The sequence below is a fragment of the Chlorocebus sabaeus genome, chromosome 20 (genome assembly GCF_047675955.1).
Source record: "Chlorocebus sabaeus isolate Y175 chromosome 20, mChlSab1.0.hap1, whole genome shotgun sequence".
Classification (NCBI taxonomy): domain Eukaryota; kingdom Metazoa; phylum Chordata; class Mammalia; order Primates; family Cercopithecidae; genus Chlorocebus; species Chlorocebus sabaeus.
In genome coordinates, this window is record NC_132923.1 from 90,163,343 (window position 1) to 90,277,712 (window position 114,370).

Sequence of the window (114,370 nt, forward strand, 5' to 3'; positions counted from 1 at the left end):
ATGACTTGGGGCTTCAAAAACACTTTCACAGTCATCTCATTGTCCTGTGAAATAGGTGTTTATCCCATTTGACAGAGGAGAACACTGAAGCTCGGAGAAACTCAATGGCTTCCATGCTGCTGGAGCCAGGAAGAAGTAGAGACATGATTGAGTCCCAGGTTTCTTGATTTTGATTCCAAAATTCCACTGATACCTCTTTGCAACACTGCCCACTTACGTAGTCATCACATATCTATTGGGCCATTTTTATTTAGGAGCATACTTCTGGGCTAGACACTTAAAAACAAATCAGGTACAGGCCCAGGCTTTGCAAGAATCCTTAAAAGCAGTGTACTTGCCACAATACGAATATAGGCATAAAAATTACCTTAAGTGACTTTCTTCCAAGTAGCTCAAAGCACTTTGCTTTAAATTCCATTTATATCTGATGACTTCCCAATTGATATTTCAGGCCCTAACCTGTACCCAGAGAACTCTCAATGGGTACACCAAACAGCCTCCATTTGAATATTGAATTGGCTTCTCAAACTTGTCCCAAACCTGCTCTTCCCCATCTCAATAAATAACAATTCCCTGCTTCCAGTGTTTCCACCTCCAAATCCTCTCTTCTCTTCACACCTTTCATCTAATCTATCAGCAAAAATTATCAGTTCTGTCTTCAGGAAGCATCCAGAATGCTCTCCATCTCTGCTACTGCCTCTCTAATCTATCAGCATCATCTCTAGCTGGACTGTAACAAACTGCTCTCCTGTGTTCCTCACTCTCCCCTACTTTTTTCTACAAAGTAGCCAGAGTGATTTCTTTTCTTCTTTTTATTTTTATTTTATTTTATTTTATTTTTTTAACACAGAGTCTCGCTCTGTCGCCAGACTGCTAAGTGCAGTGGCGCAATCTCGGCTCGTTGCAACCTCTGCCTCCTGGGGTTCAAGCCAGTTGAACCCCTGCCTCAGCCTCCCAAGTAGCTGAGATTAAAAGTGCACACCACCACGCCCAGCTAATTTTTGTATTTTCAGTAGAGACAGGGTTTCACCATATTGGCCAGGATGGTCTCCATCCCCTGACCTCACGATCTGCCCGCCTCGGCCTCCCAAAATGCTGGGATTACAGGCGTGAGCCACCACGCCCGGCCCAGAGTGATTTTTTTTTAACGGAAAAGCCAGAGTATGCCACCTCTTAGCTTAAAGCCCCCAGTGCTTTCCCAAAGTCCTTTCAGTGATCCATAAGGCCCTAAAGCTTTGGCCTCTCATGCTTCTCTGACCTCATTTCCTATCACTCTGTTCCTTGCTCTTCTGGTCCAGCCACAACAGGTCTTCCTGGTCACTCCTTCCTGCAAACACTGCACAGCTCACTCCCTCACCTCCTCTGATAATCTCGCTGAATGTTCCCTTTTCACAGAGGCACTCCCCATCACCTGACCGTGTTTCAGTTTTCCTAATAACACTTATAACCTCCTGACATTTAACATGCTTGCCTATTGTTGCTCTCCTCCCACTAGAGTATAAATAAACTGCAGGAATAGATTGGAAGATAAGATACAGGATGCTCAGCTAAACTTGCATTTCACATACACAATGAATAATTTTTTAGTATGAGGATGTCCTAGATGTTGCATGGGATGTCTTAACGCTAAAAAGTTGTTTGCTGTTTATCTGAAATTCAAACTTTACTGGGTGTCCTACATTTTCATTTGCTAAATCTGGCAACCCTACACAGGAAGACAAGGACCCTGGTTATTTTGTTCATGGCTGTATCCCCAGCGCTAGAACAGCTCCTGACACGTAGTAAGTAAGCTCTCAATAAATATTTATTGACTGAATGATTGTGTTCATTAATCTGAAACGCGCCTAAACTTTTAATAGCCTGTGTGAGAGTCAGAGGGGCAGAGCCTTCAGATTTGGTTAGTCCAGTTCACAACTGGGTGCCTGGGCGGCTGATAAACTTTCCAGGTAGGTCGAGCAGCTGGGTACTTTGCCTGCCCCGCCCGCGCTCCGCAGGATGCAGAACTCCACCCGGCTCAGATGAGCAGCAGGTCCCGGAAGCCCTCCTGGGGGCGGGGCCACCCTAACCGGCGGGTGGGACCCAGCCCCAGCCGGGGCAAGGCCCCTTTAACGCCCCACCTCTCCGCCACGACTTTCGCCCCGGCGTGACGTCACCCAGGCGGGTGACCAATGGGAGCACGGCTTACTGGCAGGCGGCGCCGGTGGCCGCTGCCAACGGGGAAGTGATCTGGGGCTGGAGCGATGGCCCGGGTCTGGAGCCCGCGGCCGCCGCCGCCGCCGCCACCGCCACCAACACCAACAACAACGTGTCGGGAGCAGCCGCGGCCGAAGCCGGAGCAGGGGCCGGAGTCGCGGCTGGAGTGGGGCCTGCGCGTGTGAGTGGCCGAGAGTTGCCCGTGCCGGAGACCTCAAACTACGGGCGGGAGCGCTTTCTGTCGGCCAAGCCGCCGTCGCCCGCGGCACCGTGTCCCCAAGGCCCAGACAGCGGGGCGGGGGTCTAGCAGGCGCGGGACTGGCTTCTCTCAGGCCGACCCTTCGAGCCGGGATCCGGATCTTCCTCGGCTTCGGGCCTCCTTCACGTTCAGGACGGAGGCCGGAGAACGGTGATCATCACACACCCCAGCCGGCTTCCTGGGCCGGGCATTTTCTCTGCGGCCAAGCAGTGTTGGGATTGTAACTGCTGGGAGCCGCCTCCTGCCGCCACCTGTCCTGCCAGGAAGGGACTGACGCGTTCCCACGTTCTTGCTCTGCACCTCCCCGCTCTCTTCCCATTCAAGAACAAGTTTCTCTTCCCTCTCCGTTGGAAATCCTCCCCCGGAGGTACAAAACACCTATTTTAAGCGTGCCCTTCCTCAGCTCCTGGAGCACTCTTAGAAGTATTGCCTACTTATCCGGGCTGAGAATCCTTCATTTTTGACTTGGCTTTTTTTCGCCATTTGGAAGATAAAGTCCCCTTTCCACCCTCTACTAACACTCTGCGCCCAAGGCCTTATCCTTTGGGGTCACCAGCTCCTTGGCCATTTCTATGTGATTTCCCCCACCCATCTGAGTTCCAGTTTCCTCTGGGCTCCAATCTCCAGTCCCTGGCGGATCTGGTCAGTCCCACCCCTAGGTGGGAGTGACCAGGGGGCTCTGGCCCAGGATCTCCAACCCTGGAAGGCAGCTCCAAGGCAGGAAGAGAATTGGGCGTCGGGTACGAACCTGGCAGCTCAGGAGTCGGGGCTCCACTTACCCCACACAAAAAGATGAAAAAGCGCAAAGAGCTCAATGCACTGATTGGTTTGGCTGGGGACAGCCGGAGAAAGAAGCCCAAGAAAGGCCCAAGCAGTCACCGCCTGCTTCGCACTGAGCCTCCCGACTCAGACTCTGAGTCCAGCTCCGAAGAGGAAGAGGAATTCGGTGTGGTTGGAAATCGCTCTCGCTTTGCCAAGTGAGTAGTGGTGAAAGGTGGAATGGGAAGATGGCATCTCCTTGCACTACCAAGGGGCCACATTGACAGGAAGGAGAAAGGAATTCTTTAGGAAGAAAAAAGGGTGTAGACCTTGGAAGTCAAAGAGGGAAAAACGGTTTTAGGGAAAAGGTAAGTTCAGATCCTGAATGAAGAATAAGTTAGAGACCTGTCTTTAGGTGTAGGAAGAAAATCTCCAAATCTGAGGTGGAAATATGGACTTGGGAGAATGTGCCAAGAGCCCAGGGAGTCCTAAAGAAGCGAAGAATGGAGACAGAGGAGCAGAGAAGCTTTGGAGACTAGACCTTTTGAAACAGTGTAGAACAAAGGAGAAACAGAGACTTTAAGACTGCAAATTATTTCGTTTTTGCACTTTTGATGATTCTGAATATTGGTGATGGGGAAATATGGTGAGAGATATAGTAGGAAGTAGGAGCCTTGAGAGTAGGTGGGGTGGGGGGGCAAAAGAAGAGGCATCATTTTCCCTAGTCATTCATAGGTGTAGAGACCACTAGGCAAATCAAGTCGTAAGATTTGAGGACATTGGGAATGGGGCTCAGGGTGGGAAAGGACCAAAGGGAACTTTAGAAACGCCCTTGGACTCTCTGGGCGCACACTAAAAGAAAAGAGGATTCTGCTGAAGATGTGGAAACAATGGCTAGGCAGAAGGTCAGGGTGCTGACATTGAGTGGTTGGTTGGTTTAAAATGTCTTGTTTTGTTAAAGGAAGAGTTTGATTTCTAATGAGCTTTGTCAACTTAGGCTGTTAAGGGCAATCCTGGGTTTGGGTTATGAAGGTCTGATGAAGTGTTACCTTCATCAGAAGATACCTGGAGTAGTTACCCTGCTAAGTTAGTTTAGACCTTGTAAGTTGGTTGATGTTTTGTGTGAAATCTAGCCCCTTCTGTGTTTCCTTACTTCTGAGCCAATAAGCTAGAATACACCAGGTGTCCACTTAAAACTATAGATCCTGTTTCTTTCATTTCTTTTGCAGTAAAACTTGCTCAAAAGTTTATAAAGTTTCAGGAAACTGAAACAAGATTCCCCGGAGTGAGTGAGTATGCATTTGAGAGAGAGAAATCAATAGGCAAATTACAGTGCAGAGATGGAATTGCAGCGAAACATTGATCTTTACACTTTTGTGACCTGAGCTTGTATTCAAAGACCTCTCTCCTGATGATGACAGCTGCAGTGCCTTTACGATCTTCCTTTTACCTGCAGGAGCTCCCTCTGTTTTATGTGACGTTTGAAACTTTTGTACCCAGTAGATGAACCCTTAATAGGTCATATTATTTATTCATTTAAGTGCTTTACCCTACCTTCCCTGGTTAATTCACTGGTTATTCATTTAGAGGAGATAATTGCATGGCAAAACGTGTACTATTTCTAATGAAGCTATACCCCATAATCACTTCTGTACTCATGGTTGAATTTGTTCTCTTGAGCAGGGGAGACTATTTACGATGCTGCAAGATCTGTTATCCGCTCTGTGGTTTTGTCATCCTTGCTGCCTGTGTTGTGGCCTGTGTTGGCTTGGTGTGGATGCAGGTTGCTCTCAAGGAGGATCTGGATGCCCTCAAGGAAAAATTTCGAACAAGTAAGTGGTTACTCCTTTTTTTTTTTTTCTTTTTTTGAAACAGGGTCTTGCTCTGTTGCCCAGGCTGGAGTACAGTGGTGCAATCTCGGCTCACTGCAACATCTGCCACCCAGGTTCAAGTGATTCTTGTGGTCAGCCTTCTGAGTAACTGGGATTACAGGTGTATGCCACCACGCCCAGCTAATTGTTTTGTATTTTTAGTAGAGACAGAGTTTCACCATGTTGGTCAGGCTGGTCTCAAACTCCTGACCTCAGTTGGTCCACCCACCTCGGGCTCCCAAAGTGCTAGGATTACAGGCGTGAGCCACCGCGCCCGGCAGTGGTCACTCTCTTCAGGGTGTAATCTTGGACTCCTTTCCAGGTTCTGGGACAAAGTCAACCATGCTGAACGAAGAGTTTTGCTCATTCTGGTGAAGCAATTATACATTCCTCTCAGTATTTTTATACTCTTTTTGAGCTGTCTGCTTGAATGTTATAACACTTATTTGTTTTTAAACTCACAAATAAAAGGCAGTGCTTATGCACCAGCAGGAGAAGTAATATCTGAAATAATGGCATTGCAGTAAATGCTTAGCGTGCAGAAGGCAAGAGACTCCTACCCCTAGGATAGGAGTCTAGAACTTCGTGTAACCTCTACTTATAGCTTGCATCTCCCCGAGTATAAAGTGACAATGACAACACTGAGCTATTCCTTCTACCTCACAGGGCCATTTGAGAAAGAATGTGGGAGCATCTGTCAAACGATTGCCTCTTTAGAAAGACCAAATAAGAGCATAGGAATGGGCAATAATAAGAGTAGCTAACATCTGTGGAAGGCCTACTGTGTGCCAAGTCTCATATGATTTTCTTTACAAAATAATCCCGTGAGATGGCTATTATTTTTATTATCTTGTGCTCTTAGAAGGATTAAGTAATTTGTTCAGTGATTAAGTATGAAAGAGCTGAGCATCCTCTTGCCCCTTGCTGCCCAACTTCACATTTATAACACTACTATCTGCACCACTGTTCCCGGTGGCCTTGTAAGCCTACGCACATTTATTCAAGGGCCTACAAATCTCTTGGATGTCAACTTCGTCAGTAATCTAAAAGAAGTTTAGTAGAAGAAACAGGAAAAACTGGTTTTCTGCACACTTACCAGTTTTCAAGCTTAGAGTAAGGACTGATAGATTTCTCTCCTTAGCTGTGCTTATACTAGTAACATGATCTGTTTCAAGAAAAAAATTTAAATACCATTAATGAGTGTTATCATTTTAAAGTTTTAGGAAACTTGCACCAATTTACATATTCATGAAGGGCTTACAACAACCATACCTACTTTGAACACTATCCAACTGTCAGAAATGTTTATCTCATGAATGAGTTTTAAAGTTTAAGGAGGTTTTCAAGTCACAGAGTTTTGTATATTCTAAATTGTAAAGTTGTATTTTACACATCCAAATTACTTTTTCATTTATTTCCTTTTTTTTTTTCTTTTTTTTTGAGATAAGGTCTTGCCCTATCACCCAAGCTGGAGTGCAGTGGCATCTGGCTCATTGCAGCCTTGACCTCATGGACTCAAGCAGTCCTCCCGCGTCAGCACCCCACACCCCCAACCCCAGTAGCTGAAACTACAAGCACGCGCCACCCTCTGCTAATTTTCGTATGTTTGTAAAAGACAGGGTTTTGCTATGTTGCCCAGACTGGTCTCAAACTCCTGGGCTCAAGTGATCTGCCTGCCTCAGCCTCCCGAAGTGCTGGAATTACAACTGTGAGCCACTGTGCCCGGCCCAAATTACTTTTTCCAAAAGGTACATTTGCACAGTAGCTTTGACTGGATTTGACAGATTTTTTTTTTTTTTTTTTTTTTTAGCAACACTGACATTTTTGGCTCTAGGTTTCAAGGGTTAATCTTCTAATCAAAGGCACCAGTTTCAACTTAATCACAAATACCCTAACCTTAATAGCATGAGCACACCAGGAAACTGACCACAAGGCTTTCTCAAGGTCATAAAGAAATCTGGCTCCAAAACTGCAGTTCTTACTTTCCAGCTTAAGCCTAGAAGATTACAATATCCTCACTTTCCCATCTGAAGCCTAGAAGATTACCATATCCCAACTTCTGTTGGCTGCCTACAGTTACTCAAGTTTTGAACCCAGCCTAAGAACAGCTAATTTTTAGTGTGTTAATGATATTTCTAGTGATGTTGCTTTGAAACAAACAGACAAAAGTTAAAATACTAACTTTGGTTTTTTTCTGAGTTTCTGATTCTGGGGATGGGGATTCGGTATGCCACAATTCTTTGCCAGAATCCTAATCTGAATTACCAATTTTTGGAGTATGGTATAAGAAACAATGAGATATGTACCCCATAGTTATTTTTCCTCCTTTATAGTTGTCCTTGCAATATTCCACAGTGTCTCTAAGGCCAATTTTTTCTTTGTATGTAGGTAGTAAGCATAACTTGGAAACTAGGTTCTCAGAAACAGTGTTCAACCATAAATAACCACCGAAGTCATCTGTCTGTGCCATCATCTCTCTGTAGCTAGTTAATTGGGTCTCCTAACTACAGTCTTGTAGTGAGTTAGGCTTGTAGTTGAGCTATAGGCTTGTGCTGTAGCTTGTTTTGATCACATATAGCAATTATTTATTTATATATTTCAAAACATTGCTCAATTCACGCATCCAGGGATTCCTTTTTCTGATTGCTCTGCACCTGTGTTTACGGGATACTTATGTAATTTATAGGGTTAGCTGAGCTTTTCAGGTAATTTCTTTGGGAATGCAAACAAAGTACTACATTTTAAAAATAGACCGGGTACATATAATAGACCTGGCAGTCAGTCAACAAATATTTATTGAACACTTGTTAATACCAATCCCTGGAAATATTATACTGTCTTCAGGAGATGTCAAGAATTATACCCTGGACTGCAGACCCTGCTTTCTACCACTGAGCCACATTCTCCTAGGACCCTGACAACATTTGTCAGCAAGCTGAATGAAGCACATTTGGAATTGTCAGTCCAGCTGCTTTGTTGGCTTTGATTTGCTACAATAGAAATGCCAGCACCTGCAATGTCTTCCTGACATTGCAAAACAGGACTTCCTGAGGGAGGGTAGGGGATGGGGTGTAGTCAGTCCAGAGGCTAAACCATTGTAGACTACTTGAGAGTTTTTTTGTGATAACCAGTATCTTGACTAAATGGAACCAATCTTGTTAGGTTTAAATAATCTTTCTTTGAATTATGCTTTTTTTTTTTTTTTTTTTTTGGTTGGTTAGTTGGTTGGTTGGTTGTTTTTGAGGTGGAGTTTTGCTCTTGTCACTAAGACTGGAGTGCAATGGCACGATCTCGGCTCACTACAACTTCTGCCTCCCAGGTTCAAGTGATTCTCCTGCCACAGCCTCCCGAGTAGTTGGGATTACAGGCACATGCCACCACACACAGCTAATTTTTTTTAGTAGAGACAGGGTTTCACCTTGTTGGCCAGGCTGGTCTCGAAACTCCTGACCTCAGGTAATTCACTCATCTCAGCCTCCCAAAGTGCTGGGATTACAGGCCTGAGCCACCACACCCTGCCTAAATATATTTTTTAAGGTTAATTTTTTTTTCTTGTTTTTCAAGAAGACAGTGGGATTCACGAATTTGGATAAGACCACCTGCTTGTCTGGCTTTAATACCTTTTTGAGAAATCCAGAACTTCTTGATTTTATTTCTATAAGTTTTCCAAGACACTTGCAAGGAAAGGAAGAAGGATTACTAAAATACTTGAAATAGAAAGCAAAGCAGATAGGCTTTTTCTTTTTTTTTTTTTTTTTCAGTCAAAGAGAAACTTGATCCTTAAGCTAAAAGTACTGACTGGCCCTGAAACTCTTAGCTCAGTGCTCTTTTTTCCAAAACCAGATACTTCAAAAGACCTCCACAGTTATTCTAAGGAAGATTCTATTCTCAACCATCCTTTTCTGCCACTCAACTATGGAACACTTGAATAAACGAACAGAAATTTGAAAGAGTATAAATAAATGTGGAAAGTGTAAATAAATCAGGCATCTCCTTTTCTGTCCATACAGACAAAGTAGTGACTTGGTCATTTAGCGCAGAACTTAAAAATGGTCTTGTGCTAACGAGGGCATTAGGAGATATAGGTATCTGTGACCTCTAAAGTATAGTAGAAAAAGTACTGGTTCTAGGAGCAACAGGTTTGACTTTTTGAATTCTGGCTTTGCAAAACTAGCTGTAAAACTTAGACAAGTCACTTATGGGCCTTCATTTTCTCATCTATAAAATATAGAGATGTATTTGTGCTACCAGAGCGCTTTGGGCATTCCTCTGTCATAACATCAGTCACACTCTGTAGTAATTCTATGACCACGCCTGGCTCCCCACTAGGCTGAGAGCTTCAGGGTCTTTTGTATATACTGGTACCCATGCAGGGCTGGGCACATGGTGGGGGTTTAATTGCAAGTTGTTGAATAATTAATACATAAAAGTTTATTGCAAACTGGAAAGACATTGTATAACTATAAAATATAGTTTATTTTATATTTAATCCTGTCAACATTATGTTTACTATTTGGTATATGTTGACATTTTTCCATTTCCTCATCTTAAAGATTAGGGAATCAAAAGAACTACGTACATTATTTTGAGCATTAACATACAAAATTTTCAATTATTTGCTTCCTGTATTGGAAAAACATGAATTAGTAATCATAAGTTATTTGTTTGCTACACTACCTCCCATTTATGTAATAAATGTACCTCTACTTGGCTTGTCTCTCCTAAAAAGCTCCAAACCAGATAATCATTGTGATCCCCTCTTGGCTCATACAATCCTCAGGATCCAGAATATTTTCAGGGCTAAAAAATATATTTTTATATGTTTATTAGTTAATAATTGTAACCCAGGTTATTTATGTATTTGTCTATTTCCTCTTCCACTCCTGCCTCCTAGTTCGTGCATATAGACTGCAGGAAAGAGAGACTTCGCCCCTTGCCCCTTTGGGGTACCTGAGTATGGCAGATGTTTGTTGGATGAGTTCTTCTTTATAACCTAACTGAAAATGTATAGGAAATTCAGTGAAATGAATTTAGACTGGCTGGTAAAATGTTTTTACTGTATGAGATAGATATATTCCTGTAAACCGTGTGTAAATCAAGTGCTATATTAAAAGCACCTGCTGGAAACTACTGGGCAAAAGGAAATCAGTATGTGGAAGAGACATCCACACCTCCATGTTTATTATAGCATTATTCACAATAGCCAATATATGGAATAACCTAGGTGTTCAACAGCAGATGGATGAAGAAAATGTAGTATATATACACAGTAGAATACTATTCAGCCATAAAAAAGAGTGAAATCTTGTCATTCTCAGCAATATGGATGGAACTGAAGGACATTGTTAAGTGAAATGAGCTGGGAATGGAAAGTTAAACACTGCATGTTCTCACTCATATGTGGAAGATAAGAAAAGTTTATTTCACTGGGTGTGGTGACTCACGCCTGTAATCCCAGCAACTAAGGAGGCTGAGGCAGAAGGATCACTTGAGCCCAGGGGTTTGAGACCAGTCCAGGGAAGCATAGCAAGACACCATCTCTTAAAAAATTAAGGCATGGTGGTGCAAGCTTGTAGTCCCAGCTATTCAGGAGGCTGAGGGAGAAGGATCGCTTGAGCCCGGGAGTTTGAGGCTGCAGTGAGCTGTGATCATGCCACTGCCCTTCAGCCTGGGTAACAGAGAGAGACCTCATGTCTAAACAAAATAAAAATATATTTCAAATAATTTGATTCTATAGAATTAAAAAAATACAACAGGATACTAGAGGCTGAGAAGAGTAGGGGAAGAAAGGATAGGGAGAGATTGGTTAAAGGATGAAAAATTACAGCTAGATAGGAGGAGAAAGTTCTAGTGTTATGTACCACTGTAGCATGACTAGAGTTAACACTAGATAGTTCCAAATAGCTATAAGGAGGATATCAAATATTCCCGACACAAAGAAATGATAAATATTCGAGATGATGGATATGCTAATTACTCTGATCTGATCACTATACATTATATGTATGGAAACATTGCTGTGTACCCTGTAAGCATGTACAATTACCAAATATCGATTTTTTTAAATGTTAAAGCATATAGGAAGTCTGTCATTATAATGAAACCCTTTGGCAAACGTGTTTGGAAAGTGAGGAAATATATCTCATTTCTTTTAATCTGAATTTTCAGTAGTGAGCTTACTTAAAATAAGGATACCACCATCACTCCTCATTTTGTGGGGGATCTTAGTTGCTGTTCAGTGTGTTTGGGTTTTTATTTGGTTGGTTGGTTGGTTGGTTGGTTGGTTGGTTGGTTTTTGAGATGGAATCTAGCTCCGGCCGCGTAGGCTGGAGTGCAGTGGCGAGATCTTGGCTCACCGCAAACTCCTCCCAGGTTCAAGTGATTCTCCTTCCTCAGTCTCCCGGGTAGCTGGGATTACAAATGTGCCACCACACCTGGCTAATTTTTGTATTTTTAGTAGAGAGGGGGTTTTGCTATGTTGACCAGGCTGGTCTCAAACTCCTTACCTCAGGTGATCCACCCACCTCGGCCTCCCAAAGTGCTAGGGTTACAGGCGTGAGCCACCGCACCCAGCCTGGGTTATGTGTTGAGGGTTTTTTTGTTTAACTTAATAGTATAACATTAACTCCATTTCATACCCTACAATTATTTCACAGAGCAAGCATTTGAACCCTTCTGTATACCTGGCTCTGTGCTGGCTGCTGAAAATGCATACCCAATTAGATCTAGTCTTTGTCCTCAAGCCTCTCGCCATTTGGTAGAGGAGACAGATGAGTAAAGTTACAGCACCACATGTTAAGTGCTTGGTAGAATTTGGAGTGGAAAGAGGTTCAGTGGTCTGAGGGTCCTGGCTGTTGCCGCTGAATCTTAAAAGGAATTAACTAGGCCAAAGTGGTAGAAATAAAGAAGAGACAAACCAAGGGCATCTAGGCAGAAACCATAGCATGTGCAAGGGTCATGAGGCTTCAGAGGTTAGTGTGTCAGGAAGATCTACTTGACCACAAGTAGGTTGAAGAGGTAGGTAAAGTGATGAGAAATGTAATTGGAAGTTAAGCAAAGGCCAGATATTTATTCAGGTGGTAAATATTGATTGAGTGCATAAAATGTGTCAGGAGTGTTCTAAGTGTAGAAATGAACAAAATACTACATGAGCAAATGAACAAAATGTAGCTAACCGTGCAGAAATGAACAAAAGAGTCTTGGAGCTTACATTTTAGGAAGTTATTTTATATGGCTCTTTTATGTCAGTTTCTAGTTTTAAGGAAGCATATAATAACTAAGGCAGTCTGTGGCTTTAAAAAAAAAAAAAAGGGATGTAGATTTTATTCTGGAGGACCAGCCATTATTAATATTTTATTCTCTATGAAAAGGGAAAATGCTCTTTAAAGAAAGAAGAGAAAGCATTGTTTCAGGCCTCTACCTTCAGGCTGGCACATCCCTAAACCATTCAGGAGCTATTGTTTCCCCCCAAAAAAGGCCAAATATCACACTACTTCACTTAGCATATTCTTTTATCTTCTATTTCATTTTGAGTTTTGGGGTAATTTAAGACTTAAGAAAATACTGTTTACTATTTATGAAAAAGATTAAAAATCTTAGTCCTCATAACAGCTTTCAAAAGGTGGCAAGACCTCCCTCTTGCAGTTGACTAAGGTGGAAAAAATAGATTTAAGCATTTAGAAATATAACTTACAATCTCACCTTGGGCATTAATAGAATAAGATTTATAAATCTTAATTGACTAATCTAAAAGCTCCTTAATTGAGCTGGTCAGTAGTACTTAGCATTTATCATCTATTATATGCCTGGCCAGCTGTGTTAAGTGCTTTACAGCCATTCTCTCACTTAATATTAACAATCCTGTGAAGTATATTTTATCACTGTATTACAGATGAGGAAACTGAGCTCTAAGAATTTGAGTAATTTGCTCAAGATCATAGTAAGTCACAGAGTTGAGATTCAAAGGCAACTCTTTCTGCTCACATTCTGTTATGAGTTTTAGTTGGCTAACTTTAAAAGTTGCATTGCCAGTAGTGAAATAGCCCCAGTTAAAATGAGAGCTTTAGTGTAAAAGATATATATTCACATAAACCAAAGAACAATGTCGGAATTAACTTTTATTAATCCATCTTCTTTCCTAGTGCTTGATGATTTTTTTCATCTTAGGACCATGAGGGCACTTTATGCTAGTTATGATTGTTCTTATTTTGTCTTTTTAGTGGAATCTAATCAGAAAAGCTCATTCCAAGAAATCCCCAAACTTAATGAAGAACTACTCAGCAAGCAAAAACAGCTTGAGAAGATTGAATCTGGAGAGATGGGTTTGAACAAAGTCTGGATAAACATCACAGAAATGAATAAGCAGGTAGGAAAAGTTTGATTTTTTGCTGTGTAAGCTATGAATATTTGTTTGGTTGTTTAGTATGAATAGGGTATAGGGAATTGTAGGTATAGGGAATTCATTTCAGATTGTTTTACTTTTTGAAATGGGGTTTTGCATACTGTAATCCCAGCATGTTAAAGTCAGGTAAAATAGTTATGAATTTACCAAATATTTAAAATGTTAATCCTTTCTGCGAAAGAAAATAATTCTACTAAATATAGCAGTTGAGAGAAAGTTGGAAGTTTCTTGAGTCACCCTTTCCTACAGAGTAGAGTAGGTGTCAAATAAAACAGGAGTGTCATCTAACCCCCAAGAAAAGTGGATAACCCATTTTTATTAGCTAATGAGAGCTTATTTCATTTGAGTTTACAAAATCTGGAAATGATCAGCAGTAGTCATTCTAAGAATAGCTTAGGAGTGGGTGATGGAGTTGGTTAAATACCTTGGCCAGTCAAATAAGCCTAGATAGAGCATAAACTTTTCCAGTCCCTAAATTGACCAGAGTTGAATAGACATTGATTCCAGAAGTGGGACTCTGCCAGAGAAAAGGGACTTATTCTAAGGATGTTGATCAAGCATCTTGTATGGATTAGGATACTGTATTTGTCACAGGGTGACTATAGTCCCATCCCTAGTTTTTCCAGTTTAGTTAGGAAATGTATATATGTAGAAAAGAAAAGTCAAGTACCAGATGAATGACACACATGCAAAGTGCTTAAAACTAGATATTATTTTTCTTGGGGCTAAGAAGTTATTGTCTTCTTCAGAGTAGAATCACAAAGTTCAGAATGAGCCAGTAGTGACAAGGAGCGCTGTGCTAGAAGAAAGCGCTTGCAAATATGTCTGAAGCCACACCTTTCAGCAATGGTCCAGGAGTGGGGCAGTTCAGCACTTAAGACCAGTGATAAATAGTGTGGGGCAGTGGCTTCCAAACTTTTGCCTGGAACCTGCAGTAAAAAATGTTTTACATCATTACCCAGTAAACGCATACATACCTATTTGTAACTGGCATAAACGTTTCTGAAACAGTAGCTCACCCTTAATATGTATGGTGCCTTATGCTACTTTCCATTCAGTTCTATTTAATCTTTCAAAATTATTCATGAAATAATTCATGAGTTACAGCCCCTGGTATTTACTATCTGTCCTTTACTCTTGGACTCTAAGTAATTAGAGAAAAGCAGGTATTCACCCCTTTTTTGCAAAAAGGGTAGGAGAAATTGGCCTTGCCTACATTCATACAGCAAATTACATCAGGTGAAAGTAGACCACATTGAAGCCTGGGGCAAACTGGGGATTCCATGTAAGTAGCCAGTCATACAGTTTGCCGTTCTGAGAGGAGGATGATACTGTTCAGCATGAAAAGGCGAAGTCAGCTATCTATTTTTCATCTCAGTCTTGTAAACTGACATTATAGGAAGAGTCAAAGGGGATATTGGTACATGGTGAGAGAACACAGATAGATTTTCAAATTTTTGGTACATATGTTGATTTCTGAGTTCTCTTTAACCAGGAAGCTAGACACAAAAGAATCATTTTATTCTTAGCCTGCCATTATTTTTAATGCAAGAAGCACCTGAGAATGCAGATACAGTAAATCTCAATGTCATTGATAGGTTTTTGGAAACTGTGAACTTAAGTAAATGGCACATAATGAAACCAGTTTTATCATAGGCTAATTAATATAAACAGGACTTAAGGCCAGGTGTGGTGGCTCACACCTGTAATCCCAACACTTTGGGAGGCCAAGGTGGGAGAATCACTTGATCCCAGGAGTTCCAGATCAGCCTGGGCAACAAAGCAAGACCCTGTCTCTACAAAAAATAATTAGCCAGGCATGGTGGCATACACCTTTAGTCCCAACGACTGAGGAGTCTGAAGCAGGAGAATTGCTTGAGCCTTGGAGTTTGAAGCTGCAGTGAGCTATGATCGTGTCACTGCGCTCTAGCCTGGGCAACACAGCAAGACCCTGTCTCAAAAAAAAAAAAGTTAAATTCCTAGGGCACATTTCTGGTCACACAAAAAAAATCACTAAACTTCTAGATAAAGACCAAAACACTTCTAATATTCAGCATTGAAATAAATGTGAGCGATACGTACATTTACAAAAGATTAATAAAAGCAAGTAAAATAATTATTTACCCATTTATTTCAGTGCAGGGTCAGGTCCTGAGTGGCCAGAGCCTATCTTGGCAGCTTAGGGTGCAAAGCGGGAACCAACCCTGTACAGGACACCATCCCCATCACAGGGCTTACTCATACACATGCTCACACTCAGACTGGGTCTGTTTATACATGCCAACTAACCTAACATGCACAGCTTTGTGATGTGGGAGTACCCAGAAAAAACCCACGCCGACGTGAGGAGAACATGCAAACAGACAGTGGCCCCAGCCAGGAGTCAGACTGTTTTTTTCCATCAACGTTATAACCAAATGACGTTGAACAAAATATTATTCAAGGATCTGCTATAAATAGGAAAGTTTGCTTCTGTCCTAGGGCTTCATATATGAAGCTGGAAGAGATTGCCCTGAAACCCTTTCCATTTCAGCATCAATATGCCTTCAAAGATGCTGGGACTGACTTACGAAGCCAGCCTGATAACAGAGGACTTCTCCGTGAGCGCAGGCCCAGAAGCATTGGTGATGGGAAAGCAGAGACTTGCACTGTTTCCAAAGGGAGCTCAGTACTCTCTGTCTGAGTGGTTTTCTAAAATTAATGTTACATATCTCTGATGGTCTGTTGAAGTCAGAGGCATCTGTCCTAAACCAAAGTAGATAGAAAAATAAAAGAATATTTAACTATGTTTCTATATCTAAACATAACTGTCACTTAAGATGCTTTTACTGGCAGTGGTTTTAGAAGCAATTCAAACTGGCTCAAACAAGAAGTTTATTATATCACTTAACAGGAACTGTTCTTATCACAATGTAAGTTGAAGTTAATATAATCTGAAAAAAAAAGCCATTAGTTTGAAAAAAAGTTAAAATCAAATCTTCCCTTGAAAAAGCTTTAAATTAGTAGTTGAAATCTAATTTACTTTGCTGTTTTATTCATGAAACCTCTGGTTTTATACTCATTCCCTCTTGACTGTTACAGGGAGTCTCCTCCTACTTCCTTGAAGATACTATTCAACAAACATTTACCTAGCTGCTTTTATGGAGCTAGGTTTGGATACTGTCTCAATCCATTTGGGCTACTATAACAAAATATCTTAGACTATGTAACTTAAAAACAACAGGGGCTGAGAAGTCCAAGATAAGGCACAAGCAGATTTGGTGTCTGATGAAGGCTCATTATTTCATACTTGGCATTTTCTTGCTGTGTCCTCACATGGCAGAACAGAAGGGGCAAACAAACTCCCTCTGACTTTTTTTTTTTTTGGAGACAGGATCTCACTCTGTCACCCAGACTGGGATGCAGTGACGCAGGCACAGCTCAGTGCAGCCTCGACCTCCTGGGCTCAAGTGATCCTCCCACCTAAGTCTCCGGAGTAGCTGGGACTATAGGCACGCACCACCATGCCTGGCTAATTTTTTCTTTCTTTTTCTTTTCTTTTTTTTTTTTTTTTGTAGAGACAGGGTCTCACTATTTCCCAGGCTAGTTGCGAACTCCTGCGATCAACTAATCTTCTCACCTTAGCTTCCCAAAGTGCTGGGATTACACATGTGAACCACTGCCCTCAGTTCCCTCAAGGATCTTATAATCAGATGGAGGAAACAGAAAAGTAAACAATTGTAAAGCAGCCTGATAAGCAAAAAGAAATAGGTCCAAATGAGTATTGTGAGGGCATTTTTAAGTATATATCTCACCTAGACTGGGGCCAGGTGAGATTTCCTAGAGATTTGAACTGAGTCCTGAAGGGCAAATAGGAGTTGGCCAGCTGAATTCTACAGAAAGAGAGAAGAATGTTTTACGTAGAACATTAGTGCAGTTGATCCTCATAATTTATGAATTCTGTACTTGCTAAATTTATATGTAATCTCAAAATCTATACTTGTGGCACTTTTGCAGTCATTCACCAACACACACATAGCCGCAAGGAATTTGAGTCACCCAGCATGCATATTTACAGCTGAGTTTGAACAAGGTGACATACTGCCTTCTTGGTTCAGCTCTCATACTGTAAACAGTGTCTTTTTCACAGTATATTTAATGCCATATTTTTTATATTTGTGTGATGTTTTTGGTGATTTCCGTGTTCAAAAATGTTCCCCAGGTTTAGTGCTAAAGTGTTATCTATTGTTCCGAAGTGCAAGGAGACTGTGATGTGCCCTATGGAAAAAATACCTGTGTTAGATAGGCTTCTTTCAGGCATGAGTTATGGTTGTGCAGGCTGTGGGTTCAATGCTAATGAGTCAACAATATGCATTAAATAAGATATCTTTAAACAGAAATACACATACAACAAGGTTGTGTATTATATTGATCAGTTAAAAAAAAGTGTGAGCAGGCCGGGCATGGTGGCTCATGCCTGTAATCCCAGCACTTTGGGAGGCCAAGGTGGGAGGATCACGAGGTCAGGAGTTTGAGACCAGCCTGGCCAACGTGGTGAAACCCCATCTCTACTAAAAATACAAAAAGTAGCTGGGCATGGTGGCAAGCGCCTGTAATCCCAGCTACTCAAGAGGCTAAAGCAGGAGAATCGCTTGAACCCAGGAGCTGGAGGTTGCAGCGAGCCGAGATCATGCCATTGCACTCCAGCCGGGGTGACAAGAGCAAGACTCTGTCTCAGAAAAAAAAAAAAAGAAGTATGAGCAGAGGGCTCACAGCAACCTAACCTGTGTTTCCCCAAGGAGCAGTGGTTCGGTATTCACTAATTGAATGTTTGTTGCAAGTTTTCTAGGAATAACTACTACTAATAATGAGAATTGACTATATGTGCAAACGTATAGATGAATGAAAACATGGTGTGTTCAGGGAATTTTAGTCACTCATTATAGCTGCAGTATAGTTTGGTTAAAAAGGCCAGAGATAAGTAAGTCAGCAAGAGCCACATCAAGAAGGACCTTGAGTGCCGTTCTCCTATAGCACTCTGTTTAGCTCTCTCTTAGCACTCAGTCCAAATACCTTATGTGATGCTTATTTGCATATACTTCTAATTGCACTAGAAAGGCATACACTATTCTCTGAGCCTTAAGCATTATGATGAAGAAAATGATGGCAGCGACGATGATGGTATTGACAGTAACTGCCATTCATTAAATGCTTTCTTTGTGCCAGCCATTATTAGGTGCACTGCACATGTGATCTCCTTTCTTGGCTTCTACAGTCCTATGAAGTAGGAGATGTTCTCTCCATTTTACAGATAAGAACACTGAGGTTCAAAGAAGTTAAGTAGCTTGCCCACAGTCACTCAGCTGTGTAGCAATACTAAAAGTAAAATATTCAATTCCTGGAAGTCTCTTTTCTTTCCAGCTTCCCATGCTGCGTTACATGTTTGTAGCCCCTGTAGGATTCAGTAGGTGTTCAGTAGATAACGTTGAAAGGATATGATGCTGAGTCCCTACTAGGGCTAATAATCACTCATCATTGATGATTGTCTGTTTTAATAACTTTTTCTTTACTATTTAAAGGACACTTAACTTCAACCCCAAAGCAGAAAAGCAGCATTTCCAACTTTATAGTATAAAATGATGTGTTAAGCAAATGGTCTACAGTAGCTATTTTTAATTTTTCCAATGAAAAGTCATGTAATATGCATAAAAGTCATGATTCATATTTTGGCTGGAATATGGATTTTTCTTAATGGATTCTATTTAATTCAACTTTTTAGACTCTTTGAATTCCAAAGTGTGACTTTTAGGTGTAAGTTCTCTAATGCCTGAGTCTGATCTGACATTCTAGAATGCATCTGTTAGAGGCCAGAGCAATTCCAGAGAAAGTAATGGGAGGGTACCTTGTCTCCATTTCAGTTACATATATAAGCTTTGCTATAGTTTTCCACAGATTTTGACATTATTTTACTGAAGAGAGGAATGCTAGAGAAGATGGACCCCAGCTTTGTAATTTATGGGTAAATAGCCAAGTCCTAGGGAACAATGTGTGATCCAGGTTTTATAAGTGAGTAAGAAGACCTAAGTGATGTTTGTTACCTGGAAAGTTAATGGTCACCTCTCCAGAGCATGCTTTTGCTGTGAGGCAGCTGATACACCAGGCATAGAGTGTTTGTGGCGTGGAGAAAAGTGCAGCAACATCTCACTGATCCTACTGGCATTGGCTTTCAGCTGCTCCTTGACTTTGGGTGAAATGGCAGCTGCCAACCAGTTACCTGACTTTTTGTGAGACCACTATCATTCCCAAGATACTTCTGATTAGCCATGCACTCTGCCATAGCCTCAGGAGGTTGGAACTTTCAGTACCTGGAAGAAGAGTTTTTACCCAAGAACAGCTTGTCCCTTTAGGATCTGGCCAGTTGTCAGTGGAGGAAGGAGTTTGTCCCCTCAGATGGCTGAAAGGTAACCACATCATTGATAGGGGTTTAGGAGTAACTATAGTCTTGCCCTTCAAACTGATCTTGAGCCAACTGTGTACATACTTTGGGGCACTAAGGAAAACATATCTGGGGCAGGACCCCTTCCTAGCATTTTATGATTGGGCATGTTACAGTGGTCTCGGAAAGCCCAGTGAGGGCATAAAAGAAAGGGTCAGCCAAGAAAACCCATCAAATTCTTTCCAAAGTTATGTGCTATCTTTTTCCTATGTGTATATTTCTTTCTCATCTTTTGTCTTTTAAAAATGTCATAAGTAATTTGTGAGTGGATTCTTATATAAGATTTAAACTATAAAACAGGTATAGAAATCCTATGAAAATTTTCCTTCAATTCCCATCTCTGTGCTCCCATCTCACATGCACATGCGCGCACACACACACACTCTCTCTCTTTCTCTCTCTCTCTCTCTCTCTTTCTCTCTCTCTGTCTCTCATACTCCCATAGGTAATGGGTCAGTAATGTGGGCTGCATCCTTCTAGTTCTCTTTCTGTTTACAAAATCATAATAGTTTTTAATATGAATTAGCCTATGGGTTAACATGTATTTGTAAATAAATAAGGTCGTTCAATATGTGTTCTACAACTTGCTTTTCCACTGAATATATCCACATTCTTAGTGATATACATTTAAATTGTTTCTACTATTTTGCTGTTACAAATAAGGAAAAAGTATTTTTTAAAATGTATCATGCATATGAGCTACTAATTTGTAAGATTTCTAGAAATGAAATTACTAAAATAAAGAATATAAACATTTCAAATTTTGATGGATATTCCTTCTTACAAGGCTTCTCTAATTTATACTCCCATAAACAGTGCATGAAAATGCCTGTTTCTATATGTCCTTTTCAAACCTGGATATCATTCATATCTTTTTAAAGGCATGGGTGAAAACCTCCTTAATGTAATTGCTTATCTCAGGAAGTTTATGGTTTGCTGAGAGTGTCTCTTTGAGCTGAGATTTCTCACCCATCTTGTTTTTAAATGAACAGATTTACAATGTTGATGATTAGTCTGGTTATTCTGGAGTCCTTATGGAGAACTGCATGTTTTAGTGTTTCACTGTTAAAGAACTGTCACTTATTTGATATTTCATCTGTACCAGGTACTATGCTAAGAGCTTTAATTATATATCTTTTAATTCTCCTAGCCTGTATTGGTCATCTGTTCCTTGGTTACAAATTACCCCAACACTTAGTGGCCTAAAACAACAGTCATTTATTATCTTATAGTTTCTATATGTCAGGAATTTGGGAGCAGCTTAGCAGACTGGTTCTGGCCAAGATCTCTAAGGCTGCAATTAAGATGTCAGCCAGGTCTTTATAATCTGAAGGTCTGACTGGGGCTGGAGGTTCCTCACTCACATGGCTTTTGGTAGGAGGCCTCAGTTCCTCCCAACATGGACTACTCCATTCTGGAGCTACTCGAGTGTCCTCACAGCATGGCAGCTACCTTTCCCCAGAATGACTAATCCAAGGGAGAGCAAAGAAGAAGGCATAGGACCTTTTGTGACCTAATTTCTGAAGTTGCCAGTCATTACTTCCACTTTATTTTGTTCTCTAGAAGCAAGTTACTTAAGTCAGGCTACACTCTAGGGAAAGGGAATTAGGTTTCACCTCTTGAAGGGAAGAAGACTATCAAAGAATTTGTAGACATGTTTTGAAACCATCACACATCCCTATAAGATAGTTGTTAAATAGTTGTTGTTGTTGTTATTATTGTTATACCCAGTTACTGATGAAAAGAATAAGTTCACTACTTATCTAGCCTTACGTCCTACCCGCTGGCCTCTGTCTTCTACTCTGCATAGACTAGCCTTCTCATTGTCCATCCCAGACACAGAGTGTTCATTCTCAGCCATTCATTCAACAAATTCCAGTCTTTGTGTCACACATATTGTGAAAAGTAAAACAGACGTCCTTGATCACATGGAGCTTATAGTCTTATGGAAGAGAGAAACCTCAATCAAATAACCACATAAACAAATCATTGTCACTTTGAGAAGTGTTGTGAAAAGAAAGTATTCCTGAGCTTATTCGTACTGTGTTCCCTATCCCCTGATGCCACCCTCACCCTTCTAACCTGGAAAGAATGTCTGCTTTGTTTTTGTGTATAAAATTCTAACTTCTCTGTCAGAGTCTAATTTGAGTCCTACTTCAGCGAAGCCTGTTTCTTTCAGCTTGCATTGATGTCCTTTTCTCAGAACTTTATTCAGTATCACATTTAATGCTTGTTTCTTTAATGTACTCTTGCCCTATCTCTCAGTTATATTGAAAGCTCCTTGAGGTGACAGCCTTAAGTTTCCCTTAATTCTTCTACCTTCCTCACTGTTTCCACCCAGCCCCAGCAAATTGTATCGTCTCTACTTCTGCTATTACCTCTACTACCACTCAAGTCTAAACCACCATTATCTCTTGCCAAGACTACACAGACTGCCTTCTTACTGGTCTCTCCATTTCTACTGAGAGCCATAGTAGTCTTCCTACAAGGTGTCTCCATTCATGTAATTACCCTGCTTACACACCCCTTCCTATCACACCTCAAATAAAACCCGTGTGCTTGTTCTGGTTTACAGAGTCCTGCCTGTTCTGGCCCTTTACTGCACAACTGGCCTCACCGCCTACTTCTCTGTCTCTCTGTCTCTCTCACATATACACACACATTATGAGATCCTGCCACCTAAACTTCTATTCTCTGAATATGCCAAGCTCTTTCCTGTACTGGCGCTTTTGGTCTAGCAGTTCCCTCTTCCCTGAAATATGTTTCATCCAATCTTCATGTGATTAATTCCTTATTATTATTTAGATCTTAGTTTAAATTTTATCTCCTTACAGAGGCCTCCTCAGATCGACCAATCTAAAAGTTGCTACCCAGTCACTCTTATCAAGTTACCTTATTTTAATTTTTTTCTAGTGCTTCCCACTATCTGATATTTTTCTGTATAAAAATATCTGTCTCCTTGCACTAAAATGTAAACACCACAGGATCCCTGACATCTGTATTGTTCACCCCTGGTGTATAATAGGGTCCAATAGTATTTGTTATATTAGTGAATGGCTGAAAATTTGTCTTAAGCCTCTGAACTTTTCCCTCCTAAAAGAAAAGAGGGAAAAGAGAACCTGAGTTCCCAAGTTCCCAGGCTCCTTACCGGACTCCCTGTCTCAGACCAAGCTACTACTACTTACTCAGGGAGCTTTGTTTAAATTAAATTATTTGCATAGCTGGACATGGTGGCTCAATGCCTGTAATCCCAGCACTTTGGGAGACCAAGGCAGGCGGATCACTTGAGGCCACGAGTTCGAGACCAGCCTGGCCAACGTGGCGAAGCCACCATCTCTACTAAAAATACAAAAAATTGCCAGGCATAGGGGCATGCACCTGTAATCCCAGGCTACTCAGGAGGCTGAGGCACGAGAATCACTTGAACCCAGGAGGCAGAGGCTGCAGTGAGCCGAGATCACTCCACTGCACTCCAGCCTGGGGCGACAGAACAAGACTGTCTCAAAAAAAAGAAAAGAAAAGAAAACGTTCTTAGCATAGTACTTACTCCAATCTGGATTCTTTTCTTTGTTTTTTCTGTCACCTTTTACTAGGATGTACGCTTCATGAGAGCAGAGCTTCATGGTCTTGTTTGCCTCTCTGCTGTCTCCACAGTGACTACAGCAGTGTCTGGCACAGAGATGCCAAACATTTGCTAAAGGAATGAGTAGGGAGTCAGGTTCTGTTTTGTTTTACACCCCCCAGTGCCTACCACCGTGCTTGATCCGTAACAAGTACCCAGAAACTGGTGGGTACCCTATGAGGCCACTCTGAATATAATTGCTATTGATAGATCTGTGTTCTCATCCTAGAATCTGGAATGGGAAAGCAGTTTAGAACTAAGAATCTTTCAAGAGTGTTTTGAGCCAAACTGCAAAGCTTTTAGAATACTGTCTCTGCAGCCTGAAACTATTACACAGGTTCCCCCAGTTCCCGTTCAAGAGCGAAGTCTAGATATTTAGAATTCTATGCCTAAATGGCAGAAGGGAGGTCCTATTTTATTTTGATTCAATTCCTATTTTAATACATTGTATCAGTCAGTGAGTCAATGGGTATTTATTGAGCCCCTTCAGGATACAAAGTAGTGCTCTGGTTGAGCTATTGAGTTTGAAGTATTAGTCACATTATTAAACCAAAACCAAATCCCCAACTAGTTGAAAGTGCTGTTCAGATTGTCAGAGTGCAGTTCCTGTAGACTGTATTTTGTGAGATGGGCTTTTACTTTATATGTTCCCACCTGGGCAGGAACAAAAGTTTGGTAAATGACTGAGGTGTTACATTTTACCAAAATGAAATTTCGAAGTGATCCTTCATCATTAGCTTTCTTCCTGTCCAATTGTTGAAGGAGTGTGTGACAATTACAGCATCTTTTGGGTAATTTAAGATTTTGGAATCTTGTACTGCCAGGACAGGGTAAAGAATAACACCTGCCTTTACTCTTTGGCACTAGTGTTCAAATTGGGCAGGGAAAGAAGGGGTATTATTGTTGCCTCCCAGATCCCAGCTCTATCCAAAGTACTATCTCCTTTACTCCTGTGAGCTGACAGGTTTGCAGAAACACATAAAATCCTAGACTGTCTTGACATCACCAACCATAGAGTTTGTGAAGGTAACATGTACTTTATAAATTCTCATTTGTTTTCACTGTTTGTTACTCTTTTTTGTTCAGATTTCTCTGTTGACTTCTGCAGTGAACCACCTCAAAGCCAATGTTAAGTCAGCTGCAGACTTGATTAGCCTGCCTACCACTGTAGAGGGACTTCAGAAGGTAGGTGCCATGTATGGGTACTATTTGCCATAATTCTAGCTTCTTACAAGTTTTCATTGAAAGCCTAGCATTTGAAATCAGCTGCTCCAAGAGAGCAGTAATGGAGTGTATCATTATGTCCTAAAGAATTCAGAACAATTTTGTTGTGGTCTGGTTAGTTAGGCCTTTAATTTGCAACAGGTTACATTAGCTGTGGTTTATATGGGTTCATACCTTTTTATTTGGCTCTCTGAGTCCCAGAATTGCTCTGCTGGCTCTCTTATGTTAGCATATGTGGGTTTGCTTTTCAACTTGCTTTTTTACTTCACCATTCACAGTGTCTTCATGAAAGCAGACCAATTGTACATGATAGTTGTCCTAAATCTCTATTATTTTCCATGATTAAGAAACTTTAAAAAAGAAAAAAAAAGAAAGATGACCCAGGGAAATGCAAAAATTAAAACTTCAGGAAACAAGCGTTGGCAAGGATATTTGGAACAAAGGAAATTTTCAAACACTCCTGCTCCTGCTAGGAGTATAAATTGGTAAAAATCACTTTGGAGGCTGGGTATGGTAGCTCACGACTATAATCCCAACACTTTGGGAGGCTGAGCCAGGAGGATCACTTGAACCTGGGAATTAGAGACCAGCCTGGGCATCATAGGGAGACCTCATCTTTACAAAAAATTTTAAAGTTAGCTGGGCATGGTGGCACACACCTGTTGTCCCAGCTACACAGGAGGCTGAGGTAGGAAGATTACTTGAGCCTGGGAGTTTGAGGCTACAGTGAGCTGTGACCAACCAGATGAATAGTAGTCAGGGATCTTTAGAGCTGGATGGGAAGAGTGGATAGGGGTAGGAAGGGAGAAGAAGGTGACTAATTCAAACACAAAAAACATCATCCCCTGACACAGGAAGTGGAAGAAGGGATTCCCCAAACAGTGGATATCAAATCTAGGATCTTTGAATTCTAAAAATACTTGCTAAGTTTGATCAGATTATGTGCCAGGGTCTATGAGCATATGAATTCTTTCCACAAAGGAACAAGAAATTTCTAAGCCATAAGCAAAAACAAAATTTACTATTTTATAGCCACACCATCTGTGTGTGCTCAATCTCCATAATTTGCTACTTGGCTAATGTGACCATCCACTTACAACTTTGGGGAAAAAACAAAAGGTAGGGACAACTTTGATGAGGCCAGATTCTTGCCATTGTTCCTAGGGCCAAGTCAGGAAATAGTAGGCTTCTGTAGCCATTAGTACAGAAGCAACTCTCAGTCTTGCATTAGAAAAGGAAACTGGTTTATTCTTGAATTTATTCATTCAATAAACATTTGTGGAACTTCCTCCAGTATGTACCAGGCACTTTGCAATTGATGGGAATACTGGTTTCAAAGTTTTGCTCCAGAGTTGACATGGCTCTGTCAGCTGCTTCCTTCAGGGAAAAAAAAAGAAAAAAATCCTTAAACAAGAGCTTACTATCTTCTGGCATCCTAATGGGCTCATACATTCAGCCAGTGAGGATTGGATTCACAAACAGTTGGTGTCTTTGAATGCCTGTAGCTTTTGTAACAGGCATTCAGAGCTTACATAGATAGCAAACCAACTTAGAGACTTTTACCCAGTGTGTGGTCTCTTTGCAAATCTGTGTGTTTATAATGCCAGGCGCTGTGTTTCTTTCAAGTGGCTCAGTTTTGAAGTGGTAGGTCATCCCAAATGCCTAACTTTATTGTATCTCATGTAATGTTTTTTAACATCATCTCCTGTTCTCTTGGATTCTTGGATATCAGTGTAATAAAAATGGCCTTGGTTAAAATTACTAATGTGGCACTATAAAACTGTCAGCATGTCTTGAAAAGGCCAAAACTCACTGAATAGTAACACCTTTTTAGATGTTCCCTTAGGACAGGCCTTTTTTAAAACATGGCTTCTGAATTATATCTCCAAGTTCCCTGTCCACTTCAGCTCCTTAGGGCTAATGAAAGCAAAGTAAGCCACTACTCATATCTCTATTCAATGGTTGCTGACAGGATTGTACAGTAAAGGAAGAACAAACACTGCCAAATGAATTTTTCTTTCATCTCTGCAATGTTGAGTTTCCCAAAGCCAGAAATGGTTCCCTTCCACTTTTGCTCGAAGTGTCCTTTGCTCCTAACAAGTGGCAGTCTACTGTGTTAGCTTGGCCATCTGCCTGCCCACAGCAGGGATTGACAGAGGCAGTTTGTGAGAGAACCTTATCTCTGGGTTCTAGATTTATAAACTAATATTTTTTCTTTAGGGAAGATTTGGTTTTCCTCTAGGAAAAATAATTTAAATTAAGAAAATTGATTGATTGATATAGAGAGAGAGATAGTCCTATGAATTAACTCAGTATACACTACATGGAATCATAGTTTGAAGATATTTGAAAGAATTAGAAACACTGATTTTTATTAGGGCAGTGTTTCATTAGGGCAATGTAAATTAAATTCACAGTATACACTTCCATTAGAATGGCTAAAGTTGAAAAGAATGACTGTACCAATATTGATGAGGATATGGAGTAACAACAACTCTCATTCCCTGCTGGTGGGAATGTAAAATGGCATAACCATTTTAGAACACAGTTGGGCAGTTTTTTAACAAGTGAAGCATGGATCTGCCATATGATCAGCCATTCACCTGCTAGGTATTATGGCGATTAGAACGCACATGATAAAGGGGAATGACCGTAAGTCCACACATAAAGACCTGAACATGAATGTTTATAGCAGCTTCGTTTGTAATAGTCAAATATTGAACACGGACTGAATGTCCATGAGCAGGGGGAGAGAGAAACTGTGACAGAGCCACACAATGGAATGCCGCTCATCAGCCTGCCAAGCAGGCTCAACATGGATGAATCTCAGTTCTGCTGAGTGGAAGAAGTCACACTTTAAAAAGCACGACTTACTCACTGGTTCTACTTATATAAAATATAGAAAATGAAGACTGATTGATTGTGACAGAAAGTGGATCAGTGGTTGCCTGGGAACGAGCGGCAAGGGAGTGATTACAGAGGGTCAGGAGGAAACTTTTAGAGGTGATGAGTGTTTATTATGTTGATTGTGGTACTGGTTTCACAATTGTATATGTGTCAAAACGTTCAAATTATACCTTTTGGATATGTACAGTGTATTGCATGTCAGTTGTCTCTTAAAGCTTTTTTATACCTTCCTATGTGTTTCCCTTCAGAGCGTAGCTTCCATTGGCAATACTTTAAACAGTGTCCATCTTGCTGTGGAAGCACTACAGAAAACTGTGGATGAACAGAAGAAAACAATGGAATTACTGCAGAGTGATATGGTAAGGAGACCCAGCAAGTCAGCATGCTCCTACTCTCACCCTTTTTTGTGTAAGAGTCATGATGCCAACTTTCCACTAATCTGAAAAGGCCCTGCTAGGCATCTGTTCAAAAGATCTAATACACAGTATACATTGATTGTTTTATAATTTGTTAATAAAGCAATTGTGGTAGATAGAATTAAAAGCCAAATCTTTTGCAAACATATTACTGAAGAAAGTAAGGTAATAAGACACAGTTCCTGAGGATGGAATGGGTAGGAGAGAAAATGGAAAGTGGAAAAGTGTCTCATTGTTTATTACTACATAACAAAGCACCCCCAGAAGTTTGTGACTTAAAACAAGTAGTTATTTCTCACTATTCTGTGCATCGGGAATTTGAGCAAGGCTCTTAGACTCCCAAATGCTGAAACGTGTGCTCCTGGATGACAGGCAGGCTGTCTAGCATGTTCCAGCTCCAGCCAGACTGTCAGTTAAATGCAGCCTACAACACATGGAACAACACCACCCCCATCCCTCAACCCCCAGCTGAGCCCAGTCAACCCACAGAATCATGAGAAATACTTAATTGTTGTTGTTTTAAGCCACAAAGCTTTGGGATAGTTTGTTAGGCAGCAATAGGTAACTGACAGAAGCAAACCCCACTCCAGTGCCCAGGAATTCTTTTCACATCTCTGGATCACTTAGTGCTGCTGCAGATGTAAGCTGTCCGCAGTCATTCAGAGGCCTCAATCAGTCACTTAATGGGTGACAGCCCCAGGAAGAATTTATGAAGGGTAAAAAAGGATGGTGCAGCCCTTGCCATTTTGCTGGGGAGATGAGTTATGTGTAACTCATCTGAAATCAGGACTATTCAAGGCGCACAAAAGTTCCCTAGTCTCTCTGCCAACTTCTGGATCTGTCCCCCACCCCCACCTGCTCTTTGCAAGCTTCAGATTCCAAGTTTAAATTGAGAAGTTTGTACCAAGGAGACCTGGGCTGTATTAGCTCTAGAAGGGAGTTTTTTCCATTTTCTTCAGGACTGGCACACCTCACTGTGTTACTTAGTGGGGCTAACCCAGAGGAAAAACATTGATCTGGGTGTCCAGACCCCTGGTTCTGGTTCTAACTGCCGCTGAGTAACTGTGTGGCCCGTGGTAACAAAGACCCCTCTAATTCAGCAATTCTTTTATTATTTTAATATCTTGATTATGCTCTCAAGTAATTCACTATTTTCTAAAATAATTTTACCTAACTAAAATCTTCCTGCTTTCTAGAACCATGGATTCCCCCATCCTTCTCTCCTCCTTTTCTCTTTATTGTTGCCTTTTGGTTTTCTTATTAAAAACAGGGTTGATTTCAGATTTCAAGGAAAACAATTTATTTTCACCAGTTGCATTGTGTTATAATTAAATCTGCCTCTTTTAAATATCCATAGCTGCCAATAGTAATCCTCCTACTGTTATTCTTTATGTTAGATTAAGTCATAGTTATAGACTCTGAAGGATTAAGCCATGCAGTTTTCCTCACTAAAGGAAAAGTGTACATAAACATGTTATACTTCAGTCTCTGGAAAGAAACTTGAGCAGTGGGAAGGGAATGGGAAAGGAAAAATAACCCTCAAACGTAAGTCTTACCTAGCATAATGCTATAAGGGAAAAACTAATAATGCACATGATTGGTGGTTATGCTAAATGCCCAAAGCCAGTGGTTACATGACTGGCTGCCTTTTTAATGTCAAAGCTCTTGAGTCCAGTGGAAACTATGACACTGTCCCAGGTTGAGGCTGAGTTGGTCCCTGGAAAGTTACAGTGATGCTATTATTTCTCTGGGAGTACAGGCAATGGGGCAAAGGAGAAATGGTTTCTAGAGAGTTCATTCCTTAAGAGATTGAGAAATAGACGAGAAGGATCTCAGTTCCCTGATGTAATCTAGGTGCTGCTGGCCTAGTGCCTGCTCAAGCTGGGTTCTCTTAGAACCTAGCACAGGACTGGTTAGCCTGTATGTTCCCAGGCAATTCTTACTGATTAATCTGTGGATGTATTCTGGGGGAGGCTAGAATGTTCTAGGACAATTTCAGATAGTTAAGTAGACCTAATAATTCCTTGTTGCCTACACTAACCTTCTTTCCTCTTAACAGAATCAGCACTTCTTGAAGGAGACTCCTGGAAGCAACCAGATCATTCCATCACCTTCAGCCACATCAGAACTTGACAATAAAACCCATAGTGAGAATTTGAAACAGGTGCTTTTTATCTCTGGCTTAACTCCCTGTGATCACAGTGCACTTCAGAGGCAGCCAGATAGTTTGGGCTTAGTGTTTGGTGTCTCAGCAGGTGCCTCCTGTATTTATTTGCCTGCCTGGGAGCTGAGCAGAGAGGAATGAATGTGTGTTGGTATCTCGGGGATCCATATTGCTGTCCATCCCTTCTTTGGCACTTTGCAGTTTTTCCCCGCGTGTCAATCAGTGGAGTAAATTCCTTTTCTTATCTTGAAAGACCTAGAATGAGCAGATTATCCTGGAACTATGAAAAATAGCTATCTGGGCAGGTTAAAGATGAATGGATAGCAAATTAATCCAGAGTGATGGCTATTTTGAGCCACAGTAAATTCTAAGAATGTTAGAAAGCATATCCTTGAAAATCAGGATTTTCTAAAGTGTAAAGACGAAAAGGCAAGAGGGGAGAAAAAAAGACTATTGAGTTCAGAATCACATTAAAGAGAATAGAGGAAATCTTCACTAAGAAGAATTCCTGTCCTGAGTTTAATGCCCTTTAAAACCTATAGTTATCATTCTTTTTTAAGTAGCAATCAGTACTGGAGGATGTCAATAAAAATAATTGAACCTTATACTAAATAATGCACTACTTGTTATGGTTTTGTTACATGAGCCAATTCAGTAATTGGTATTGTTCCTAAGGTAGGTTCGTTCTGACAAATTAGGTTAATGGACCTTTCAGTTAATAACCCAGCAAGCCTTTCCGCCAGCAGGTGAGGTAAACATTGGAGAAATCAATTCCCAAGCTCTCAGCTTTCTGGAACCAAAGAGTAAATCATGTAGGTAGTCCTCTTCCCTCTTTCCCCCTCCTGTCTAGCTGAGGCCAAACAATTCCAAAAGGAACAATTTAGAGTGGGAGGGACAAAGCAGACACAGATGATTGATGGTCAAAACCAGGAAAAGGAGTTTACTTCAGTACTTGACATAGTAATGCTTGTTCAGTGCTGCTGGCCTGCTTGTCTAATTTGCATCTTTAGTGGATTCTATAACTTTATTTATTTCCACTCTAGGATATCCTGTACCTTCACAGCTCTTTAGAGGAGGTAAACAGTGCCCTAGTGGGGTACCAGAGACAGAATGATCTTAAACTCGAGGGAATGAACGAGACAGTCAGTAATCTTACCCAGAGAGTCAACCTGATAGAAAGCGATGTGGTTGCTATGAGCAAGGTAGAAAAGAAAGCAAACCTGTCCTTCAGCATGGTAAGCCTTTTCTGATCTTTTGTGACATGCAGTGTGTTTTGTCTGTGCATGGATGACATTCCACCACCTTTGGAGAACAGCCTTCTGGCATATTTGAGAGGCTACACATTTGTATTGTGCTTAATCCATGTCTCCTTTAATGCTCACACTAGCTGTGTGATGTGAATGGCCAGGCAGTGTTTGTCCTGATTTGGAGAGGGAGATGTGGAGAGGTCAAATCGCTTACCAAGGACTCACCACAAGTTGTTGGCGGAGATGACAAGGCTACTGTCATGTTACCAGTGAGCCATCTGGTAGGGAAGCACTAGCACGTATTTCCAAGAGCCTTCTGTATCTTTTCTTTTCGAAGTTGTTAGGGGTGGGAGCCATGAAAATGATAGTAACCAAAAATCTTTTACCATTTCTATAAGCCTGAACTTGGCTTTCATATTTATCCTGCTGTTTATATATTAAGGGGAACCTTTTGCATATGTCAGGAAACAGATCAGGTCAGACCAGCTCCCCAGCTTAAGATGTCGTTGAGTTCACCTCCTTATTTTATATGTAAGGAAACTGACCTGCTAAGTCGCTCATGCTGGCGGACTGTGCACAGTTTACTGGTTTTCATATTGCTGTGAATAAAATGTGCAGTTTCACATAAACATTGTGCAGGGATCCACGTGGATTCTTTGTTTAATAACTGCAGCCCCCACCCTTAAAAATTTTGTACAGCGAAGACACAGGCATATATTTAAAAATAGAAACCAAATACAGGAAATTGTGCCATAAATTCAAGTAACCACCAAAGCTGGAAGCAAGCCCACAAATAAAGTCAAACTCTGGTTCATGGAAAGCAGCATTTGAACTGGCTCTGCCACAGTGGAGCCTTGGCAGGTTGCCTGGACTTAGCTTTGAAGGGTGGAGTGGGAAGACCTATTCCCCCTCCTGCTTTACAGGGGTGTATAATTTACTACAAAGCTGTGAAGATTAAAGAAGCTTTATTTTACAAAGCCTTTTGAACTCAGCTAAACTAGGTTGGCTAAGAATTTTCGTTGATGAGTGTTATGCCTTGAAAGTTTTCAAAGCTTATTGTGAAAACTTACCACTCCTAAACTCTCTTTACTGTCTCTGCCCTCTCCCCCTACTTTATATTTCTCCAGCAGAGAAAATAGGTAATAGTATCCATCTGTCCTACTACTGTTTCTTAGAGCAGCATCATACTCAGTATGATATTTTGGGTAAAAGTTCTACAACATTTTATCCTTCGAAGTCTTAAAGTTTGTGACTGAAACAGCTAGAAGCACTGGTTTCAACTTTGTCTCTCTGGCCTTTCTCCCTCTCTCCTCCCATCTCCCACTCCTCCGCAATTTCTATTGAGAGTGTTCTGAGATCCTTTAAATAAGTTTGACCAATTTATTTAAAAGTGCTAGATGTTCAAGTTTTAATGTTTGCCTTTAATCTTCCCTTTTTGTTTGTTTGTTTTTGTTTTGCCCTTTAAGATGGGTGATAGATCTGCCACTCTGAAAAGAGCGTCTTTGGATCAAGTCACCAACAAAACAAATACAGTAAAAATCCAAAACATAAAGGTAAATAATGGGAGGCTTACCCTGAAGTAAAAGTAAATGCAGCAGCATCTCTGTGGTTTTGATCTCCTGCTTTTTCAAAGGGAGTACTTTTGGTCTCATGTGTTGAAACTTCAAAATAAAGCAATTAGTAAATTAGTATGTTAGTGAATAAATGAATACTTTTTTAGGCACCTACCCTGTGCCAAACACTTTAATAGGAGCTGGGGTGACCATAGTGAGCAAGGCAGACAATTGACCCCTGTTCTGGTGGAGCTCAAAGTCCTGTCAGTCAGAAAATCATTAACACATAATTGAACAGGTCATGAATCAATTATGATAAGTATTATAAAGGACAAATACAGGATATGATAAGATCAAGAAGGCTTCCCTAAGGAAATGACTTTTATGCTAAGACAGTAAGTTATCTACTAATGATGGGGGACAGAGGCACAGATAATCTGAAAATGGTGTCTTATCTAAAAATTATTTCCTATTTTTATATTGCAATCTCATTTTATTCATAGTCCATTTAAACCTCAGCCAGTTCCCTTCACCTTGTACCTTCCCCTTTTTTGTTCTTCCCAGACAGATACACTGTCAAGACAAGCAATCTATGATATGCTTTGATATTCCAGGAAAGAAAGTGATTACAGTATTCTCTGATTAGAGAGTTAAACCATGGGCTAAGATAAAGGAAAAGCCAGGAAGATTATGACCAAGTGACTAAATTACCATCTCAGATGCGTATTATGTTTGGGAAGTTGGGAAGATCTGAGATTCAGAGGAAATGAACTTGAACTGGAACCACAGTACAGGCAGCTTTTGATGTAATGCTTTCCATCTTTATTTTTACTTCCTTAATAGTTTTATATTATCTAGATAAAGTCACAATATATTAAGGTTTTAATGCATCATAAGCTAAGCTTTTGTTGAGTTTTCTAACTGCTTTTGCAAATTTTTTTTAAACCTCACCTAGAGAAGACAGAAAAACTTAAGAGCCAGATATAAATGTTGAACACAAAAAACTAACAGGGGGTTACTATCAGAAAATAGTAGCAATTTCAGCCACAGTTCACATTTTAACAATAAATGTCAGAACACACTAGTACACACATGTACATAAATTTCATCTTGGCTTTGCTTTCAGGCCCTTTTTGTTTTTAACTGTCATCTCAGTGTATCAGTTCCTTTGTCCTACCTTATCCAGACATCCTAACCAGATACAATTTCTCCTTACCATTAATTATTCAAGCATTTAGTACCTAGTTTTCACTACATATGTTCAGATTTTAGCTCCCTAAGTAAACTGAGTGAACTACTGTACAGTAACTATTAAAGTAGAAATAAGATAGGGGCAAGATAAGTAAATACATAATAATTATACAAGATAAGTAAATCATCATAATTAATAAAAAATGTGTAATGAGTTGGTGTTCTAATTAAACATGGGCTCAGGACCTTTCACACTTGTCTAAGCAGTTAGAAACAAGCCTCATAGAAACCAGATGTCTCTCTTTTTATAATTAAATGTATTTGTTTATGCCAGTCTTAATACTCCTGGGGATGAGGCAGGGTATGGGGGATAAAACTTTAAAAGATATGAGCAAGCAAGACTTTGAATTAGAAATATTACAGCTCCTTCTTTATGTCCTAACAGTTTCTGCCACCAGTTGAATCATCTCCAGGGGAGATCAGGGGAAAACTTGTAATTTGTTTTTGTTCAGTTGCTTCTTTTTGTAAGGTGGTAAGAGCATGAAATTCTGCCTGAAGTGGTCTAGTCACAAGGTGAAGCAAGATATTTCGGAAAGTTATTTAGTTAGTGTGAAATAGCTCCTAGAAAACAAGATCCTGCTCATTTAGGAAATGGGTGTTAGATAGGCACCTGAGCAAGGGTACATTTCCTTTACTGCTGACACGTGCATTCCTTCCCCCATCAGCCAAATGTTCACAGTGAATCAGATCATCTGTAGCATAATGTTCCCTTAATGGTCTCAAATCCAGCAAGATACTTATCAGCACTGAGGACCAAAGACATCACCAGTATATGTTGATTCATTCTTTTATTGTCTTTATAGGGAACCTACTGAGGGTCAAGCACTACATGCTAAACAGGCCCTGGGAATACAGTGGACGTTTAGATGAAGTCTTACTACCACCTTAAACCTTCTGTAATCTTTGTTTTGGGCAGAAAGAAGATAGTTCAAATTCTCAGGTATCCAAGCTAAGAGAGAAGCTCCAGCTGATCAGTGCTCTTACAAACAAACCTGAGAGCAACAGGCCTCCAGAGACTGCCGATGAAGGTGAGAGCAGAGCCAGCTTCTTAATATTTCATGGAGGCTTGAGCAGCTTGCCTCCCACACAGGGAGCAGGGAAGGTGTTCCAGCAGTACTGATCGCACCAAGCGAGTGATGCCTGAACGCAGCGAGATGAAGCTGATACACTTTGCTTTCATTTAGAAAAGGCCCATTTTGTACATGATTTGTACTCTAGTCTATTAAGGGAAGAATCGGTAATGTTTAGCTGGAAATAGAATTCTCCATGCTGTCTGCATCCAATTATAGACAAAAATGTTACTGTCATAGCGTATATTAAACCAGCCCGGAAAGTTGTTTATGGGAGTCTTTTCCCTTCTGTAAGTGCATAACATGTATTTAAAAATAAATGTTCATCCTTCTGAAAATCGTTAACAAAAATAATGATGGCATCTTTGGGTTGGAAGGGTCTTTGGCTTTAGGTATGGACCTGTCTGATCAATTTAGCAGATACATTAGCCTCCACTGATTTAGACCCTGTGAGGACATAGTCAAGGCACCGGACTGTGTTGGCTTTGACCCTTTCTGCACACAAGTATTTTTCTGTTTTAGAAAAGCAGTACAACCTCTCTTGAATTCTCTTTTAGATAGGAGACAGAATTGTGGTGAGATGCCTTGTCCTAACATTGTGCTACATCATCTTACGGTCGCACTCTTAGCACTAGCTTAGTGGATGACACATACCCGTAGACTAGGTTTAAAGCACATCTCCCAGGATGTCAAGATCTTTGATATCCAGCCTCTATGTTCTTGTCACTTGACAGCTTAAACTCTTACCATCTAAACATGTATAATGCTAGCTTGTACTGTAAGATCTTCTAATGGGACTGCTACTGCAAACCTTAATGTAGTATAATACTGATTGGTCCTCCCTTGCCCACAAATGTCTCAATCCAAGCCTTTAACTTCACATAGTCACTATGCTACTTAATTCTCAAATGTTTCTCTAAATTAATTGTATATCCAGTTTTCCTAAAAGGTGACCTTCGATACTTGTTTACTTTGGTGTTAGATTCAATAATACTAAATAAAACTATATGTATTTGTTACAGAGCAAGTAGAGAGTTTCACATCAAAGCCATCAGCATTGCCAAAATTTTCACAGTTTCTTGGAGATCCAGTTGAGAAAGCTGCCCAACTAAGACCTGTCTCTCTACCAGGAGTTTCTAGCATTGAAGGTAAATTTTTATACCATGGGGTAGTAATGGGAATGTTCCAAGTAATAACTTTTTTATGTTTATTTCCACTTGTCAAAAATATATATGATCTAACATTTATTGAGCAGATATCAAGTGCCAGATACTTGATATGCATTATGTCATATAATCCTGATAACCACTCCATGAACATAAGTATTTATGTATTATACCCATGTTACTGATAGGGAAACTGCCTAAGTCCACACAGCAAATAATTGGTTGAAACAGAATGCAAACCAAGACAGTCTGATGCCAAAGCTTGTGCTTTTTTTTTTTTTTAAGACCCCCAGGCTGGAGTGCAGTGGCACAATCTGGGCTCACTGCAACCTCCGCCTCCCAGGGTTAAGCAATTCTCATGCCTCAGCCTCCCAAGTAGCTGGAATGACAGGTGTGCACCACCATGCCCGGCTAATTTTTTGTATTTTTAGTAAAGATAGGGTTTCACCATGTTGGCCAGACTGGTCTTGAACTCCTGACCTCAAGTGATCTGCCTGCCTCGGCCTACCAAAGTGCTGGGATTACAAGCATGAACCACCTCACCTGGCCAAAGCTTGCACTTTTAACCAGTGTACTATGTTGTCTTTCTGTTATTGTTCTTTAGGATCTTCATTCACTGAGTGCCTCATGAAACCTAGTGCTAAGCAATAAGAATACAGTGTAAGATATGGTCTCATTTTCTTTCTTCAAGGATATTACAGTCTAATGGAGAAGGCATGAAAGCAAATACAATACCATGAGATTAGTAAAATAAAGTAAAAGTTGACCCTGTTTGTCAGGGCCCTCCAAAAATGAAGGGCCCTTTTACTGAAAATCAGCAAAATATTAGTAGAAAGGATATGATTCACAGAAAAATGTGTTTGCATTGCTTCCAACAGTGTGTGTTCTATCCCTCATGGTGTTATTTAGTGCCTCCTGATTTTGTATTAGCTGGCTGCCTTGTAAATCACTTGCTCCTGTCCACCCCACCTGCTCTGGCTCTTCTCTATACCATTCTACCAGGAACATTTCGTTACCTCCCGCGACTGAATTAGGCTCCTCCTGTGTGCTCTTAAATTTTGTTTGCCCCTGTTTAGCATATGTCACTGTGTTGTAATTTCCTGGGGAGATACAAAATATAACTTCCTATGGGACTATGTCTTGTTTACTCCCAGCCCCTAGCACAGTACCTGGTACTCCTGAATATTTGTTAAATAAATGAATGAGTTACCTACACATTGCAATTAAATGCTTAAAGCATAGAAGACCTAAATTTTTATATCACCATTTAAATGTGATTACTTTTCTTCCCTGTTCCTTTTTTTTTTTTTTTTTTTTTTTTTTTTCTGTTTTTTGGGGAGGAGGGAAAGTGTTGTGTTTAATGGGAACGCAGGCTTCCTGCCACTTTCCATTGTTACATCAAGATTTGATGAGAATGAATGGGGGAAAGCTATTAGGTCAGATTAAGGAATAGCAGTCTTAACATTCGTGCTTGAGTCCTCAGCATAGGCCTTAGATACTTTTGAATGACTACACTTTTGGAATGACCTGAGGCAGCAATCATATTTTTATTTGAATACTGCTAACCAAATGCATAGTGTGGCATGTTGTGTAAATTCATGCCACAAAAAAAGAAAAAAAAAAGAAACAGGATTCTTCAGCTAGCCACTTGGTGTAAGACGTTGGGAACAAGCGTCCCACTGCTTTCCTACGTTTCAGAGAGCTTTTGATATTTATTAGCTGCATTGCTGCACCTATTGTAGGAGTGAGAGTAGGGCCCTATTCAGATGCTTGTTTATAGGAGCTCCTTGATGGACTGGACCTTGCACTGCAACTTTTCCCTCCCTTCAAGTTATTTTTATTCTTCCTGAATACCAAACAGCAAGAGGCCTATTGAACCTAGGTATGGTGTGGAATAAATGATGAATTTAAAGGAATTTGGGAAGATTTTTAAAGAAACATAAAGTTCATTGACCTTCTTTGGTATTAGAGATTAAATCTTCTATTTGATTATGGGCACACAAGTCTTTTTTAAATGTTATGTATATACGGCCAGGTGCAGTGGCTCATGCCTGTAATCCCAGCATTTTGGGAGGCCAAGGCGGGCAGTTGGCTTGAGCTCAGGAGTTCGAGACCAGCCTGGGCAACACAATGAAATCCCATCTCTACAAAAAATACAAAAATTAGCTAGGCATGGTAGCGCACACCCTGTAATCCCAGCTGCTCAGGAGAATAGCCTGAGCCTGGAAGTTTGAGGCTACAGTGAGCTGTGATCATGCCACTGCACTCCAGCCTGGGTGACAGAGGGAGGCCCTGTCTCAAAAATAAAAAATAAAAAAGTTATGTATATAACTGACCTTCCTAAGTGTTTGTGATGAGGCCCTTGAGAAAATACCAGAAGAAACTATTGATAAACATTCTCTAACTATTTTGGCTCAATATTGCCATTGAAATAAAAAGGAAGATACAGAACAACTAGTAATACTGCTGTTTTTCTTGTTTACTGATTTTTTAAAAGTAGAGAGCGTGCACTTTGGAGAGATATATAGTCCTCTGGTTCTTCTTTTTTAATTGAAATACAATTCACATACCATAACATTCACCTTTTTAAAATGCATTTAATCCAGTGTTTTTTAGTATATTCACAAGGTTGTGCAACCATCACCGCTATCTAATTCCAGAACATTTTCATCACCCCGCACAGAATCTTTGTACCCATTAAACAGTCACTCCCAGTCACCTCTCCCACCAATCTCCAGCAACCACTAGTCTCTTAACCACTATCTCTATGGATTTGCCTATTTGGGGTGTTTCACATAAATGGAGTCATACAGCATGTGGCCTTGTGTGTGCTTTTTCTTTCAATATGATTCTTTCATTTAGCGTATGGTCTGTTCATGTTGCAGCATGTACCAGTACTTCATTCCTTTTTATGGCTGAATAATATTCCATTCTGTTGACCTAACACATTTTGGTCTGTTCATCCATTGATGGACATTTCGATTGTTCTCACTTTTGGGCTATTAAGAATAATGCTGCCATGAACATTCATGTGGAAGTTTTTATGTAAACGTATGTTCTCATTTCCCTTGAGTGTATATCTAGGAATGGAATTAATAGGTCATATGGTAGCCCTAACTTTTTGAGGAACTCCTTTACTTTTCCAGAGTGGCTGTACCATTTTACATTCCCAGCAGCACTTTATGAGGGTTCAATTCACTTTCTCCACATCCTCCCTAACACTTGTTAAGGCCTGTCTTTTTTTATTATAGCCATCCTAGTGATTATGACATGGTATCTCATTACACTTTTGAGTCACTGGTTCTTGAGCTGCTTAATTTCTGGATCCAGAGAGACAGTGTCACATAGTGGAAAGAGCACTGGACTAGCTAATAAGAAATTTGTATTCTAGGCCAGGTGTGGTGGCCTAGCACTTTGGGAGGCTGAGGTGGGCAGATCATTTGAGGCCAAGAGTTCGAGACCTGGCCAACATGGTGAAAACCCACCTCTACTAAAAATACAAAAATGAGCTAGGCATGATGGTGCACACCTGTTATCCCAGCTACTAAGGAGGCTGAGGCAGGAGAATCGCTTGAACCCAGGAGGCAGAGGTTGCAGTGAGCCAAGATCACACCACTGCACTCCAGCCTGGGTGACAGAGCAAGACTCCACCTCAAAAAAAAAAAAAAAAAAAAAAGTCAGGCCTGGTGGTTCACACCTGTAATCCCAGCACTCTGGGAGGCCGAGGGGGGTGTATCACCTGAGGTCAGGAATTCAAGACCAGCCTGACCAACATGGAGAAACCCCATCTTTACTAAATATACAAAAAAATTAGCTGGGTGTGGTGGCGGGTGCCTGTAATCCCAGCTACTCAGGAGGCTGAAGCACAAGAATCACTTGAACCCGGGAGGCAGAGGTTGCAGTGAGCCAGGATCGCGCCACTGCACTCCATCCTGGGTGACAGAGCGAGACTTTAGCTTCAAAAAAAAAAAAAAAAAAAGAAATTTGTATTCTGTTCCACTTAAGAGTTACATGACCGTAGGCAAGTTACTTTCCTCTTTGAGCTTTAGATTTCCTGTCAAAACCGAGAAAGCTATGAGTGTTTGGGATTGTTTTATGGGCTTCCAAGTCATTCCTCCAGTCTCCACTCAGCCATCCAACAAGAAATCTCACGATATGCCACAGTCTGTTTTATGGGCTAGCTCCTATCATGTAACTCATTAGGCCTCTGCATTCCTTTTCACCCCTTCAACATAAGAATAACATCAGGAAAATCTAAAGGGAAGACACTGGACAGAGAGAAGATGAGACCGTTCATTCTTCTGCGATTATCTGTCACTGCTTCTACTTTGGCAGTGTCTCACTGTGTTGCCCAGGCTGGTCTCAAATTCCTGGCCTCAAGCAATCCTCCTGCCTCAGCCTTCCAGAGTGTTGGGATTATAGGTGTAAGCCACTGCACTCAGCCTTTTTTTTTTTTTTTTAAATATTCTTAAGGAATCAAAAATTAGTCTTTCTGATTTAGTGAAATCCTAAACTTTACCATATGGAAACAAAATTTGTGGAGTAGCTTTTTTAGTGTTTTAAATTCAGTTGAGACTACTTTTAACTAAATTTAGCTGTATGTTTAGACATATACATTTTTTGTAATTCATTTTTGACAGATCTTCAGGATTTATTCCACAAGGCTGGCCAGGACGTGGATGGGAAGCTGACCTACCAGGAAATCTGGACCTCCCTAGGTTCTGCTATGCCAGAACCAGAGAGCTTGAGAGCATTTGATTCCGATGGAGATGGAAGATACTCATTCCTCGAGCTAAGGGTAGCTTTAGGTATCTAGCCTCATCAGGCATATTTTAGAAATGGACTGCCTAATATCTACTTACCTAACAACAAAACAACCCTTACTTACCCATCAGTCCTCTAGTCCTCCAAACTACTGTAGCAGATACTTTGCCACCTTTTAACTTGTTTGAAGAAGCTATATAAAAGTTATTTTTTTAAAGAAGAAGACCATTTTACTTATGATGTTCAGAAATCTATGATTTCCTAAAACTAGTAAGATCTTACATTTTAAAATTGCCAGAAAAAAAAATTAAAGCCCTCTTTTTTTCTCTTTCCTTTTTTTGAGGGGAGGAGACCTTATCTTTTAAAGCTGGGAAATGTATATATAGAGAGAATAAGCCACCTTTTATATTTCACTTAAATTTGCCTTAAATTAGCTGCACTTTATAGAGACTCAGAAAATGGCTTTTCTTTAAAAGATAGGCCTTTTCTGTGTGTAAATACTTAAATGAAAGAAAGCATTGTGCATATTGTGTGGAAAGTAGGAAGAATGGTTTTGAACAGGATGTGAACAAATGACTTATTAAAAATTGCTGATCTGGTGTGGGTGGCAGCTGAAACTGCATCCATGTCTCCATAAGGCATCTCTCAAAGACCCAGGCGCTGCCAGGGGGTTTGTCCTGGTAGCTGGAGGAACCGATTTCAGGGAGTAGACCCTGGAGACAGTACTGACTCCAGGCATGGCTCATGGAAGTAGGATTCTGGTTCTTTGTTCCTATTCCCTCAGCTAAACCCAACCTGGGAATCAGAGAGGTCTTGGGGATTTTTCTCATTTTTAGTACTATTTCAGGGTTTATGAGCATAAAAAGTTATCCACTGGGGAGCTCCATTTTCCCCGCTGAGTGAGCTAGATTGCCTTCCCCCACCCACCCACTTAAGTCTGTCTTAAAGCCGTAGCTGGCTCCCACCACCAGTACAATCTCCATTCTGAATGGCAGGGCTAAATTCCCCAGCCACTGTCTCACACTGACCACCCAGAGCTTTAGAAGAGAGCTGTGCTTCTAATTTTGACCCAGAAAACCATACCCCTTGAGATTTTACCTAGAGGCTAATCAAGAGCCTGATATGTTTCTCTGGGGGATGACTAAAGCCAAAAAGGTTGTGAGATGAAACATGTGAAATAATATTCCGTTTCCTTACAATTATCAGCTCAGAAGTAGCTAGAGGCTTTCTATCCAAAGGATGCCAAAGTATAGCAGGGCAGGCCTGGAGCTGGGGCCTTCACATGGTGGTAGCAAGTTTTTCAAATCTAATACAAGCAAGTACAATACTTCCTATTAATGCTTCTGTGGACCTGGCATGAAAGATCCCTAGATTGAAAGAAATAATACCTCCATGTCTCCTGTATGTTGAGTCTAGAATTGCTGTGTTGTTCTTAGAAGCAGTCTTGGGGCAACAACTCGAAAGGAAAAAAAACTACGAAAACTTAACATTGCTATAGGCCAAGTCAGGGAGAAAGTAGAGAAGCTTTCATGCCACAGACTTCTTTAGTGGAGGTCATTTCCTTTTTAATTTTGTTCAGGTTGCCCTTCGGCCAAGGATACAGTCCAGTACCCTTACACATTTAAGGGCTGTTTTTTTCTTTACATGATGTTCAGCTTGGTGTTGACTAACCTTAAATTTTTTTTTCTAGAAGTATTAAAATTTAGTTAAAGCAAAATGAAGTCTTTTCCCATGAATGTGTCCCCTTATCTCATTATAGCTTATGCTCAGTTTCACTTTCTTGGAAAGGTTAAAACAAATTAGCCTGGCACTTTAGGTAACTTGAAAATAACTCTCACCCTTCTGGCTGCCTTCCATCCACTCTCACCCTCCACCTTTTTTTAATATATATACACCCTTACAGATTTTCTAACAACCAAATAAAATTCTAGCAATAAATTGAATTATACTGCTATATTTGTATATACTGTACCATAAATAGTATGTCTGTACCTGGAAGGTATTTTTTTGAAAACTGATTTATATGAAATATACTTGAGGGTAATGTAGCTTGTCCTTTTTAGTTTCAGATTCTTATTCATAGGCAGATACTTTGAAGACACCTTAACTCTTTGTTGTGTGTACTTTTCCCTTGCATCAGATAGCTATATGTGGAGAAATCCATTTTGTTTTTTGATTTATCTTCTGTTCTTCCTTCCTTGTGCTTGTCTGACTAGTATCATCCCTGAGCCAGTATATAGTACCATCCTCTCCCCCTACCAAGTTTGGCAGAGGTGTTTATGCTGCATTCTCAGATCTATGAATATTTTTGTCATCCTGCCTGAGAAAGTACTATATCTTCCAGGCAAAAGTAGGGTATCTTGAACTCCTGAGTTGAGCAGACTCACTGGCTTAAGCGTCCCATAAGCCTATTATTTAGTGTGAATTTGGTACTTTTATTTGTATGTTGTCTTAACTTACTGAGCCTGTGACTTGTATTCAGTGTAGTCAAGCCTCACCAGCCATATCTCATCTCTGAGAGGAAGATTGGATAGTGAATTTGGTTTGGGTTTTGGTTTTAAATCCTTTTACCTTTTCAGTCTGGCAGCTCCTACTGCTGCTTTCCTAAGTTACTCACTGCTTCTTGGTCCTTGTTTTCTTTTGCCTTGTACTATCTCGTATAATGTTTACTAAAAGAGCCTCCCCATAAATCAGAGAGGCAAAAAGGTAGCATAGAAAAAGAAGAACCAAAAGAAGAGAATACCTGACTTCGAGATGACTGTGGTGTCATCTAAAAGGCAGAGAGGTGCCTGACCCTCAGGAATGTGTGTGATGCAACAGAGCTGAAGAGTGGGTTCCCGTCACCTACTGCTGGCCATTGTCCCTTCTGTTGGAGATTCCTTTCTTTATGGTTGCTGTTCATAACCCCTTCAACACCCCCGCTTGCTGGTCCTGCCGGTCACAGTTGAGGATTTTGGCTGTGATGGGCTCATACTTATAATGGCCTGTTGAGTTGTTTTTAGTGACAGGTTTTGTTTGCTGCACACCTCATTGGCTTGCTTACCAGCACCAGCTAGATGTGGTCCCTCTTTCATATCCAAACCGGAACACATTTGGGTATTCCTGAGACTTTATAGAGCGTGTATTGTTTGTTATACGAACCTAACCTACCTTATTGTTTTCTCATATTAAGAAATTTAAATCTACTTTGTTTTAGTGGAGCTATTTTGGTAACATATAAGCAATTTTGGTTCTGTTTAGGGAGAATTCAGGGTTTCCATGACTTGATTTGAGCTTTGCATATTTCATATAAGTAACACAGCCATTTTAATTTAGCTAAATAAAAAAATTTCTTTTTCTCTCAATGTGTCTTGACTAAAGCCTCTCTCACTCCCCTGCGATTTCTAAGGGAAAAAAAAATCTGCTTTGATTTCTATTTTTATGGACGCCTTACGCCTTTTGAAAGCAAGGAGTAACACATGGTGGGCCCAAAGTAATTAAGAATCTGCCTTAAGGACTGTGATATTTGGCCTGAAGAAGCAAAGGCCGCAAGGTTCAGGCGTTATGCATCCAGAGGATGGGAGGGGCAAGGTGAGGCAGGAGTGAGCCCTGCCCCTGTGTCTACCCAAGATGCTCCACTTAGGCCTGTTTTATATTTTGAGAATCAATATAAAAGCGTGTTTGCCATAAATGTTCCACCACCTTTAAAAAAAAAAAAAAAAAAAAAAAGCTTAAAATCTGTTGCTAAAGAGGGGTCATACAGGAGCTAAAGCTTTTTCACATACAGAAAAAAAATAAATTAACTCTACATGTTTGTTTGCTAGATTCTGGATACCTCCTCCCCTTCCCCGCACACAGAATCTGGTGACCTTCCCCCTTAGTCATTATGTAAATGACTATACATAAAGCTTTTATTACTTACAAATATAATGAGAGGATTTGTTCATTTCCAAAAGGAAAGGGAGAAACATATATCCTGTGATAGAGCTGGGCTTTCTTACCTCAAAACTGGAGCCAAATGGCCAGTATTATCTTTGTCTCACCTTTTAGAACCATTTCCAGAAGTACAAACATTATTAATATTCCCATGTGATGGATCTTAATTTTGGGGAGGGGGACATGGATTCCTGTAGGAAAGGTAAAAACTATGGATATATGTCTACTTATAATGTTAGGCAGTTCACTGACCAGCCCTTCCTCCAAGCCAATTCATGGACCAACTTAATGACACCCTACGTACAATCCAAAGCATTCACCAAGCGTTTTCTAACACAACATATCATTAGGGAAGGGGCACTATGGTGTATGGTGGGAAGATCAGTACCTTTGATGATCAATGACTTTCATACCAGTAACTTTGATGAAAGGCAGATGTAGATTTGAGAACTGGCTCTGCAACTAAGAAAGGTATGGCATAAGCCCTTGGAACCTGTCTCTTATCCATAAGAGGAGGATCATGATATCCATTTGGCAGTGTTCTTGTGAGTTGTTAGAAATAATGTACAGAGGCAACCATGTTAGAGCTACATACATCATAGATAATAACAAAGAATGTATTTCATCCCGTAGTGTAGTGTGGCTCACAGGGCTCGTGATGACTCGTTTTGCCTGTGCCATAGCCACTGTAAATCACCATAGCTCACACCCTCAGCAGCTATCACTCTTGTGGCAACTGTGCTTCACATCCCACAGAACACCAGTGCCTTGGGGTACCCAGGCCAGGGCCTGGCACACGTTTTTGTTTTAAATACTGAACAGAGGGATATTGAGTCCATCCACAAGCACTGGTTCAGTGCATCTCCCCACAGCCAACCTCCAGTGCCAGTTCATATTGGTGAGACTCAGCAACCAACTTGGTTTGCAAAGTGACCCCATCAGACAGGAAGGACATTGCCTTCCTAACAGCAAATGAGACACGAGGGAGCCTTGGACTTTTTTTTTTTTTTTTTTTTTTTTTTTTAATTTCATAGCATGACATCCAGGTGGGTCCTGACCTCTGTCAATACCGCCTTCCTGAGGTTAGTTCCATTTCCTACTCTGCACCTGATTCCTGCAGCTCCCACCCTCAGTGAGAGGAGGCTACAATTCTGAAGCAAAAGGCTTGGCATTGAAGCTGTGGTCTTTATGGGCCAGATTCGGGAGGGAATGGAAGAGAACATTCCTTTCAGGACAGGTGGCTGAAGGATAGGAGACAGAGTGGTTCAGCAGCGGGGGTAGGTTGCACAAGGGTGGGGCAAAGGGCACCTCCTGAAAGATGGGAAGTGGAAATGGGGAGCTGGCCTGGGGCTGCTGTGGAGCCCCCTGCAGTGCAGGTTGCAGGGGAGCGGGGTCTTCCGCCTTGGGGTTACTGACTTGGTCAGCATAGCTCCTGCCTTCGGGGATGTCCAACTCCCACAGAACATCTGGATTCTGGACCTCAGTCTCAGTCTTGGTGACAGCAGGGGGAGGGCCCGTGTTGATGGCTGCATTCATGCCGTAGCGCCGTCGCTTGTTAATCCAGTACAACAGTGGGCTGTAGGTGAACGTGGCAGCTCTCATCACCTCCACCCACTGCTGGGCACGCTCTTCCCGCCTCAAGTTCTTCCTCCAGTGCAGAAAGATAATGCACCCTCCAGTTATCACAGAACACAGCCCCAGGAATCCGAAGTACAATGAGACCCACACTAAGGCAACAAGAAAGAAAAAGAGGCATGCTGGCTGATAGCTGTAGCTTGGGGCCTGAACTGTTTCTCATTCCTCTTTCACTTAACCCATTCATCAATCACTCCATCCACTTAACTACTCTCACCATTCCTTCCCTCCCTCGTTGACTTGCCTCATCATTCTCTTATTCAGTCAAAGCTAGATTTCCAGGGAGCTTACGCACCACCTTTAACTCTTTATAGATCAGAAAAGCTATGTCTAGAGGGGCCATGTGCTGCCCAGGCTCAGTCAAGCCTCTGATTCCTAACCCAGGACCCATCCAATCCATCAGACTGAGAAGTTTCACTATGGGCAAGTCCATCAAGAAGTAAAAGTTCACCAGCACTTTGTAAGGCCCAGGCGGGCAGATCACCTGAGGTCAGGAGTTTGAGTCCAGCCTGGCCAACATGGTGAAACCCCATCTCTACTAAAAATTTTAAAAATAGCCAGGTGTGGTGGTGCACGCCTGCAGTCCCAGCTACTTGAGAGGCTGAAGCAGGAGAATAACTTGAATCCAGGAGGTGGAGGTTGCAGTGAGCCTAGATTGCGCCACTGCACTCCAGCCTGGGCAACAGAGCAAAACTTCATCTCAAAAAAAAAAAAAAGTGAAAGTTCATCAGTTGACAGAGCCACCAATGTCCCATCCCACTCCATTCAGCTGTGATGGTCCTGGGCTATTGATAGTATCTTCTCTGGTTGATCAGAGCATGGTCTTTGCCTTAAACGAATCCTTAGTTTTCTAGAGTAGACTATCTCCTAACTGCTTAGCTCTCTTCCATGCAGCCAGGCACTGTCCCATCCATGCAAAGTGTTTGTCCCCAAGCCCTAAGGCACAAGTCCAGTGACAGGGACTGGAGGAGCACTTACTCCCAGGGAAACGCAGGTCCTCCTGTTGGGAATCCATATGGCTGAGCTTTGGTACCTGGCCAATGGCTCTGGGGAGAGGGAACTCACCCACCCATCTGCCCAGCCAGTCAGCCCATCTGCCCAGCCAATCAGAGTCTCCAGAATGCCCAGGCCCTTTGTTCTCTAAAGGAGAGGTCACTGGGTTCTGAGCATTGGGCATTCTAGGGGTAGTGCTTGTGAAGTGGTCCTGGGTTAATGGAAGGAGGGGACTTTATCCAGTGGCATTTTTTGGGTGGAGTGTCTCTACTACTTCTATCAGAGACTGGTTCACCTATTGAATTGTCTGCCCCTACCCCTTATGGTGAACCCACAGAGCAGACCCCAGGAAAGGGCCGTCATCCCTCAGGGATTTACTGATGTTGCTGATCTTTAGGGAACAGTTGATGGGATACCTGTCCCCAGTGAGGAATGTAACAAGGAACACACAGCATTGGGCAGCCCTGTTCTCAAAAAGTATCTAACCAAGTTGCAGGAAAAAACCTGCTCAAGGGAACCAAGTGGTCAATACCTCCTTCTTTGGCTCCAACAATCTGTCTTTTATTTAGTTACCTTCCTTCAAGTGCTGACAAGTGTTTCCCAGGCACCAGGCCCTGTGAGGCTCCCCACCATCTGGCCTGTATCTCCTGCTAGCCTTACTTCCCTCCTCATCCTCCACACACCTTTCCTTTCTGCCTAGTCCATACTCCTGAACAGACCCTGCTCATTCACATCTCTGGAGGTGTGCTCATGCTGCTCCTTCACCCAGGAGTGCCCCTGCCCACTTTCCCACCACTGAACACCTACTTATCCTGCAGGACTCAGCTCAGCTCCCCTACTCTGTGACAAACTGCCCAGAATCATATCATCTCCCATTTGAAGGAACTTTGAGAGTTGTCTAGTTCATCTCACACCATCTGGTCCTACCATCAGGACCATGCTTGACTCTTCGGGGTAGATTTTTCCCTACACAGCAACTAATCCCCTTGGACTCAGTACTCACTTGAGTCAGGAACTTGCTCACCACCTCCTGAGGCAGCTTGATGCATTTATGGGCAGCTCAGTTAGAAAGCCCTTCCCTAATTAAGCTTAAGTCAGCCTTCCCAGTAGGTTGCACCACTGCTTGTAGCTCAGCCTCTTGGCACCATTTTAATGACTCCCCTCTTTATAGTCCTCCAGTGTGTGACTTAGGGAACTATTTAGCACAGAATTCTCTCCAGGGTCCACTTACTCTTGCTCTCCTCCTATATCACTGGCCCCTACTTTCCATTCTCCTTTGCTGGTTTCCCCCTTTTCCCCTGATCGCTAAATGTAGGCATGTCTAGGGCTCAGTTCTTAGTGCTCTATCTACATTCATTCCATCAGTTATCTCACCCAGACCCCTGGCTTTAAATATCACTATACACTGACAGCATACAACTGTATCTCTCCAGCCTGGAATGCTCCTCAGAACTTTTAGACTCATACCCAAATACCTGGTTGACATCCCTCCTTGCCAGTCTGTTAAATTATCTCAAACCAGTATGTCCAAAACCAAACTCTGATTATCCATCCTCCAAAGTCTACCTACAGCCTTCCTCCTCTTCATAAGTAGCATCTCTGTCCTTCGAGTTGTTCAGGCCAAAAACCTGCAAGTCATCCTTGACTCCTTTCATTCTGTCACACCCACACTGACTCCACCAGCAAGATCTGTAGGCTTTTATTTCAAAATACAACCAAAATCTGGCCACTTTTTTCTCTCACTTTAGTCCAAGTACCACCATCTCTCACTTAGATTACTGTTCTCCCTGTAGGGTGACCAACATCCTGGTTTGCCCAAGACTGGGGTGGTTCTCAGGACATGGGGCTTTCAATGCTAGAGCTAAGAAAGTCCTAGGCAAACTAGGACAAATTAGTCACCCTTGGGAGAGTTTCCATCCTTGCCTCCACATACCCTAAATTCCACCAGCAGCCAGCATGATCCTTTTAAAAAGGATCATGTTGCTCCGCTGCTTAAAACATATAGTAACTTCCGATCTCATTAGATTTAAAATCAAAGTCCTTAACCAAGGCATGAGCAATCGAACTAACCCTCCCTATACCTTCTTGGTCTCATTTCTACCGCTGTGCCCTCATTCAGACTCAATAACCTCCTCATCAGGGCCTTTGCACTTGCTGTTCCTCCTACCTGGAAGGCTCCTCCCCCAGCATTCCCACATTACCTTCAGGTCTCTGCTCAAGCGTCCCCTTATCTCTCTCTCTCTTAGCCTGATGTTTTTCAGCACAGCATGTAGCATCACCTAACATTATATGTTTGTTTATTGTCTGTTTCACTCCTCCAGAATGTAAGCTCAATGAATTAATATAAACAAGGATCTAAGAACTTCAGATAATGATAACTGCTATAAAGAGAATGAAACAGAGCAATGGGATAAAGACTATAAAGAGATGGGGGGTTTGTCATTTGGGTCCCTTGAAGGTGCTTACATGTGAACTGAGCCCTTAGATGATGAGGAGGCAGCCACATGCAAATCCACAGAGAAAACAGCAAGTGTGAGGAGTGTGAGCCAGGTATGGGCTGGCATACTTGAAGGACTTACTCATCTTCCATTACACTGTTCATCGCACAGGGCAGGGCTCAGGGCTGATCTCCATGAGCATAGGTTGGATTGAGCAGAGTTGAAGGCTCTGCCCTTGTCCCGGGAAGGGTTTCAATCAGACAAAACCCAGACAAGAAGGACCTGATGATGAGTACTGTCCCAGAGAGCCCACTCCAGGACTGGCCCCATTCTGTGAGCAGGTGGGACACAGAGATGTTGATGTCACTATCCCTGACCCCAGGACCTCGCACCTGGTTCACACGGTAAGGAAGATTGTGGCATTTGGGTTGAGAGAATGGAAAGAGAGAGGATTCCAGGGGTCAAAAAGGGCCTGAATAAGGACTCTTCAAGGAGTAATCCTGGTGTTTCTTTGGGAGAGAATAGGTCAGTGTGGCTGGAGTTCAAGGAGGATGTCAGGAAGCAGAGGAAAAGGAGGCTTGGGAGGCAGCTGTCATCTTGAAAAGAGCTCAGCTCTCGGGTAGAACTTGAACAAGTCACATAATTACTCTCGGCCTCAGTTTCCTGATTTGTTAAATGAAGATAATACCTGCCACACAGAGTATGAAGCCGATCAGTGTCCTGCACATAGCAACCTCAGTAAAGAGAAGCTTGCTGCTGTGATTATAGTTGATGAAGGACCTTCGATGCTGAAGGACGGACTACTGCAGCGAGTACCTGGCACTACAGCAAGTGCCAGGGGCAAGCACCGCGAGGACCTGGAGGTCCGCTGGCTTTAGAGAGCGGACTTGGCGCGCAGAGGCTGCTGGTCCCAGAGGGAGGAAGGGCGTTGAATTTGGGCAGCCTCCCTGGAGGAGGCGGGCCGTGGCTTACACAGGGCGGCGAGAGCGCGCTGTGCCGGGGCCAGAGCGGCGCGCCCCCTCCTTCCCGCCCCGCCTAGCCGCTCTCCTGCTCCCGGAACGTTGGGCGCGCGGAACCTCGGTGCCGGAGCGCGGGCGCGGCGCACTCGGAGCGGGATGGAGAGGGCGCGCGGGCCGCGGGCCGAGGCCGACGCGCCTGAGGAGGAGGAGGCGGGGGCGGCCATGGCTGCTGTGGTGGTGGCGGCTGCGGGTGGCGCGGGACCGGCGGTCCTGCAGGTGGCCGGTCTCTACCGGGGCCTGTGCGCGGTGCGCAGCCGCGCCCTGGGCCTGGGGCTTGTGTCACCCGCGCAGCTGCGCGTGTTCCCAGTGCGCCGCGGCTCGGGCCGGCCCGAGCAGGGCGCCGACGGCAGCGGGGTCGGGGCTGAGGCCGAGCTCCAGGCCAACCCTTTCTACGACCGCTACCGCGACAAGATCCAGCAGCTGCGCAGGTGCGGGCCCCGGCTGGCTGGAGGCGGGCAGGAGGCGGGAGGAGGGGCGGCCCGGGCTGCTGGGCCTTAGGACAGCCCTGTGAGGTGGGCACTGGTACTGTCCCCACTCTTCAGATGATGTAGCCAGGCTCCACGTGGCTAGGTCACTTGCCCAAGATCACACAGCTAGTTGGTGTCAGAGCTGGGAGTCTGCAAAGCGCTGGCTCGTTCCACGTTTGTCTGTGCTTTGGTTCTCCAAATGCTAAGGTAGACTCTTAAGACAGCCCTGAGGCAGGCAGCTCAGACACCTGTCCTCATTATAGAAATGGGAAAACGCCTTCTAGAGAAGGGACTTGACTTGCTCAAGGTCACATATTAAGACAGCTGAGGCCCTTGTCTGCAAGGAAAGGCGATTGGGGATAGGAGGAGGGCATCAAAGACTAGTAGTGTCACAGTCGGATCACCCATTGAACCCTCTTAAGATAAGGGGACTGAGGAACAGCGAGAGTAGGAGACTTGCCAAAGGTCACACAGCTCTTTGGGATTTGTCTGACTCTGAGTCCAGGGTCCCTAACACCACCCCTTAGCTTCCAGAGGGAAGGCCCTGGAGCTTAGAGGGGCTTGAGGTGCATGTGAGGGGCTATAGGAGAGTCTGAAGAGTTCAAGCGGGAAGAGCTAAAGGAGAACAGAGGTGAAAATTAAAGGGGCTTGGGAGAGAATTTAGCAGGGTAAGAACGAAACCAAAGAGTTATGAAAGGAAACCAAAGAGTACGGTAAATTCTTTGAGTTCTGTCTCATCTCTACTTCCACTGCCTTAATTTACTCCATCATCATCACTTGGGCTGTTGCCATTATCCTCTAGTGTTCCCTACCTCCATTCCTGGACCCCTTTACCCCAGTTCCTCTCACTGCTACTATAGTGATCTTTCTTGCCATTTGAAACAGTTATGCAGTAAATGAATGAGTATTCTTGCTCTCCTTCCAGCAGCATTGAGATAGTCTCAAGTATTTGTCATCTTAAAAACCTTTCCTTGATATACATTCCCCAACGAGCTTCTCTCGTTGATCTGTATTTGATCTCTTTTACACACAAGCATCCTGAAGAGTTGTCTGCTCATACTTTGAATACTTTATCAGCATCCATTCATTCTTACCCACTCATGAACAAATGAATAACTGGTTTTGCCCTCCTTTCCTACTGGATCATTCCCATCAACATTTATACATACTGTTGTCCCCCCACTGACCTCTAAATAACATCCAAACTCCTTAATGTTCCGCACAAGTTCTTCGCACCCTAGTCCCCGCCAGTGTCTCTCTAGCTTTATCTATTAGCAAACTTCCTTTGAAAAAAAATGGAGAGGAGGGGATGTTCCAGGTAAGGGGAGCAGCAGCATAAACAAAGGTACAGAGGCATGAAACCACCTTAACATTTGGGGATGTTTGAGCAAATTTTCATCATAATACCTGTTGCACTTTCATTTGTTTACTTTTATGCCTGTCTCTCCCACTAGATAGTGAGCTCCTTGAGGTAGGGAGTCTGACTCATTTATTTCTATATCCTCAGATCCCAGCAAGAGCTTCACTGCCCAGGCTGTCCCTTGCCCTCTCTACCCCTTCACTATGGCAGGCCCAGTTGCAACTGTGGCCACTAGCAGGGTTGACCCTGGTCCTGGTACAGCCCCCAGGGCTGCTTGCCGCTCTGGCCAGGCAGGTGCCATGCCCTACTAAGCAGAAACCCCTGGTGTGGCTCTTTATTGAGGAGGAGCTGGCCCACTACAGAGAGAAGAAAATCAGCCCATCTACATGACAGTGAAAGCAGTGGTGTTTTATGTCACCTCCAGAAAGGAATTTTATGGAAGAAGGGGCCACCTATAATGCCTTGACCAGGAAAGTCCACCAGAGGGATAGCCAAGATGTCCCTGGGTCCTACAGACCTCACCTATGAAATTCTGGGTCTCATGGCCAAAGAGCTGGAATCCCTGGATGATATCTTCACCACAGTGTACAAAACCAAATATCCCATGGTTAGCTACACAGCCTGAAGAATTCTTAATAGGGACAGCACCCCAGCCTGGATTTCAAACCTGAAGACCAACTCCATTTTGACATAAAGAATGTGTTCCGATGTTTCACCTCCAAGAGCAGCTTCTTTGGAGGGTGGGTCAGGGAGACACTAAGATGCTAAATCTTCTGCAAACTAGGCTGCCTAAAGCCTCTGAATCACCAGGATCTGAATAAAACAGATGTTTAACCTAGTTGGGGGGACATATTTTCAAGAACCGGATGTATTCAAGTAAAAGCTTGACACCTAGTAAGGAGGCTGTAGGATTCTTGCCTGAAGAGGTGATCCAGCAAGATGACCTCAAAATTCTAAGTACCCTAAATGTACGTACCTGAGGGACTAAGCCCTGTGTAAACCTAGGGAACAGCCTGCAAAAGAAAAATGTTACACAGGCCCCTTGAGGATTAGCAACAGTTGAATAACAGGATTTCTTTTTCCGGTTTCTTTATTTCTAGGCCTATGCCCAGTTCTTACTAACTGAAGGCAAATTTTTCAACCTCTCTGAATGGCAGTGTCCTTTCTCTGTAGAGGTGGAAAGTGATGCTTTATTATTTTAGAATCCAAGAAGACCCAGTTGGTTTACCCTTTGGTTTACCTCTGATCAGGTCTGACCCAGCTGCTTTTGAGTCCCGTCTGGAGAAGCGCAGTGAATTTCAGAAGCAGCCAGTGGGGCGTTCCAGGCAAGGTGATTTTATCAAATGTGTGGAACAGAAGGTAAGACCTGCCCCCATTGGTGGTGTTTGCTTACCAGCACTCCTTTAACCTCCTTACCCTGGCCCTTATCCTTAAAGTTGGTCTGTTGATGGGTCAACTGGGTGAACTAAACATAGTCTCTCCCAACTCCGTTTCCATCCATAAATGTTTATCCTGCTCTTTCTAGACAAAGTACTGTAGTCGTGGTGGAGATATAGAAGTATGAGAGGGGTACTTCCTGCTCCCAAGAGGAGCAGTCTAGTGGTCAAGGCAAGGCACACTTGGCAGCGGGCTAGAGGTGTCAGAGAAAATTTCCCATGGGAGATGGAACTTGACCTAGGCTAGGAACGTTGTGGGGGATTTAAATTAAGTAGAGAGGAGGGAATGGGACTTTGATGTAGAGCAGGGGTCATCAAATTTTTTCTGTAAAGGACTAGATGTTAAATATTTTAGGCATTGTGGGCCATATGGTCTTCTTTGTAACTGTTCAGCTCTACCATTATAGTGCAAAAGCAGGCCTAGACCGCACGTAAATGAATGGGTATGGTTCTGTTCCAATAAAACTTAATTTACAAAAATATTTGGCAGACTAGATTTAGTTTCCTGACAACCAGCCACCCCTGCCAACCCACCCCCATCCATTCCCATGTTGAGGAATTAGCTTAAACAGAGGAAGAGCTTTGAAAATAAAAGGGGTTTCAGGAGACAGCATGGTACTGTACCCAATTAAAATGGAGAGGGAAGTGTTAAGGCTAAAGAAGTAAGTTAGGCATTAAACTCTTTGGGCTTAAGGAGTACAGGCAGGTTAATTTAGCTGCTAAGAGGGTGAGTTTTGGGGCCAGATGCCAAGGACTGAATCCTAACCCTTCCAGTTACTAGCTGGGTGACTCCTCAGCAAATTGTTACTTCTCCATGTCTCAGTTTGCTTATCTGTAAAACAGGAATAATAACAATACCTACTTCAGAGTTGTGCTGAAGAGATAATACCATTTAAAACTCTTTAGCCCCATCCCTGGCATAATAAGTACTTAATATATATTAGCCATTATTATCCTTAAATAGGAATCAAAGCTGAGGAAAAGCATGTTGAAAACTGTGTCTGGGAAGATTATTCTAATGCAGTGTTTTTCAAACTTTTTGACCATGACCCACAGTAAGAAATATATTTTACATTGCAATTCAGTACACATGTATGTATATGATTGTAACTGAAAAAAAAAATTTTACAAAATAATGCTTACTTTTATAACATGCAGTCCATTCTTATTTTTATTCTTTTTCATCTTTTGAAAAACTCTGATCACAATCCACTAAATGTATTTCACAACCTATTATTTGAAAAATTCTAACCTAGGGTGGTGCACAGAACAAACTGGTATAGGAGAGGCCAGGGCCAGGGAAAATACGGAGTAATCCAGGTGTGGGCTGTAGAAGCCTGAATTAAGGTAGTTACAGTAGAAAACTGGGATTCTACATTGTGTTTTAAAGTCAAATTAGAAGTATTTATTTTACTTGGAAAATACTTTCTTTGCCTAAATTTAAAGTGAATCTACTCAGCCTTAGTAACTAGTTTAGTTAATTAGAACAGGATTAATAGTAGATGGGTTGCCAGGCACGGTGGCTCACGCCTATAATCCCAGCACTTTGGGAGGTCGAGGTGGGCAGATCACTTAAGGTCAGGAGTTCAAGACCAGCCTGGCCAACAGGGTGAAACCCTGTCTCTACTAAAAATACAAATACATAACTTAGCTGGATGTAGTAGCGGATGCCTGTAATCCCATCTACTTGGGAGGCTGAGGCCAGAGAATTGCTTGAACCTGGGAGGCGGAGGTTACAGTGAGCTGAGGGCACAGTGAGCTGAGGTCATGCCACTGCATTCCAGCCTGGGCAAAAAAAAAAAAAATAGTAGATGGGTTAATTATAACAAGGTTGGGGAGCAAATTCAACTCCTATGACAAATAGTTTACAACTTTATATGAACAAACAATTCTTTCTACAAATATTTTAACAATTGTCATTTCCTATAATAAACATTTATAGTAGCAAGATTACAAGTCAATAGCTCTTGGAAATATTACTATATTATAAACTTTAAATATTAGATAGGAATGTTCTTTGCCCCTTTTTGGCAAGCAGACTTAGAAATTTAGCTTTATGAGGCCAGGTGCAGTGGCTCATGCCTGTAATCCCAGGACTTTGGGAGGCCAAGGCAGGCAGATCACAAGGTCAGGAGATTGAGACCATCCTGGCTAACATGGTGAAACCCCGTCTCTACTAAAAATACAAAAAATTAGCTAGGCATGGTGGCGGGTGCCTGTAATCCCAGCTACTGGGGAGGCTGAGGCAGGAGAATGGCGTGAACCCGGGAGGCGGAGCTTGCAGTGAGCCGCGATCGCGCCACTGCACTCCAGCCTGGGCGACAAAACAAGACTCTGTCTTAAAATTTAAAAAAAAAAAAAAAATTGGCTTTATGATAAAATGCAGAATATGTAAAGATTTAATTTAAATTATGGCAGCTCTTAGGTAAATATTCACTTGCTATCTTCTTTATCTAGCTAGATAGAGGAATGCTAACAGCTAACACATGTTCTCCATTCCCACAGTCTTGTCTTTACTACTTTGAGTCATTGGTTCCCAACCACATGGGACTCAACATCCCCCTTTGATAATACATTTTTTAAAAATTCTCCCTTTTCTACCCTGAAATAAAACAATAGATATGTAAAAATATAACCTACCCGTATGTATAAACTCAGGTGGGAAAATCAATATAATGCCCTAACCATAATATAAAGGAAAGGATTTTTTAACAAAATACATATTTTAGCATGTAAATATTAGGGCACAACTACACTGTGAGACCTAATGTAGTCATGAGGTGCTTCCACCTATTTGTGAAATAACCACGAACATGTAAGCAGCAAATACTGACTGGCAAATGGGTGTTATGTTGATAATTATAAAAACTCTAAAACCACCGGGCATGTTGGCTCACATGTGTAATCCTAGCACTTTGGGAGGCTGAGGCGGCAGATCACTTGAGGTCAGGAGTTCGAGACCAGCCTGGGCAACATGGTGAAACCCCATCCCTACTAAAATGCAGAAGAAAAATTAGCCGGGCATTATAGCTGTAATCCCAGCTACTCAGGAGACTGAGGTAGGAGAATTGCTTGAACCCAGGAGGCGGAGGTTGCAGTGAGCGGAGATTGTGCTACTGCATTCCAACCTGGGTGACAGAGCGAGACTTCGTCTCCAAAAAAAAAAAAAATTCCAGGCCAGGCACGGTGGCTCACACCTGTAATCCCAGCACTTTGGGAGGTCAAGGCAGGTGGATCACAAAGTCAGGAGATCGAGACCATCCCAGCTAACACTGTGAAACCCCATCTCTACTAAAAAAATACAAAAACTTAGCCGGGCATGGTGGTGGGCACCTGTAGTCCCAGCTACTCAGGAGGCTGAGGCAGGAGAATGGCATGAACCCAGGAGGCAGAGCTTACAGTGAGCCGAGTTCGCACCACTGCACTCCAGCCCAGGTGACAAAGTGAGACTCCAACTCAAAAAAAAAAAAAGAAAACCTCCAAAACCACGAGCAGTGTTGTTATCAGTGACCTATGATTCCACAATCACAATGTAGAATCTTTCAAGTTATATAGTAGTTGCATTTCTGGAAATTTTAGTATTTATTAAAGCTGTATTTAAAAAAAAAAAGGTTCTAGGCCCAAGTAATTATAAATATTGAAATATTATAGGTATTTTCACCTGCAAGAATGTCTGGCTAGACATTGAAAAGTTGTACAGGATGAGGGAAAGTTTTTTATTATGTAGGACTCATCTCATTTGGCACCCCTCCCATAATGCAGATATCAATATCCAGTAAACTTCTATGATAACCATAAAATTATCCGCACAGATTTCCAAAGCATCCATAGTAGGGAAGTAAAGCACCCATTTAAAGTTCGTATTAAATGTTTCTGATTTTTGGCATGTAGCTTCAACTGCTTTAATTACCTTATTTCATCAGTTCTAAAGCTCACTCTTATTTTTCTCATTTTAACATCACTAAAATTGTCTTATAATTGATGTGACAGGAAAGTATTGTGCTATTTAATTGGCATCATTTTCTGATGCATAAAATAATGGTGCATCTTAAGATATGATGTCTTAGATTTGATAAAATGCAATACGCTTATACTTAGGGCTTAAATTTTTTATTTCTGTAAGTGAAAATGGGTACAAATAATGGATTGGAGAGACATTGTGTAAAAACCAATACGTGAGGCTTCATGTTTGAAAGGTGAAAGCAGCTGTGCAAGTGGAGGTTTTGTTTTGTTTTTGTTTTGTTTTCATGGTACACCTGAGAATGAGTGGTATGGAAATGAAATTCTCGTTGGGCACGGTGGCTCACGCCTGTAGTCCCAACACTTTGGGAGGCCGAAGCGGGCAGATCACTTGAGGCCAGTAGTCAAGACCAGCCTGGCCAACATGGTGAAACCCCATCTCTACTGAAAATACAAAAAATTAGCCAGGCGTGGTGGCACATGCCTGTAAACCCAGCTACTTGGGAGGCTGAGGTGGGAGAATCACTTGAACCTAGGAGGCAGAGGTTGCAGTGAGCTGACATTGAGCCACTGCACTTCAACCTAGGCAACAGAGCAAGACCCTGTCTCAAAAGAAAAAAAGAAAGACAGAAAATGAAATTAACTCCTTTTCAGATGGCTTACATATGAAGGAATGGTTACACCCGGATGTTGTCAGTATATAGGTGCATGACCAAATAAACTAAAGTGTGTTCAACAGGCTTTTCTCTGATCTGTGGGTACAGGTTCTGTGACCATCATTTATGAAAAGTGTGGATTAATTAAAGCACAGAGTGACTAAAGGCAAGGTTTTATGCAGAAAGTGATTTTCAGCCTCAGAATCCCAGGTGTAGAATGTACTTCTGAGAAGCACAGCCTTGAGTGGAAGACTCAGAACAACCCATCCCTACTATCAGAAACAACTCAAAACAGGATTTACTGGCTATGACCTTTATGAGAGATAATGGCTAAGAGACAAAATAATCACTTTCAGTTGTTTTTGGCCTTTTTTGAAGGGAGTCTAATTTGATGGAGGAAACATTAAGATTGAACACTCAAAAAGACTCTAGTCTGCTGAGGATGCCTACTATCAAAGTGTTGTCAGAGATAAGCAGTATCCTTGGATAACACATCTTTCCATTTCTTACCACTTCTATAGTTCAGTGTGGAATAGGTCAGGACAGAGCACAGTAATCCCAAGCAGGCCTAATCCTGGGAAGAAATCCCTCATATCCACAGTGGCAGGTGGAGAATGGACTGTCAGTACTAGTAGATGATAGTTTACTGACAGAGAAATCTTATCTCTGAATATCAGAATCTTAGAGGAAAGTTGTTGTCTTATAAACAATAATTTTTATTTTTATTTCTTTTTATTTATTTATTTTATTTTATTTTATGAGACAGAGTCTCACTCTGTTGCCTGGGCTAGAGTGCAGTGGTGTGATCTCAGCTCCCTGCATCCTCCACCTCCCCGGTTCAAGCAGTTCTCCTGCCTCAGCCTCCCAAGTAGCTGGGATTACAAGCACCCGCCACTATGCCCAGCTTATTTTTTGTATTTTTAGTTGAGGCGGGGTTTCATCATGTTGGCCAGGCTGGTCTCAAACTCCTGACCTTGTGATTCTCCCGCCTCGGCCTCCCAAAGTGCTGGGATTACAGGCGTGAGCCACTGCGCCCAGCCAACAATAATTTTTAAAGTAGTGTTAAATTTTTAGAACAATTATTATAAAAAGTGGAAAGAAGTGAGTTCTCACATGCAAAATTATTTAATGAGATTGGGTAACTCACCTAGTTTAGTGACCTTTGTTCTTATGAGTAAAGTGTAGATTAATATCTTGTCTTATATATTTCAGACAGATGCCTTGGGGAAACAGTCTGTGAAGAGAGGATTCACTAAGGACAAGGTAGGTTTCTAATTAAACAGAGGAAAAAAAGCTTGAAGTCATATGGTACATCTAGAACAAGAGGCTGCAAATTTGAACATAAGTACTGTGGTTCAATTATTTTGTGTAAGGTGATTTTCCATCTGTAAAAGTGAGAAATATTTCTATGAACTTTTGTGTCCTTGACCATGACCCCTAGCATAGCAGTTTAATTAAAAATAACAACCAAACTTTCTGCTCTTACCAGCTGCAAAGTGCCACAGGACTCATTGGTAAGGGTGAAGCATTTGGGAAGTACATGGCAACCTAATAGAAACTCTTCAGGAACAGAACTGTGAAAACCTGTCTAGGCTTGGGGGCTCACTTTCTCTGAGCATGTGGGTTTTCTTATACTTGTTTTCTGCTTTTGGAAATCTGTTTCACTGTCTTGATGTGTTTGCCACAGGCTTAGAGATAAGAGTTAAGCTGTTTTGTTTTGTTTTGTTTTGTTTTAATTATGTGTTAATTGGTTTTTATTTTCTCTTTGAAGACTCTCAGTTCAATCTTTAACATTGAGATGGTAAAAGAAAAGACTGCAGAAGAAATAAAACAGGTAATGAATGAAAATGGGCTGGCATGCTCTATGAAAATGTGAATTCTGCGAACCAAATCTGAGAGTACATCTTCTGACACCTCTTTCTAGCCATAATGAAAGGTGATAATAAAAGGCAAAAGTGATGAATTACTTGAAGAACAATGTCATAAGAAAACTTGTCTTCTTTGTGACTCTTATATGTCTAATCAACTTGTATTTCTACTTTCTTTTTCCTTCCTATAATCCACATCTCCTATAACCCTCATCAGTACTTTATACCTGGATTACTGCACTACCTTTCCAAATAGGTTTCCCTGCTCCTATTTTTTCCACTCCACCCGTAATATGCTCATCAACTAAGTCCTCTGAAACTTCTTCTTTCATTATGGAGTAGTATAGTGTATTCATTTAAAAATACAGACTCTAGAACCAAGCTGCTGGTTTTAAGTCCTAGCTCTGCCACTTACTAGCTATAGGACTTGGACAAGTTAACTTATCTGGGCTCTAGTTTCCCTATTTAATTAAAATGGAGCAAATAATAGTACTTACCTCATAGAGTTATTTGGATAATTAAGTGAGTTAACATTTTTTATCACTTAGAACAGTCCCTGGCACAGAGTAAGTGCTATATTTATGTTTTTAAATAAGTGGGAAAAAAATATATTAGGAACCTGGTCACAAATGTTCAGTGACTTCCTGTATTCCTTTTCTTGGCATTCATAGCTCTCCATTATCAAAGGACTTTCTGCAGGAAGCTTCCTGAACACTTTCCTTCAAAGCACTCAAGAGCTCTCCTGCCTGTTTGGTCATTTATATTTTTATACCTGTGATTCTTTTCTCTCTAATAAGCTATTTTTTTCCAGCATTCCTTATAGTTCCATGAATTATATATTAGGTAGATTGAAAGGATCAAAAGAATAATAAAAGCAGCATACTCTGTATCAGGTACAATACCTAATGCTTCATATACATTATTTCATTAAATTCTTTTAACCACCCCGTGAAGTGGGTGCCATTATTCCCAATTTACAATTGAGGAAACTGTGACTTAAAGAGATTATGTAACTTAGTCAGTGGTAGAGCTGAGACTCAAACCCATGTCTGTTTGACTCTGCATCATATTCCCACAACTGGAAGTTGTGCTAGTTACCATGGGTTTCCTTTGGATGCTGTATCATTTATTTTAGCACACATTTAATGCATACCAATTAAATGTCAGACTTTGTGCCAGATACAGAGATAAATGAGAGAATCCTCATCCCCAAGGAGTTTTAGCCTCCACAAAACGGATCAGATCAGCACAGGGTTCTTTCTGTTAATAGAGGCATATGCAAAGTGTCAGGGAGAACTCAGGCTGTGCCTTTGGGAAGAAGTGCCAAAGGAACATGGACACTTTAGGGGAAAATTAAATAAAAGTAATCAGAATATGGGCTGGGCACAGTGCCTCACACCTATAATCCCAGCACTTTTGGAGGCCGAGGTGGGTGGATCATGAGGTCAGGAGATTGAGACCATCCTGGCTAACACAGTGAAACCCCGTCTCTACAAAAAATTAGCCGGGCATGGTGGCAGGTGCCTGTAGTCCCAGTTACTCAGGAGGCTGAGGCAGGAGAATGGCATGAACCTGGGAGGCGGAGCTTGCGGTGAGCCAAGATTGCACCATTGCACTCCAGCCTGGGCGACAGAGTAAGACTCTGTTTCAAAAAAATAAATAAATAAATAAATAATCAGAATATGCTGTCCTTAAAATGAGAAGACAGTGTTTTGACATGCAAAAAAAGAAAAGGTAAAGCAACCTTATGCCACATTGAAAGTAGTTTCCATAGGTCCTAGGAGTTAATAGTCCTTTTGTGCTCTGTGTTGATTAGATGGATCACACTTTGATTAGTATCTTCCACTGGGGCCCCATATTTTAACAGAAATGTTGACCAAAGCAGACCAACTCTAAAGGAAGTTGACCCATTCTTCAACACTAGCTCACTGTGGTGTCACCTTGGTTATGATACCCTCCTCTACTTCTATGCCTTTGTTAGGGTTGTCATTCTCTGCTTCAAATGTGTCTCTTATCTCCTTCTCCTGCCCTACCTGTTATCTTCCCAGCATCCTTATTTCCCTACTAACTCCTAATCATTCTTCAGGATACAGTTCAAGTGTCCCTTCCTCTGGCACTTTTCCCTGCCCTGGGTTAAGTGCCTCTTTTATATTACATGTTTCTTATTATGTCACAATCATCTGTCATTCAACCAACATTTTTGAGTACTTTTTGGGTTGCAAGGCATTGGTGACAACACAGCAGATACCTGCCTACAGGGGGCTTGCAAACTAGTGAGGGAAATAGATCCAGATGCAAATGATCTTATTATGAAGTAGCATATCCTAGACATCTTAAGAGAGGTATAAAATATGAAAGCAAGGGGGAGGAAATAAATAAAATAGAAAAGCAACTCATAGGAAAACTTCTGACTGTAATATCAAAGGAGACTACATGGAAGAAGAAGCATATAGGCTCAGCTTCAGAGGACAGGAAGAATTTGGGAAGTCAGAGGTAGGAAAGAAAGGCTTTCTAGTAAGAGCCAATAACATGTAAAAAGGCATGGGAAGGCAAAAAAAAAAGGTAGTAAAAAATAAGAACACGGAGCATCTATATGATGTTAATGGTAAATAATAAAGAGACAATATTGCATATATGCTACATCTATGTATACTGTAAAAGAAAAATTCTTAAGACATACTGGAAAGAAAATAACAGTGGTCTTTGTTAGGGTGGTATGACTATGGGCATTTTTTCCTTTTCCCTATTTTCTAATTTTCAAATTTTATTATGTAATTTTTTTATTCCCTACTTTTTGGTATTTGCATCATGAAGGTCAACTGTACCTTCCTTGTTCTTTAGTGCCAAGCAGAGGTAGGACTTCTGATTGGTGCATACCATAGATCCAACAGACCTTATCTCTTCCACATGTAGAAGACTTTCTGGAAGCAGGATTTTAAGAGCTGCCTGTAACATGCCAATAATATCTAACATGGTTTTGCTGTGTCCCCACCCAAATCTCATCTTGAATTGTAGTTCCCATAATGCCCACATGTCATGGGAGGGACTCAGTGGGAGGTAATTGAATCATAGGGGCAGTTACCTCCATGCTGTTCCCATTATAGTGAGTTCTCATGAGATCTGATGGTTTTATAGAGGGCCTTTCCCCCTTTTACTCCTTCTTCCTGTCACCATGTGAAGGACGCGTTTGCTTCTCCTTCCGCCATGATTGTAAGATTCTTGAGGCCTTCCCAGCCTTGTGTAATGTGAGTCAATTAAACCTCTTTCCATTATAAATTACCCAGTCTCTGGATTAAGAAAATGTGGCACATTTACACCATGGAATACTATGCAATCATAAGAAAGGATGAGTTCATGTCCTTTGCAGGGACGTGGATGAAGCTGGAAACCATCATTCTCAGCAAACTATCACAAGGACAGAAAACCAAACACCACATGTTCTCACTCATAAGTGGGAGTTGAACAATGAAAACACATGGACACAGAGTGGGGAACATCACACACTGGGGTCTGTCGCGGGGTGGAGGGTTGGGAGAGGGATAGCACTGGGAGAAATACCTAATGTAAATGACAAGTTGATGGGTTCAGCAAACCACCATGGCACATGTATACCTATGTAACAAACCTGCACGTTGTGCACATGTACCCTAGAACTTAAAGTATAATAATAAAAATGATAATAAATAAATTGCCCAATCTCAGGTATATCTTTATTAGCAGTGTGAGAATGGACTAATACAATATCTAACAAAAGCTAACATTATTTGTCGTGTTTATTCTGTGACAGGTGCTGAGCTAAGCACAGACCTACTTTATTTCAGCTAGTCGTGACAATTGTGTGAGGTTATTATTGCTATTTTATTGATGTTATTTAGGGAGTTTTCAGTAATTTGCCCAAGGTAGTATAGCTAGTAAATGACTGGAGCTGAGATTCACATCCAGGTCTGCCTGACTCTGAACCCTGAGCCCCAGTCCTGACTCTCTGGGAAGGCTCACAGTTGGCTGGGGAAGTGTGGGTTTGGGGAGGAAATAAAAATGTGAAAAAAAAGAAGTTGTCTATCACACACAACTTATTAAGAGGAATGATTTTTAAAGTCATAGAATCAGTTTCTCTGTCAGGAATTTGTTATTAAGAGTTACAGTTTAATCATCTATAAGAGTGGGTTGTATTAAATCTTTTTTGTAATGTGCTAGTAATGAAAGCGTTACATTGGGTTTTTCCTCTCTGTTATCAAATAGCATATTCCTCCGAACAATGAAAGCTGTCACCATTTCTTGGCACATGTTGAAAAGATTACCCACATGTCACAGACACCCCTCTCTTTTCTGTACAGATTTGGCAGCAATATTTTGCAGCAAAAGATACAGTCTACGCAGTTATTCCTGTAAGTAGTTTGGAGGGGAAAATGAAAGTGTTACAACATGAAAGTCAGTTCTCTAACCTTAGCAGGCAGTTGCCTTTACTTTTCCTATGTTTATTGCCTCTTGAGAAGCTGCATTTTACAGCCCTGAGAGTTTTTATTATGCCCTGAGCACCAGAGATTGGAAGCTCCATATGGTATATTTATGGCTCTTGTTTTCCTTCTTTCTACTTTAGAAATGTCTCTGAGTCAAGTCTCTGACAAGGGAGCGTGGTATAAGTTCATGTTGCTGAGTAATTTCCAGATGTCTTTTTTTTCTTACTGATGTTTTCCAACCAAGCTGTTGGAATTTAAGACAGGGCCTGTAGCATAGCTTTTTTCCCTTCTTGCCTATAAGCGACCTATGCCTGAGCTGAGTTGGAGCCTCTTCCTAGTCTTTCTCTGGCGAATATTCCTCTTAGCAAGTGGCATTTTCTTGGTCTTTCCCTTCTTGAAATTATTCTTAGAGATGGTCACCATCTACTGCTTGACCATTAAGGTCTGTGACAGAGAAGGGATGCTGCTGGCTTCTCTGGTTTAATGTTTTGCTGGCCTCCACTATAATAAAGCATTTGAAGTAATGGATTATCAGCTAGTTCTTTAATTGCTTTTCCCTGAAGGAGGGGTGGGGGCTTAGGTTAAGTTTCTGTCAAGCACACAAAGGTATACAGAGATTACATGAGTAAATGTAAGATTAAGGAAGAAAACTTATAGATGGAGGATAAAGCCAGGCCTTTTGGTAGTTATGATGGTATCACTATCTTTTTTTTTAATCTCTCATATATGTATACCCTTATCCTACATGAATTCAACAGCCAGAAGAAGAGTCTTCTCTTTTGTGATGTTTTAGATCTCTGATACTGACTCATTGTTTGAACAGGCCTTCTCAGCTCTCCCTCAAACTGACTTGGTGACTTGATGTCTCTGACACTTGTTAAAGTTCCCTGGAGCATTTGGAGCATTGGTGCACCTAGTCTTTACACATAATTCTGACAATGAACAGCAAAACAGACGTCTGGTTTTTCCTATCTTTCTGTCATAAGAGTGATTTGAAAATAATGACACTTAAAAGACTGTTTTAGTTGTATTATAATTCTAGAATTCAGTCTTGATGAATTTACATGTGATTGTGGCCTTTTGTGTTTTTTGTGTAGGTTAACTTTATTCTTTTCCAACCTGCAGGCAGAAAAGTTTGATTTGATCTGGAACCGGGCTCAGTCCTGTCCAACAGTAAGTTTCTGGTGATCATGTAAGGGTTGCTTATCAATGTTGCCAAACAAGTATTTTCCAACCAGTCACATCATATTCCATACTGTCTCACATGTTTTAGTGCTCTGTTTACTTAATAAAGATGCTCACATGTTGATTGTACTAATAAGTGACATTTTCAGCCTTATGAAATCATGTGGGTTTGGCCCAGTAAGCCTCTGGCTTTTTAGCTCCCTACCACATCAGCCCTTTCTGATGCAGATCTTAATCTATCAGTACAAGTGCATTTTGGAAGACATCTGAGACCTTAATCTTTTCAACTTTTTTTTTTTGCTTTTATTATTATTTTTAATTGACATAATTATACATATTTATGGGGTACAGTGTGATATTTCAATACATGTGTGCAGTGTGTAATGATCAAATCAGAGTAATTAGCACATCTGTCACCTCAAACATTTTATCATTTCATTGTATTGGTAACATTCAGAATCCATTCTTCTAGCTACTTGAAAATATACAATAAACTGTTGTTAATTATAGTAATCTATAGCACCATAGAATACTAGAACATATTTCTCCCATTTAGCTCTACTTTTGTATCCCTTAACCAACCTTTGGCTATTCCCTCCTCTAGTAACCACTGTTCTGCTCTCTACTTCTATGAGATTAGTTTTTTTGGTTTTTTTTTTAGCTTCCAGCATACGAGTGAGAACATGTGGTATTTGTCTTTCTGTGCCTGGCTTATTTCACTTAACGTAATGTTCTTCAAGCTCATCCATGTTGTCACAAATGACAGAATTTGTTTTTTTGTGTGTATGGCTAAATAGTATCCCATTGTGTATAGACACCACATTTTCTTTATCCTTTCATTTGTTGGTGGGCAGTTAGGTTGATTCCATATCTTGGCTATTGTGAATAGTGCTGTAGTAAACATGGGAGTGCAGATATCTCTTCAACATACTGATTTCCTTTCCTTTGGATATATATCCAGTAGTGGGAATGATGGATCATGTGGTAATTCTCTTTTTAGTTTTTTTGAGGAATCTTTATAATGTTTTCCATAATGGCTATACTAATTTACGTTCCACCAACAGTATATAAAAGTTCCTTTTTCTCCACATCTTCACCAGCTTTTTTTTTTTTTTTTTCATTTAGAGATGAGGTCTTACCGTGTTGCCCAGGATGGCCTTCAACTCCTGGCCTCAAATGACCCTCCCAACTCAGACTCCCAAAGTGCTGGGATTACAGGTTGTCTTTTTTTTTTTCATAATAGCTGTTCAAACTGGGCTGAGATGCCAGTTTTATTGGCAGTTTTCTTCACCGTTTTGGCTATGCTATCCTGGTAATATGTGCCTAAAAGGAATTAAGAGGTTGTAGCTGAAATACTGAGCTGTCAGAAGGCCTAAGGGAAAAGGAGTAGGTGGGATGGACCAGCTAATTGGTATCAGTAATGATTTCTCAGGTTTTCAAAACCTTTTTGGAAACATTGCTGAAAACAGAGAATACCTAAGTAAGTGGAAATGATATATACCATATTCATGGATTGGATGGCTCAGCTTGTTACATTTTGTTTTGTTTTGTTTTTTGAGACAGGATGTTACATTGTTGCCCAGGCTGGAGTGCAGTGGTGTGATCATAGCTTACTGCAGCCTCAATCTCTTGGGCTCAAGCAATACCCCCACCTCAGCCTTCTAAGTTGCTGAGATTACAAACATGCACCCCCATGCTCAGCTAATTTTTTTTTATGTTTAGTAGAGACAACATCTCACTTATGTTGCAAAGGCTGGTCTCAAATTCCTCAGCTCAAGCAGTCCTCCTGCCTCAGCCTCCCAACGTGCTGCGATTACAGGTGTGAGCCACTGTGCCTAGCCTTTGGTATTGTTAAGGTGTCACTTCTCTCCTAATTGGTCTCTAGATGAAATACAATACCATTCAAAACCCCACTAGGCATTTAAGAAATTGATGAGCTGGTTTTAAAATTTTACTTGGATATTTAAAGGACCTGAGATAGCTAAAACAATTTTGAAAAAGAACAAAGCTTGAGGACTTACATTTCCTGATTTCAAGACTTATTACAAAGATACAGTAATTAAAACAGTATGATATTGGCACAAAGATAGGCATGTAGATTAATGGAACAGAGTAGAGTCCTGAAATAGACAAACATGTATGTGGTTAGTTGTTTTTCAACAAAGGTGTCAATAAATTAGAGAAAGGATAATCTTTTCAACAAATGCTGCTAAAACAATTGAAGATCGTACACACACAAAAAAAGAACCTCTACTTTTACCTCACAGTGTATACAAAAATTAAAGTAGATCATAGAAGCAAATGTAACTGTTGTTTTTTTTTTTTTTTTTTGGAGACGGCACTTCCTTTGTCACCCAGGGTGCAATGTGGTATGATCTCAGCTCACTGCAACCTCCACCTCCCAGGTTCAAGCTATTCTCCTGCCTCAGCCTCCCAAGTAGCTGGGATTAGCCACCACACTGGGCTAATTTTTCTGTTTTTAGTAGAGACAATTTTTTTTTTTTTTTTTTGAGTCAGAGTCTTCTTCTGTTGCCCAGGCTATAGTGCAGTGGTGTGATCCCTGCTCACTGCAGTCTCTGCCTCCCAGGTTCAAGCAATTCTTGAGCCTCAGCCTCCTGAGTAGCTGAAGTTACATGAGCCCACCACCACACCCAGCTAATTTTTATATTTTTAGTAGAGACAGGATTTCACCATGTTGGCCAGGCTGGTCTCAAAACTCCTGACCTCAGTTGATCCGCCTGCCTCAGCCTCCCAAAATGCTAAAATTACAGGCATGAGTCACCGCACCTGGCCGATAAATGTAAGTTGTAAAGGAAAATAAAAAGAAGAAATCTAAATTACCTTGGGTTTGACAAAGATGTCATAAGTACATTACAAAAAGCACAAACTATAAAAGAAAAAAATAACCTTGGGCAATATAGTGAGACTTTGTCTCTACAAAAAAAAATTTTCAAGCACCTGTCATCCCAGCTGCTCAAGAGGCTGAGGTGGAAGGATCACTTGAGCCCTGGAGGTGGAGGTTATAGTGAGCCCAGACTGGATGACAGAGCAAGACCATGTCTCAAAACAATAAAAGTAGGCCAGGTGTGGTGGCTCACCCTTGTAACCCCAGCACTTTGGGAGGCCAACGTGGGTGCATCAGTTGAGGTCAGGAGTTCAAGACCAGCCTGACCAATATGGTGAAACCCCATCTCTACTAAAAATACAAAAATTAGCTAGGCATGGTGCTGTGTGCCTGTAATGTCAGCTACTCCAGAAGCTGAGGCATGAGAATCGCTTGAACCTGGGAGGTAGAGACTGCAGTGAGCCAAGGTCACACTACTGCACTCCAGGCTGGGTGACAGTGAGACTCTGTCTCAAAAAAATAATAATAAATAAATTAGATTTCATCAAAATTAAAGCATTCTATTTGCATACCCAAATAGCTTCTATATTCATAGCAACATTAGTCACAATACCAAAAAGCATAAGCAGCTCAAGTTATATCAGAAACTCTTATAACTCAATAATAAGAGGACAGACAAATGGACAAAAGATTTGAACATTTTATCAAACAATGGCAGATAAGCACCTGAAAATATACTTGACAGCATTAGTCATAATGGGAATCCAAATTACAACCACAGTGAGATACCATTAGAATGACTAAAATTTCAAAAACGGATCATACCAAGTGTTGGTAAGAATGTGGCACACCTGGAACTCTCCTATACTGCTGGTCATATTGCAAAATGGTACAACCACTTTAGAAAATAGTTTGGTGGTTTCTTTAAAAATTAAGCATACACCTGCCATACTAACTAGCCATTCCATTTCTAGATATTTTCCCGAGAACTCAAAGAATATGTCCATAGAATGACTTGTGCACAAATGTTCAAGCAGCTTTATTTGTAACAACCAATGCTAGAAACAATTCAAATGTCTGTCACTAGTGCACAGGAATTGTGGAAAGAGAGAATGTGTGCATGTGTGTGTGTGTGTGTGTGTGTGTACATACACAATGGAATAATATTCAGCAGTAAAAAGGAATGAACTGTTGATACATTCAACAACATGGTGTTTTGCAAAGGGGCCATATGTGCAAAACGACCCCCAAATGCTGAAGGAGCTGAAAAACCAAAGAAGGAGGCAGACAAATCCAATTTGTGGGTACAGGTTGATTTACTGGGGGAACTTACAGACAGAAGAGTGGTATTGAGTGGCTGCAAGACAGGTAAATCTCCATGCCACAACCAGACAGGCCCAATATATCTTTTTTTGTTTGTTTTTGTTTGTTTGTTTTTGAGCAACATGGGTGTTTATTTCATCTGGGTGCAGGCGGGCTGAGTCCGAAAAGAGAGTCAGCGAAGGGAGATAAGAGTGGGGCCATTTTATAGGATTTGGGTAGGTAAAGGAAAATTTCAGTCAAAGGGGAGTTGTTCTCTGGTGGGCAGGAGTGGGGGTCACAAGGTGATCAGTGGGGGAGCTTTTTGAGCCAGGATGAGCCGGGAAAAGGAATTTCACAAGATAATGTCATCGCTTAAGGCAAGGACCGGTCATTTACACTTCTTTTGTGGTGGAATGTCATCAGTTAAGGCAGGGCAGGGCATTTGCACTTCTTGTGATTCTTCAGTTACTTCAGGCCATCTGGGCATATACCCTCCACTGTAAGAGTTATCCAAAGCGTCTGTGATAGTCCAGGAGGCTTCCGAGGCGATGGGACAGCGTCAATCTTCAGCCGCCAATTTAAAATTGGTGAGATGTTCCTTGGGCTGGTTGGTCTGAGGACCAGAGGTCGTAGGTGATCTTTCTCACAGAGCAAAGAGCAGGAGGACAAGGGATCGATGTCGCAAGGGAGGTCCCCTGATCCGAGTCACGGCACCAAAATGACATGCGCATCTGTGTGAAGAGACCACCAAACAGGCTTTGTGTGAGCAACATGGCTGTTTATTTCACCTGGGTGCAGGCGGGCTGAGTCCGAAAAGAGTCAGCCCAATATATCTTATATCTTGGGGAAAGTATACATGCTCTGGAAGGAACGTGTAGGTGGATACAGTCATCACCGCCTGTGATTTCTGCAACAGCATCAAGGATTGTTTTGAAAGAAATTTACAGTGAATAGATGTTTCTGCAAAAAGAGTAATACATCAACTAGACATTTGAGAGGCATTCCTGGACTTGGGGTTAATCAGAAGTCACATGTTGGACTAGCATTTAAAATAAAGTCACTCTTGTTCCCACACATGGATAGATCATGAAACAATCATGCTTAGTGAAAGTAACCAAACCAAAAAAGTACTTATTCTCTGGTTCCATTTTTACAAAATTCTACAAATGCACACTAACCCATAGTGGCAGAAAGCAAATCAGTGGTTGCTTAGGGACAGTGAGGGACAGGGAAGTATGAACTACAAAGGGCAAAGAAAACTTGGAAGTAATAACTATGTTCATTATGTTGATTTTGATTATGGTTTCACAATACACATGTCAAACTCATCAAATGTATACTTTAAATATGTGCAATTTGTTGTATTTCAAGTGTACCTCAATAAAGCTCTAAAAAAGTATTTTCCCTAGCAAGGGATCATCTGTCAGGTAGGCACTAAGTTTACCTCATCTAATAATAAAAATTGGAGCCTGAGTGGTTGGCAATAAGAAGATAATTTGTGACTAATGTGTATTGGGCTGCTTTCTACTTTTGTTTTGTTCTGGCACCATTCTTTTCTCTGCTACTCATCCCCAATTCTAAACATCTTGAGCGTAAAACTTATTTTTCAGTGTTTAGTCTGGAGCCATGCTCCAATATCAACCTCACCTAATAGAATGTGAAGTAATTATAGCAATTGGAACAAGAGCTAATTCAGCAGCATTAGAAAGTTTGGAAATTGAAACACCCATCAAAAGAAGGATAAATAGTGATAAATTTCTACAGTAGAATTCCATACAACAGTGAGATATTTATGAATTAAGAGTTATAGATATCAACATGGATAAATCTCAGAAGCATAATGTGAAGTAAAAAAGTTACAAAAGGATACATACACTTTGATAAGATTTAAGTTTTTAAACATATAAACTACTACTTTAAAAAAAAAATTCTAAAGACAGGGTCTCACTATGTTGCCCAGGCTGGTCTCAAACTCCTGGGCTCAAGCGGTCCTCCTGCCTCAGCCTCCCGAGTAGCTGGGACAATAGGCGCATGCCACCACACCCGGCAATCTTTTTATTTTTTTGTAGAGACGGGGTCTCACTATATTGCCCAGGTTGGCCTCAAACTCCTGAGCTCAAGTGATCCTCCCACCTTGGCCTTCGAAAGTGCCGGAATTACAGGTGTGAGCCACCATGCCCAGCCTGTAAACTACTACTTCTTACTTACAGTTATATACATATACATTTAAAGTATTAAAATATGAAAAAGAAGGACACCAAATGCAGGATAGATGTTAACTCGGATGGGATTAGAAGGGAATGCAGAGGGAACCTCAGTTGTATTTCTGATGCTGTCTTAGGTGGATTGATAAGTACATGAGTGTTTATTGCCTCATATGAATTTCTTAATTTTAAAAAAATGTTTTAGGCTGGGAGCAAGTGGCTCACGCCTATAATCCCATCACTTTGAGAGGCTGAGGGAGGCGGATTGCTTGAGCCCAGGAGTTCAAGACCAGCTTAGGCAACATGGCAAAACCCCATCTCTACCCAAAAAAAAAAAAAAAAAGTAGTCAGGCTTAGTGGTGCACACCTGTAGTTCCAGCTACTTGGGAGGCTGAGTGGGAAGATCACCTGAGCCCAGCAGGTCAAGACTGCAATGAGCTATGATCATGCCTGCACTGCAGCCTGGACAACAGAGCAAGAACCTGTCTCAAAAAAATTAAAAAATGTTTTAAAAACCAAATATGGAGGAAATGGAATGAATGTTATAAGTGGTTGGATATAGAGCAAATGATTTCATTTATTCATCCGTCTCCTTGTATATCTGTTTTTCAGTTTCTGTGTGCTCTGCCAAGAAGGGAAGGTTATGAGTTCTTTGTAGGACAATGGACAGGTACTGAACTCCACTTCACTGCACTTATAAATATTCAGGTAGGTGGCTTGTGCCCTTCCTCTAGAGGAAAGAGGACTATCCCTTGGTGGGACTAGAAACCCTTGCTGAGGCTCAAGGACACAGAATATCTACTTACTCCCAGCATGTATTATTGTGGCACACTTGAATTGTCATACTTTTTGTGGTGGACTAGTTTTCTAGGCCCTCCTCAATACCTAGAAATTGGAAAAGACTCCAAAACACCTTCTCTGACTACTTCTGGTTCTCTTTTGTCTCTTCTCCAGACCTCTAGTTGCACATACTGCATGTGCCTCACTTAACAAACATGCCTGAGTTATGATGGTTATATTTTCAACCCAAGCTAGAAACCCCTTGAGGAAGGCTCCAAGTCTTAAATGTGTTTTATTAACTAAGTCAACACCTTCCAACATGCTAAGTGAATAGTTTCTGTTTAATAAATGTTATTTTGTTTGCTTTCTTCCTTTTTTCTTTGTTTTATTTCCAACAAAACAATATTAACTTTAATTATATTTAAATGTTAGATTCAAAACATTTAAAACTTTTAAAATAAAAGTCAATATTTTAAATCATAACTAGGATTGGCCTTCTATATTTGGAGGCCAAATGTGGCAAAAAACAAGCATGAGTTATATTTGCTTTGAAGTTGGGGTAAAGAATGCAAAAATGAAGGAGCAGCTTTTTACTTTGCTATTTTGTAATACATCTAACAACCTTTTATTGAGCACATACTTTAATAACCGACATTTGATGTACTTACTATGTGCCACATGTTTTGTATACATTATGTCCTTTAATCCTCACAAATACGCCATGAGATACTTACTGTTATTATTTCTAATTACGTAGAAGAAAGTGGCCTCAGAGAAGTTAGTTCACACTGTCTAATAAGTGATAGAGCCAGGTTTGAGCCCAGGTTATCTGACTCAAACTCTGTGAACTTAATCATTATGGGACTGTGTTGGGAACTGTGCTAAGACTTGGAAATCTATGAGACAAGGTTCCTGCCTTCATGGAGCTAATATTCAGGTATAGGAGAAAGAGCCAGAAACATAATTACAATAAAAGTGATTAATACAATATTAGGATGACGACCAAAATGATCAGTGTAACATTAGAAGTATGTTCAAGAAAAATGAGATGCTGAACTATTACAAGTACCCTAGTCATCGTTAGATATTTATAATTAAAAAGACTCGCTGAAATTTTAGAGATAAAGTCCAGGAATCTTCTTTTGAATGTAATTGTTTCCTCCTGTGCTATACAGAGGCTTTAGCTTTGAACACATCTTCTCTACCTAGTCTAGACTTGAGATTTAATAACCACTACTGCCCTGATCATTCTTCATAAAATTATAGTGTTTCCATCCTTCTCCCTTTCACCCCCCAACCCAGATTATATTTTAGAACTGCACATTACAAATCTGGCTCATGTGCAAACTCTCCAGCTACTGCTACAGCTTAAAAGAGCTCAGTCTTCAGAGCCAGCCAAGGGGAGTAGATTTCAGCTGTGAAATGCACTAGTCCATAAAAGTGGCAATTACACAAGCACATTGCTTTCTTTAGAACTTGATTTGGTAGCTGCTTGTGCCATTTTGTTTTTAAATGTATGGTCACAATGACAGATTCACTGCCTACTGTAAACATTTTCTGGGAAAAAAGCCAAAGCTTCTCCAGTTGAAGACACAAATAACACTGTGCAAACTGTCAGTTTCACTGTGCCTTTGCAGGCTGACCTTACCGCCACATACCAGTCCTCCAACTCACTAGCCACCCAAGGGGCTGTTAAGAGCCAGAATTTCCTCTAGACTGTCTATTGCTTTGAAATTGCAGTTTGTTGTGATGGTACCTTATTGTGCCTTGATAAGTGTTCCACCTTGCAGACCCGAGGGGAAGCTGCAGCCAGCCAGCTGATTTTATATCACTATCCTGAACTTAAGGAAGAAAAGGGCATAGTGCTGATGACTGCAGAAATGGATTCCACATTTCTGGTAAGAATTAATTTGTAAAACTCTTTGGATTTACCTCGTGGCACTGAAGGTATTACTATTCTGCCAAAGCTCGTGAGAGAGAATTTCAGAGAGCTACATATACATTGTTTCTTACTTATTTTAAAGTTGACAGTAAAGTTGTCTTGCTCAAGATCTTCCAATCTGAAGTTAGTACAGATCCTCAATCATTTATTCACAATTCTGAAACCCATGGGCTCTGAGAACAAAATGTTTTTGTTCTCATTTGATCACAAAACTTGAACTCATTTGGTAACTGAATCTTTAAACTGATGTGAAACTACTTATATAACTAATCCCACTTGGTATAGTGTATTATGCATTTTACTAGGGAAATATTAATGTGTTTGAATATGGGGAGTCACATAATATACAGTTATACAGTATCTATACCTATTATCTTTCTAAAATTCGATAATTCTGAATCTAAGACACATCAGGCCCTAAAGGTTTCAGATAAGGGATTGTAGACAAGTAAATTACGGCTTCTTAATTATAGGGAAGAGTTGTATGGAAGCCTAGGATAGCTCTCAATATTTTATCTTCCTTCATACTGTTCATTTGTACAACATTCATCATTTATAGTGTTTTTCTTTCCTCCTTTTCCCATTCCTAGATGAGAATCACTGAGATAGAGCATTGACCATATGCTCATAGCTGATGGTGCCCACTGTGTTCTCTCTGCACATCCAGGTGCCAGGAGCAGTGTTGTGATTACTGTACATTGTTTATCTAGTCCTTGCTCATTTCAGCCACATTTATCTGGCAGAGGTTAAGTTCAGAATGTCCCCAAACAGTGGACACTTTCCCCTAACAGTCTTCATTACAGCACCCACTTATTTTTTCTCTTTCTCTTACCAGCTGCATAGGGAGAAAGAAGTGATATCACTCAGCTGATATATCACAGTAGCAGTGACCCACAAACCTAGGACACAATGAGGCTTCTACTTCCCTGTTATTCTTGAAGCTATTCAGTTCCATCTCTCCCATTCTTCCTTCCATGTTAACCCTTCCATTCATCACATTCAACTGAAAGTTAGCCACAATTCTGTCTGAGAATATGGAATTGCCATTAACTGAGATAGGCAAGATTGCAGGAGGAATAGGCTTGACAGGAAAATCAGGAGCTCACTTTTGGATGTGTTAAATCTGAGATGCCTATTAGTACCCAAGTAGTAGACAATTAAATATATGAGCCTAGACTTCATGGGAGAGGTCCAGGCTGGAGATGTAAATATGGGAGTTGTCAGCATACAGATTGTACTTAAAACCATGGGACTGAATGAAATCAACCAAGGATGTAAGTAAAAATAGAGAAGAGATCTAAGAACTGAGAGAAGGGTCTCCATCCCTGGAGAGATGAAGAAGCATCAGCAAAGATTAAGAAGGAATGACCGTGAGGTAGAAGGAAAATTAAGATGGTAGAATGCCCTGGCAGCTAAAAGTGAATGTTGCAAGGAATAGGGACTGCTCAACTCACCAAATCTCCCTTGTTTATTAGGGCAAATGAGATGAGGACTGAGAATTTACTGATTTCACAAACATGGAAGTCACTGGGGGCCTTATAAGAGCAGTTTCATAAAAGTGTGATTGGAGTAGATTTAAGAGAAGATAGAAAGACAAACTGAAGAATCAGCATAGAAACTCTTTCAAGGGGCATTTCTATAAAGGGAAGGAGAGAATGGGGTATTAGCTGGAGGTGGAGAAGTGCACCCAAGAGTATCTTTTGTTTCAAATATGAGAAAGATAACATATTTGTATGCTGATGGGAAAGGTCCAGTTGAGGCTGGGCACAGTGGCTCACACTTGTAATCCCAGCATTTTGAGAGGCCAAGGTGGGTGGATCACTTGAGCTCAGGAGTTTGAGACCAGTCTGGCCAACATGATGAAGCCCTGTGTCTACAAAAAATACAAAAATGAGCCAGGCATGGTGGCATGCACTTGTAATCTCAGCTGCTCGGAAGGCTGAAGTAGTAGGATCATTTACGCCCCAGCAGCAAAGGTTGCAGTGAGCCGAGATTGCACCATTGCACTCCAGCCTGAGCGACAGACCCAGACCCGTCTCAAAAAAAAAAAAAAGACAGATCCAGTAGAGAGGGAAATGTTGATGATACAGGAGAAAGCAGGGAGAAGTGATATTTTTGAGTGGGCAAGTCTGGTAATGAGGGGTTGATCTTTACCAGGAATAAGATAGCAGGAGAGAAGCCAGAGTGTAAGGACACTGATACAATTAGATGGATAGAGGTAGTGGTATGAGTTTCCTGCAGATTGCTCAGTGAAAAGAAAGAAAAGTTATCAGCTGAAGGCAAGGTTGGAAAAGTGTTGGACATTTGAGTCAAAAAAAGGAAGTACAAAATTGTTGTCTAGGACAAGCGTCAGCAAACTATACAGCCTATGGGCCAAATTCAGCCCACTGCTTGTTGTTATAACGCCCACGAGTTAAGAGTGTTTTCTGCCTCTTTAAATGATTAGGGGGAAAACCTTTTTTTTTTTTTTTTGACCAGGCTGGAGTGCAGTGGCACAATCTCGGCTCACTGCAACCTCCACCTCCCAGGCTCAAGCAGTTTTCCTGCCTCAGCCTCCTGAGTAGCTGAGATTACAGGCGTGTGCCACCACGCCCGGCTAATTTTTGTATTTTTAGTAGAGACAGGGTTTCACCATGTTGGCCAAGCTGGTCTCGAACTCCTGACCTCGGGTAATCCACCCACCTCAGCCTTCAGAAGTGCTGGGATTACAGGCGTGAGCCACCACGCCAGGCCAAAATCTCTTTATTCTTAAAGAAATACAAAAATTGTTTAATAATAAAAGCTATTATTAAAGAAAAATAGTATTTCAAGTTTTATTAGAACACAGCCATGTTCATTTATTTACGTATTATCTATGGTCTGAAGGAAGTTAAAGGTGAAAGCAAAGAAATGATTATTGACCATGGAATGGAAGCTGGATAATGAGGAAAGTGAAAATATAAGGGAGGTTAGAGACAGTAAGAATTATGAGTTCTAATGGGTTGTGGCAGTTGGAAGTGAGCTGGGAAGATAGGACATAATTTGACCATGTGAGTGAGTGACAATATAGAGATTGTACTATATTTTCTGGTCTTCGGCAGAGCACAGCATCTAATCATATTAAAAGTGGATCCTAGAGGTCAGAGGAGGCCCATTCTGCTGTTTGCCATTTTTACCACCTCACTCTGGTGGTCTCAAACTGCTGCAATTGTTAAAATTTGCTTCCTGGCCTTTTAACATTTGACAGCATATAAGACAATACATATTTGCCTTGTATAAATCAGCTTGACTGTGAGGTTCCAATGTAGTATAGAACTAGACATGTTAGAACTTATTGTACATGACTTAGAGAAACTTAGAAGTATAACATGAATATATGATCCTCTGTATACTCACACATGAACTGTGCACTTTAGGCATAGTATTTCCAACTGTGGTAAAGCATTAATGTCAAATGAATCGACATACATGGAGACTAGAGATTTCTTCCAAAGTAACTAACTTTAATGCTAAAAACTAATGGAATATTTAAAAACCTAGCTTTATTTGGCTCCACATCTATGTCAATGGATGATTTCATTGAAATGCAGTAAGTGCTAGGATAGACATGCAGAAGGTTCTAGGGATAGAGAGTGGGGCGGTATCCCTGGGCCAAAGGGAGTAATACTTCCTGGGGATGACACCGGACTGAACCTTCAAATAGCAGGAGTTTAGCCTGATAAAGAAGGGGAGAAATGTTTCAGACAGAGGGAATAGCATAAGGAAACACTAAGAGACATAAAATGACTTGGAGTATTGTAAAGAGTTTGGTATCACTTGTGTGTGTATGTGTGTGTCTGTATATAAGGTTTGGTGGTTTGCGTTTAGAGATTTGGCTTTACCCTGAGGGCATGAAAAGAGTCATTAAAGGGTTTGAACAGAAAAGAACCCATAAAGAGTTGGATTTTAAGACCTAGCCTATTAATTATTAACCTTAATTATTTGCTTCCTAAACATTCTGTAGTTCAAGTCTAGTCAGTATGATAATTTAGAAGTCAGTTGCAATAGTCTGCACAAGAAGTGGTGAAAACTTGAACTACAGCAGTGGTAGTAGAGACGGAGGAAAGAGAATGACCCCAGGAATATGTAGGGAATAAAATAAGCAGGACTTGGTGTGTTGATTGTAGATTTGAAAATTGAAAGGGAGGAATCAAGTTTGTTAAAATACCTCTTTATTGAGCAGCACAGGGAGTTAGTATATTTATCTTATTGGGTCTTGGAAAAGGAGGAGACTGTTGCTTCATGTTGAGAGCCAAGAGAATAAAAGGCAGGGGGAGAATAAGGGCTGGTGGGGGTTGCCTTTCTATAACCCTCCATGAGAGATAGACGTCTCTCCCTGTGTCTTACCTTCCTACTCACTGTACTAGTGGTCTTCAAACTTCTTTTTTTTTTCTTTCATCCAGGCTGGAGTGCAGTGGCTAGATCTCAGCTCACTGCAAGCTCCGCCTCCTGGGTTCCTACTGCCTCAGCCTCCCGAGTAGCTGGGACTACAGGTGCCCACCACCACGCCCGGCTAATTTTGTTTTTGTATTTTTCGTAGAGACAGGGTTTCACCATGTTAGCCAAGATGGTCTCAATCTCCTGACCTCGTGATCCACCTGCCTTGGCCTCCCAAAGTGCTGGGATTATAGGCATGAGCCACCACGCTCGGCCCAAACTTCTTTTTAAAGTAGTAGGAAGACCCCTTTATCCAAACAAAGTCTTACTATGTAAAACCCCAGGATATGACAGCTAAAACAGAGGTGAAGGGACCTGAGGCACCTCCACAGAGCCCCGAGGACTCTACAGAATAGTTTGAACACCAGTGTTCTAGGTGAACACAGCTGAACTTACGCCTGCCTTCACCACCCCAAGCTTCAGATAAAAGTTGATGTCAGAGGCCTTGTAGCCCAGGGACTGAGAGAGTGGTGGTATCCTCAGATTATAGCAGTGCACTTGCTTTAGAAATGATTTGCTCTTGAGGCATGTGTGAATTTAAGAAAGGTAAAATAGATGAAGTATTTATTGGCCTTAATCAATCTTAATTATCTTGCCCTACCAGAAACAGCAGGATGAATTGGGGGGAATACCAACCAGGGAGTCTAGAGGTCTAGTCCTGGCTGTGACCTTGGCTGGCCACTTGACCTTGAGCCCATCCCTGAACTTCATCCGCCTTGGTTTCCTAGCCTATTAAATGAGAACTGGGTGATCTCTGAGGTCCCTTCTAGCTCTAAAATTCTATTAATTTGAAGTAGCCAGCTTTTTGGGAAAAGATTTTTGATTGAAGATGCAGTCTCAGAGATTAGTGCCTGCTCATGAGAAATGTCCTGAAAGTCCCACAGAGGGAACAGAGGTGGAGCACAGCCTATGTTATTTATAAACCCGTCTTCATCATTCTCTAGCTAGACATAGCATACTTTTGGCAGTAAGTTTTTAGTGGGAATTTTCCATGACCTTTTGAGGTTTAATTTTGGCCATATGAACACGGTGATAATGGACAAGTACCTCTGGCCAACTAGAACTGCAGAATGTATAGCAAAAGTAAGAGATGTCTGAGGTGACTCATTTGCAAAGTTTGAGAGTGTAGCCTATGTTCTAACCCCCATCTCTGTCATTTTTTAATTTTTATTTTTATTTAATTTTTTTTTAGAGATAGAGTCTTGCTCTGTTACCCAGGCTAGAGTGTACTGGCATGACCATAGCTCAGTGCAGCCTCCAACTCCTGGGCTCAAGCGATCTTCCTGCCTCAACCTCCCGAGTAGCTAGGACTGCAGGCTCGTGCCACCACATCTGGCTAATTTCTCTGCCTCTGTCATGTAGAGTGGCCTGCTCACCATTTCTCTGCTACTGAGCTTTAAAGAAGGTGGTCCATTCCCTTCCCTGAGCCTTTGCTGATGTATTAGTTATAAATGGCTGCATAACAAATTACTACAAAACCTAGTGGCTTAAAACAAGAAACATTTATTATCTCACAGTTTTTATAGTAGCAGCTTAGCTGAGTGGTTCTGGCTCAGAGTCTCACAAGGTTGCTGTCAAGATGTTATCTAGGGGTACAGTCATCTGAAGGCTGATTGGGCTTGAGCATCCACATCCAGCCCCACTCATATGGCTCTTGGCAGAGGCCTCATGTTTTCATCATATTTCTCCATAGGGCTGCCTGAGTGTCCTCACTACATGGCAACTGACTTTTCCCAGAGCAAGAAAATTAGCAAGAGAGAAGTTACAACCTTTATGGCTTGATAGCAGAAGTCATTGTCCATCATTTTTCATTTTTTCAAAGTCCTTTCTTTTTTTTTTTAAGAGAGAGGGACTCACTACATTACCCAGACAGGCTCAAGCAATCCTCCTACCTCAGCCTCCTAAGTAGCTTGGACTACAGGCTCACACCAATGCCCCCAACCATTTTGTCATAGTCTACTTGTTAGAGGGAAATCATTGAGTATAGCCCTCACTCAAGGAAAGGGAAATTAGGCTCCATCAAAGGGAGGAGTATCATAAAATTTGTGGGCAAATTTTAAAACCATCACAGCTGGCTCTGGGAGTACTTTTCTGACCAAGGTAGTATCATAACAGGTTTTATTCAAGTGTATATCTGGTTAGTCAAGAACTCAGTTCTCACTCACAAACTGGTTCTTAGAGCTGGGTAACTATTGCTCTCTTATTTCCCCCTTGAGATATATTTAACAGTTATTAAGGAACTGGATGAAGAGAAATAATGTGAACATGCACATTAATTTACTCAGTAAACATTTACCGGATGTCACTCTGCAGAGATATAAAACAAACCAGTCTATGTCTTTGAGGAATTTGTACTAGGGAAAATAGACAAAAAAAGAAAAGGAAAAATACAATACAGTGTGATAAATACTATGATAGTGGTAAGCACAGGATGATTTGGTACACAGAGAAGGGGCACCTAACCAAGACTAGGGACGTTAAGAAGTTAGGGAAACTTTCTGGAAGTGGTGACTCCTGGGTGAGGGCCCCCACCCACCACACAACTCAGACAAGAGCTTTGTGACCCTGTGCAAGAAAGGACCTCATTATTCTTTTTACCTTACAGAATGTTGCTGAGGCACAGTGCATTGCCAACCAAGTTCAGCTCTTCTATGCTACTGATCGGAAAGAGACCTACGGGTTAGTGGAGACCTTTAACCTCAGACCAAATGAGTTCAAATATATGTCTGTCATCGCTGAATTGGAGCAAAGCGGGCTTGGAGCAGAACTGAAATGTTCCCAGAACCAAAATAAGACTTAGAACTGTACAGGTTGGCCCTTCACCTAGTAGACTCAGCCCTCGATAGTCTAGAGCCCACCCCCTCCTCAGGAACTCAAGAGCTCAGCATTTATAATGAGCAATTGGTAATGAGTTGCTCTGTGTGCTTATCGCAAGCAGTCATGGAGATGAGCCCTATTAATTGATGTTCAGGAACGAAGGTACCTAAACATTCTGATAATTATCTCAGCATACTTGAGGTTTCCTTTATTAAGTGTTCGAGGTTATAACAAGAGACAGACAAGGACCTATAAGACAGTTGACTTGGTTTTGCACAGTGTAACAGCGCAGTTGCATTCTGGCCACTTTGACCTCATAGCTCCTAAATGATGAGTTTGTCATTTTTATGAACTCATGACAGGATAATAAGGTTGAAGACCTGCTGTAGTTAGATAGGGGCTTTAATGCTTCCCATGCACCGGTCATCTGGACAAAAGCATAAGCCAAACATCCTGTTTAAACTGTAGAATAACCAGATATTCCCATCAGGATAAAGACTTCATCTAGATGATACCCCTCAGAGATGCCTTTGTGTAGCTGGCTTGGGGTATCAGCAAATTTGAGGTATAGTTAGATAAACGGTACAGGGTCTGCATACTGTTAAACCATAGTTTGTGGCACCCGCTTCTCTAATTCCACCTGTTAGAAGCTATGTGTTTGAAGGAATAAATCAGTGCAGTGTAAATAAAATGCTTTTGTAAGGAGAAGATTAATCCAGGTTTGCATGATTTTTTTAAAAACAACTCTAAACATGATACAAAAAAGTGGGTGAAAGTAAATGTTCCCAGAATGGATGTGGGGAAAATAGAGCAATAATTTTTTTTTTTAAAGTTTGGCTTACAATGTTTGTTATACAAAATAATGAAATCTAAGTTATGTACTGTCTGTAGTATCAGGGCTATGGGCTGATTTTATCAAAACTCATCTTGGGACTGAACAATTGCTTGGAATACCAGAAATAAGAAAGTTGTTCTCCAGAGCTGGAAACCCATCTTTTGTTTGTAATGTCACTGTTGTGGCTCCAAGCTCAGTGATAGGAAAGGACGGTGGTTACACACCAGCCTTCTGAACCCAAGGCCCCCAGTATTGTTGTCAGCTGCCTTTACTGTGGCATTTCTTTCTCTTTCTTTGTTTCCTGAGATGAAGTCTCACTCTTGTCTTGCCCAGGCTGGAGTACAGTGGCACAATCTCAGCTTGCTGCAACCTCTACCTCCCTGATTCTAGCAATTCTGCCTCACCCCCCCGGGGAGCTAGGATTACAGGCACATGCCACCATACCTGGCTTATTTTTGTATTGTTGTAGAGACAGGGTTTCACTATGTTGGCCAGGCTGGTCTCGAACTCCTGGCCTCAAGTGATCCACCACCTTGCTCTCCCAAAGTGCTGGGATTACAGGTGTGAGCCACTGTGCCTGGCCTGACATTTTTTTATTGATCTAACGTGCTCCACTCTGCTGTTCCTGCCTAAGATCTGGTTGTATGACACTGAATGTGGTGAGTGGGAATTTAAGCAGTATTTGCAGCTTGTGTCTGTGTGTTTTCTTCCTTCCAGAAGAATTTTTATAGGTGGAGCCTGTCCCTAAGCTCTTAAAACAGGATAGACCTCCCACTGTTCTCTGAGCTGTGTCTATTTTGTTGCACCTTTGAGTCTATGTATTGAGAGAGACTATTTTTTTTAAACTGGGGAAGCTGCTATCCTTTCACTATTTCTCTAAAGGTTGAGCTGTTAACTAATGCAAATTCTGGACCTGCTTCTGGTCCTGGCAGTTTATCTTTTGAGAAACTTGAGTCTTATCTGCCCTGCCATTTTCATTAAATGCCTTCTGACCTTCTGAATGCTTTGGGTCCCAAGAATTTTTGACGTCAGATGGGGTTGATTTTATGAGTATCCAGTTATGTTTGCTTGTCTTTCCAGATGGACCCAGTTATTAGCCATATATAATACATTGTTACACCTCCACCAGCGGGTGAGGAAATGATGGAAAAAGGAGTAAGAAATGGCTACTCGTTTTAATCATTCCTCCTGGATTTGCCCTCAGTCCCTAACTGCCAAGTAGGATGTGTCCATGGATAATTATGTTGGCCTGACTAAAGTACCATGTAGCTGTTCTTTATATTTATTTACATAGAAAGATCTGGCAAAGAACTCAAAGAAAATTGTACCATTTAATCAGTAAATTTGTCCCCTGGTGCTAGCATGGTGTTATAGAAAGTGGACAGGCTTTAGAGTTAAGTGAATCTGGGTTCATATGTTAGTGTTATTATTCATTAGCTCTCTACTGTTGAACAAATTGCTTAAACTATCTAATTCGGGGGGGGGGGGTTCCATCTAAAATAGGGATAATATCTACCTCATAGATATTATTCTCATAGGATTATTGTGAGAATTAAACTTCACTACAGTAGAAAATATCAACTACCATCCTTTTCTCTACTTCCCCTGCCCCTCATTAAAGACTAACACAAGTTAGCATTTCAGATGTGTAGATCATTCTTTATTCCAGTTAAAAGAACAAACTTTATCTCATCAGTTCTGAAACTTTAAGATGCAGTAGCATCACCTAGAATGCTTTTAAAATGCAGATTCTCAGGCATCAGCCGTACACCCCCCACCACACACACACACACACACACACACACACACACAAATCAAGAATCTGTGCAGAAGGCACTGGGAATCTACTTGTTAATATGTGCTCCAGATGATTCTGATGTAGGTAATTAGCCAGCCACACTTTGAGAACCATTGCCTTATTTATTCTTTACAAAAATGTACATTGCCAGGTCTTTCTTTCCTGTGGATGCTAACTATAGGATATTTAGGTTCCTCTGTTCTTTGTCTCCCATAGTGGCCCCCTTTGCAAACTCCAAATACATTATATTTATTTATTCTTGTGTCTTTTTTCCCCCACTAGACTGTGAGCTCCTTGAGGGCCAGGATTTACCTCTGTTCCCAGTGCCAAGGACATGGCCTAGACCATAGAAGATACTCAGTTTTTTGTTGAATAAATAGGTAATATGGATTTCAACCAAAACATTGTCTTGTGTATGTACCTACATGTAAATACTCTAGATTTAAAAGAATCTCTTAATACACATAGATCGAGAATTTGTTGAGTAGGAATATTTACAAACCAAGATAACAAGTTATACACAGTCTCTGTACCTCACAATCCACTGGCATCACCTCGGTGGACCATTATACAGTACAACTTAACAGTTACTCACAGAGCATCTATTCTGCAGCCACTATGTTAAGTGCTGGACACAGAAAGATGAGTAGGTATGATTCCTGCTCTCAAGCTCTGTTTTAGCCACTGCCTGTTTCTCTCTTGCCTCTGATTCAATGCCTCACACCAACACCTGATTATAGTTTGCTTTATCTAGTTCTTGGATGTTCATACTGGTACTTCTTTCTTCTCTATCCAGTTTGGAAGCTGGAGCCACGTATTTGGTTTTGCACTCTCCATACTGACCTTTTGTTCAGTCTTGGAGAAGAGGTACTAATGCCCACTTCCTAGTCATTTGATTTGGCATTGAGTCAGCATTCATTCACACTTACTGAGCACCTGTTTGCCAAGCACTGTTATTAAAAACTGGATAATATAGCAATGAACATGGCAAATAAGGCCCCTGTTCTCATGTAGTTTATATTCTTGTAAAGAAGACAAGTAAACCAATAAAATTATTTCACATACTGGTAGTGTTATGAAAATTAAAAAATAATATTATAGACTATGGAGTGGAGGCAATGACTTAATGGTCAGGAGAGGCATCTCTGCAGCAGTGGCAGCTGATACATGAGCTGGGGAAAGAGAACCAGGTAAAGAGAACAGCAAGTGTTAAACACCCTGGAGCAGAGCCAAGCTAAGAATGCTTGTTTCTGGACAGATACAAAGATTCAGTATCTACCCTTTAGGAGCCCACAGTTCAGCGGTATGACCTGACATGAATGATTACAATAGAAGACATATCGATCAATGCCATCTCAGAAGAGGCAAAGAGATTTAAGGAACTCTCCCACATGCTATGGAGGATGCAAAGTTTGCCAGTCTCTGGTACCCGCCCAAGAGGCACTTATGGCTTAATGGGAATAATGGGTAGACAGTGTTAAAATCTCAAAGGCCATGTGTTTCTTGCAAGAGACAAGAGGTACTCTGGGTTCGGTGCTGGCCTCCCAAGCTGTAGTCACGTACTACATAACAATGTTTTGGTCAAGTTGGATTGCATATGCAACTGTGGTCCCATGAGATTATAATGGAGCTGAAAAATTCCTATTGCTTAGTGACATCATGGCTGTAGTAATGTTGTAGCACAATGCATTACGTATTTGTGGTGATGCTGGTGTAAATCTGTACTTCAAGTCGTATAAAAGTATAGTGTATAGGGGCCGGGTACAGTGGCTCACACCTGTAATCCCAACACTTTGGAAGGCTGAGGCAGGCAGATCCCTTGAGTTTAGAAGTTCGAGACCAGCCTGGACAGCATAGCGAGACCTTGTTTCTACAAAAAAATTTAAAAATTAACTGAGCGTCGTGGTGCACACCTGTAGTCCCAGCTACTCAGGAGGCTAAGGTGGGAGGTTCACTTGAGCCCAGGAGGTTGAGGCTACAGTGAGCTGGGATCACACTACTGCACTCCAGCCTGGATGACAGAGCAAGACCCTATCTCAAAAAATAAAAAGGTATAGTGCATAAAATTATGTACAGTACATAATGCTTGATAGTAGTAAATGATTATTACTGTTTTATGTATTTACTAAACTTTATCATTTAGAGTGTGCTCCTTCTACATATAAAAAATACTAAGTCAATTGCAAAACAGCCTCAGGCAGGTCTCTCAGGAATTATTGCAGAAGAAGGCCTTGTTCTTATAGGAGAGGACAGCTCCATGTGTGTTATTGCCCCTGAATACCTTCCAGTGGGACAAGATGTAGAGATGGAAGTCAGTAATGTTGATGATCCTGACCCTGTGTAGGCCTAGGCTAATGTACGTGTTTTTGTCTTAGCTTTTAACCAAAACATTTAAAAAGTGAAAAATAAAATTTTGTAATAGAAAAAAGCTTATAGAATAAAGATAGAAAATATTTCGTATAGCTATGCAGTGTGTTTGTTTTAAGCTAAGTGTAATTATAAAATAGTCAAAAAGTTTTAAAAGGTTTATAAAGTTAAAAAGTTATAGTAAGCTAAGGTTATTGAAGAAAGAAAAATATTTTTATAGATTTGTGTACAGTGTTTATAAAGCCTACTGTAGTGTACAGTAATGTCCTCCTCAGTCTTCACATTCACTCAAAACTCACTCACTGACACCCAGAACAACTTCCAGTCCTGCAGACTCCATTCATTGTAAATGTCTTATGCAGCAGGATTTTTTATCTTATACTGTATTTTTACTGTACCTTTTCTATGTTTAGATATGTATAGATAAGTATTTACCATTATATTACAGTTGCCCACACTATTCAGCACAGTAATATTCTGTACAGGTTTGCAGCCTAGGAGCAATAGGCTATATACCATCTAGGTTTGTGTAAATATATCCTATGATGTTTGCACAACAACCAAATCACCTAATGATACATTTCTCAGTGTAGTCCCCACTGTTAAGCAACGCTTGACTGTACACACATTAACAATAACCACTAAAAAAAAAATAAAAACAAAAAAAAACACAATAACCACTAACATTTACTAAGGGCTGACCGTATACCAGGCACTGTGCTAAGTCCTTACTTGGCTTATCTCAATCCTACCAACCCTATGAGGTTGGCAGGAACCTGCTGGTTGGTGACATGTGCTGCTCTCTCCTTGTACCCTCCTGCCCCAACTCCAGCTCAGAAAAGAAAGCAACCAGCCAGGCGCAGTGGCTCACACCTGTAATCCCAACACTTTGGGAGGCCAAGGTGGGCGGATCGCTTGAGACCAGGAGTTAGAGACCAGCCTGGTCAACGTAATGAAACCCCGTCTCTACTAAAAATACAAAAATTAACTGGGCATGGTGGCACACACCTGTAATCCCAGCTACTCAGGCTGAGGTACAAGAATCACTTGAACCTGGGAGGTAGAGGTTGCAGTGAGCCCAGACTGTGCCACTGCACTTCAGCCTGGGTGACAGAGTGAGACCCTTTCTCAAAAAAAAAAATAATAATAAGTCATGGTTGGCTCTGGAACCAGCCCTGAGAAACATGTCTTCCAATTTTCTTGCTGGTAACTAAAGAACAAAATGCATGCGTTGTGTACCTCTGATTCCTCCAGACAATTTTGCAAGACATCATGTTCTAACTAGGGAGGACTTCTTTTGGAGAACTTTGGTCTTGTCAATTCTAATGTTGTGACAGATTGATAACAACATCTTTATCCTTGTTCTGCTAAAAGGGAGAGTTGGAGCACAGAAAGGGAAGAGATGACTTCAAGGTTGCTGTCTGCATCAGGAGCCAACCCAGGAATAGATGACTGCCCATGCTCCATACTTAATAGGATCATTTGTAATGTCCACTGAGCCGGCTCATTCTTCACATTCACTTGAACAGGGCTACTTCTGAGGTCTTCAGGCTTTAGGAACTGGAATATCTACAAGAAAAATTAGTTCAAACCACTTATGAATCATGACAGGTTCCCCAGAGCTTTCAGGACAAAGTCCTTTTAGATCAGCTCACAGGAGCTTCAGGATCCAGTGCATGGTGTCTTCTCCAGGCTCATTTTGTGCCTCTCCTACCCACTCCTTTGGCTCCAGCCATTCTGGATGACTTGCAGTTCCCTAAACACATTGTGCTCTTCTTACCTCTGTTCTGCTCTTTTCAAATACATTTGCCTGCTTCAAATACCTATTCCTCCTTAAGTTAATTCAAAGCTTCACTGTAGTATCTCTATGAGAAGCCTTCCCTGAGACCTATTCCCTTCCACATGGCCCCCCTGCAAGCCTGGCTTCCCCACCAGACTGAATAGCCCTTGGAGACCGGGATCATATCTTACTGGACATTATATTCCAAGTGTCCAACACGAGACCTGGTAGAGAGGGATAAGATACTCTGTGGATGCTGAATAAACTCCGTTTGAGTGACCATTAAACTCAGACCACCCAAGTCTACAAATATCGCTTGCAAAGTGAGATCCAGCTCTGACAAACACATTGTGGTTATGTCCCAGCCCAAGACAGTGGTCATTTTGCTTGCTCTTATTGCAGAGGCTACATGTGGAAAACCAAGCCAAGGGGCGAACAGAGAAGGCAGTTAGGTCCAGGGTTTGTAAGCAGAAAACTGAGAGATGATGATGAACAAACTTTTGGAGCAAAACAATTAAGTACCAGGCTGTCCCTTTCAAATTCTTGTCTTGCCTTGCCAAACCTTAACATTAAAAAAGACCTGGTTGGGCGCGGTGGCTCACGCCTGTAATCCCAGCACTTTGGGAGGCTGAGGCGGGCGGATCACGAGGTCAGGAGATCAAGACCATCCTGGCTAACATGGTGAAGCCCCATCTCTACTAAAAATACAAAAAATTAGCCAGGCATGGTGGCGGGCACCTGTAGTCCCAGCTACTCAGGAGGCTGAAGCAGGAGAATGGTGTGAACCCAGGAGGTGGAGTTTGCAGTGAGCCAAGATTGCACCACTGCACTCCAACCTGGGGGACAGAACAAGGCTCAGTCTCCAAAAAAACAAAAAAGACCTTACAGGCTAAGTGTGGTGGCTCATGCCTGTAATCCTAGCACAAGGTGGGCGGATCACCTGAAGTCAGGAGTTCGAGACCAGCCTGGCCGACATGGTGAAACCCCATCTCTACTAAAAATACAAAAATTAGCCAGGCATGGTGACAGGAGCCTGTAATCCCAGCTGCTCAGGAGGCTGAGGCAGGCAAACTGCTTGGACCCGGGAGGGGAGGTTGCAGTGAGCCAAGATCGTGCCATTGCACTCCAGCCTGGTCAACAAAGTGAGACTCTGTCTCAAAGAAAAAAAAAAGGTTGAGGGATGGCCGGGCGCGGTGGCTCACACCTGTAATCCCAGCACTTTGGGAGGCCAAGGAGGGCAGATCACCAAGTCAGGAGATTAAGACCATCCTGGCCAACATGGTGAAACCCTGTCTCTCCTAAAAATACAAAAATTAGCTGGGTTTGGTGCCTATAATCCCAGCTACTCGGGAGGCTGAGGCAGGAGACTGGCTTGAGCCAGGGAGTCAGAGGTTGCAGTGAGCCAAAGCCTGGCGACAGAACAAGATTCCATCTCAAAAAAAAAAAAAAAGACCTTACAGACTATCCAATCACCAGTTTTTAAACTGTGCTTCAAGAAATCCCCAAAGTCCAGAGCTGGGGACCTTGGGAGTCTGACCCCCCAACTCAACCAGAGAATCTGTGTTTTATTTATGGGGCTTCTCATAAGCTGTCATCTGAAGAAACAGTTTTCAAGAAAGACTGAAAAAAAACCCTGGTCTAGTCTAATTCTCCCACCTACCGTTGTAGGCCTCCCTACAGCACCACTAAGCCATTGGACAACTGTTTAAAATTTTCCCGGGGACTGGAACTCTCTACCTGCTAACTGACCTGCACCATGCTGAGACAGCTCTGAGTCAGTCAGTTCTTCCCCACCCCTAGCCAAAATCTGGCCTCTTCTCACTACCCTCACCTCCTTCTGCCTGTTGTAGATGGAACCTCCCAGGAGAGTCTTCACTTTTCCCCCTAACCACCTCTCCTGCTGATATGCAAAAATAACTCTCAAGTTGCTTTGGCATCTCTTCAGCAGAACTGTCTGTCTTTAGTTATATGACCCAAAACCCCAGCCCCTCACCCTCTGGCTCACCTGCATCTGGACAGACTAGCCAGTGTCACCAGTGTCTGCCTCACAGTTGGAGCCCGGAGTTGAGCCCAAGATGCTCTTGTGGGGTATTCAGAGTGGATTCTGGGTGGCCGTCCCTTGGGAGTTGGCATGGCCCACCTGGAAGTCATTTCCCCATATAGCCACTTACTGAAGTCATCTCACTGACTCCACCTTTCCTGGCCTTCGTCTTTATTCCCACCTTGCTATCTTCCCATAATCTGTTGTCAAACATTGCTTTTCCTGCCTGGAACTTTAGTCCTTCGGACCTCCACACATAGCCCCATTCCATCTGGCTGGTTTCAGTCCAGTGCTCCCATCACATCTTGACTTGAATCTTCACTCTATTGCCCAGAACCCATGTCCCTCCCAACAGATATGATATTCACGTGACCTTGGTCCTCTTCTACATCTGCCATGGCAGTAACCATAGATTAGTGATGTCCTCTCAAGATCTTCGTTTACCCAAAAAATATTTGCCATGGTTTGAAACAATCACTACTAGGTCATGCTTGATATGTGGTCCACTGTGACCCCACATCATGTTTGTTACTGCTATTTTTCCCACACTAACAATATGGTATGGATCCCCATCTTGCACTCTCATTTCTTCAACCCACATTCATTCTCCCATTTTGACCTTGCCTCTGGTCAAGTAAGAAGTAGCAGACATGTCTTACATTTTGGCACTAATTTTGCAGGGGAAGAGAGGGAGCAGAGAGGTATTTTGCTGAATCTCACTTGGTGTGTGACCCCCAAAAGACTCTCTGAGATGCCTAAGTTTCTTTCACTTGATCTTTGCAACAATACCTTAAGAGTAATATGATTCCTTTTTTTTTTTCTTTCTTTTTCTTTCTTTTTTTTTTTTTTTTGGACAGAGTCTCACTCTTATTGCCCAGGCTGGAGTGCAGTGGCGCAATCTCGGCTCACTGCAACCTCTGCCTCCTGGTTCAAGGGATTCTCCTGCCTTAGCCTTCTGAGTAGCTGGGACTACAGGTGTGTGCCACCACGCCCGGCTAACTTTTTGTATTTTTAGTAGAGAGGGGGTTTTGCCATGTTGGCCAGGCTGGTCTCGAACTCCTGACCTCTGGTGATCCACCTGCCTCGGCCTCCCAAAGTGCTGGGATTACAGGCATGAGCCACCACACCCGGCCAATATTATTCCCTATTTTACAGATGAGGACACTGGGGAAACAGCATCATAGATGTGAAGAGTCAGGACTAAATTAGAATCCCAGTTCTGCCTTTCGTTCACTGTCTGGCCTTAGACAGGTTATTCAGTCTCTCTGAGCCTTTGTGTTATCATCTGTAAATAACATAATAATGGACCTATCTCAAAATATAAGAAAGGATTAAATGATGTAGGAAACACAGAGTGCTTAGCACTATAATAAAAGTGCAAAACAGTAGCTGGTTAAGCACCTTTTCAAGGTGCACATCTATACAGAGGAGGAGGAATTTCTGTTTCTGCAACATAAATCTTCTCCTAGAACTAGGCCTTTCATTTATAGAACATATTTCTTTTGGACTATTTTTCTACACCATGTTTCTATTTTCAGAAAGTCTCTTCCAGGAATTTAGAGAGGCTTGAGCAGTGGTAATCATACCAGACCAGGGCACAGGCATCAGGAATCTGGGAGGTGGGCAGGCGAGCAGGCAGACCCAAAGCCTGGCAGCTAACATCTAGGTCGGAAGCCAGGTAACATCTGGAGTTTTGGGCCAAGGTGCAGGCCTGCCTGATTATTTGTAGATGGCTTATCTGAGACAAAGTTATTCCTGGTTACAGATGTCTATGTATTTAGTTCCTTGGCAACTTATTAAACATAACTGTTTACAGTTTAAAGAGACCAAATCCATCTAACCTTGTCATTTTCCTACCTGGCTGGGCATCAGAAACACCTGATGCACTTGTCGGAGCTGTCCATTCTTGAGCTTCACCATTGAGACATAGATTCTGTTGGCCTGGGGTGGGGCCTGAGAAACTATTAGGTTGGTGCGAAAGTAATTACAGTTTTTGCCATTTATGTCAAAAACGCAATTACTTTTGCACCAACTTAATATTTTTCTTTTTTCTTTTCTTTAACTCTCTCCAGGTAATTCTGAAACTCAGCCGGATTTGGGAACCCCTGCAATAAGTTTTTACTTTTACTTTGCACCTGAGGAAAAAGGCTCCAAACCAGGTGAAGTGACATCCCCAAGGTCACACAGAGTATCAGTAGCAGCATTCCTTCTATCTCTTTGTTCCAAATTTTCTTTGCACTTCAGTCCAAGGCAACCCAACTGGAAAATATCTGAAAAAGACAAGGATTTTATTATTGTCTGCCTCTGGTAAAGATTTCTTGGATGAGACTAGCTGTTCCCAGCATGCCCTTAGGTAAGACCTCTATGGGGCAAGAGAGGAAAGCCTTCCCAGATGCTTGGAGTTCAGATGCTTTCCTTGTTTGATTTTGAAAGCTGAGAATTTCCCTGGCTCGTGACCCCTGGAAACAAATTCTGGATTATCTGTTGCGCTGGACTATCTGTGCCTGGCCCCTGCAGCTACATAGAGAATTGTGTGTTGCCTGCACAGGCTGAAGCTCTCCATCCATCCTGCATGCATTTTGTACTCGCCTGTGGTGAGTGAGCAGAGGGGGATGATATATGGAAATCCAGGCAGGCAGCAGTGGCAGGGGAGGGGGTTGAGGGGTGTGAGGGATTGATGGGAACTCAGCTACAGAGCTCAGTTGGGAGACTCACACCCCATTGGAGCTAGGATTGATTGCTGGAACTTTCTCACCCTTCTCAGTTTGTCTCAGAGCCAGCAACCTGCACTGTGTCCTCTGGGCACCCCTGCGGAGAGGGAATTGCTCTCAAAGTCAGGGAAGCTCCGGTCTGTCAGTGATGGTCTACCTCATGCCCTCTTCCCAGAGGCAGGCAACTCGGCACTCTAGAAGCCGAGTGACCTTCAGACAGCCTTCTGTTTCCCTTTCTTCTCTCTGTACTTGGCCTCCTTCTTATCTGTTTTTCAACTCTCAACTCACGCTAAATGACTTCCTCCCTTGGGTGCTATCTGTAGAATGTGTGGAATATGACCTGCCCCAGCAGATTTTGCAAGAGTATCAAAAGACTGAGTGAGAAGTCTAAGGTGATGTCAAGGTTATGGAGGATGGTCGATGTACTTAATGCTGCCAGTTGCTTTAACATGGATCCAGGCACAGATGTCTTATCATTTACTTTCCCAGGAGAGCATTTTTTTGAAAGTGTCTAACCCCCATTCAAACTGACTTGTTCTTTGCCTAACTTATATTTGCTAAGTGCTCAGGCAGTGTCGGGCAGAAGGATAGACCCTGTGACTGGACCTGTTTTTGAGTCTCAGCTCTGCTTGCTTGCTCCCTTCCTGCCTTCCTGCCTTCCTGCCTTCCTGCCTTCCTGCCTTCCTTTCTTTTCTTCTTTTTTTTTTTTTTTTTTTTTCTGAGATGAAGTCTCGTTCTGTCGCCCAAGCTGGAGTGCAGTGGCCGGATCTTAGCTCACTGCAAGCTCCGCCTCCCAGGTTTATGCCATTCTCCTGCCTCAGCCTCCCAAGTAGCTGGGACTACAGGTGCCCGCCACCTCACCCAGCTAGTTTTTTGTATTTTTTGGTAGAGACAGGGTTTCACCGTGTTAGCCAGGATGATCTTTATCTCCTGACCTTGTGATCCACCCATCTCAGCCTCCCAAAGTGCTGGGATTACAGGCTTGAGCCACCGTGCCCGGCCATCTTTCTTTCTTTTTTAAGATAAAAGTCTTGTTCTGTCACCCTGACTAGAGTGCCTTGGAGCAGTCTCGGCTCACTGCAACCTCCGCCTCCCAGGCTCAAACAATCCTCCTGCCTCAGCCTCCTGAATAGCTGGGACCATGGGCACGCACCACTGCACCTGGCTAATTTTTGTATTTTCTTAGTAGAGATGGGGTTTCGCCATGTTGCCCAGGCTGGTCTCTAACTCCTGAGCTCAAGCAATCTGCCACCTCAGCCTCCCAAAGTGCTAAGATTACAGGCATGAGCCACCTCATGCGGCCCAGCTCTGCCATTTCAAGCTGTACTTCTTGACCAAGTCATTTCACCTTTTGGAGCCAATACTCGCATTCCAAGGTTGTTGCAGGACTCAAGAAAGACCAGAGTAGGCCAGGCGCAGTGGCTCACATGTGTAATCCCAGCACTTTGGGAGGCCGAGGCGGGTGGATCACCTGAGGTAAGGAGTTCAAGACAAGCCTGGCCAACTATGGCGAAACCCTGTCTCTACAAAAATTAGCTGGGCATGGTGGTGTGTGCCTGTAATCCCAGCTACTCAGGAGGCTGAGGAAGGAGAATTGCTTGAACCTGGCAGGCGGAGGTTGCAGTAAACCGAGATCACGCCATTGTACTTCAGCCTGGGTGACAGAACGAGACTCCATCTCAAAAAAAAAAAATAGTAAAAGCACTTTGTAAACCACAACATTCCTTACAACTGTCAGTTGCTGCTACAAGGTAATATGGGAGGAGGCAAAATAAATAAAACCCCAATTCTGAGGGCTTACAGTCCAAAAGGGAAGACGCAACCTCCATGGGCTTAACCAAGGAGCACAACTACAAACCACTGAGAACTTTTTGTGTCAAGGGCTCCCCCCTGAGGAGGGTTGGTTCCAGGCAGCTGGTGTAATTTAGGAAAACTTCCTGGGAAAGAAGAGCATACCCTTAGTCTACTTAGCCTTAGGCAAAGCAGAGCTCCTACAGCTGCTTCTTGAAAAGGCCCAAATGCAATTTGATAACATACTGGATTAACAACTGCTGGAAGTCACAAGCTGTACTTGTGTGGAATCCAGACTCTACAGGGTGCAGCATGAGTCTCCACCAAGAAGTGGACTCCACCCACCGAATTGCTGCTTCCCACTGCAGCAGACACAGCTTTCCCATCTCCTGGACATGAAGCCAAGATGGGACCCAGAGAGAGGGTTTGGAACATCATCTAAACATGGCCAATCCCTTCTCCCTACTTAGTGGAACTTTCTCTCCAGCCCCTCCATCCCTCTCTGAAGGGAAGAACAATTTAAAAGCTCTAGAAAGATAAACCTCCCTCTCTCCCAGGGTTGTGAGAAGAAGAAATGAGAATATGCCTTTCAGGGAGAGGCATATGTAAGGTTCACTTAATGGTTTTTATTGTCATGATTCATCATTGGGCTGATCTCTTTCTCTCCCTATGTCTCAATTTTCCACATACTTCGAGGAGATCACACTAAGTGATATCCAAGAACCTTTCCCTTTTACAAGCCACCCCCTCCCTGACTTGTTGTTCAATAATATTCCTCTGTAGCCAATGGGACATGTGGGCCCAGTGGAACTTCCTTAGAAGACCGAGGCCTTTGTCACCACCCACAAAGCAAGGGGAAGGTCTACAACTGGCCAACATACAGTGCCTGACATCTAATGGGCCCTCAGTAAATACTTGTGGAATGTAAGAATGAATGAACAAATAGAAGAAAGTGATGTGTTTTCACACCACTATAATAATTTAAAGCATAATTTACCACCATTATTATTTTTTTTTTTTTTTTGAGATGGAGTCTCGCTGTATCACCAAAGCTGGATCTTGGCTCACTGCAACCTCTGCCTCCTGGGTTCAAGCGATTCTCCTGCCTCAGCCTCCTGAGTATCTGGGATTACAGGTGCATGCCACCATGCCTGGCTAATTTTTGTGTTTTTAGTAGAGACGGGGTTTCGCTATGTTGGCCAAGCTGGTCTCAAACTCCTGACCTCTTGTGATTCGCCTGCCTAAGCCTCCCAAAGTGCTGGGATTACAGGCATGAGTCACTGCGCCTGGCCATAATTTACTACCATTATTGCTAAAAGATAACGCCCAGGCCTCTGGGGACCATAAAAACCCCCATCCCTGCTGGCAACTCTGAGGCAGGGAGGCAGGTGTTACTGAACTCACTTGGAGAAGGGATGCTGTGCTGTGGAGAAAGGAGGAGGGTGCATCCAGACTGGGGCAATCTGAGGGCTTTCTGTAGAAAAGCTTTGAACTAAGTAGGGGTTGCTCTATGCAGGCAGCCCCAGAGGCTGAAATGGAGGCACCCCAGCAGCAGAGGAGGGGCTAAGGTTGGACAGAATTTCCTGGGCAGCCTTCATGGTGGGTTCTATGGAAGGCTGAGCCTGGAACACTGGTGAAACCACCCCTCCCCCACAACTATCACCTCCACTCCCGGGGCACCCCAGGCTAGGAACTAACCCAAATGGTTGGAGGGGACAATGCCTACTGGGACCATGTTGGGGGTGAGGTCTGAGGGTTGTGAAATTGTCTTCAGGCACTTATGCACACCAGGCTTCCACCCCAGTCTCCAGAGGTCTCCTTCCCAAGATGGAAGAGATGAGAGCAATGCCTCTACCTTAAGGGGAGAGGGCTGGGAAGGAGTAGCAGCTTGGAGCAGAGAACACTGGAGCCTGAGGTTCTTAGAGGCAAGAGGGCCCTCCCCTTCTCTGGAGGGGCTGAAACCCTCTGAAGTCCATGTCACCAGGGGCTGGTAACTTCTGCTTGCACCGCTCCCTCCTGAGAGAACAGCACAGCCATCCAGGCTGCATGGTTGGACATCTCTGATATGCCAAGCGCCCCTTCATATTGTCCTGGGTGTCTGCCCACTGCTCTCCAGGACCCTGGAGCAAGCTCAGTCCCTCTTCCACACAAACACCTGCTGGGTGTTTGAGGGCAGCACCCCTGAAACAGACTGACCACAGCCTTCTACTGTTTACAAGGGCTATCACATTTGATTCTCTCAGCTCTTCTGTGGGGCAGATGTTGTTGTTGTCTTTACTTTAGAGAAGGGGAAATAGGCTCAGAGAACAAGTGCCTTGTCCATAGTCACACAGAATTTTAGTGCATATCCTTGTCAACCTTGTCTTACCCTGCCATCTTCCCTTGAACCTTGTCTCCTTCAAGTGAAAGGAAGTCTAACCTCAATTCCTCTGACTGCCATAAGGGTGCCCATAGCATTCTCCTCAGTGGGCCAGGATGGAAAATCCAGGATAGATGAGCCTGCCTCCTGGGCAGGGAGGGGCAGAAGCTGATATGGAAACTCTTTCTTGGGAGAGAGTGAGGAGAGGGTGGGCCCTATCAGGCTATAGTAGCTGCCAGACATCTGGTAAGGTGAACTGAGGGTGCAGTAGCTCATTGTGTAGGGCAGGGAGGGAGAGGGAACTTTCTTGGCATAGGAAGGGCTGCGGAGTCCCCAGGAAGTGGCCACTCTGTATCAGTGGAGTCACTGGATACAGGCCTCCAGTGGGAAGGCACAGGAAGCTGGTTCTGATACGGTACTTGGAGTGGTACTTGGTGTGGCTAGAAGATGCTTTCATGGTACAGGTGTAGAAACTGAGGCCCAGAGAGGGGCAAGGGCTTTCCCAAAGGCACACAGCAGGCAGACACCACCCTGCTGCCACTCAGAGTTCCCACTGCAAGGGGGGCCTGTGCCCAGGCTGAGTAGTGGAAAAGGTCACGTCCTATCCTAGGTCCTCACTGGCTCATGCCAAGCTTCAGAGATGAGCCTTGTTTAAACTCTTCTGGAGCCATTTATCATACTCAGGACACAGTGGCAGGGAACAGAGCCTGTCTTGTGTAGGTCTCCAGTGCTGTAGGGTTACAGTGTGCTATCAGAGAGGGCAAAACCATCCCAAGGCCACACAGCGAAATTATGGTAAAGCCAGGACACTGTTCTCCAAGGTCTGGGTCTTTTCAGCCCCAGCAGAGCCTCCTAGAAGAACTAGTCTCTCTAACCAAGACTGAGAAGGGCAGGAAGAAGGTACAGGTAGTTGAGAGATCTGGGCTTTCTGGCTTCCCCCAACCCTTCCACCTGCCTCCCATCCCATAGACACCCAGGGACTCTGAGGATGAGCTGGGAACTTCTGATATTCCTTCAAAATGGATCATTTCTATTTCCCACAGTGTAAGGTTCTGTGCTGTTCACTCTTCACCAGAAAAACTCCTCCCTATCCTATAAAACCCAGCTCAGAAGTCCAGAAAATGACCCTGCACAAAGCCACAGAGGAAGTCACATCAAATTCCAAAGAATCTTCCAGACCATGATCTCTGACCACAATGCAATATAATTAGAACTCAACAAGAAAAACATAAACCTCCCATAGGCTAAGAAACTGAAAAACACACTTTGAAATCATTCAAGAGTTAAAGAGGAAATTACATTGAAATTTATGAACTATTTAGAACTGAATGATAAGGAAAACACAAGCAGTTTCCAAATCATTTCCCCTGTGAAGTCAGCCCTGACCCCACATGGTTCCTCAGATGGCTCTCCACCCTCCACCCATTTCTACGCCCTAGGAGGCTGACATCTACAGGCTGCAGCAACAGGTTCCCTTGTTCTTAGCTTCTGGGAGGATTCAGCTAGTGGGGGAAACCTGGCCAGAGATCAGAGGGAGGGAGAGAGGGAGGAGAGTGAGGTCTCTTATTTGCCCCCCGTCCTTCCCTATATGATTGCTGTGGGCTGGGTATACCCCTCCACCTTAGGCCACAGCTTCCCCCTCCTCAGAGCTCCCACTTTCACCACTCCTTTCCTGCACTCCTGTAGCCTAGGGTTGACAGCCTCTGCTCTTGTGAGTCCTTTGGTGATACACTGTCTGTGTGGTTTCCCTACACCTTGACCATACCTGTAAATAATGTCTTTGTTAAACATACCCGTTCTGGGTGTTCTATGTACTTCCTGCAAATACCCCTACTCTTACAAAGTCCATTAGTCCACAACCACATTCTCACCTCTGGGTGACTGAGCTCTGACCTTGTGTATCTCTCTGTGTTGTCCCCTCTACTGACCTGTCAGCACCTGAGGTCAGCAACCAGGTCAGCTTCATCACCCAATCCCCTGATCTGATATGAGTGGAGAGTTATACTTAATAAAAGATATTGATTAGGATATCAAATAAATAAAGCAGCATATTTTAATTTGCTCCATAAGCAAGTGTTTGTTTATAGGGGATTCAGGGCAGAGAGTTAAGAGTCAGACATAAAAATACAGAGAACTTTAGACTGGGGCAAAAATTGGTGCTCAACAAAAGAACATATCCACAGTTCTATGAGCTGGGAATCTCTTTTTACTTTTATTTTAGGTTCAAGGGTACATGTGTAGGTTTGTTATATAAGTAAACTCTGTGTCATGGGGATTTGGTGTACAGATAATTTCATCACCCGGGTAAGCAGCATAGTACCTGACGGGTATTTTTGTCTCATCCTCCCTCCTCCCGCCCTCCCCACAAGCAGGCCCCAGTGTCTGCTGTTCCCCTCCTAGTATCCACATAGTCTCATTGTTTAGCTCCTACTTATAAGTGAGAATATGCAGTATTTGGTTTTCTATTCCTGTGTTAGTTTGCTTAGGATAATGGCCTCCAGCTCCAGCCCATGTTGCTGCAAAGGATATGATCTGGGTTAAGGATCTAGCGTGTTCTCATGTCATCCAGCAAACAGAAGGTCCAGATACAAAGAGTGTCCAGTGTGCCATAGTAAATGCCCACCTCTGGCCTCCAGCTAGCTCTCCCCTACCCCTCCAGAGTGGCTTTTACAGCTAAGCTGTCTGCTTTGGTCTTCCTACCCTAGAAGGCCTCCAATCTTCCCTCCCATCCCAGACAGAGCAGCATTCAGTGTGCACTGAATGCTGGTGAGATATCTATCTGTCTTCGAAGGAACCCAGGTGATAGGGAGAGCAGATCGGATCTTGAGTGGTTTGGATTTGGTCGGAAGGAAGGAGGGAGAGAAGGTATTCTAAAATGAAACAGCTGAGATAAAGGTCTGGAGGTAAGAAATGGGGTGACTCTGGGTGAGGAGCAAGGAGAATCAGGCCAGCCTGAGCCAGGCCCCCTCCCTGGTGAGGAGATGAAGTTTGTGATTTGAGGCTCTTCTGGGCCTGTCCCTCAGGGGTGAAGGACTCAGCTAATGATTCCCAAGGCGTTCATTCATTCCTTCACTCAATCATTCATTCATTCATCCATCAAGTGGGTTTTGAGTTCCTGCTATGTGCCAGGAGCTGAGGATATGGGAGTGGATAGCACAGTCCTGATGCCTTATCGGGTCCCGGGACAAGTGTGACGCAGACGATTCTAGGAGGGCAAAGAAACCACCCTTATCTAGCAGCTCTTGTTTCTGCTCCAGAAGAAGCCGAGTTTTTCCCCATTTTACCGTCTGGGAACCTGGGGCTGCCTCCTTGGTGGAGGTCCAAGGAAGCACTGAGGGGGCGGGCAGCTCAGTCCTTTGTCCAGGGGCAAGCTGGGAGCCCGATATGGACTTTCCGGGAGGGTGGGGGCGAGTGCGTCTGTGTACTGGGGTGGAGGGGAGTCCCCTTTCTCCGTTCTCCCCGCCCCGTGGCCGCGGCGTGGCGGGCCCGGGGCGGAGCTGGCGTCACCCGGGCAGGAGGGCGGCCGCAGCCGGCAGGACAGGCAGACGGACAGGCTGACAGGCGAGAGAACAGGCACTGCGGGACCGGCAGGAGAAGGGCGACCCTGTGGCTGGGAATGTGACCCCGCGGCCAGAGGAGGACCCGTGAGTGTGCGCCGTGCCCCTGCGGCCTCGCCGCGCACCCCGCCCGCCTGGCTTCCACTTTCATTTCTTCGGCTGTCCCGGCGTGGCACGGTCTGGAGGAGAGTCCCGCCCGAAGGCAGACTGGCCGCTGTCTTGGGGCTGGGGTCCGAGGCTCAGAGCTTCGAAAGTTGGGGTGGGGTTGGAGGGGGCGGTACGGGGCAGAGGGGAGGGGTTGGGGGGCGTGTTTTCGGGGAGCGGAAATGTCAGGCGGGCTCCTCTGGGTCCTACGACCTGCCTGGCCCTGGGAGCTGGTTTGGGGGTGCAGGGAAGCCGGGTGGGCGTGGGTGGCTGCGCGCCCCGAGGAGAGCGTGGAGTCTTCGCCTCTACTTTTTCTCTTCGACTTCTGTCCTGAAGAGCGTCCCAGGCTGGATTCTGGGTTCAAACTGGGGCCATCCTCTGGCCCAGGCCCAAGGAGTGGTAGATGTAGCCTAGCAGGGAGCTAAATATCAGAAACAGAAGGCCGGGCGCGGTGGCTCAAGCCTGTAATCCCAGCACTTTGGGAGGCCGAGACGGGCGGATCACGAGGTCAGAAGATCGAGACCATCCTGGCTAACACGGTGAAACCCCGTCTCTACTAAAACTACAAAAAAACTAGCCGGGCGAGGTGGCGGGCGCCTGTAGTCCCAGCTACTCAGGAGGCTGAGGCAGGAGAATGGCATGAACCCGGGAGGCGGAGCTTGCAGTGAGCTGAGATCCGGCCACTGCACTCCAGCCTGGGCGACAGAGCGAGACTCCGTCTCAAAAAAAAAAAAAAAAAAAAAAATATATATATATATATATATATATCAGAAACAGAGAGGGTCACCCTGATGTCTTCATCTGAGAAGCCCAGATCCCCACCCAGGGAATGAGCAAGCCACTGCCACTCCAGGAGTGAAAGGATAGCCAGCACTGGGAAATGGGAGCTAGGAGGGGGAACAGCAATGGTTCAGGGAGGGACAGAGGTTCTGTGACAGAAACTCAGTGAGGGCATGGGAGTGGAGAGTGAAGGGAGTTAACCCTGTGGCTAGAAGAGTACCTGCCCTGCACCCACCCCCTGAGATTACGTTTTCCTGGAAAGAGACCCAGGCCTTGAAGTTCCATGGGAGTAAGGTGGAACTCTAGCTCACTGGTCAGGACATCCCAGTTGCTGTGCGGAGTCAGTGTGTTGGGGACAGGAAGCAGGTTGGGCTGTTTGGTGGAGAAGATGCTTCCACTGTCCCTCCACTCCCCTCCTCTTCTCTGTCTGCACCAGGCCATTGATAAGCCAGTGCAGGAAAATGGTGTTTTACCCTTGGTCATGAGCTGAGCCCCACCTCGTCTCAGTTCCCAATTCTGCTTGTAACTTGCTGTGTGAACACAGGCTCCTCAAGTCCTATTTTTAGGCCTCAGTTTCCTCATCTTGGCCTCAGTTTTCCCATGTGTACAAGTGAGTTGGGCCAGTTGATCTATCAGGGCTATTTTATTTTATTTTTTTATTTTTTTATTTTTTGAGACGGAGTCTCGCTCTGAGGCCCAGGCTGGAGTGCAGTGGCCAGATCTCAGCTCACTGCAAGGTCCGCCAACCGGGTTCACGCCATTCTCCTGCCTCAGCCTCCCAAGTAGCTGGGACTACAGGCGCCCGCCATCTCGCCCGGCTAGTTTTTTGTATTTTTTAGTAGAGACGGGGTTTCACCGTGTCAGCCAGGATGGTCTCGATCTCCTGACCTCGTGATCCACCCGTCTCGGCCTCCCAAAGTGCTGGGATTACAGGCTTGAGCCACCGCGCCCGGCCTATCAGGGCTATTTTTACTTGAAGATTCTAGTCTAAGCTTTCCTTCAAGCCTGAACACTGACTTTGTGCCAGGCCTTTTCCTAAGCTGGGGCTGGGTTGGGGATGGAGTGGAGACTGCAGTGACCAAAAGCAGCCTCTACCCAAGGAGAAGGAGATCTGAGTTCAGGAGAGGAGGCTGTGGGAGGAGGTAGCAGCCAATCTGAGGATGTGTGGTCAGGCAGGTGGAGGTATAAGAAAACATGCAGAGGCAAGAGAGTGGGGGCGTGTTCGGGAATCAGGAAGAAGCCCAGGGTGGTTGGTGTGGGGAGGTGGGAAGTGGGGCAGGAAAGGTAGGACAAGGTGCTGAATGCCAAGGTGGGGGCCTATTTCTAACTGTCATAAAGGGGGTCATGCAATGTGGGGAGCCCAGGAGCCCCGCCTAATTGCAGTGTGAGGGATTTGGGAAGCACTTGCCCCAAGCAGAGTTTAAAATGGAGATGGCAAGTGAAGCGCAGAAATCTCCTCTTTGCTCAGGAAACTGGGGTCCCACCCTGGGGACTTCTTTGGGTGAGAAGTTGAAGAGTCAGGATGGATGAGATGACCTTTCACATCTGTGAGTTTTTTTCAAGAGAACAAGTTCCTGCTGAATGGCCTGTTTCTACCCTCCAAGCTGCTCTCATTTTACCAGACTGCCCCCATCCTGGTCTGCCTTTGTGGGTCCAAGGAAGGACCTTTGTCTCAAACATCTCCCCAGCTAGTTTGACTTCTTGCCAGAATACCCCTCCCACAATATGTGCCTTCCCTTTGCTTTTACCCAATTGTCACCTGGTTCCCACCCTCCCTTCCCCAATCCTGTCCCAGGGTTACCAGAGATGTGAGAAAGGACAGTGCTCCAGCATCAGTCAGAGGTCAAGCCCAGGCTTTGGCCATAAGCAAGCCTCAGAGTAGGGCTAAAGGCTAGAGTCAGGGCTCACACTTGCCAGAGCCTAGGTCAGAGGTCAGCCTGGAAAAAGAAGGCAATTCTTAGCTTATACTCAGCCTTAGTGCTCAGTCTAGGGGCAGGGTCGGTGCTTAGTTTGTGGCTAAATTCTAGTTTTGGTAGGTACATGGGTCTGCATTTCCCAGTAGCTCACACACTCACAGATGAGATGAGATGACTCAGGTCTTAGAAACCTAGCTATAGCAGAGTGACCCAGGACCTGGATGGGTCAAATCCATGGTGATACAGGGGTCACCCAGTAAGCCAATGGTAGAGCTGCGACTAGAACCCAGGACTCCTGCCTCTGAGCCTAGGGCCCTGATCACTGTCTCCCGAAGTCTGTTCTGAATCTGGGATCCTTAAATTCTAGGAGGCAAAGCAAATTTGCCTGAGCTCTACATGGGCCCTCCTGGATGAATCTGACTATACTCTTCTACCTCCCAGTGCCAGGCACATAGTAGTTGCTCTAGGAATGTCTACTGAGTGTCAGGTGCAAGGGGAGGGGCCAGTGGCTTGTTCAGAATTGGGGCTGGAGGAGGCTGGCTTCGGGGGAAGGATCTCCAGCTGTTGTCAGAGGAAGCGATGCCCTCATTGATCTGCCGCCCTCCCCCTCCTCCAGTGCTTGCAGCCACACTCAGAAGCCGCCCAGCTGGCAGCCGGAGGGCCCTTTCCTCTTTCAGGGTGAAAAAAAAGGAAAGGACATTTTTGGTAGAAAAGTTCCCTGCTGCTCCCTGGGAATCCCCGGTGGCCGGATAGACTACGGGATATCCCAGAGGAAGCCGAAAGCCATCCCCCACCCCCTCCACCCTGCCCCCAGCACAATGCTGTGAGGCTCTCCCACGCTGCACCAGCTGGCCAAGGGGGCTCCTAGAGGTCATCTTGTCCAAGCCCCTGTCTGCTGGTGGGCCTGCAGGGAGCCTCTGCTACCTCTGTCGTGACTAACAGCAAGTCCAAGGGGCACCTGTTTAGAGCCCAGGCCCAGCTCTGCAATGAAAGCAGAAAAGAGACAAATAAGATGGGAGGGCTGTGGGGCTTAGCAAGGGGGACTAATGTAGCCTGGAAAGAGGGCGGGGCACTGGACCTAGGGGTTGAGGATTTAGATTCCCAGGCGGGATGCAGAGGTTGAGCAAAGTCTGAGAGGTGACAGGGAAATGATGAATTGGGAAGTCAGACTCCAGATGATAAGGCCCTGACCGCCAGCTCCCCCATGCCCTTATCCCTGGCAGGGTATCCTCAGGTCTGAGCCCCTGGACAGCAGCCCCAGGCCCAGCTGGCCATGGCCCTGTGCCTGAAGCAGGTGTTCGCCAAGGACAAGACGTTCCGGCCGCGGAAGCGCTTTGAGCCGGGCACACAGCGCTTTGAGCTGTACAAGAAGGCACAGGCCTCTCTCAAGTCGGGCCTGGACCTGCGCAGTGTGGTGAGGCTGCCACCCGGGGAGAACATCGACGACTGGATCGCTGTGCATGTGGTGGACTTCTTCAACCGCATCAACCTCATCTACGGTACCATGGCCGAGCGCTGCAGTGAGACCAGCTGCCCGGTCATGGCCGGTGGGCCCCGCTACGAGTACCGCTGGCAAGATGAGCGCCAGTACCGGCGACCGGCCAAGCTCTCTGCGCCGCGCTATATGGCATTGCTCATGGACTGGATCGAAGGCCTCATCAACGACGAAGAGGTCTTTCCCACGCGTGTTGGTGAGCGTCACCTGGTAGGGAGGGAGCCACTGGGAGCCTATTCCACAGATGAGGATTTGGTTTGATATAGACACTCTGTGCAGGGTTGGGGGATGATTTTCATCCCCATTTTGTGGAAGAGGAAAGCGAGGTTGAAACAGGTTAAAAGTGTCTTGCTCAAGGTCAAGCATTTGACTAGGACTTCCTGACTCCCAATTTGGGGCCTTTCTTTTCCTTTCCTTCCTTTCCTTCCTTCCTTTCTTCTTTTCTTCTCTTTCTTCTTTTCTGAAATGGAGTTTCACTCTTTCGCCCAGTGGTGTGATCTCAGCTTATTGCAACCTCTGCCCCCGCCTCCCCCTCAACCGGGGTTCAAGCAATTCTGCTGCCTCAGCCTTCTGAGTAGCTGAGATTACAGGCACCCACCACCACGCCTGGATAATTTTTGTATTTTTAGTAGAAACAGGGTTTCACCGTGTTGGCCAGGCTTATCTCGAACTCCGGACCTCAGGTGATCCACCCACTTCAGAGGGTTTTTCTTTTCTAAGGCATAAGTGGTCCCACCAAAGACCACTCTGGCAAGACCACAGATGCTATGATTCTCAGAACCTTCCAGAACAGGTGCCCCGAGGTCATAGCTGATCTGACCTCCAGCCTCCCGGGGTTCCCTCTGACTCCTGGCCTCAGGAAAAGGAGGGAGTTGGTGGTTGGGTGGACCCTGATGGTATCATCACCTCAGATTGGGGCTCTGAGGGCAGAATTTTCCCTTGCCAGGCACAGGCTGTGGGGCCTTTTCTTATCTCAGCTGGGCAGCCTGGGTGGGTGACAGTAGGGAGGGGAGATGAGTGATGTCACCCAGGCACTGCTTACCCACCCAAAGGCAGCAGGAGGGGGGTGTTGGTCCAGGAGCTGAGCAGGCATGACACTGTGTTCATCACACCGGCCCCACCTGTAGCCTGGCCCAGCCCCAACCTGGAGCTCATCTCCACAGAGGCTGTGTGGCTCAGCGGTGGGTGGGGCAGGGTGGTCAAGCCCTGAGGGGAGAAGTCTGAATGCTGAAGGAAGCTGGGCTCTGAGTCACAATTCAATGCCCACGGCTCCTCCCCAGCCAGTGACCTGCCATTTCCTGCGCTGTCATGCCTAACAGTGAGCACCTTCATTTTACATAGGAGGAAACTGAGGCTACTGAGGGAACATGCACTGAACTGGGAGGAATTCCGAACTGGGGCTCAGGTCCGTGGGAGCTCAGGACGCCAAGTCTAGATGGGCAGGATATGTCTGAGCGATCTGGGCTGGGCTGGAGGGTCTCAGAGGGAGGGAAGGCTTGATCCCACCTGGGAACGGTGAGGAAGAGGAGGGGGTCTACGGAGCTGGGGGGACCTGAATGTAGGTAGACTCATATTCCCTGCCGGCCATACCTCCCTGGGCCTGTGGGACTCCAGGTGTAGATGCCTAAAACCCTGGGTGACTGCCACACAGAGAAGAGGGCATAAGCCACCAAGATCTCTGCCTTGAGCAGGGGGGACTATGCAGAAACGGGGCCTTTCTTATGGGTCCCACATCTGTGAGGGTCGCTGCAGTGCAGTGCAAAGAGTGTTTGAATCCTGTCTCCATTCTGCACTGATTAATAGTTATGTGGCCTTGGGCTAGCAGCTTCACCTTTATAAGCACTTCTGTTTTATCATATCTAAAATGACAATCAGACACATAAAGCTAATTGTTCTAAGGATTAGAGCAAAAGGTGTGAAGGGCCCAGCACAGGACCTGGCTCATAAATGGAAGGTTCTTCGTGTTGTGAAATATGTGAAGGAATGAAGGCTGTCGGAACTAATTCTTGCAGAATTCATCATTTCCAGGATTGGGGGTCTGAGGACTTCTGTGTGAATGTTGAAAAGAGGAGGGACATGGGGTGGGGCTAGAGAGGGAGGTCAGGATGAGATCATGAAAGGCCTTGAGCAGCATCCTGCTGGGAAGTTAGGACTTAATCCTGAAGACCCAGGGATTCTTTTAAATGGATCCAGTTGTTGAACTCTCCTTGGAGTTGTATACCAGAGTGTGATGTGAGCATCTCTGCAATTGCACATATTTCTGGGGAGAGTTTAGGTCGTAACTTTTACCATAGTCTAAGAAGGGTTGGTCAGTGACCCCCACAAGTTTGCAAAGCCCTGCTTTAGGTGATGGGAAAATGTGGGAGATGATGTATATTCCAGCAGGGGAGAGCCACAGTCAGATTTGTGCTTCATTAAAAAGAAAAGTATGGCCAGGCACCGTGGTTCTTGCCTGTAATCCCAGCATTTAGGAGGCCAAGGCAGGTGGATCACTTGAGGTCAGGAGTTCCAGACCAGCCTGACCAACATGGAGAAATCCTGTCTCCACTAAAAATGGAAAATTAGCTGGGCATGATGGCACATGCCTGTAATCCCAGCTACTTGGGAGGCTGAGGCAAGATAATAGCTTGAAACCGGGAGGTGGAGGTTGTAGTGAGCTGAGATCGCGCCATTGCACTTCAGCCTGAGCAAGAGTGAAACATCAGAAAGAAAGAGAGAAAGAGAGGAAGGAAGGAAGGAAGGAAGGGAGGGAGGGAGGGAGGGAGGAGGAAGGAAGGAAGAGAAGGAGGGAAGAAGGGAAAGAAAAAGAGAGAGAAAGAAAAGAAAAGAAAGGAAAAGAAAAAAAGTGTGGGAGAAAGTCAAACCACTCTATTTCTCAAAGGGAAGTGTACTAAGAAGTATGCTGGGGAAAAAGCCATCCTGGTTGCCTGTGTGTGGGAGGGAAAAGTTGAACAGAGCTTTGGCACCAGGATACTGATCCCCTTCTTCTGCCCTCCTCTGCCCTCTAGGAGTTCCCTTCCCTAAGAACTTCCAGCAGGTCTGCACCAAGATCCTGACCCGCCTTTTCCGAGTCTTTGTCCATGTCTACATCCACCACTTCGATAGCATCCTCAGCATGGGGGCAGAGGCGCACGTCAACACCTGCTACAAGCACTTCTACTACTTCATCCGCGAGTTCAGTCTGGTGGACCAGCGGGAGCTGGAGCCACTGGTGAGGCCAAGCCCTACCACCCTCCCCTACCAAGGCTAGCCTCTGAGTTTTCATGTCCAAAAGCTGCCTGCTTTAAGTAATTCCAATGCCCAAGTAGATAAATTAGGGAAGGCAATTCATTTAACTGTGAATTATCTACTTCAATAGAGAATTCTTTCAAGTGTCGGTTTACAAACCCAGATCTGCAGCCTAAGAGTTGGGGTTGCTGGGGGAATGGGCCAGGCTCAGACAGAAGAGCAGCTAGGCCCTATGGTTTGGGAAGGGATTGCCTAGTAGGCTGAGCTCTGACTGACCCTTCCCTACCTTGTGTCTCTACAGAGGGAGATGACAGAGCGGATCTGCCACTGAGCCCAGGTCTGGACTTTTTTGGCCATCAGATGGACAATCTGAACACAGGATGATAGCTGGCAGAGGGGACCCCCAGGAGCCTGAAGGACTCTGAAGGCACTGGAACCACTCCACACACCCAAAGCCTCTGGACTTCTGGTTCTCAGGAGTCTGCCTACCTGTCGCCCTGACCGCTTGTGGATGGAGAAGGGGAGAGCATCTAGGCGGGCAAACAGAAGGGAAGTAGAGTTAAACCTCTGGCATGAAGTGTGGGAGTAGGGTAGGCTAGGGGGTTTCTTCTTGACACTTGACCCTTCCATGCTGGTTCCCAAGCCTATTGGAGGAATGTGGGTGTGGCCAAGGTGATGGCAAGAAAGGTGCAAGAGGGTGAGCAGTCTGCCTGTGAGTGAGCACAGATGCCGGGGTGTGTGCGTGTGTGATTTTCACTGTGGGGTGTGTCTGTGAGAGCTAGCTGCCTTACCCCTCCTTGGCACATAGTAGGCCTTCCATAAACGTTGGATGGATGGATAAATAGATTGGGACCATCAGACCATGGGACCATCAGACCACGGCCACTGTAGGAGTGATGACAGCTCAGCGTCCCCACTCAGTATATCTGACCATGTGACTAAGTGCCCAACATGTGGTTGTAGATGTTGCTCTACATTCAAACCTTCCAGGCTACATTCTTCCATCAGCATGAGTCCTGGAGAGCTGGGGGAAGGCAGGAAGAGGAGCCTTGCCTTGAGTTCCTAAACCCTGACCCACCGCAGACACAGGCTCCGATTCTCTTACCCAGAGATGCCTATGAGCTGACATTATACTCATCCCTCTGCCTCCAAGAAGGCCTGTATTATAGGTAGCCTGGGGGTTGGAGATGATCCCTCAAGTACACAAAGGTCCCCTGGCCCTTCATCTGGGAATCATATACTCCAGTCTAGCTCCCAGAATCTACAGATCTGGCTCCTCGGATCTGAAGCCCAGCACAAAATAATCCCCCAGTCCAAGGAGCTTGTGGAACTTCAACTGGGAACTTTGGAGTCTTCTCTCCCATCCCAGGACATTGAGGATATAGTTGGTGAATGGACTCTTCCAGGTATGGAGATCCTCCATCCTAAAACTACCTGTCTCCTTCCCAGCCATCCCACAGGCACTCCAGACAGTTGGATCTCAGAGCACAGCTATCCACAGGGAGACCAGGATGTTCATTCAGCACTCCATTACTCAGTACCTCCATATCCAGCCTATGCTCAGCCCCACAGGTGGGGAAACAGAGGCAGGAACAGGGTTCTGCCCTCTCAGAGCCTCCACTCTGGGAGGCCAGAATGGAAAGCCAGAAGGGACCTGAGAATCGTCCAGTCTGTCTCAATGTACATACAAGGAAACTGAAGCCAGGAGAAGAAGAGGGAGAAACTGTCCAAGACCTCACAGGGAGGCGTTCACAGAGCTGGAGAAACCAGGGATCCTGACCCATCTATTGCTACACAGAGATGCACATGGAAAGAGAGTTTAACAGACCTTCTCTAGGACATAACTGTTTCTGCTTTGAGCAATAATTTCTAACCTGATGCCAACATGCCCCACTGCCCATGGGTTGGCTGGGGTTGTTTCCTGAGCCAAGCATCCAATATCATGCCCCACTAAATGGCCTAGAAGCTGCCTGCACTTTGGGGAAACAGATGGAGCTCTTGGGGCCAGCCAGCTGGGCCTGGGACTTCTGCCTCTACCGCCTCCAGAGTGGCCTGGCAGCTTTGCCGGAGGCTGTGGAGCGAGGGTAGTAGGAGCTTTCCCCAGAGTGCTGTGACTTGCATGATGGATTCTAGGCTGTGGCGAGGGCTGATTTCTGGGATGAGGGGAGGGTGGGAAAATGTATTTTTATGAAACAGAGGGAAGACTTTATTGTTGTTATTTTTGGTAAAATAAAAGGCAAACTAAAGCAGCCACTGGTGGGAAGCGGTGATCTGGGTGCCACATGGCTCTTGGCAGACCATGGAAGGAACTGAGCCAGAATGGGGCTGGGAAGGCTTTTTGTCCTGAGATACTGGACCATGTGGAGGGCTGGCTGGTGTGGTCATGTCTGGCCTAGCTCTCTAGGGTGGGGACACCAAGATTCTCCTGGGGCTCTGGGAATTCTAGACCAGGCTAGACTGGGACACTTGGGGTGGAGAAGGCTGGCCCTTGCCTTCCAGGAACTCAGTCTGATAGGAATCGTTCCTTGTTTCATCTCAGGTTGCCTGGCATTGGCTCTTCTCACTCCACTCCCTTAATCTAGGTGGTTTTTTTGAGGTAATGGATAAAAGGACAGAGTGGAAATACAATCCCAACACTAATTACAGGACAGGGGGCCATCCTGAAGAGGAAGATACTTGTTGCTGGCTGGAGCTACAGTGGGGGTGGCAGGACACGGGCCTGACTCCTGAGCTTACTCCCCAGAAGACACTTGCATCTGTTTTCTCAGGTCTTGCTGTCATTCCACTGCCTCTAACCCACAAGCTGCCTGGACAGGAATTAAAAAGCATCTTGGTTCTTAAGTATCACGAAAGGCCCACCTAGAGCTCTTGCCTCTTCCTGCAAAGGAGCCAGCCTGGCTTTGTGCAGAGGCTCTCCTGGGCGGCAGAGGCGTAGGTTGTAGTCCCAGCCCAGCTCCTGAAGTTCCATTGCAAGCCCATTCCCCCTCTAGACCCCAATTCCCCATCTATTTTGTTATCAGTGATGGGAGTGAAGGACTGATTGATCTCAGCTCCTTCATTACATAGTCTATGAATCATTCACAGTCATCATAATAGCTAACGTTCATTATGTATCAGGTACATTTCTAAGTGCTTGATATATAATAGCTTGTTGAATCAAGTGTGTCTTTGGCCAGCTGTCTTGCTTCCCTTCCAGCCCCCAATATCCCCCCCTTTATTCACTCTAGAATCTGGAAGGCCCTCCATTCTGCTGCCTCTTCCTCTGGCTCACCACAGGAGCCCAATCCCAGCATTCTAAAAGGGTGCTGTTTGCACACCTCCTATGACAGATCGCCCACTACCTCCTCAGTCACTGGACAGCTCAGACTGTTACAAGGCCCATGCTTTGGGTTCACAGTCATTTTGAAATATGACCATGGCAGTGAGAGTAGATTTATCTTAGAACTCTGTGACCCAAGACCTGCCCCTTACATGGGAATATCTGTAAATACATCAGGAAGCTGACACAAAATTTCTTTGAGAGATTCACAGAGGGATGCTTAAAGAAGAATAGACAGAAAGGAAGAGAGGGGAAAAGAAAGAGATGGGGCCTCAACGTTGCAGAGAAAAGAACACACTCCCATGGGGCAAAACCTGGTAACAAAGGGTCCTGGGAGAGGTAACATATTGGGAGTGGCAGCTTGGTTGAGAAGTCAGGCTGGGCTTTGTTTTCCTGTTGGCTCAAGATCCATAACAAAGCTGGGCATAGTGGCTCTTGCCTGTAATCCCAGCACTTTGGGATGCCAAGGTGGGAGGATCATTGAGCTCAGGAGTGCGAGACCAGCCTGGGCAACATGGCAAAACCCTGCCTCTAAAAAAAAACACTGCAAAAATTAGCCAGCCATGGTAGTGCATGCCCGTAGTCCCAGCTACTCGGGAGGCTGAAGCAGGAGGATCACTTGAGCTCAAGAAGCAGAGGTTGCAGTGAGCAAAGATGGTGCCACTGCACTCCAGCCTGGGGAACACAGCGAGACCCTGTCTCAAAAAAAAAAAAAAAAAAAAATTCCATAACAATATTTGGAGCAGGGACCTAGATAGTAAGCCATCCTCTCCAGCCTAGGGCAGAGCATCCACCTATTGAGTAAAGGATGCTGCATCACCCCCGGCTCCCATAAACACTGTAGCCTCTGAGGTTTCCTGTTGCCACTCTCCTCCCCACCCCACAGCAAGCTGTGGAATATGTGGTGAAATGAGCCACAGGCATGACTAGAGCTCCACCTGCTTTGGGAGAGCCCTCCTTTATCTGAGCACCTCCAGAGTCCTCAAAGATCTTAACTGAACTTGGTTGCCATGTGAGGGGCATAGCAACTTTGAGAACCTGGAACGTAGGTTCTGAGTCTCTTAAGCTGTTGAGACAGGGAACAGGGAAGGGAACAGGCAAGCAGGGCCTCTGAAGACTTGAAACTTGGGTGGGCCTCCATGGAAGGTGATGAGTGGGAGAAGTCAGGATACA

General features: G+C 43.4%; 4 protein-coding genes across 12 annotated transcripts; 3 read left to right on the forward strand and 1 right to left on the reverse strand.

Annotated features, from left to right (window-relative positions):
• The first annotated feature begins 2,185 nt into the window (after positions 1–2,185).
• EFCAB14 (EF-hand calcium binding domain 14) lies at positions 2,186–44,686 on the forward strand. Of its 2 annotated transcripts, XM_007978863.3 has the most exons (11): positions 2,186–3,429; positions 4,895–5,043; positions 13,302–13,447; positions 24,667–24,765; positions 27,960–28,070; positions 30,187–30,291; positions 31,335–31,526; positions 33,005–33,091; positions 35,259–35,370; positions 36,435–36,560; positions 41,219–44,686. In XM_007978863.3, the coding sequence occupies exons 1-11, from the start codon at positions 3,245–3,247 to the stop codon at positions 41,392–41,394; spliced, it is 1,488 nt and encodes a 495-aa protein (XP_007977054.1). In that variant the 5' UTR covers positions 2,186–3,244; the 3' UTR covers positions 41,395–44,686. The 2 variants fall into 2 exon arrangements, with proteins under 2 accessions (XP_007977054.1, XP_007977055.1); XM_007978864.3 differs by lacking the exon at positions 31,335–31,526.
• A 1,564-nt stretch (positions 44,687–46,250) lies between these two features.
• Positions 46,251–50,154, reverse strand: TEX38 (testis expressed 38). Its single transcript, XM_007978867.3, has 2 exons — positions 47,871–50,154; positions 46,251–46,984 (listed from the first exon to the last, which is right to left on the reverse strand). The coding sequence occupies exons 1-2, from the start codon at positions 48,067–48,069 to the stop codon at positions 46,401–46,403; spliced, it is 783 nt and encodes a 260-aa protein (XP_007977058.2). The 5' UTR covers positions 48,070–50,154; the 3' UTR covers positions 46,251–46,400.
• A 1,143-nt stretch (positions 50,155–51,297) lies between these two features.
• Positions 51,298–94,059, forward strand: ATPAF1 (ATP synthase mitochondrial F1 complex assembly factor 1). 5 transcript variants are annotated; one of them, XM_007978870.3, is made up of 10 exons: positions 51,298–51,770; positions 54,420–54,528; positions 60,434–60,484; positions 60,993–61,055; positions 65,424–65,474; positions 66,672–66,719; positions 73,695–73,790; positions 75,653–75,760; positions 82,865–82,938; positions 89,451–90,224. In XM_007978870.3, exons 1-10 carry the CDS (start codon positions 51,439–51,441, stop codon positions 89,572–89,574), a joined length of 1,056 nt encoding a protein of 351 aa, XP_007977061.1. In that variant the 5' UTR covers positions 51,298–51,438; the 3' UTR covers positions 89,575–90,224. The 5 variants fall into 5 exon arrangements, with proteins under 5 accessions (XP_007977061.1, XP_007977063.1, XP_007977064.1 ...); XM_007978872.3 differs by lacking the exon at positions 89,451–90,224 and adding an exon at positions 84,992–86,111 and having other exon boundaries at positions 51,302–51,770; XM_007978873.3 differs by lacking the exon at positions 89,451–90,224 and adding an exon at positions 93,970–94,059 and having other exon boundaries at positions 51,304–51,770.
• MOB3C (MOB kinase activator 3C) lies at positions 82,916–112,655 on the forward strand. 4 transcript variants are annotated; one of them, XM_037999420.2, is made up of 4 exons: positions 82,916–82,938; positions 106,379–106,846; positions 109,659–109,861; positions 110,180–112,655. In XM_037999420.2, exons 2-4 carry the CDS (start codon positions 106,429–106,431, stop codon positions 110,207–110,209), a joined length of 651 nt encoding a protein of 216 aa, XP_037855348.1. In that variant the 5' UTR covers positions 82,916–82,938; positions 106,379–106,428; the 3' UTR covers positions 110,210–112,655. The 4 variants fall into 4 exon arrangements, with proteins under 4 accessions (XP_037855348.1, XP_037855343.1, XP_072863438.1 ...); XM_037999415.2 differs by lacking the exon at positions 82,916–82,938 and adding an exon at positions 94,387–94,491; XM_073007337.1 differs by lacking the exon at positions 82,916–82,938 and adding an exon at positions 95,367–97,534.
• Positions 112,656–114,370: the final 1,715 nt, after the last annotated feature.

What these genes read in the sequence shown, in the direction of transcription:
- EFCAB14 (XM_007978863.3), top strand. Translation starts at nt 3,245, where the DNA reads ATGAAAAAGCGCAAAGAGCTCAATGCACTGATTGGTTTGGCTGGGGAC. An exon ending in ATAGTGAGAATTTGAAACAG is followed by an intron (nt 30,292 to 31,334) that starts GTGCTTTTTATC and finishes TTTCCACTCTAG; the next exon opens with GATATCCTGTACCTTCACAG. An exon ending in CAAACCTGTCCTTCAGCATG is followed by an intron (nt 31,527 to 33,004) that starts GTAAGCCTTTTC and finishes TTGCCCTTTAAG; the next exon opens with ATGGGTGATAGATCTGCCAC.
- MOB3C (XM_037999420.2), top strand. Translation starts at nt 106,429, where the DNA reads ATGGCCCTGTGCCTGAAGCAGGTGTTCGCCAAGGACAAGACGTTCCGG. An exon ending in GGTCTTTCCCACGCGTGTTG is followed by an intron (nt 106,847 to 109,658) that starts GTGAGCGTCACC and finishes TCTGCCCTCTAG; the next exon opens with GAGTTCCCTTCCCTAAGAAC. An exon ending in AGCGGGAGCTGGAGCCACTG is followed by an intron (nt 109,862 to 110,179) that starts GTGAGGCCAAGC and finishes GTGTCTCTACAG; the next exon opens with AGGGAGATGACAGAGCGGAT.
- ATPAF1 (XM_007978870.3), top strand. Translation starts at nt 51,439, where the DNA reads ATGGAGAGGGCGCGCGGGCCGCGGGCCGAGGCCGACGCGCCTGAGGAG. An exon ending in AAATGGATTCCACATTTCTG is followed by an intron (nt 75,761 to 82,864) that starts GTAAGAATTAAT and finishes TTTACCTTACAG; the next exon opens with AATGTTGCTGAGGCACAGTG. An exon ending in GATCGGAAAGAGACCTACGG is followed by an intron (nt 82,939 to 89,450) that starts GTTAGTGGAGAC and finishes TTCTGCTAAAAG; the next exon opens with GGAGAGTTGGAGCACAGAAA.
- TEX38 (XM_007978867.3), bottom strand. Translation starts at nt 48,069, where the DNA reads ATGCCCAATGCTCAGAACCCAGTGACCTCTCCTTTAGAGAACAAAGGG. An exon ending in GGACCTGCGTTTCCCTGGGA is followed by an intron (nt 46,985 to 47,870) that starts GTAAGTGCTCCT and finishes TTGTTGCCTTAG; the next exon opens with TGTGGGTCTCATTGTACTTC.